Source organism: Rhamphochromis longiceps, linkage group LG15 (assembly GCF_057381845.1).
Source record: "Rhamphochromis longiceps isolate RC_006_pf linkage group LG15, R_longiceps_female_GT1.1, whole genome shotgun sequence".
NCBI classification, from domain to species: domain Eukaryota; kingdom Metazoa; phylum Chordata; class Actinopteri; order Cichliformes; family Cichlidae; genus Rhamphochromis; species Rhamphochromis longiceps.
This window is the reverse complement of record NC_140571.1, coordinates 14028644-14146544: the sequence shown is the minus strand read 5'-3', so window position 1 is coordinate 14146544 and position 117901 is coordinate 14028644. Positions and strand designations below refer to the sequence as shown.

The 117901-nt window shown below is 40.3% G+C and overlaps 7 protein-coding genes across 14 annotated transcripts; 2 read left to right on the top strand and 5 right to left on the bottom strand.

Annotated features, from left to right (window-relative positions):
• Window positions 1-6063: 6063 nt before the first annotated feature.
• hpcal1 (hippocalcin-like 1) lies at window positions 6064-17827 on the top strand. Its single transcript, XM_085381537.1, has 4 exons — window positions 6064-6400; window positions 11340-11807; window positions 12867-12972; window positions 17211-17827. Exons 2-4 carry the CDS (start codon window positions 11430-11432, stop codon window positions 17306-17308), a joined length of 582 nt encoding a protein of 193 aa, XP_085237663.1. The 5' UTR covers window positions 6064-6400; window positions 11340-11429; the 3' UTR covers window positions 17309-17827.
• A 57-nt stretch (window positions 17828-17884) lies between these two features.
• Window positions 17885-24511, bottom strand: pdia6 (protein disulfide isomerase family A, member 6). 2 transcript variants are annotated; one of them, XM_085381535.1, is made up of 13 exons: window positions 24369-24511; window positions 23878-24019; window positions 23256-23313; window positions 22569-22695; window positions 21840-21943; window positions 21578-21723; window positions 21153-21267; window positions 20619-20759; window positions 20122-20206; window positions 19749-19821; window positions 19197-19355; window positions 19019-19115; window positions 17885-18570 (listed from the first exon to the last, which is right to left on the bottom strand). In XM_085381535.1, exons 1-13 carry the CDS (start codon window positions 24385-24387, stop codon window positions 18505-18507), a joined length of 1332 nt encoding a protein of 443 aa, XP_085237661.1. In that variant the 5' UTR covers window positions 24388-24511; the 3' UTR covers window positions 17885-18504. The 2 variants fall into 2 exon arrangements, with proteins under 2 accessions (XP_085237661.1, XP_085237662.1); XM_085381536.1 differs by having other exon boundaries at window positions 21578-21720.
• A 3058-nt stretch (window positions 24512-27569) lies between these two features.
• LOC146652372 (voltage-gated potassium channel regulatory subunit KCNF1-like) lies at window positions 27570-30156 on the top strand. Its single transcript, XM_085382093.1, has one exon. It carries the CDS (start codon window positions 27769-27771, stop codon window positions 29263-29265), a length of 1497 nt encoding a protein of 498 aa, XP_085238219.1. The 5' UTR covers window positions 27570-27768; the 3' UTR covers window positions 29266-30156.
• Window positions 30157-43972: 13816 nt separating this feature from the next.
• LOC146652371 (uncharacterized) lies at window positions 43973-46560 on the bottom strand. The gene is made up of 2 exons (XM_085382316.1): window positions 46477-46560; window positions 43973-46401 (listed from the first exon to the last, which is right to left on the bottom strand). The coding sequence occupies exon 2, from the start codon at window positions 46382-46384 to the stop codon at window positions 45380-45382; it is 1005 nt and encodes a 334-aa protein (XP_085238442.1). The 5' UTR covers window positions 46385-46401; window positions 46477-46560; the 3' UTR covers window positions 43973-45379.
• A 656-nt stretch (window positions 46561-47216) lies between these two features.
• On the bottom strand, window positions 47217-48557 carry LOC146652370 (uncharacterized). Its single transcript, XM_085382514.1, has 2 exons — window positions 48464-48557; window positions 47217-48314 (listed from the first exon to the last, which is right to left on the bottom strand). The coding sequence occupies exons 1-2, from the start codon at window positions 48540-48542 to the stop codon at window positions 47314-47316; spliced, it is 1080 nt and encodes a 359-aa protein (XP_085238640.1). The 5' UTR covers window positions 48543-48557; the 3' UTR covers window positions 47217-47313.
• Window positions 48558-50816: 2259 nt separating this feature from the next.
• LOC146652369 (rho-associated protein kinase 2-like) lies at window positions 50817-91922 on the bottom strand. Of its 6 annotated transcripts, XM_085383393.1 has the most exons (34): window positions 91451-91922; window positions 86266-86347; window positions 85660-85760; window positions 84860-84997; window positions 82942-83202; window positions 82168-82312; window positions 81772-81910; window positions 79767-79858; window positions 77602-77761; window positions 74619-74715; window positions 74446-74525; window positions 73938-73986; window positions 73707-73842; window positions 72688-72779; window positions 72225-72471; window positions 71224-71330; window positions 70955-71114; window positions 70369-70529; window positions 68841-69025; window positions 68312-68381; window positions 68037-68140; window positions 67330-67516; window positions 66816-66909; window positions 66482-66567; window positions 66044-66232; window positions 64772-64937; window positions 63716-63783; window positions 63537-63625; window positions 60962-61040; window positions 60575-60839; window positions 59747-60017; window positions 55231-55306; window positions 54831-55092; window positions 50817-52550 (listed from the first exon to the last, which is right to left on the bottom strand). In XM_085383393.1, the coding sequence occupies exons 1-34, from the start codon at window positions 91544-91546 to the stop codon at window positions 52537-52539; spliced, it is 4548 nt and encodes a 1515-aa protein (XP_085239519.1). In that variant the 5' UTR covers window positions 91547-91922; the 3' UTR covers window positions 50817-52536. The 6 variants fall into 6 exon arrangements, 5 of the variants coding, with proteins under 5 accessions (XP_085239519.1, XP_085239518.1, XP_085239520.1 ...); XM_085383392.1 differs by lacking the exon at window positions 50817-52550 and having other exon boundaries at window positions 54675-55092; XR_014907739.1 differs by lacking the exons at window positions 50817-52550; window positions 54831-55092; window positions 55231-55306 and adding exons at window positions 57230-57423; window positions 58893-58984.
• Window positions 91923-92855: 933 nt separating this feature from the next.
• Window positions 92856-105717, bottom strand: LOC146652368 (sine oculis-binding protein homolog). 2 transcript variants are annotated; one of them, XM_085381936.1, is made up of 7 exons: window positions 105387-105717; window positions 102578-102707; window positions 102107-102301; window positions 100940-101091; window positions 99592-99687; window positions 97478-99403; window positions 92856-95269 (listed from the first exon to the last, which is right to left on the bottom strand). In XM_085381936.1, exons 1-6 carry the CDS (start codon window positions 105477-105479, stop codon window positions 97487-97489), a joined length of 2583 nt encoding a protein of 860 aa, XP_085238062.1. In that variant the 5' UTR covers window positions 105480-105717; the 3' UTR covers window positions 92856-95269; window positions 97478-97486. The 2 variants fall into 2 exon arrangements, with proteins under 2 accessions (XP_085238062.1, XP_085238061.1); XM_085381935.1 differs by having other exon boundaries at window positions 97478-99424; window positions 105387-105716.
• Window positions 105718-117901: the final 12184 nt, after the last annotated feature.

Below are 117901 nucleotides of genomic sequence, written 5' to 3'. Positions count from 1 at the left end.
CGTCAGCTTTGTCAGTAGCAGATAGCAGTTTAGATCAACCTAACCCCACTGATAGAACCATTCCAGTAGGACAAAATGTATCACATATACAAAAAGATAAAAGATATAAAAGATTCCCATGTGCAAGAATTTTTGCATTATTTGCATGAAGACCAAAATTTTCATTTATCAACTATTATAAATACCAACACCGATACATGAGCAAATAAACAAACACTGGCTAAATAAATATCGTCCAGTTTTGGCCCTAGTGATATATTTGCTCCGCTCTATGTTACATTGTTCAGTTGCACCATGAAGCTTTTTGACTGTCTGAGTTATGTTTATAAAAATTATGTTATTTAACTAGCATATAAATGGTTGATATTTAACAGTATTACTGAAGAGAGTTGATACCAGTTGCTGTCAGGTTAATGCTGTTTCTGACAGAACAGTTTATAGCTGCAAGTATAACCTTACTACTAGCTTTTCATTTTGGCCCCTTTCAAAGGAGCAAACACAAACCATAGATTATTCTATTGGTATATCAGTGTCATAGGTGTGAATTAAAGTACAGGTAATGCACAATGCTTTGTATAGGAGTTTTCTGAAGAAAGATTATGTATAGGATATCTTGATGCATGCTCAATCATGTTGACATAGCGTTTTGTCACTCATCTAAGTGACTTCTTCAGTCTCAGCTGACTGCAGGTTTTCCCAAACTTAGAAACAGTACCTTTCAGCACCACTGAAAGAGTAGCCACTGGCCTGTAGGTGTAAATAGACTTCATAGTCCTGGCCTGAAGAGTTGGCTCTTCTGTGTTGTGGCATTCGCTTAGCCAGAGGTTGTTTGGTTTCACCGATGTATAAATCATGGCAATCCTCCTGGCACTTAACAGCATAACCGATCCTTGGGAGTCGACCAATTTTTGCCACAGCATGTTTTAGAGTTTGAAAGCCATGGCTGTGTTTAGAGAAAATGTGTCTTAGCTGTTCCGATACTCATCTAGCACTTTATTCAGCATTGCACCTTGAGCATAGATTTGCATATGAAAAACGTTTGCACAGAAGAGTTTAATTATTTACTGAATATTTATTGTGTTTTTAAAAATCTGTAGGTAGCCTTTAGGTTTCAGGTCCTTCACAGCTGCTCCTCATTAAGAAGGGTGGTGGTTGTCTGTGAAGAGGAAAGGTTGTTACTGAGAGCAAATAAGGTTAACTATTGAGGAGAGCTGGGGCAAATGTGTGTGAAAAAAATCTAGAAATAAAGGTGGTGCAAAGAAGTGGCTTTTCTTTGCCCTTCTTTCCTTTATCCTCTCCAGGGTGTTTGGGCAAATGTTCCCCTTTTTGGGATTTACTTACTTGAATGATTGAGCATGCATCAAGACTTCTTGATACGATGCTCTTCTGCTTCCACGGCAGCTGTGTCTGTGGGGATGTACACTACAATATTAAAATGTGAACTAGTGGAACTGCAGAATGTTGTACAATTGTAGAAGTTTCTGTAAAAAAAAACCTTTACTGTAGAGATGAATAGCTGTGATATTTTCAACAGCAAAGGTAACAATGTTTCATAACCAGTCTGAAACTGGGGCAACAATGGGGCACAAGAACCAGCACAAAAGGTAATGCATTTTAAGTTTTTGGATTTGCCACTGAGAAATCATTAATGCGTTGTTTATATTGAATCTTTAAAAAAGAAAGAAAAAAAAAAAAATCTGTCAGGAAATCTCACGATCTCCCGTGTGTTCTTTTCTACAAATGTCATGTACTTCTCTTCTGAAAGTGGTTTGCTTGTTTGAGTTCAATTGCAAAATCTGTAATATTACATATTCAAGTTAAAAACACATTTAACACTGCATTAACGGGGTATTTTAGTCAGCTCGCACACATTTATTGCACCCAGACATTTCTAGAAAGGCCTACTCAGCACTGCCATTATCAGTACAAATGAAAGTGAGGTAGTGCAAAGAACACAAGCAGCTTATCAGTGTATCACGTACTTTGTGCAGAATCGTTTTTCCACTTGCAAAATGTCCAATAAGCCTGCATATGTTTCTCTTTTTTTTTTTTCAATCAAATCAGTATCTTTTAAAATGTTTTAAATGTCATTACTAAAAACATTTTCTGCATTTCATCCACATACTCTGAGACTTGCCATAAAAAGGGAAAATGGCACAGGTTCTCCACAAAAAGGGAATAATACAATCAAACTCAAAAGATGAAAAGCAGAACTTTATTTGCTGTATTTTCCTGCAAACCAAGGTGATGATATGCAATAATTAAAATGCTCAAAGTATAAACAGAATTTATGTCAGATTTTGGCTTCAGCTAAAAATAAAAGCATGTGATCACACCCATTAATTGAAGAGCTGCAGTTCCAAATGCATTTTACTGGTTGAACAACAATACTCGACCCAAAAAATTTAACCATGTCAAACTGTAAAAAAACAAAACAGACAAATATTTTTTTTTTAAGCAGTCAGGTGAGTTCTGGAAGTGCCTAAGAAAACTATTGATACAGCAAATTACCAAACATAAGGCAGTGGTGCCCTAAAGCATAGCCTTATCATCTATTTTTATCTAAATGGGATCATATTTTGCAAAACAACCAGCAACTTGCGTTGATTATAAATGATTTAACCCTTAAATTCCTTAATATCATGTTTACCGTGTCTTCTTTACAAACTGACTTGTGGCAAACAAAGGTGCACCCTCCTGGGCATTAGCTAGAATTCTGGTTCAAGGAGCTTCAACACTGGCTTCACTTTTGAGAGCCTTGAGGAGCTCCCTCCATGTTTTATGATAAGACCAGGTCTCCAAACTCCTAGATACCAATCTGATCAAGTGCCAGAATAAACCAGTTCCATGTATCCAACCTTTAAAAGTGTCTACACCCTGATGTTAAGAGTTGTCTTGTGGAATGAGCGAGTGTGTGTGTGTGTGTGTTTAAGAACCATTTCTTTAGTAAAAGTTGCAATAAAACACTTTAAAAACAGCTCCTAGTCTGAGGCTCGTAGTTTCTTTAAAAATTCCAGATATGACAGAGTTGTTTGTAAAAAAAAATAAATAAAAATAAAATAAAATAAAATCAGCTGATTCTGCGAGGGGACCCCTCACTGGTTTTTCATGGAATAACCCCATATTATAAACCTTGATATCAGTGGCTCGTGTTCCTTAAATATTGACAGAGGTCTATAGAGTGGAGCAATGTCCCTCACTCTAGTTAATGTAAGGACAGACAGATCGATATTTTAGCAGTGGGCTGACGCTTGTGACAATTCATCCAGAACGTAAAATTTCCAGAGAAAGAGGAAGAACAGAGGGTCAAAAGATTCATGAAGCAATGTGTTCATTTTGGGAACAAGTGAGGACTTGAACTTCAAATAACCCAAAACTTTCATAATAGCATGAAACTCTGATGGTTCACTCACAGATTAATGATGACCCAGTAAGATGAAGTAATAGTAGTATATTTCATTTCTATTGCTCTGTCTCTATTTTGTGTTTTTGCATATAAACCTGCTAATCACTCTGGAGACTAAGGCAACCTGGATAGCCTCTGAAAGATGAGCTAATATTTGCATTAGTGAAGAAACCAAACATTCCTCTGAGATTTTCGTCTATATTAACATAATACCATCACAGAGTTGCTGCACAACCATGATGCAAATCACCTTTTCCACCACATCTCAAAGTTGCCCTAATAGAAGCTCATTAGACCAGTTTTGGTGAACCCAAGTGCAAATTATCTCCTCACTTTCCTGTTCTTAGTAGACAGGAGAGACGCCTTGTGTTGGCCTCTACTGCTGTAACCAATCTGCTTCAAGATTCAGTGTGTTGTGCATTCATAGATGCTCTTCTGCATACCTTGGATGTGACGAGCAGTTGTTTGAGTCACAGTTGCCTTCCTGTCAACTTGAAGCAGTCTGGCCATTCTCCTCCCATCTCTGACATCAATAAGAAATTTTCATCAAGAGAACTGTTGATCACTGGATATTTTTCTCTTTTGGACCATTCTCTGTAAATCCTAGAGATGGTTGTGTGGAAAAATCCCAGTAGATCAACAGTTTCTGAAATAGTCATCCATCAGGCACCAGAAACCATCCAACATTCAGAGTCACTTAAATCAATTTCTTCCTATTCTGAAGCTCAGTTTGGACTTTAGCAGATCGTCTTCACCATGTCTGCATGGCTAAATTCATTAGGTTACAGCCATATGATTGTTTGATTTAACATTTGTGTTGACAAGTAATTAAAGGTGTAGCTAAAAACAGATGAAAGCAATCAGCTATAGGTAAACCTAATGAGGCATTAGTGAAGCAATGCAGACAAACACAAAGGAAATAAGACAGCTGAAGCAATGCATGAACAAGACAAATGAAACAAACAAACAAACAAACAAACAAACAATAATAATAAATAAATAAACAGCAAAGAGGACTGTGCATAGAAACACTCCTACAGCAAATAAACAGCCCGGTCTCCTCCTTTAAAAGATGCCCATCAGCCTAATTTCAGCTTCAAGGCAGGAATACTTACCCAAGCTGGAGTAGCGGCAGATTCCAAAACTGTTGGTGACCTCTAGTGGATCATTACATTTCTGCAGAAAAGGAGAACGCTTCCCTCTCTGCATGACTACACCCAGCTCTTCTGTAGTCACCTTAAAAAAATATGTACTATATTTAAAACTGACAGCAAAATGCACACAACTCTGTGTCTTATCTGACACACACAGCTTATGCTATTTCCTCATCTATCTATTTGAACTGTCATTACTGAAAATATTCAGTTTTAAAACCTTGTTACACCAAGAATAAATCCCAGTGAAAAAGGTTATTCGATTATGAGACTATCAGGGTCCACTTGTTTGTTTTAACCAGACACTTGTATGCTTTCTTCTTCCTACTACTTCCTACTACACATTACTTGAGGTCTATATTTATGTAATAGTCAGGTAATATAAGCATGGTCACCCCGTAATTAAATAAAAATTATGTTTTACTTCTGAAATTGTTTGACCTGCAGAAGCCTGAAGTAATATGGTATGTTATTTAAAGAATACTGTTTTCCTTTCCATCCGCACAGTCCACCATCCACAGCTTTGTTTCAGTATTGAGTTGCACATTGGCAGCAGCAACAAAAGCAACCTCAGACTGCTATATCACTGCCTCCAATCCCCCCTCCTGTATTGTACCCACTCTAAGGTCAAGATAAACACTCCATGTGCTTATAGAAACAGGTGTCAGGCTTCAGGAAGACACACACACAGAGGCAAACGCACTCAGTTAATTATTTATCTTCTCACTGAATTGCTGACATATACACCATCCCGCCTTCAGTGTCACTTTAACCAGGGCAAGAGAAGTTACTGCTATTGATGCCGATGGACCAGTGTGCATCTGTGCCGAGGCTGAAAGAGAAGACTTATACGGGAAAGCATTGAAAGGAGCTTATGTCTACGTCATTAATACTTAATTCTACAAAGCAATTTGTACAGCAATATTACAGGGACTTGTATATATATACACTTGATATAATGATGCTGTTTCAATTACAAGGAATAACATGTTGTATACTGTTGTATAATGTAACTTAAAATACATTGCCCACAGTATTTACAAGTAAGCCTGGAAAACTGTCGCCTACAGGATGCCCTAGCCTATTCCAGAATAACTTTTAAATCACGTTTGTTATCGTAGAAGTGTTTATTTAGTCTATTTCTGTCCAAGTCTCCACATTTTCCCCCAGATGTGAAGCGTTTATTTTAGATATTGAGCTAATAATAGTCTCCGTTGATAATTTTCCACTGAACTCTGCTGCGACAGTTCCTTACAGTGAAGCTGCGAGTGTGGAGGGATCCATTCAGTGTATCGGGGGGAGGGATTTAAAGTATTACTTAAACACTACAAAACAGGAAATGCCATTAAAATGTTTTTTAAAATACATGTCACGGTCATTCTGGCTTTTACTCAGTGTCCCCTCGATTAAACTGCTATTGTTAGTAATTCTTCAATTGATGGAGAAGGTTCAATCCCTCTCCCGGACGAAGGAACCCCCCCCAAGGAGCAATATGGAACATTCGGATAAAAACCAAGCTGGGTGCCACATCTTCCACTAAATGATAAAGCCGCTACACCGGGAGCTGGAAGCAGGACATACTGAATAGAAATAATAATAATGATAAAACTATCTTGGAAGAATAATTACACGCTTTTTCATATCTTTTCTTTTGTCTGAAAAGTGTTTGGGTGACTCGAATATTTTCTCTCGCGTTGGAGTCGGTGGGAGGAGGTGTGAAGTTAAACTACTGCAAGTTAACGGTTAAGTTCGGCTGCTGGTGACGCCTTACAGTGGGAAACGTGGGCTTCAAACATTTACTCTTTCAGCCGGAGGACCCATAGATACCTTCAGGAAAAAGGTAAGTTTATATTAATTTTTTAGAAACATTTCTCGTTACTGTGAAGTCCACTGTGCTTCAGTGGCTACTCTACCCTGGACTGCTGTGGCAATTTCCCCAAGACAGGACTACACCCAGTTAAAACACATCTCATCTGCCCTGGAAAGTATTCCAGTAGTAAAAATATTATCAAAAATGCAGCTTAGTGGCTCACAAGTCTTAATGCAGACTACATGCTGCAAAACAAAACCTGATCAAATGTAATGCACTGTTTTATTTAATTTATTAGTCCTTTATTTATCCAGGTGAAAAATATCATTGAGATTAAAAATCTAATTTCCAAGAGAGACCTGGAATCATGGCAGCAAAAGTCAAAAACACATGCACCACATAACTACATTACAAAAACATATACAATACAAACATGTAAAAAATATACAGTAACAGATCATTAAAGTGATCGACTATATGCATCTAGCTAAAGAAAAATAGCCTTAGACAAGGCACATTGAGTAATATTGACGCACATGTATTAAATGTATGCGAAAGCACATAAACTAAATCAAACCTAGCAGACAATGTTTTGTGCTTCATAAAAAGATGTGCTTGTCCAAAAAATATTTGTGATTAGGATCAGCAGATATTATAACTAAAGAGTGTGGCTGAATGTGTGGGAGGGGATTTAATTCATCTTGGTTTGATCTTTTTTTTTAAGGTTTCATGTATAAGTGACATGAACTAAGTATCAAATCAAGTTTTTAAATCACAGCTTGCCTAAAAATGCTACAGAAACTGGTAAAATGTTAATATTATAAGTTCAAATACTCACTGTGTGACATCTTAGAAAAAAATAAAGATCTGCCAGCTCCTTTTCTTGCTATGGGATTGCCATCTAAAACACTGTCTTGCTAAATATTAAAAGCCTACTCCTTTCATCTACTATTTCACACTATTGTTGCTGTTTTTCTAGTTAATTTCACACTTTTTTTTTTTCAGATAAAAAGACCATAGCTATCACGTGAAGAGTACGCATCCAAAATTAAATACACCCACTCACCAAGTGTTAAAGTAATAAAAATACACATAATAATTTTGCTGTTGTAAGCTTGAGCGTGCAGAATATCTAGATTAGGTCCAGTGCATGGTAATGTCAAGTGATGAATATGATACTAATGTTTCAGATTTAAAGTAAGGAAATATTAAATGCGCGCACACACACACACACACACACACACACACACACACACACACACACACACACACACACACACACACACACACACACACACACACACACACACACACTCGAGTCTCAATATATCTTCTGCCCTGCGTGTGCCCCAGATTGACTGTTACACTGCCTTTCCCTCATAAGCTGTAGCACTACTATACTGTTGCCTTGACTACTGGTGTGTCAGGGGACCTCATCCTGATCCACTGCAATGATTTTCTCTGACATGAGTTCAGAGAGACTGCCACGAAGCACCGCTGAATGCGAGAATAATGGGAGAGCTCATTTTCTCCTTAGCTTATAAATACCTCACACCAACTCCTCAACCACCTGATGGAGTCCCAGTTACCAGTGGTTCGCGTACTCGAGGCTACAGCGCTGCTCTGCTCATCCACTGCAGAGCAGGCTAAAACGGGCACGCTTTCTCTCTGTGCACTGAGCCATATCAGGTTGTTTGGATTACATTCCCTTTAAAAGAGGCACGATGCAGAGAGCATTAAAAACATTCTGTCAGTCGTGTTTATCAAGAGTTAATGAAGGGAAAAGGTTCAGTGTGAGCCCGCTTGCAATATAAAAACAGGAGGAGTGGGGATGTCTGTTGTATTTGTACTAATTGACAAATGGAAAACCTAACAATATCCACTAAGAATACTAGTGGATGTTCACAGTTTAGAGGCTTTGTCTGAAAATAAATTAAAACAAATACTCGATTGTATCCTTTTTAAGAAAAAGTAATTACTTATGTACATTTAGATATGACTTTAAGCAGAAGTTGTCTTTTGATTCCCACGCTCACTAACAACTGGTGGAAACATAAGCATGAACTATTTTCTCTGTAAACACCTAAGGACAGATATATTTAAACATATGCATGCTGCATCTCTGTATCTGACTGTCATTGTAGTTTCCTTCCTGTTCTTCGTGAAATAATGAGCATGTTGGAAAGAATGTTTTTTTTTCTTTGTTGTGACATAGCCCTACTCAGGAAATAAAGTGGGTCTAAGAATGGCAAACAGCAGTGAAACGGGTTTACAGGAACCCCCGCTGTAGCCTTGGGGAGGGGGGATGCATGCTGCACTGGAGCTTGTGTGAAACAGTCTCATTAGGCGGAGAACCCACTGGAAAAAAGTGGACCATACGGAACAAGGAAGGCTATGGGGGTTGGGGACAGGGACAGGATCTGTTGCTGTGTAATCTAAGGGAACCGCAAACACTGAATGTGAACTGGCAATCTCGAGGGGCTGTAGTGTATCAAGCAACGGTCACAAGACTGTGTTCAGCTCACCAGCTCTGCAACCCCACCAGTCAAGGCAGAGAGGACTTTATTTTCCCTGAACCACATCATTTCCTGAGTAATTCTATGTCACAACAAAGAAAAAAACTTTATTAAAACAGCCTTTGAAATCCCAGACCAAAGCTTGCATGCATAAGTAGGAATGTTTTAAATGTTATAAGCAGTACTGCAAATCTATTTAATCACTTTATTAAAGGAAATTACCAGAACTTGCAGCAGGTAAAAAAAAAAGAAGCTTTTTGCAGGAATACTTTTAATTCAGTTAACAGTTTTAATGAAAAGAAAAATATGTTATCTGATAAAGAATGTTTTAAAAATGCCTAATTACAGTGGAAAGGGTTTGTTTAGGTTTTTAATGAACATATTTCAGAGGTCACTGCACTCTGTAAGACTGTTTTGCAACCCGCAGCCTTATGTAAGTATGTTGCTATTACTTACTAAAATAACTAGGCTAGAGCACATGCTGTTGCATATTATGAGTATTTTCTCTTAGCCTCAGAGGATCTTGAAGCATGAGGGTAGCACTTTTTCCATCTGACAAGCTGTTGTGTTTCATGTGGCTTTGTGTTTGTTTGAGGGAATAAATAGCAACGCCCATATTTATGTCTACTCGGGCTCAGCCTGCGCACTGAACTGTCCTGGAAAAGTCCATGTGACACAGATCTGAGGAGGTGCATCCTGTTGTATGTTAAAACGGAAGGACTATAGTCAGGCCTGTAGGGCAGTGTGTGATTCATGCTGTGGTCCAGTTAAAACAGAGGCAGCAGACATGATAATATATTCTCAAAATAATAATCACCTTTTCTCTAGTTGCTCAGTGCTGCTGTGAAATGTTGAAGTGTCTGAGACACCACAAAATGCTACTTTGTGGTCATGTGTTAGTATTTTTCTTTGCAACAGGACGTAGAAGCCTTTCACTCTCTTTAATCCGTATAAGCAATAATAACACCTTGGCTTTCAGGACAGTTAGTCGATCAGCCTGGTCACTGATGGATGGATGTGTTTCCATTCAATTTTTTATCGACATCCTTCACAAAGGATGAATCTTTGTGACTTTAACGATTGCCTGATTCAGGCCGACACTGCGGCAGGGTGGTTAGCACCGTTGCCTCACAGAGAGAAGGTCCACCAGCCAGCCGGGGACTTTCTGTGTGGGATTTGCACTTTCTACCTGTGGCTGAGTGGGTTCTCACCAGATACTCTGGCTTTTGCCAAAGACAAGTTTGCAGTTCTAAATTAACTGTAGCAGTAGCAGTAGTATCCTTCAGTCAACAGATATGCACTCGTGAACTCACCGTTAGACAATTCAAAGTTTTCCAAATTCCTAATTTTGGAATGCAGTTTGCATGAGAAAAGAAAGCTGGATTGAGAAATTAAATGTATTATTGTGTTGTACTTTGATTTATTTTTATCTGTCCAGAAACCTGAGTGACATAGTTCCTTGTTTGACTTACAGACCTCTGTGTCATTCTGTGACTTTGATTCATAAACCTACAGGAAATTACACCTGTCTGGCAATTATAACAAATATGGCGTCTGTTTCAAAAGGATCTCATCCAAATTCAAGCCGCTCTCATTTGTTCTTCGCCAGATGGATCGTTCTGTTGCCAGAAAGACAGGAGCGCTGGGGTCCCAGTAATTGAAAGAGGACATTAAATACAGGACATTAAAATAAAATCACTGCAAGAACATAGACAACAGTTAAGAACAGCAAAGTCAAGAAAAGACAAAGAGAAAAGTTTAACTTTAAAGTTTTTTTACCTTAACACTGGATGATTAATGTCTTGAAACAGGGTGTGTCTTAATGTGGTTTCAATGATCGCTCGTTCTGCAGTGGCATCTTTGCTGTTGTAGTTTAAAACCAGTGGACTTGTCTATGGACTGACTTGGATGCTCATTTACTTGCTCTCTGAATTTGCTCTTTAATCATTGTGTCAATTCCACCTTCTTAAAATCAGTTAGGAGATTAATTTTCCCATGAAGGTGAGGATTATTGTCAAAATGAATGTTTGGCCTTCTCAGTGACAACAGTCAGTATCAGCCTGACCTTTTAGAAAGTGGCTTTATTGAGAATTACAATGCCCCAGGACACTTGTCCCTCTACCATGCAGTGAAAGGTCGATAAATTATCACCATGCCTGACAATTAATACTGTATCCACGGAGACCAGACCACCCCCTTGCTCCATACACATGTGTGCACACACATAGTGTTTTGTTAACATCTGCGTTGTAATCTTATCTCTTTTTTTTCTTGTGTATGGACCCTGTTTGAATTATCCAGACTTTTTCCCCCTCAGCTTGTTTGCCTGAAAAACATCCTCAGAACATGTTTTCTGATGAAACGCTGCTGCAAACTGAGTGGAATTATTGACCCCATGAATCATTTATGATATTCACACAGGGATATTAATGAGGGTTATTGGTCCCCTGTAGGAGCAGAGGAAGCTGGAAAGTAAAAGCACAGGGAGTGGAGGATAGGAAACACCAGCCCTGCTATCGCCCTGCCTGCAAAGGTGCTTTGTCATGGGGAAACAGAACAGCAAGCTGCGGCCTGAGGTCCTGAACGACCTGAGAGAAAACACAGAATTCACCGACCATGAGCTGCAGGAGTGGTATCGCGGCTTCCTGAAGGACTGTCCCACCGGCCACCTGACTGTGGACGAGTTCAAGAAGATCTACGCCAACTTCTTTCCCTACGGAGACGCCTCAAAGTTTGCCGAGCACGTCTTCCGCACTTTTGACACCAACGGCGATGCCACAATCGACTTCAGGGAGTTCATCATAGCACTGAGTGTGACGTCTCGTGGCGGGCTGGAGCAGAAGCTACGCTGGGCCTTTAGCATGTATGACCTGGATGGGAATGGCTATATCAGCCGGGCAGAGATGCTGGAGATAGTTCAGGTGAGGACATACTATGTGCTGTGTGATTGATACTACAGAGCAGAGGTTTTATATGTGTGTGTGTGTGTGTGAGCTTATCACATTTTAATAAACAAAATCTAGACAAATAACAACGAGAATTGGAAAATAAGTCAAGAGAGTAAATTAGTTTACAATAAACGATCACTTTTTACATTTTTAACACTTTTACTGTATATAAGACAATGAAACGATATCATTTCCTTCTGTCAAACAATTTAAAAAAAGATATAAAATACATTGTATAAGCCAAATAAAAGCATCTGGAACATGCTGTTTTTTCTTATATCAGTAATAACTAAAAATATTTATATTATTCAATCATTCTTTTTATGACTGTTAATAAATAAGTTTAGCTCTAATTTTTGCTGTTATATGCACTTTAGCCTCCTGGTAATGGCTGTTTTTAGGTTCAACAGTCATCTGCAGGCTGCCCTTTCTGTTTTCCTTATCACTGTGGTTATATTTACTCTTCCAATAAGGTGGGCTGAGCAGTCTGGATATTGGCTTAGTCCTTCGTGCTTGTGGAAACAAATAAATGTGAAAAAAATAAATAAAATAGAGACCATGCACTGGGTACTAATGAGCGCTAGGACCACACCCATTAAAATAATTATTTAAATTTAAGAAATACTGTTTGTACACTAAATAAAGGTATCGCATACAGGGAGTAATAAATACAAATGAAAAAAGAATGATGTGGAAAAATAACAGAAGCCATGCTGTTGCAGCTGGCAGAAAGCATTCTGTTTTCCAGAATGACATATTTCTCTCCTTTACTTAATCAAATTTTAATATTATACAAGCAGATAAGTGAGTTCAGAAAGACCTACTGCGGGTGAAACGGCAGGATCTTTTGTTGTCAGACCAACATCATTATCTGCTAGCTAACAGAAAACAGGTCAGAGCTTTCAGACAATATAAGCAAAATGATGTCAGTGGCAACGGTTATTTTTCATCAGTGCGCCCTAAAAGCTTCACGCACGTAGCCAGCAAAATCAATACACACATCACAGGAGTCATTATTGTCTTTTTTTATAGGCAATTTACAAGATGGTGTCATCAGTGATGAAGATGCCCGAGGATGAATCAACACCAGAGAAAAGGACAGATAAGATCTTTCGACAGATGGATATTGACAATGATGGTAAGGCTGGTGTCTTATTTCCATGTGCTGCATACATCATTGTGAACCAAATTGTTCTTTTCACAGTAAATAAATAAATCGACTTTTTATTAATGCTTAATCAGTATGCTAGTCATGCATCTGGTCCAACTAAAACTGGTCCTGTTATAGATGGACAGTTTGACATTGGGAAGAATAAAGTCAACACTTTAAATTGCTTGTTAGTAAAATTCACAGCCACTGAGTTTGGCCCGCTTTTGCTTTCAGAGCTACCCCTAATTCTTTGTTGTGCAGATTCAACAAGGTGCCGAAACATTCCTCAGAGAGGAATATTGCTCCATATCGACGTGACAGCATCACACAGATGCTGCAGATGTATTGGCTGCACATTGATCCGAGTCCATGATCCGAGTCTCCTGTTCCACCGCATCTCTGGAGGCTATTTGAGTACAGTGAACTCATTGTCATGCTCATGAAACCAGTTTAAGATGATTTGAGCTTTGAGGAATGGTGCACACTGTGCTCATTAAGGGACAGACATAGTCAGCAATAATACTCTGGTAGGCTGTGGCATTTAAATGTTGGTATTACGAGACCCAAAAGGAAATAATCCCCACACCATTACACCACCAGCAGCCTGAACTGTTGATACAAGGCAGGATGGATCAATGCTTCAATGTTGTGCATGCCAAATGCTGACGGTAAAAACCTGAATTTCGAAATCAAAATCAACTAATCAGACCAGGCAACATTTTTCTTTAGTCTAATATTGATGAGGCTGTGTGCAAATTGAAGCCTCGCTTTGCTGTTTTTAGCTGACAGCAGCGATCCTCTGCTGCTCTAGTGCATCTGCATCTAATTCGACATGTTGTGCATTCAGATACTCTTCTGCATACCTGGATTTATTATAACTATTATTATAAACCAAGTTACTGTTGCCTTCATATCAGTGTAAAGCACTCTGGCCAGTCTCCTCTGAACTCTAAAATCAACAAGGCATTTTGGCCCAGAGAACTGCCGCTCACTGGATATTTTCTCTTTTTTGGACCATTCTCTGCAAACCCTAGAGATGGTTCTGTGGGAAAATCCCAGTAGATCAGCAGTTTCTGAAATACTCAGACCAGCCTGTCTGGCACCAACATGCCATGCCACATTCAAAGTCAGTTAAATCACCTTTCTTTCCCCTTCTGATTCTCATCTTCTACTTCAGCAGATCATCTTGAATTGCTGCCATGTGACTCGCTGATTAGATATTTGCATTAACAAGCAGCTGAAGAGTTGTAGCTAACAAAGTGGCCAGTGATTGTATATTTGGTGCGTAAACCACCTGATAAATACTGTTTGGATAGTTATTGTAAAGTTGTGACAAGTGTTGTTGAAACTTTATTAATGGCGAAGAGATGCTGTGAAGAGTATCGATAAACATTACACTGATAGCTACTATAAAACTAAATCTGATGTTTATATTAACTTTTCAAGAGTGCATGCGGAAGCAGGTTAGGTGGCTTTAGTGAAACCACGATTGTGGACTTCTGGTTTTAGTTTTAGTCATTAGTTCTGTTTTAACTCGTGCTTTACTTTTGTTTTCACTATCGGCTTGGTTGGATATGGCCACAAAGAAAAAGAAAAACATATAGTACTGTGCAAAAGTCTTGAGCCACCCCTCATTTCTTTATGTTTTGTCTCCAAGGAGTCAGACTTTTTGTTTTGTAATTATTAGTAGTCTTAAGCACTTTAAAGTTTTCTAGACTTTTTATTTGGACAGTAACTGCTTTTTCACTCGTTTTCAGTCCTGTCCTTGAACCCGACACCTTTTCGGGGGTTTTGTTATCTTGTTAAGCCACTAAGCACTGACATATGAATCAAGTATTAAAAAGGGCACCCACCTAAGACGATGGACTAGTCTTGTGTTTACACATAAAATACAACTTAGCCAAGGGTCTATTTTGAACTGGATTTTTAGGCACTTAACAGCCTGGTGCAAAAACATACAATATCATTTGATTTCTTAGAATCCAGTTAAAATGACAAACATAACAAAGTTTGACAGGCATGCAGTAGTATTTTTGAACAAATAACATTTACTCCTAAAGAGCTCCTAAAGAGAAATCCAGGCATATCTCTACATGGTGTGCAGTGTGTACTTAAAAAAATGTGAGGAAATAGGACAAATCATCTAAGCCAGCATGCGTATTCATTACATTGAAAGTAGCGTAGTATTGGCCTCCTCTCTTCTTTTGTCTTTGGCCAACAGTAACATAGTTTCCACCGTCACCCTTTTGGCTAACAGCATCTGTAGTAGTTAACCTGAGCACCAACCAATCTGATATGAAAATCTCATTCTTGATGAGAATGAGATTTCCATACAATATGTCAATTTTTCGATATTTCCACAAGCATGTTTGATTTGAAAAACTTTACACCTCCCCATCCTAACACAACCCTCCCCCATTTATCTGGGCTTGGGACCGGCATTCCCCAGACCTCAACATTATTGAAGCAGTATCGGATTATCTTGATAGAAAATGGAACAAAATGGAGTGAGCATCCAAAGAAGAGTTTTGAATGACCTTTTGGAGGATGCAGAACTTTTCCTGAAGTCTACTTAAAGAAATGAAAAGAAAGCTTCCCTAGGAGAGTTCAAAGAGTGTTGAAGCACAAAGGCGACCATACCAAATATGTTTCAATAAATCCCTGTACCATTTTCCTATTTTAGGAATAAATAAAAAGAAATGTGGTTTGAATAGAGTTCAGTGTGGGTGGTCAAACCAAATACTGACTTTCTGACTCTTCAAACTTTTTTTAGGGTATAATATAAAGGGTTTTTGCTCTTTATATTGATATTAATATTTATATATATTGCACGCACCATATGTATATATTTACCTTTATGTTTGCATGCTTCAGTATTAGTGTAGTATTTTCCTAGCAAAATATAAAGAAATTAGGCCGCATGTGACGCAAGACTTCTGTACAGTTGTCTGTTGTGAAAGATTACTTATGTAACAGCTGTTTACATGAAAACCATGACTTGCAGAACACTTTTGGCACTTTGATTCATGTCATATCACACGAAGTAGCTATGATTGGCTCCCAGCCTGGTGATCCACAGGCTTACCATAAATGGATTGACACTTAGAGTGACTTGAATGATACATCAAAAAATGCACTTTCCTTACTGAATCTGACACGTCACAGCTCAAGATATCTGGAGCTATGGTGCTGGGCAGGAGTGTTTTGTTTTGACATTGTGAAGGTCAAGCTGTGTCTCAGACAGACGTTTTAAGACATCATGTGATGCCATATGCCACGCCTGAAACCACAGCTGCAGAGGAGGGTAGAGGGTAAATTGTAGGCTGCATCCGCAATGCTCAAGGATGTTTTTTCCACATACCCATGAAAGCTGGAAACTGTATTGAACTACTTTACTCAGTTTTCCAAGGACCAAAACAACGTAATAAAATTCTGCTGAAAGCATAACACATCTGGAGCTCTAAAAAGAACGGATGTTCCCGGCATCACACAATCTCTCAAACACAGGCCACTTGTAAAGTCCAAATTTTACATTTTTTTTGGGTGGTGTCAGTGCCACCTGAAGGTAACCTAACACATTTAAAATGAATCTTTAAGCCCTATTAAGCTAACCGGCTAATCAGAAATCAAGACCACTAAGGAGCTTGGGGAAACCTTACCTGATCTTTGCTTAGGTTGGGGCACCCACTGCCTTCCTGTTAGTCAGAATACTGGCAGTAGTAGCACTGGTGTGATTGGTCAAACCAGACCCAGTAAGTTACAGAGCGAGTGAACCTCTTATCTAATGCTATTATGTAAGAAAAAGTAGGTGTTAGACTCAAAAAAGTGTAATTTTCTGCTGTTTCATCTTAGAATAATAAAAAATCTTTTAAACAAAATTAAAGTACACCTGATATGTTTTTACCTAATTTCTGTCATATGTATACTATGAGAGTGATGAATGTTCGGGTAAAACATGGTTAAGGTTTCACATCTCTCATGCAGAACTGCACTCGCATAGAGTTATATACATACAGCAGCGTCACCTGCTGGACAAGAAACATGACGGCTATGAATACCATGATTCTGGCTCAGGTCCTTTAGGTTATTTTAAACTACTTAATGCAGTGTTATTTGTCACCATCTCAAAAGAAACATCAGTAGCTGATTTTTGTGGGTAGTTGCTGCATGTAAAACATTTTCATGTTTTACTGCTCATAACTGACATTTTCTTTTCCCCCCCACAGGCAGATTGTCTTTGGAGGAGTTCATTAAAGGTGCCAAGAGCGACCCGTCCATTGTCAGACTGCTGCAGTCGGATCAGGGAGCCTCTCGTCAGTTCTGAGGACACAGTGAAAGTGATCACACCCTGCAGCTCATGCACACCTACATCCCTCCAGCTTTGTGCCGCTTGTTCTGACAGAGGATCAATCTTCATCACAGCCCCTCCTCCTTTCAATTTAACACTCCATGTCTTAATGTTTACATTAATGTACACTTCTCTGGTCAATGTGGCTTTTTTCCCTCTGTGGACAATGAAGTGGATTTTCAGTCAGGGCATTTTTTTTCGTGCATTTCAAAACGTCTCGTTTTGAATACCCGTTTGCTGTAAGTGCCATATCTTTTATTTATGCTTACAGGATTATATGCTTTCAAGTATTATGACTTTCATGTTATACTCTCATGTTATACTAAGAGGAAACTAATTAAATCACTTAATTCTATTCAATTTAATTGTTAAAATGTGGCTTATTGTTGTTCTTTATTAATTTCCTTTGGGATTAATAAAGTATTCTGATTCAAGATAACAGTAGCTTGAACTGGCACAAGCTGCTGTATTTAACAAGCTCTCTCTATGCCTTTGGTATTGCATGTGCTCAGTGAAATGAGTTTACAGTTCATGTTAATAATGAGGCAGTGATTATTTTTAATTTCTTTTTATTTTTGTAACAAAAATGTCCTTTTGTTTTCACACAATTGAAATAAAGTTGTGTAAGAAAAATCTACACAAGAAGTCCCCCCTTGGTATCCCCATTTGTCCTGGACACACATGATGCAAACTCACCAACATCCTCAGTCACTGGTTTAAAAAGAGACAAATTTAGTCACATCAGGTGGGACGTTTAAGTGTTAATTTGACAAGTCCACATCTCAAAGTAGGTGCTTGACGAGGGCAGGAAAGGCAATGTTTTAAAAAGTGAAACAATGACAAAAATGTGACATTCGGAAGCTCCACCCTCCTCTCCTCAGTGGGCGGCAGCTGTTTTAAATATGCGGCATCTAGCGTTCAGCAGGTATGTGAGAAAGAGTTCACTCAGAGGACACGACACACTCTCCCCTCCTTCCTGTCCTCCTTGTGACTAACAAGATGATGTGAGAAACCGCAGGTGTCTCTCATGTGTCTTTTCAGGAGTATTTCAGTAACTGGGCGACCGGGCCTCCCATTCGTCCACAGGAGAGGGGAGGTGGAGCGCACAGGACCAGACCAGACCAGACCAGACCAAACGCAGATAGTCTGGATCAGTCCTGCCCCATTTGGACTCATAACTCGTCCTTGAAGTCATCGAGTTCTACATCACTGAGGTCGTAGTCCTCCTCCACGGGAAGCTTGAGGATGACAGAGCGTAAAATAAAGACGAGCTGTCAGCAAAGACTGAGATGGACTGAACCTCTTCAAAGATTATTTAAAGAGACAAGAAGGTTATCTGGATTTAAGAGCACTGCAATATTGCATAATAATGCAGATGGAGTACAAAGTTTCAGTGCAGAGGCGGTACAAAGCTGGTAGGCATTTATTCTGTTACACTAAGCAGACGTACAGATTCAGTTTAACTACAAATTGCTTGCCCTGGACTAATAGTTTGTCCCACTGGGACAGCCCATAAACCTTGGGTTCAGGGGATAATCCAATCCTGTCATTCTGGCCCTTGTCTGTGTTCAGCTTCAGTACCCGTTTTCTGATTCACCTACCAGTTAAGGTTGTTTGACTACCCTACGCTAGTCTACATGCAGTGCTACACATTCCAACCATTATGTCAATGTGATTCCCACTCACCTGTCCATCTTTGCCGTCCCATGGTTCAACAGTGTGAAGCTTGGGCATGACGCCACCTCCCAATGTGGCAGTTGAGCCACGGCCCACAGAAAGCTCCCTGAAAAGATCAGCACATGTGAGTGACGCTGCTCAGCCTACTCCAAGTTGTGTAATGTATTTGTTAATTACACCTCCTTACCTGAGGAACTCATGAATACCAGTCTCACTGAAGGAACCCCTGAGCAGAGCAAATTTCATCTTGCGTGTGTTGATGGCAGCCATGGCAGGGTAGCCGAAACCACCAATACCAAGAGAGGATTCCAGCTCCATCTGAGCCCCTGCCTCGGTCCACAGCCAGCTGAGAAGAAAGAGTCGGCCGTTAATCACCGTCATCATTTCCCTTACTATATCGGTGATTGTAGCGTATGTACCTAATCTCCTCTTTCTTTAAAGGGTGTGGCAATCTGAACAAAACTTTGCATGAACATCGTCACACATATTGCAATTATTAACTTCTATATGTTTTTAAAGAAAGAGTCATTATACATCCCAATTCTTATGATTTGTATATTCATCATCCCACTGCGAACTCGATGTTACGCTCTTCCTTACATAACCCGTACGAAACTCAATGTTCACCAGAATTTGTCCTTTTGTTCAAGTCACCACTAAACAAGGAATGAATATGAAACTCTTCCTACTCGAATTTAGTGATTTGTACACTACTGTATGTCTGGCCTTGGGTGCTTACCCCCACATCTTCTTCTTGTACTTCTCAGCCATTTTCATCATCACATCCAGGTAGCTGTTCCTACCTGCCGCGCCTGTTAAGACATAATGACCAGTGATGATCAGCTATTCAGGAATGAACTGTTACTGCTTCTGGTAACTCTCCTGCAACCTGTTGTGAGGTATAGCCTTACAGCTCAAGGCGGAACCTTTTTTCATGCATTAAAAATATGTTTTTAATAAATATTGGGAGCCCACTAAAGCCATGCTCGAGTCATGATTATTGACATAAAATAAGTAGATAAAAGTTAAAATGATTTATTTTCATTAAGGGCAAAAATGTCAAAGAATCTAAGAAGAGAAAGACAGATCTGAGTTCATGTGTGTGATCCCACCTGTGTCTAGGATGTGCGGCAGGACAGCAATTATACACAGCTGACTGTCCTCACAGGTCTTCTTTAAGACGTCTTCACTGAGAATCTGAGAGACAAAGAATTTAAAGTAAACACAAATTTAATATTCTGACATGAATTTGCATTACTTTTTATTGCAAAGTGCTTTCATCACCATACCGTGTATACACCCTATATATCAGTAGTATTAGTAGTTTAATAAATAGTAATTTATATTTACTCTATAACAGGCTGAATGTTTGTTCTTCGCTTCTATGTGCCTACTCTTCAATTTTCGTATTTCATATGACAATAAAAGGTTTTTATTCTAACTTTCTAGTTAGAATTAATATATATTTTTTACAAACTATACATTAAAATACACATTAAATCAGGCAATTTTCTTGTAGACTATGACAACATTATCTTCAATTTGCATTTTAAACTGTAATTAAAAACAATTATATATGACTTTATCATACAAATATGAGAATACTGACCTCCAGCAGTTCTGGAGGAGGAGCATTGTCAGAAAACAGATCCAAAGCCTTCTCAATAATGTCACCGCGGGTGCGACCTCCTTGGTAGTCTTCTGGCTCCTCACCTTTGCGGAAAATCTTGATGGTGGGAAACCCACGGATCTACAGAGGAATGATTATCAAACAAGAAATCAAGGTCTGCAGTTTTGACTATGAAGCTGGGTTTTACTCAGGCAAAAACATTCTGATTTAATTAGTGTGACACGACTAAATCCACACTACAAATGCATTTTTAGAGCTTTGAAACTTAACATTCTGCTAAAAAGCAGCAGAGGCTATTATTCAGTATCAAACGCCAGTAAAAACATGTAAGTGTAACACAGACCATTACAAATGACTCGAGAGTAAGGAAGTATCCAAGGCAAAGTGGCCACTGGATTATTGTGCACAATAATCAAGTTGTGCATTTAAAATTAGCCAAGAAAACATGCAAATGTTTTTTTTCACATCTAAAGAGTGCACCTTTTCAAGACTTGAAAGTCAGCTGTTACTCACCCCATAGCGACTGGACACGCCCTGGTGTACAGTAGCATCAACAGCTCCGAGGCGAACTTTGCCCTTGGTCTGCTCCTTGACAGCTGTGGCTGCAGCTGCCCATTCAGGCTCCAGGCTGTTGACAAAGGAGGAGAGGTGCTTAGAAAAACTTTATCATTTAGCTTCTGAGATACTGACATTTAAATCAAGCAAGAAACTTTATTTTCTTCAGAAATATCAAATGGTATTAAAGGTATTGGAATAAAATCCCTAAGACCTCACTGAACAGTTTTGAGTGGGATTAAATTCTAGTGGAGGATTTTCAGTGAGACTTATCCAGGCCTACTGGGCTATTATTTCACTTTTTCAACTGCACTAGATTGTTACAGTGAGAGGATTTCAGTTTCCTACTGCTTGGAATTAACCGTTTCGAGTACCAAACTCACTTCTTGCAGTGTCCACACCAGGGGGCGAAAAACTCCACCAGCCACACATCATCACTGTCCAACACCAACTTGTCAAAGTTGTCATCAGTGAGCTCGACCACATCTTTCTTGTTCCCTCCACTGCTGCTGCCACCACCACCGCTCTGCTACAAGCCAGTTATCAGTTACATAAATCAGCTCATGTGTGTTTTCTTAAAGCTTTGTGATTTCATGCAAGTGCAAAAAAAAAAAAAAAAAAAAAAAAAAAAAAAAGGTTCATTACCTGTTTGTAGTCAGAGCCACCAGATCTGCCGCTCAGCCTCTCTTTCACCAGGTTACGAAGAGCGTTCATGGCTCCATCCACGATGGCCTGGCTGCTGCGTCCACCTGCGTGGTTGTCAGAAATGCAGATTTCAGTTAACGCAGCCTCAAACACAATCACAGGAAGAAAGGCCTTGAAAGCTATGAAAATAATACCTTATTAAATACAGTGTTTTGTACAGGTCTCTTATAAGCCCTGAAAGCAATAAAATACTCTGTGAAGTCACAACTATGCTTGATAAGACTCAAGATGACCCTGTTCACAGACGTAGCAAGGATCAGCAAACAAAGTCATAATGATATGATGGACTGAGCCTGCTGGAGAGATAAAACATTTCTGCCATAGACTTCGGGAAGGTGACCTTGTGTAGATATAAGTACACGTAGCAGGAAAGTGAAATTCAAATTGGATGCTATTACACAGGATGACTTTTCTTGCTATTGCTCATCTCTATTCTCATCTAATAGATGCTTCTGCTTAAATTGTTGGGGGGGGGGGGGGGTCGCCTGAACTTTCTTTATCAAGATAAGATGTTAGATTATTAAGAAACAAACCAGCATCCCCTTTTCTATTAATTATTATGTTCAGCTTATCAGTTTACTCAACTTATTCAGTAGGACTTGGAAGATTTTACTATGAAAAATACTTTCAATTTACACATAGGAAAGTTGTAGCAGCAGAGTTCTGTACCTTGGTACTCCTCTGGTTTGTTCTTATTAGCGCCAAAGATCTTGATGGTGGGGAACCCTCTGACACCATACTGGCCACCCAGTGACTTGTGCTGGTCAGCATCCACAGCACCAACTTTGACAATACCCTGAGGAAAAGTCACAACACACAATTTGGATTATGCAGCTTCTGAGTTTATATTCAGGTCAACTTATTTTTATTTGGCTTAAAACAAAACTTTAGTTTGCATGCCAATGAGCAATTGCCGTTAAACTGGGATTTCATTACAGGAGTTGCCCATATCAACAATACTGTGTGGAAAAAGGAGAAGACATTTCACGAAATAAAACAAGTCATTTTTAATCTGGATCCTGTCATCCCAGGTTGGATAACGTCTCATTTCTTCCTAGTTTTCAACAACAGAAAAGTTAGGTAGATAGCACCTCTTTCTTACAGGAAAATATCCCTTATTAAGTAACCATTTTTTATTGTTAAATATCAAATAAAAGGCACACACACATAACCATCCACTGAATGCGCTGTCACTGAAATTACTGTGAAATTTAAAGTCAAAGCCCACCGCTGAATATTTCTCCACCACAGATGTAGGCGTTTTTAATGCAGAGGAGGCATTCAGCTGAGAAAACAGGCTGTCAATCAGAAAGTCTACAGGGCATCAGATAGATGATCACGGCAATTTGTATTTACCTTGAGGGCAGTAGCTGCCTTCTTCCAATCAGGAGCTAGATTTCGACAGTGGCCACACCTGGCAGAAAGCAACAGAGAAAGTGAAATCTAAATCCATGTTTTTATACACAAACTCATTTTAATGTTAAAAAAACAACATCATTTTGCCAGTGTGAGATTTATTCTACAGTCCTTCAGTAATGACCTGCTAAATACAACGCACAAACAGCTATGTGGCACCCTTATTAGTCACTGAACCAAATGCTCTGGTATTAATAGGGAGTGAATATTTAACACTTGATTTGCATAGATTTTGTGCAGTCACATCTCCGCCGACTGCCTCTTGTTGCAGAATTGAGTTTTGCTATACCAACCCTGTGTGCACGCAAGCATGTAGACTGTGTGCATCTACGCACTTTGTGTCTCTGTTGAGCACTTTTGCACGAGATGGTGCTCAACCTAAGGAGGAGCTACCAGCTTACCAGACAAGTCTATTCCTATCACAAGTACAGATGTAAAACAGATGACTGGATAATAAAATACAAAGATGAGAAACTGGTATTTAAACTAGTCACTGGCTGTTCTTAGAACACTTGTTACCACTACAAGACAAGAAGAGTCCATCACAGTTATACAAACTCACCAGGGAGCATAAAACTCGACCAGCCACAGACTGTCACTCTGGATCACCTCTCTGTTAAAGTTGGATTGGGTGAGCTCGATCACATCATCACTAGCCGAGTACAAAGCTTGGACAGCCAGAACCAGAGAGCAGCCCAGTACTCCTGAAACAAAACATGAGGACAAGAGGAAAAGGATGACGCCTAGCAATGCATGCTCATTCACCGAAACAGCCACTTGGTTTAAGAAAACAGCGAAAAAATGTTTTACATCTACTTGTGTGCAGTTTATAATCTACATTTATTTAACAAATAAAGGAAATGACTTTGATTATTTAATTCAGTAGACGATAACGAAGGCCTGGCTCTGTTCTCTGAATCTTAACTTAGCTATTTAAGCTAACAAGACGAGCAAAAAAAAAAAACTAAAACGCCGCCAAATTCACATTTAGTTAACAAACCCACAAACCTTAATTTTAGTATAAGCAGAAAAGCTTCTACTGTTGTCACTCACCGAGTAAAAGTGGCTTCATGATTTCAGCCTCTCTATGCTCGTCTCCTCACTTAGAACAACACAGTCCGCTGCCGCTGCGTCGCTCACAAAAGTACACAGAAAAATCTCACCGTGGCCCACCCTGATTGGTCCGCTGATGCCGACGCTTGAGCTCAGCCAATCAGCGCGCGCCGTGTAGTTTTAATGGAACCGGTACACTGAAGACGGGAGAGAGCGGCCGGAGGAGAAAGGAAGCAACACATGTAACAGCAGCAAGAGGATGTGATCCGTGAGAAGGCTGACTCATTACAAACAGATGGAATGCGACTGTACATATTAAACACAGTATCGTACAGATTTTGCTTATGCAAAGGCATGCAAAGATAAGCCAAACTTAAAAGCTAAGTAATGCTTTTCAGTGTAAATAATACATAAACTTTACTTCTCAATAAGTTTTAGACAGTTACACAGATAAAATAATACTAAAATAAAAATAAATGGTATCTATTTGTTACTATATTACTATCATTGTTTATTGAATTGTAATTATTATGCTTTGCATTAATGTGAAACGCCAACAATCTAAACTACATTTTTTTGTAACTTTTCCTCATCATAAAGTGTAAAGAGACATAAAACGGATCCATACACTCCCTGACAACTTCATTAAGTACACCTCGTTCAATTACATGATAACAACTCAATGAATTTAGGCATGTACATGAGATAACCTTCAAACTGAGCATCAGAAATTGTAAGAAAGGTGATTTAAATAACTTTGAATGTGGCATGATTGTTGGTACCAGACAGGCTGGTCTGAGTATTTCAATATTGCTGGTCTATTGGCATTTTCCTGCTCAATCATCTCTAGGATGAAAAAAAGTACCTTTGGCTGCTCCCTTACTTCCTAAGAGGTTCCCACATGGAATGAATTCACGTGCTTTCATTTGGCATGGATTTTACACCAAATGCACTTCCTAATGCAATCCTCCCATTTTTAGAATTGATCAAAAAGGAGAAAATATCCACTGAACAGCAGTACTCTAGGCCAAAATGCCTTGTTAAGGTCAGATGAGAATGACCAGACTACTTTGAGTTGAAAGGAAGGCAACTGTAACTCAAACAACCACTCTGTAAACTCACACTAAACCATTAAGCAGATGTATTATAGCAGCAGAAGGCTACACTAGGTGCCATTCTTGCCAGCTAAGAACAGGAAACTGAGCCTATGGTTTGCACAGGCTCACCAGAATTGGACAACAGAAGATTAGAAAAATGAGCCTGATGAGCTTCGATTTCTGCTGCAACATTCAGATGGCAGAGTCAGAATTTGGCATAAATAACATGAGAGCATGGATCCATCCTGCTTTGTGTCAATGGTTCAGGCTGTAGGTGGAGTGCATACTTTTTACAGTTTGACCCCCTTACTACTAAGTGAGCCTCTTACACATCACATCATACCTCAGTATTGTTGTTAACCCTGTCCAGTCCATTAAAACTACTATGTATTCATCTTCTGATCAGCAGGATAACACACCATGTCACAAAACTCAGATAATCTAAAACTGGTTTCTTGAACAGGACAATGAGTTCACTGCACTCACATGGCCTCCACAGTCACCAGATCTCAATTTAAAAGAGCGCGTTTGGGATGTGGTGGAATTGGATATCCAATGGAAACTCGGCTGATAAAACTAGAGCAGCTGTGCGATGCTATCATATCAATATGGTCCAACATCTCAGAGGAATATTTGCAGCACCTTGTTGAATCCATGCCATGAAGAATAAAAGGAGTCCAACCTGGCACTTGCAAGATGCACCTAATGAAGTGGCTGGTCTGTGTTTGAGACCTATTAATCAGCCTTAAAGACTGAGTTTTAACTCCTATGTGAAGATTTTTAATTTCTACATTTCATATCACAATAAATTTCCATGAGTTAAAAAATGAAGTAATGACTGCACGTAAATGACATTTACATCCTAACTATAGCAGTCAAAATTTAAATGCAATATATTTTGTCATCTTTTCTTTTTTCTTTCTTTCTTTGATTTTTTTTTTTTTTTTTTTTTAGAATTTAGAGGAAATGTGGTCAAAATTGAGTTCTCCTCGTTCCTATGTGGCTTTTCTTCCTCCCACAGTCCACAAATTACGCATGGTCATTCTAGATTGACCATAGGTGTGAATGACTGATAAGTGCAAACATGGGAAGTGTTTCGAAGATAGCTTAAGATGCAGTCGTTCAAAGATATTGTCTGTAGGTGGAGACAAAGAACAAGACATGCAGAATGGCTGCTGAAAGCCATTCAAGCTGTTACTTCAGTGAGCTGGAGGTCTGATCAGGTGAACTCGGTGTTCAACTTATAAAAAGACAAGAAATACATAAAATAAACACACAGAAAATAAATATTCTGGAAAATATATTAAAAATGTGTATAGGCCAAAAGTGTAAGAAAAACGCATTACAGTAAAGCTGCCACTGATTGTAATTTCCAGCCAGTTATAGGAGCCAGTTACGTTTTTTTCAGTTGCTTTTCCTTAAAAAGCCTCGATTACTCCTCATATTAAGTACTTGATAATTAGCTGTTTGCTGAGCTGTTGCGCTGCGTGATAATGAATTCAAAATGGATGATGGGTTAAGATTTCATCCGCTGTTGATGGAAAAATGGATGATTTGATTAACTGCCACTTTAACCAGTTGTTGTTCTCCTCCAACCCAACCCAGGGGTACGACTATGACCCTACCGTTTCACAAATCATCACATGCCTTGGAGATTTATGATCTGCGCCTGGCTGCACTGCGCGAGCGGAAGACATCCAGCGAACTTTAAAAAATAAAAGCATAACATGCCAAGATAATAGGTCGGGTGGGGCTATAGCAAGCTGAGTGAATATTAGAACAAACCATAACTTTTAGTATAATGCGCTAATTTATTATTGAACAAATTATACATTGAATTTTGCATGTGCTACTATTGGCATCCCATAATGAACATAACTTGGCGTACAATTTTGGGAACAAAGAGTGTGTCTTTAAATTATACATTAAATAAACAGCCTGCTCCACTTTTACCTGTCTCATACTGCTATACGTGTTTTATTGTGAAATTTAAGCCTGGAAATCTCGGTTTGCTTTGGTTATGGCACGCTTGATAGTAGGCGCACTTCAATGCCAACTTTCTCAGAGCGCACAGGCGCAATGATCACTGCCAAACACAGCTGAGTGGAAGTGAGGAGACTTCACGCTGCATTCAGTGTCTGAGCATACACTTTTTTCTAACCTAAAAGAACAGAAATTAGAAGGTTTGTCGGTTGTTACGCACAGCGCCAGAGCTTCTAGTGACTTGCGTTAACTTTGTCAGAAAACGGATTCAGTTATAATCTCAAAGAGTTTGGCTGTTTTCTGGCGGACTTGTCAGAATAATGTGGGGCTTCCAGAGGACGCGGTATGCAGACTGCAACGGTTCTGAGGCCAGTGAAGAGACTGAGATTGTGGTGAATATCGGCGGAGTGAAACAGGTGTTGTATGGAGACGTGTTGACTCGCTTCCCGGAGACTCGACTGGCAGAGCTGGTGGACAGTTCACTCAAATCTTCTGAAGAAATCTCATTAATATGTGACGATTACGACCCGGTCACGGGAGAATTTTACTTTGACAGAGACCCCGAAGCTTTTAAGTGCATAATTGAGTTGTATTATTATGGGGAGATACACATGAAACGAGGCATATGTCCAATTTGCTTCATGAAGGAGATGGAGTTCTGGAAAATTGACTCGGATTTTCTGGATGAATGTTGCAAAAGCCACCTGAAAGAGGTAGAGGATGAACTTGCAGAGATAGCCGAGAAAGTGAGAACTATCCTTGTCGACAGAGAAGGCGATCCGTCTGCAGGGGGCTGGCAGCGCTTCCAGATATGCCTCTGGCGGTTGATGGAAAAGCCAGAATCGTCCCTGCCTGCCCACATAATCGCTATAGTTTCTTTCATCTTCATCCTCATCTCCTCCGTGGTGATGTGCGTCGGCACCATCCCCGACCTGCAGGTGGAGGACTCGGAGGGTAAACTCACGGAGCATCCGGTCCTGGAGGTCATCGAGACCGTGTGCATTGGCTGGTTTACTATTGAATACCTCCTGCGTCTGATCTCTTCCCCAAATAAAATAAAATTCGTACTGTCCTTCATGAATATAATCGACTTCATGGCGATCATGCCCTTTTATGTGGTGCTGATTCTGACCTCCTTCGGCGCGGGAGTGATGGAGCTGGCTAATGTGCAGCAAGCAGTGCAGGCTTTACGCATAATGCGCATTGCGCGCATTTTCAAGCTGGCTCGCCATTCCTCGGGACTCCAGACTCTGACATCTGCCCTAAAGAGCAGCCTGAAGGAGCTCGGACTGCTCCTCATGTACATGGGCGTGGGGGTATTCCTTTTCTCGGCTTTGGGCTACACTATGGAGCAGAATCACCCGGACACCTTGTTCACCAGCATCCCACAGTCTTTTTGGTGGGCTGTGATCACCATGACCACAGTGGGGTATGGAGATGTCTACCCTAAGACCACTTTAGGTCGGTGTAACGCGGCTATCAGCTTTCTCTGTGGGGTCATCGCCATAGCCCTGCCTATACATCCCATCATCAACAATTTTGTCTTGTTCTACAACAAGCAACAGGTGCTGGAGACTGCGGCCAAACATGAGATTGAACTGATGGCACTGCGCACCGGCGGCGAGCTCAAGGCTGCATCTGGCTCCCATAAACATATTTGCGGTGCAGGGGCCTGGGACAACGACATGCGTTCCGGTCACAGCGATACGTTCATTCCCTTACTGAAGGATCCCAGGGGAGGGGCGGGCATCCAGACCCCTAGCATGGACACAAGCTTTGAAAGCACAGCCGAGGCCACTGAACATTTTATCTCATGAAAGGGAAACCCCCCTTACATTAAAAAGTCAGCAAAAGAAGAAACATCATGAAATTAATTATTCAGTTTTGAATTATTCAAACGTAACTTGACAAATTTGGTTTAATGACACCGCCGTGACTGCAGAATGTAAATAGTCTCGTGGACAGAAGAAGGCTTTAATGCTTTCCAGGGACCTTTAAATGCATTGAGGATTTGCGCCTGTTAAACAGACATATGTGTGAGATATTGAATTGATGAGCTGTGCCTTTGCGCAGTGACTCGCTGTAGGCTGAGGGGTTCTGTTCAAACAGCCAATACACCGATTCCCCCATGTAGACATCTTATGTAACACGCCCATAGTCCTCACACTTATACTGTAGACCGCATTGTAGCGTAGTCCTCTGTACAGAAATATATACATCACAGTAAATGCTTTTAGTAACGCAGACAAGCAGCTTTAGTCAAGAGCACAGATAAATGTAATGACCCCAGGATTGATTTGTGAGAGTGTATAGACATCAAAACAGAGCTGAAGAAAAGCTGAAGGTGTTTGGATACAGACCACATGCCATACATTCAAATGAGGTAGGTGACTGTATCACTGCAACGTGTTGCAACCAAAGGTGTATGATGGGGACACAAAGCAACATAAGGCTGGGGGTGGGTTTATTTTTGCTGCTGCCTGTAATCGTCATGGCATCATTGTAATTTTTTTTGTAACTGACACTATATGATTGTGAGGTAATGCATCAAACATAAAGCCCGTCTACTGTGCAGGAATTTTTAATGCAGCGTCTGTGTCATTGGACTGAATTTCTCGTTAAGCTCGTGTTGCCGACATCGGAACTTCAGAGGCTTCCTTGCCTGCAAGACATGTTCCTGTAAATGGGTTTAAATTTTTACAGCAGTCGTCACCATCTCTGCAGAGGTTCCGAGGAATAAACTTGACCAGCGAGTTGTAGATGAGGGAAAGAAGCAACAGGCAAAACAAAAACGCTCGTGTATAACTCTATACATTCGTTTTTCAGCGTTCGGGGAAATACAATGAAGAAAAATACATAAAAAGAATAAATAAATAAATAAATAAATAATAGAACTGTCTGGAAAGCAGGTAATGGATTTTTAAAGAAACTTGAAACCACCGTGTATTTTCGCACTGCCTCATATGTTCCAGAGTGAACTCTTAAATTGCCCTAATGGGGGCTATTTTTAAAGGTTACATTTTCACGGTTTGAAAGGTGTCAGCTCCTACGCCATTAGTCTGAGTGACATGAAATTTGCTGCACAAATAAACCAGTCCTTAGAAAAATTAGGCGGCACAGTAGGGGAGCTATAATTAAAATCTGGCACGTTTCATTCAGATGTCATGTCTAATGTGGCTTTTAAACTTTTAAGTCATTGCTCTCAGTTGAAAGCCCCTAAAGTTCTATAAGGTAACTTTTTTTTATTGCAATTTTCTTGTGAGGTGGGTTATTATCTGAATAATTTATGATACATTTTGTCTTGATATTTGATTATATCTGTCCTGAACAACTTTAGATACATAGAGTAACCCCTGATTGCAGAGAACTCAGCTGGTTATGTGTTAGTGTCTCTCTGGATTGTCATAACACAAAATTTGTGCTGCTTTTACAGACAGCAATCATTAATCCATACTAAAAGACTGTATGAAGGACTAAAGCTCATAGTCTGCATAGTGGATGTGAAAGATAATCCCATGTCTATGGGTAAGAGCAAGAATGTCAGTCTATGACCTTCCAAGGTAACTAAACTAAAATTCACAGCAGAATCCTTTTCAATATATAGCAGCTGTTTGCACCTGATAGGGATTTATAGTAAATCATACGGCAGGAAAAATAAAACTTGAACAGCTTAGTTTTAGGCATTATAAGGTGACTGTGTGCATCTTCAGTAATTAATGAATCATGCCTATTTATACATTAACAACATAATTAATTGTGCCTACAGTTTTAGGAGCTACTGTAGGAGCACCCCTAATTAGGAATCACTGGATAGTTCCTGTAGCCTTAACTTAACTTTTCAGCCTCAAAAAATGTATTATGGTAAATGGTCTGTATTTGTATAGCGCTTTACTAGTCCCAAAGGACCCCAAAGCGCTTTACACATCCAGTCATCCACCCATTCACACACTGGTGATGGCAAACTACATTGTAGCCACAGCCACCCTGGGGCGCACTGACAGAGGCGAGGCTGCCGGACACTGGCGCCACCGGGCCCTCTGACCACCACCAGTAGGCAACGGGTGAAGTGTCTTGCCCAAGGATACAACGACCGAGACTGTCCAAGCCGGGGCTCAAACCGGCAACCTTCCGATTACAAGGCGAACTCCCAACTCTTGAGCCACGGTCAGCGACTTAAAAGGTTAAAATATTAAGTACAAATAAGTCACATAATGTAGTTATTATAAAAGAATCCCAGTTTTCACATTCATCTCCAATGTAGAATTTCTCTTGGTTTAAGTTAAAAGTTGGGAAGCTAAAAGTAAAGAGCAACATGTTAATCTCAAGCGCTGTGATTGCTGCATTACTAAATCACCTGATACATCTTACAAAATGTCAGTTTGAAGAGTAAGGGGGCACTCCTTCTGCATGGCTACATCTTCACTAGTGTTTTCCACTTAGCTCGAGTCAACCTGAAAGGAAGCCCGTGGAGAAGGTCAGGAAGGACTCTCCAGGCTGTCCTCCCACACACATCCTACACAGGGCCGCTATCTCTCCCGTCCAGCAGCAGACTCACGCATGTCAAAGCCTGCGAGAAAGGCCTTTGTTCATGCTGACAGGTGGGACTGGAATGTCAAAGGCATGCATTGTGTAATGGAACAATGTTATTACGGCACACACGCAAACACACACGCACGCTCATGTTCAAATTTAGATGTATAAGCACAGACTTTGGCATATATAAACACTCCCCCCCACCCCCCCCCCCCACCCCCACCCCTCTCTATAACGCCTACCCGTTCTACAAGTGCTCACACATAATTGCCCTCACACATGAACATAGTTGTTCACCCGTATGCCCACAGTCATGTGTGATCTACTCTGCAGTGGCTTGCTGTGATCTGATTGCCAGTTGCCAATTGTTACACCCACACGGTGGTCATCCACTACATTCAGTGGGTTTTAAAGATAAACATTTGCACAACATTGTACTCATTATCCCATTGTCCAACATAGTACCAATTATAATCCAGCCAGATAATGCTTGTTACTATTGAATCAATATATATTTATATCCTTTAAACTTGTGAGACATGATAGTATGACGGAAAACCAATTTTGTTTAAAAAACTTTCAACATTTGGTGGAAAATGGTCAACCAGTTTATCTACATACTTAAAAAAGACTTGAAAGGATCATCTATGGCAGCACACAGTGAGGCTATGCAGCACGCTATGTTTGTTTGATATCATACAATATTTATATCACCGACTATTTTATTATATCTAGTATCACATGTTGCTTGTTATAAATAAACATCTAGCAAATTAACAAATTAACTGCTTGACTGCCACCTGCCATATCTGCATGTGTTTCAGGAAATCAAAGCGCTTCTTAAAACTCATGCATCCCCTCCAGCTGACTCCCGATTGTTAACTTGTGGCATACCGGCACGCTAGTACTGGGTTACACCAAAAAATTTTGATGACAGCATGGACACACTGATGCCTCTCCCATTTCTCCCCTCCTTTGACCTTTAGAACAAGGATCATGCACACGTTCCCCATCTAAAAATAGGGAAGTCTCTGTAGGTATCCTGTATACAAATGGTGCAGACAAATAAAACACAAACTAAAGCAAATTATGTTTTACATGTCCCAAAGCAGCTGTTTGCTCTGCTGTTGTTGTAAAATGTGATTTTAATATGAAAAGCTTTTATTCACCGTCTGGGTATCCTGTGTAGATTTCCACAAGGTAAAATAAAACAGAAAACAAGGCAGCACTGTCCAAAAAACAACAGAAAATTAAGGTGAAGTTAAAATTACTAGAAAAAATGCAAACACAAAATGTAAATAAAACGAATAAACATGACTAAAAATGAATGGTGGCAACAAAAAATGACATTTTAAAGACAGTGTAGCTATAAGAGAAAGTTTTTTTTAATGAATTCACTGAGTCTCCGTCTCCAGGCGGGTTAATCCGAAGCCGAAGCTGTGGAACTCTGATGCTAAAGCACCCACTGCAGAGATAAACCTCATGTTTGGAAAAGCCAGGAGGGTCAGGGTCATATAGTACTGTGCAAAAGTCTGTTTTTCAGGTTTCTTAAAGGACATTCAAAGCTCTTCTTTGGATGTTGGCTGCCGTTGTGCTGGTGTTGGGGTGGAGCCATTTACTTAAATCATCAAATGTACGCTTCAGAGGACAAGCTAACGTCACTCCTGGAGTGTGTCTGAAAATAAGAGAAAAGAAAAATAGACGAAGATAAACAAAACAAATGCCATTTAAACTTTCAGACATATTGCTGATGCAATAGTACCCAAGATCACACTAAAAGCAGATAATGTCGGCCCTGAAACCGTACAAATGAGATACATTTGAATAGATTCATATCCTGCAGAAGATGGTCAAATGCCTTCATTTGAATAAGAATGGGAGTGCTAAGGCTTAACAGCCCACCCCTGCGAGCACTATCGCTGCTTGAAAGATATTTTCAGCTGCAGGAAAGGGAAAAGGTAATCTCCCTGATGTTAGATTGAGAAAAAGAGGGAAAAACATATTTCACAAGATTGTGTGCCCTTTTCATCTTTTTTCAGCAGGAATGTTTAAAACACTGCGTAGGCGTACCCTGGAGCACTTCAATTCAGGCAGAGCTGCATAAAATTGCATGACAATAATTACATAGATTAAATCCGACCTTCAACAAAATAGCAGAATGGGATGATGCACTGATCCCACTCAACCTGTGTGCTAAAATTATTTTCATAGCTTTTTTTTCCTTCCCTCTTGTGCACCTTTATCACTTTTTTCCACTTTTATTTTTGCAAAATGTTCTTTTGCAAAACATCTGTTCCTGTGGGTTTATAAGAACAACGCTAAGAAATGTACAGTATTCTGAATAACAGACCTTCGTTTGGAATGCCAAATAACCCGTGCACAGTCACTGCATCATTTAAAATGTAGCCTCACAGCTGAATATGCCAAAACCTTTCAAAGTGCAAAGTGGTAAACAGTGAAAACAATTCCGCTCTTTGCTGGTGGTATATTACAGAGAACTACAAAAAAAAAAAAGAAAAAGCATTATGAGAAAAATGACTCACCTGTAGACTAGTTCTCATTGATGTTTTTTTACTTTTTGTCTTAGGGACTAAGAGACATGCTGTCTGATGCAAAGCTCCTGCAAAGATATGAATGAGGGTTTTTGCAAATGCTATGAATCTGTTTGAAGACACCTGCAAGAGAATACTGAGTGATAACTATGGGTGCACTAATACATAGGGCATGTAAATACCTTCATTTAAAAGAAATTAGCAATAACTATCCCCATAGATTGCAGTGATACCTGATTACCATTTTATCTTTTCTTTCGGTGAAAGTGAAGATTCATGCTCAGAGAGTGGAAAGATAAACTATGATACATGTTCCCACACATGTCTGTCTACCAATCTTCACACAACCATTCAGCTGGGAAGAGCTGCTGGGAAAAAAGAACACATGTCAAGAGTTTAACTTAGTTTCAGTGTAAGCTCAGTATCTTGAGATCGGGTGAGCAAGTTATGACCTGCTTTTTTTCAGGGTTGTTAACTGAGGGTGTTTTGGAGTGCCCGTTAATGTGAAATATAGAGTGGGTGGTTCCAGGCTATCACAGTGTAATACACTGAATTTCCAGGAGGCAATTTGCTGTGACCTTAACTCACTGAAAACATCTATGGTGGTCCCTGCTGCTTCAAAATGTAGGCTCAGGAAAGTTGCATCAGTTTCTTTTCAGGAAAACATCTTATTTGATTCATTCAGTGGCAAGAGCTGATTGCAAATTAGCTGTTTACATTGAGGTTTGGATATGAGAGTGTTACTAATTCTCTCTGCTAGCCCTGTTATGGACTTGCCTGTTGCCCAGCGTGTACCCTGCCTTTCACCATGCAACAGCTGGGATCAGCCCTCTGTGATCCCATTGGATAAGCATCTACATAAAACTGGGTGAATGGATTTATATAGCGTATGTTCAACCAAAGGGTACAACAAAATATTTATGAAACCAATATATCAGCTTAATAGTCTCTCATTGGTTTTTTTAGCTATTGTGTTGGAATACTAATATTCAAGAATGGCTTTATGATAAACCTGTGCACAGAGCCTTAATCTAAAAATCAATTGCGATGCTCACTTTGTCTCGCTGATGAATATGTTTACTCTGTGCTGTTAATTGCTCCATTTAGTTTCCTGTGTTACTGTTTCAGAAAACTTAAATGCAATTAAACGGATTTAATGTTTTGATATTAAAGTAAAGATGAGTTTGGTCTTGGTGCAGGATGCAATCTCAAAGCTTAGTTATACATATATATATACATACATACATATATACACACATATATATACATATACACACATATATATACATATACACACATATACAGTGTGGCAAAAAAGTATTTAGTCAGCCACCGATTGTGCAAGTTCCCCCACTTAAAATGATGACAGAGGTCAGTAATTTGCACCAGAGGTACACTTCAACTGTGAGAGACAGAATGTGAAAAAAAATCCATGAATCCACATGGTAGGATTTGTAAAGAATTTATTCGTAAATTAGGGTGGAAAATAAGTATTTGGTCACCTCAAACAAGGAAAATCTCTGGCTCCCACAGACCTGTAACGTCTTCTGTAAGAAGCTTTTCTGTCCCCCACTCGTTACCTGTATGAATGGCACCTGTTTGAACTCATCATCTGTATAAAAGACACCTGTCCACAGCCTCAAACAGTCAGACTCCAAACTCCGCCATGGCCAAGACCAAAGAGCTTTCGAAGGACACCAGGAAAAGTATTGTAGACCTGCACCAGACTGGGAAGAGTGAATCTACAATAGGCAAGCAGCTTGGTGTGAAAAAATCAACTGTGGGAGCAATCATCAGAAAATGGAAGACGTACAAGACCACTGATAATCTCCCTCGATCTGGGGCTCCACGCAAGATCTCATCCCGTGGGGTCAAAATGATCATGAGAACGGTGAGCAAAGATCCCAGAACCACACGGGGGGACCTGGTGAATGACCTGCAGAGAGCTGGGACCAAAGTAACAAAGGTCACCATCAGTAACACACTACAACGGCAGGGAATCAAATCCCGCAGTGCCAGACGTGTTCCGCTGCTGAAGCCAGTGCATGTCCAGGCCCGTCTGAAGTTTGCCAGAGAGCACATGGATGATACAGCAGAGGATTGGGAGAATGTCATGTGGTCAGATGAAACCAAAGTAGAACTTTTTGGTATAAACTCAACTCGTCGTGTTTGGAGGACGAAGAATACTGAGTTGCATCCCAAGAACACCATACCTACTGTGAAGCATGGGGGTGGAAACATCATGCTATGGAGCTGTTTTTCTGCCAAGGGGACAGGACGACTGATCCGTGTTAAGGACAGAATGAATGGGGCCATGTATCGTGAGATTTTGAGCCAAAACCTCCTTCCATCAGTGAGAACTTTGAAGATGAAACGAGGCTGGGTCTTCCAACATGACAATGATCCAAAACACACCGCCCGGGCAACAAAGGAGTGGCTCCGTAAGAAGCATTTGAAAGTCCTGGAGTGGCCTAGCCAGTCTCCAGACCTCAACCCCATAGAAAATCTGTGGCGGGAGTTGAAAGTCCGTGTTGCTCGGCGACAGCCCTAAAACATCACTGCTCTCGAGAAGATCTGCATGGAGGAATGGGCCAAGATACCAGCTACTGTGTGTGCAAACCTGGTAAAGACCTATAGTAAACGTTTGACCTCTGTTATTGCCAACAAAGGTTATGTTACAAAGTATTGAGTTGTATTTTTGTTATTGACCAAATACTTATTTTCCACCCTGATTTACCAATAAATTCTTTACAAATCCTACCATGTGGATTCATGGATTTTTTTTTCACATTCTGTCTCTCACAGTTGAAGTGTACCTCTGGTGCAAATTACTGACCTCTGTCATCATTTTAAGTGGGGGAACTTGCACAATTGGTGGCTGACTAAATACTTTTTTGCCCCACTGTATATATATGAAAGGCAAATATATATATATGAAAAGACAAAAGGTTCTTTGCTTTGCTGTTCCTAGGACTGCTGATCAGTAAAAAATGATCCCATTATATTAAATTTGATTATAACACAATAATATAAACAGTAAACCAAACATTTGTGGTCAAACAGGAATCTAGTTGCCTTTTCAATTTGAAACTCCAAGTGTATAGTGCCAATAAACAGACTATGCTATGGCCCCTAAATGAGACTAGCGTACTAGAAAAACTACTTTCTTCTTTTAGCCCCAAATAAACTCAGATCTTTCATCATCAATAAAAGGGTAAAAACGAAAACTTGTAGTAGTAAACTTTAGTAAACTTTTGAGAACATGGTGGGATTAGTACTCACAGAGCGGGTTGCCAAACAGGACTGCGGCATTTATCGACATGACTTCATATAAGGTCATCAGTTTAAAACATTTACTTAACCAGCTTAATAAGTGTGACCAGTGAAAAGCCAGTTACCCCCCTCGTTTTAGCCTTTATACTAAACTAGGCTAATTGCCTCCTTGCTTGAGAACAGTGTTTAATATTCAGTAAAGACCTCTGAGTTGCCTTTTTGCTTATCTTAACTCCTAGAAAACCTTTGAGCCATTTCTTTGAAAATTTAATACAGAACATCAATACAAACAATGCATACATTCAGCCACTGAAGGCTTTGTTTAAACCAGCCTCAGTGAGGGCAGGAAAATAATCTCCTCTTTATATTCCACTGTTTTCATGCTGACACTGCTGTGTCCCCCAGAGTAAAATGAACATTCATTCAGCAAATATGAATATGTAAATTAAAGTCAGAATCATGGTGTATTTATTCTTGTTGTTACCGACTTGTTATGCATTGTGTCACAGTCTTTGAATTGTCATTTTGTGGCTGTGCACTGTGTTCTGTGTCACAGCTTTACACTTTACTTTTGTGCTGAGTGCTTTGATCAGGGCCTCGGACAGCTTCAAAATACTTTTTCAAAGCCGAAGCTCGTAAAGCTGCCCCCGTTTGTTTAAAAATCAACCCATCCACTGCTTGATTTTTTTTTAAAAGCAAATTAATTCAATTAAAACGTTATAAAAAGCAGCAGATAAAAGAAAAAAAAAGGCTCCCTTTTGTACCACAGTCAGTATAACAAAGAGGTATGACTGTCTGCTTCCTTCTGGCACATGTTGTTCTTTCTTTGCTCACCTAGTCAATTCACTGATGCCCTTCACTGATGGTTCTCGCTTCAAAAATGGATTACAAAGGGCATCTTGTAGCGGTCCTGTGTCACCTCTACTGATAAATGTATGGACATCCCATTAAGGAAACTGCCCTCAAGAGACCAGCGCTGTAGTGATAGATCTGAGCTGCCCACTGACACAATTGCAGGTGCTGATTATCTTATCCAGAGACAATGAAGCTTTATGGAGTGGAACATCCTTGTCCTGTAGTGGGTTCCAACAATAATTACAATCAATTTAGGGTGGCAGGTCATAAAAACAATATTTAGTGGGGGCATTATCAGATGTATACCTCCTCTGGGTTGTGAAATTTGTCTCTGTCATAAAAGATTTCAGTCATGCAGTTTCCATTTCTCAGTGTGACAGCTTTGCAGTATTGTAATATCTAGCCTGGGCTTTCTATCCCTGGAGGCTAACAAGAGGAAATTAGCTAAAGTTTTATACAAATACAATACTTTGCAAAAGTGTTGAGTTGTGCTTAATTTCTTTACTTATATTTCTTAGATTTTGCTTCTGTGGATTCAGACTTTTATGTAATTTTTTCAAAGCGGTCTTGAGCAACAGTTCTCCAGGGTCTCTGGAGGTTGTTAAAAGTTTTTCTTTGGCTGTTTTTTCACTCATCACTTATAATTTCTTCCAATTTCTTTCGTTGAATCTATGAAAAATGTCAAAAATAACAAAACTTGACAGGCATAGAATATTTTTGCTCCAAGAGAGATGAGCTCTTAGCTGAAAACTTGGCATATCTCAGCGTGGTGTATAGTGTGTACTTAAAACTTTTTTAAAGAAACTTTTTTAAGAAGCAAGTAGAGGACAAAATAAGAAGTGGCGGGACTAAAAAGACTTTCTGCAGGAGATGATGATCAGTGTCTAAAGTTATATGTCCTTAAGAAACAGGAACCTGAGAGATACATCTGGTCACTCAGCCGATTAAATCTACTGTTCAGTGAAGCATCATCAGAAATGGTCTCAGTGGAAGGGTTGCTGTCAAGAATACATTTTTTAAGAAAGGGGAACAGGGAGAAAAACCTGAGAAACAGGGGCAGCAGATCTTATGTAGGGATCAGTCCAAATGGTAAATATTTGATTCAAATCATTGCCAGCATTTGGTAGGTCAGGAGAGAGGTACAACAGTGAGTGTCTACAGCCATCTGTAAAGGCTCTTTGAGGCTCTGTCATGGTTTGCATTGCATTTCAGCCAGTGGTGTTGGAGAGCTTTACAAAATTGACTGAATTATAAACACAGAGCAGTATGGTCAGATTTTGATCCAGGATGCAATACCATCTGGAAGGCATCTGATTGGCATCAGGTTGATTTTTCAGCATGCCAATGCAGTAAAAGCATACCTGGATAGAAATACACACAATGGATTGGCCTCCTTAGAGCCCAGGCTTCAACATTATCGAAGCAGTGTTGGATCATCTTGATGGAGAAAAAAAAGGCAGCCAGCATCCAAAGAAGAGCTTTCAATGTCCTTCAAGAAACCTGGAGATCTTTTCCTGAAGACTACTTAAAGAAATGACAAGAAAGCTTCCCTAGGAGAGTTCAAAGAGTGTTGAAGCACAAAGGCGACCATAGCAAATATGTTTCAATAAATCCCTGTACCATTTTCCTATTTTAGAAAATAAAAAGAAATGTGGTTTGAATAAAGAACATTCACAGCATTGGAGGCAAAATCCATTTTATGAAAAATTTTATTATTCCTACATAAAAATCGTCCATGACAAACCCAAAGTTTTATAGATTAGAACATTGAGCCCATCTTACTTTAAATATAGATAAACTGTAAACTGCACAGGAACACATAAGCCTCCATAAAACGTCAAATCCCTGTTTTTAAACTTTGGCTGTCTGATTTAGTCAGTTTTTGTGGGGGAGTGGGATCTTCTCATCTACATTAACTTTGAGAAAAACTAAGGAGCACATTTCCCAAAAGTTGAAGATTTATGTGTTGAGCCAGGAGAAAGCGAGCCTTAATAGAGCGATTTCAGCTCCTGGCTAATACTCCGCAATCATGCACAGTCAGTTTCCTTAAAGAAAAAAAGATTAAAAAACAGAGATCTATTCAGAAGCTCTCTTATATGTGACAAATGATCTCTTTCCTTATTAGTTTTATTTTTTAAACTTAGAAACAGTTGACTTAAGCTAATCTCAGAGCCTGTCAATGACACATGATTCCTCAGTGGTCTTAACCTCGTTTCTAACTGCTCTGAACAAGTTTCAGTGGCTGCTGGCAGCTCTGTGTGACTCCACTGCAAGCGCCCCAACAACAGGTGAAAGGTCTGTTATAAGCACTGCATAAAGCCCCCCAGGACAGATGGTGCCAGATGATAATCCATGTGAGCTCAGTGAAAGAACATCAGCGAGCAGACATGAAAACTTATGGCAGAGGATGCGAGGGGTCCTCAAGGAGATTTAGATGTCAGACCGTGATGAAATGCCGAGTCCTTGGCTTTGCGCTCGGAGGTAATTAAACTCTGAGGACTCTCTGTTTGTCCTCTGCATGTGTCACGGTGGGTGATTACACATGAACTGTAATCAAGAAATCAATTTGGAAAGACAAAAAAATTATAGAACGAGACATGGCAGGAGTAGCTGTGACAAGATATTGAGATGAAAGATGTTAAATCAGCTTCTGATCCTGCAGTTTGTACAGCCTGAAGGGAAAGGAGGAATTAATCTGTCTGTTTTAATGGTGTGAATGAGCTTGTCAAGGAAAGATTACACACTTTTTTTTTTTTTGGCACGGTAGCTTTGGAATAACATAAACCTGACTTCCTCTTCCCCAAGTTAAATTGACAAGTATAAAGCATACCAAATCTTTACCCACAGATGTTTTAATGGCCTTACTTGGCCATATCTAGATACTAAAAGGATGTCTTCCCTCTTAAACAGCCATCATGAGTGCAGCTTTATGTTCTTCATCGATTGTGGTGAAATTCTCTTCATATTTTGGTGCCACAATCACAGATTTCCTCCACCTATGTCTGCATTTTTACTGAGATTTTGATGGATGCTGTTTTTCGTTGTTTTCCTATGTCTGGGGATATTGAGGTAACCTCACACAATCTTTGTTCCTGCAGTAAAACAGCGGTGATTTGTGGCACAGTGTTAAACGTGGCATCCATCTAGGCAGAGCCTCTTAACAGCGAAATTCCCCAGAGAGCATGGGAGGCCATTTACAACAACCAATCATACAGTAGGCGAAGCAACCTCAGTTCTCTTTGCCAATAATGGGATAATGCACAAATACTACATCACATTTCTTTCGCCATGTTTATGTTGTCAAGTAGTGAGGTGATATATGAGCAGGAAAATAACAAGAATAAAATCCACATATTTGATTATGATAAACAAAGCATTTTTAATTATTTTCCCCCAAATCCATCACCTTTAACTGCTTCTGGGATTATTGATCAAATGTGCTGAAGGAATACATGCTGATCCTAAACATGCATGGGTTTGACGGATAAACAAAAGTGCCCTCAATCACTGGCAAAAACGTGGGAAGGTTGATAAAGGGTTTAGTGGGAGTGTGTTACTTTTGTTAAGTGCTTGCACGGTAATGGCCTCGAGCTCCTGAAGGCAGCCACAGCGTGACTTCTCTCATCCACCTTGAGGAAAGCTAACAACCTTTTCTCTTATTACAGCCCGAGCTCAAACGCACTCGGCATAAAAAGGTGAGTAAGACCTACGAAATATCAAAGCCGAGGAATAAAGGTGAACAACATCAGTACAGGTAAAAAACAAAAACAACCCCAGAGCCAGAGGCAGGAGGAGTAGCAGCGAGCTCCAAGCACAGCGAAGATCAGGCGATAAGAACAAACACTGATCAAGTCGGACAGATCAGAGAAGGTGGGTTGCAAAGTGGATTGGTGGTCTAAATGTAGGCAGGCCAAAGCTGCCTGAATTGTAGTCATAAACTGAGATTGTCCAATAGGATGCATAAAAGGGTTTCAGTTAGGTCATTAGCTGATGTGGCCTGAGATGATCTGCTGGGATTGTGGTTGAGCTTAAGTTTGTGCCCTGCATAAAATAATGGTACGCTTGATTATACCTCAATGTTTTGAGCAGCAGTTACTAAAAAAAGAAAAAGCGTGAGACTAAGGGAGAACTTTTTTTCTGTTGTGAACGAGGATCAGAATCAAGAACTGGTTCAAAGCTTACCAACCCATCTGAATCACACTCGTACAAACATATCAGTTCATTTTATCAGTGCTGGCATGTTTTACTGACAGTTGCAAAACAATGACGTCAAAGTCATGGCAGTGCAGCTTTGGCACATCTGAGTCACATGCAAGCCTTTTTCTAATCTGTTTCGACACTTTTCAAACTCAGAGATCATAAAACTCTTTCTCTGATGCTGAAAACCTCCCCAATCTGACTCACATGCAGAACTAATAATGACTTTGGTTTCTCTAAAGTCTGAAGAATATCCATCCATCACTAGAACAGTAGAATATGCTAACTCACTGCAGACTATTAACCTTCTGTTTTACTTCGGCTCAAATTTTGAAGCGTCACTCGGCTCATTGTCGTGGTTTTCCAGTCGAAGATTCAATATCAGTCCAACAGCATTGTCTCCCTTTTGAGAAAAGGCTCTGAAAACCAATTATTCATTTCCTGCTCATGACCAAAGAGCAGACAGTAGAAGATACTGAGTAGGCTGAATGGTGGGGATCAAAACCACAGCAAAAAGAGTTTACATTTGCATTAAAAACACATTTCTAAATGAATGACTGCTGCATGTGTGATGTAACCTTTTTGGTTAACATGCCAGAAATACATCAACATATCATTTACAAGTCAAATTTGCTTAGTAGTAATACAACTTTGTACACTTAAATCTTTTTAGTGTACTTTTATCAGCAAAATGTACTTTGACAGCATTTGTATCTATATATCAGCGTACAATATTATGGCATTTTTACTGGATATGTATTACAGAGGTAGAGCTGAAGCCATTTAATATAAATGATGGGGTTTCTCAGAGTGCTCTGAATCCCATCCACAGTCCTAACACATGCATGTTAGGCTACTTAACTAATCATAGGTGGGTTTCCTCGAGTCCTTGTAGAGGGACAAAAAGTAAGAAAATGGAAATGAGGACAAAAGATCAGCAGATTATTCTGTCAATTTAATGCGAAAAATCAGTTGTACATAGTCAAAAAACAACTTCCTTTGAAAATCAAGGTATTTCTTCTTTGCTCAATTCAGAATAAAATGTGAGTCTCAACAAGCTGTTCTAGTTCATTGATACATCCTGAAGAAAAGAAATCAAGACTATTGTTGCCGATTAAAAAAAAAAACACACACTGAAATGACCGCAACTCTAATATAGTGAAAAATAAAAAAATATGTTATTTTAAATTTGGCACATTTCATCCCAAGTAATGTGTTCTAACATGTGCTAATTAGCAGCAATCAAAGAAAATCACATCTCCATTATTGCAGAACAAAGTCAGAAAGGCTACAGTAATTTTCTTGTCTCCAAGCCTCACATATGATCTATTAGACTTTAGTGTTCTTCATTAGCAGACAGTTAGACAGACTCCATTCCTCTGTGCTCATCAGCACTTAGAAAAGTTTCATCCTCATTTTTCCTTGCAAAGTAATGCCCACCACTACCACACACTTCCAAACCTCAGAGCCTGTGGGTTGTAGAAGCACAAGCAGATTAAAGACAAACAGAAAGGGACGTTGTTAAGGTCGAGTTGAATGCATCTGCTCACAACCTGAGAGAATTTTCATTAGAGGGAATTAGGATTTGAACCACTGAGCCCACTTCCTCAACCTTTAACCTTCAGGGTACAATTCAAAGAGGTGGAATGGAAGACATACATGAATCCATTTGAGTTCTTCTTCAACTCTCTGGGGAACTTTTATGAACAAGGTTTAATTTTCATAAGTAACAGCCTCAAGAGGCTCCAATGTTTTATATGCTATAAAAGTAATAAATTATAGTCCAGTGCACTCACTGTGATCAAGGCGTGAGTATGGGGGTGTGTGGGCATGCAGAAGATATATACCCATACACAATATGAAAGAAAGAGAGAGAAAAAAGAAACCTAAAGAAAGAAAAAGGGAGATATTTAAACACATCCAGAAGAGGTCAGCTGCAAGACTGAGCCATTGCACTGCCCACTCACTCCCACATGCTCAACATCATTAAACACAAAAGGGCACAACTGAAACAATGCTGCAATCTGCAACACAACAAACAAGCGAGACAGAGCTGTTGGTGCAAGCGTGCACCATGAGAATCTCACAAGAGCTCTTCTCTTCTACCAAGGACGTCCATTTCTGGTCCTAATCTCTGGACTATAAATTGATTATTCATGAAAATATGTTTGATCCCTTATGGAAGTGAGAGCATTTTTAAACCTGGGTTACTTAATCTCAATCTGCGATTATAAATCTTACAGAAAACAAGCCTGAAAGAAAATCAATTCAGTGAGAATGTATTAGTGAATGCATTTGGTTTAACATGTTTTTGGCTGGGATATACTGAGTAAATGAGCCATACTGCCTATTCAGCCCTCTGGGCTGAAAATTTATTGAGTATCTTACGCCACCCGGTGGGCTGGACAATATCTAAACAAAGGGGGAATAAATGACAGCTCACAAGAAACAGGCTGGTTATATGTGCAGTAATAATGCAAAACATCTGTTTCACAGTCACATCATTAATTGTGAGTCTCTGTCATTTAGGATCAAGCTGACTGTCAGTTAAAGAAACAACTTGTTTATGTTTCAGAGCTTCAGGGCCGTCACAGACCACCTCATCTAGAAAGAAGACATTTTGAGGATGGTTAGTGAGCCACTTCCACAGATACTCCAGGTTGGCATCACACTGCCAGGGGTTCCCTGTTACGGTCATCTGAAAAGAGGATTTTCTGTCATCCAGCAGACCTGAGGGGAGATACCGTAGCCGATTCTGATTAAGCAGCAGAAGTTCAAGGTGTTGCAGACCCTGGAGGAGCGTCACTGGCAGCTCTCGGAGCTGATTCTCCTGCAGAAACAGCTGTGAGAGTTTCACGTTGTGACTAAACGTTGAAGGCTTCAGGGAAATTAATTTGTTCCCAGCGAGGTTTAGTGTCTCGAGGTGATGTAGGTTTGCTAGTGTGTCGGGCTGTAGCTCTTGCAGATGGTTATGACTTAGGTCGAGATTTTCCAGATGAGGCAGCTTCTGAAGCAGAGCAGCTGTAATGCTTGTTAAACGGTTCCCAGACAAATCCAGCCAGGTGAGACTGCTGTTGTCGGAAAACCACTCTCCATGAGCTTTTTCAATTAAATTATTCTTCAGCACCAGACTACGGAGCAAGGAATGGACGAAGACTTTGGGGGGCAGATGAATCAGCTGATTACCTGTGAGATCCAACGTACTCAGGTGAGGAATGGCACCCAGTAGGTCTGAAGGAAGGCTTGAAAGATTAGTGTGATACAGCTGGAGGTGGTTTAAAAGAGGCACAAAACTCAGATGTCTGGCTGTAATGAAGCTGAGGTTTCTGGACTGGATGGACAATCGTGTGATGTTGGGATATAAACCATCTGCAGGAAAATATGTGAGGGAGCTTTGGCGGCACACCACCTCTGCACTCGAAGGTAGAAAGGAGCAAGTGCACAGATCTGGGCACGAGTGGGTGCCTCTCGTTTGGTAAGCATATTCAGCCAGAGCAGTGAGAGTAAGAAGCAGCCACAGGTTCATCTTTAAGAAAAAATACACTGAGAAGAAAACAATAGCGTAAAAGATCAACAGGTAATAAAACGGTGACAATGTGATTATAAATGTGTTGTTACCTGAAAAGCACAGCTGAAATTCCTTCAGGTTTTGATCGCTGACTTGATTTTACACAACTCTGAGGATATTTGATTCCAGCAATGAGTCAGGATAAAATGTTGCAATAGGCAAACAAAACCAAGCAAACAAAGTGAGTGGTTACTGTTTTCTGTACTTTCTAAAAGTAAGTTGATGTTACCACACATAAATCAATATTTTTTTTTTCAGTTTTTCAAGAACACAATGTGCAAGGGTACATGTGTGATACATTATTAATTAACTTGTGCAAAAAGAAAACAAATAACAAAAATAGGCATTAGGCTTAATTTTTATCCCTCAAGTTCACAACCATATGTTGGTGCTTGAGATTCAGAACTCAGCCTGTTAATGTTAGCAGTTTAATGAATAGAGGGATACTATTCCCGAGAATAGCAGGTTATAATACTATAGTTTAGCAGAAAGGTTGAAAACGGGTGAAATGGTTGGCCTGGTTTTGGCCAAAAAGCTGCCTACAAATGTCATTCATTGTTTGAATAAAAATAACAAACAAACAAACAAAACAGGAGGTTTTAGAGATCTCTAGATGTTCTGGTGGGTGGATTATTTTCCTTTGTGTGAAGCTAAGCGAAATGCCAACATAAAATCCATGATAATACTGCAGACTTTCTCATTTAAATCTAAACAAGAAAACAATGTAACATGAACACACTTAAATTTAATGAAATAAAAAACAAGACAATAGTCTTATTTATATCAGATTTATTTATAGTCACATAGTTATCATGTTTTAGTGATTCAAATCCGACAGGCCGAACTGGATTTCTTTTCATGTTAGATAAAGACCAGCAGGAGTAATATTAAGACTGAAGGTTTAGTTCATTTGCTGTTAGTGATATTATTGAACGACCTGCTAGAGGCTGAGGTCCAGCGCATGTGATGGAGTCTGGCAAGAAAGCCTTCTTCTTGTTCTCGTGAAGCCACCTCCATAGATACTCTGCCTTCCCATCACAGAGCCAAGGGTTGACTGTCAAGTCGAGGCCATCCTCTTCCAGCAAGTGAAGTTCATCCAGCAAACCTGGAGGAATATGGCTCAGCTGGTTTTCATCCAGACTCAGGTGTCTGAGCTGAGTGAGTCCCTGGAACAGGTTTTTGGGCAGCTTGTTGAGTTTATTCTGAGTGAGGAAGAGATGTGTGAGGCTATGCAGGCTCTGAAATGCAGATCCATTCAGCGTGTCGAGCTTGTTGTTCTGCAGGCTTAGCCTCTCAAGTTTGCTCAGTTGACTCAGAGAATTTGCTGGTATCTTATCCAGACGGTTGTTTGAGAAGTCAAGGTTCTCCAGGTGGGGCAGCTTCAGAAGCAGATTAGTTGGGATCTCTGTTAATTCATTTCCAGATAAATCCAACCAGGTCAGGCTACTGTTATAAGAAAGCCACTCTGCATCAGCTTTTCTAATAAGGTTATTCTTCAGCACCAAGCTCTGTAGTGGGGCGTGGCTGAAGACATCTGCAGGCAGATTGTTTAGCCTGTTTCCGGTGAGATCCAAAGTGTTGAGGTGAGGAACGCCCCTGAGGAGATGAGAGGGAAGGCTGTGAAGGTGATTGTTGTACAGATGGAGCCCTTGCAACTTGGGTATGGCATTTAGATGGGCCTCAGATATGGAGGTGATGTTTGTGAATTGGATAGTCAGCAAGGTGGTGTTCTCCGGGAGACCGTCAGAGGGGAACTCTGTCAGGGGAAGCTCATTACAGACCACCTCATTTCTTCTGGGATAACAGGTGCAGAGAGCTGGGCAGGAAAGAGCTCTGTGGCAGAAACATGACAACCACAGAAAAGCAAGAACATACCAGGACTTCATATCTAGAAAAGAAGACGAGTAGAAGTGAGAGTTAAATACAAGGAAATTATTACATCTGCATTTGCTACAAAACAATGCTACAAGTAACAAATCTTCAAATCAGTTTATGCACATGGCAATCAGACACAGTGAAAAAAACAACAAAAAATACCTGCTGCAATTGAATGTGTGTCCATCTGCAGACTGCTGCTTATATCAGATTTATCACTGCTCACTTCCAAATTACTCATTTGTGGAGACGAATCTCCCAACCTAATCATTACTTATTGTGTAAACACGGACCAGTCACTGCACAGTCATTTGTCAAGGACAGGCAGTTACAACAGAGTGAGCAGCTCATACCTCATGGGAAAGTACAAGAATAAAATACTATAGTTCTACTAAAAACTCCTGAAATAGATTGCTGAAGTCTATTAGTTAATGTCAGAAAATAAAAATACATTGTTGGCTAATTGGTTACTATTGGGTAAAAAATGAAACTACAAAAGATATTTGTACTTTAGATTTTCTTTTAAACAGTGGAAAGGGGATGGGGTAGGCAAGGAAGGAAGGAAAGAGGGAGCTTGTGAAAGGGTAAAAATAAGCATTCCCAAATTTGGTTGATTTATTTTTCTTGGAACAATATTTATCAGCAACACAGAATGTTTGATCAGCAGGAGGGAAAAAATATGTCATGCAAACAGTATAAAGTCAGCCGACTCAGGCCTAACAGTTCAAATAGTTTGTCCAGTTAAGGGGCACATCACACCTAACATTGAAATTAAATTATTTTGCATACGTCACTGTTTAAATTGCACAGCCTCTTTTCATTTAACAGCCTGCTATTAATTATTATGTTAAAACATGGAAACATACAGATGCCAGGAGCAACAGTGGAGCAATTAATGTTTTCCCAGAGGTGAGATCTAATGACCATTTCAGTATATTGAACTGTTCAACAGTGAGAGCTCATTAAAAGGAATTGAACATGATTAATTGATCAACAGAATTCAATTAAGCTATTTAGCGATTAGCTGAATAGAATGCCAGCTGTGATAGGACTGAGGGCAGGAACCCTCGAGACGCTGGTGGTGGAAATAAAGATGGAGGCTTGGATGGAGCTCGAGTAACATGGGAGAGGCGGACATTGGGAGGAGGTGGGTTGCAGAAGTGTATGCAGGGAGAACGACAAAGGAGCAGTGAGATATAAAGTATGCGAAGTTGAGGTTGACTGTCCTGAAGAAGGCAGGAAGAAAGATGATTGGACTAAACCAATGAGGTCGGCAATGAGTTTAATGGTGTTGGAAAGTAGAAGTGATATATTTCAATTAGTATGGAAAGTTAAGTTGTGGTTAAGTTGGTGGAAAACATTACTTTAACACTTACCTGATGTGTAACCTATTTAGTAGGAGAGACAACGTATACCCCAAGTTAATATTGCGATGACAGGATAGTCTTACGTCCATTTTCTCTTGATATTGCCAAAAGGCCAAAAGCCAAAAGAGTCCCCAGGCATCCCGAGTGCCTTTTTAATAATTCCCAGTGGCACCATGTGATATAAGAGGGTGTTGAATAGCCATATTAGTTAATTACGTATTGTAATTATATCTATAGTATTGGTTGGCATTAATAAGGTGTGAGAGGATTTTTATGAAATCAAGTATAATCAAGTGTGCCTTATAATCGAGTGTTCATATATTTTCACATAACCAAGTTTATTGTTAAAGAGAACATAATGCATTCCTTACTTTAGTGTCTGAGATGTTTGACAAGTATACAAGTATGTATTCTTTAACCCAGTGTGTGTGATGTCAGATAAGTGTGATATACTTCTATGTTTTTATTCTTAGTTTGTGTGCAGAGGTCAGATAAGCTTAGGTAATGTCTGGCCTTTTCCCTTTCGGTTAAAAGAGGAAGTACTATGTAACCCATTTTGCCTTATAAATAAAGCAACCAGCCTGCGCTGAGTGTGTGTGATTATGCTGAGAGGCACACACCCATGCGCATGTCTTAATACTCTCTGAGTCGGTCTGCAGTGTCTTATTTCTCTTACTTGTGAACAAATGTCTTAACCCCTGACATAAGGGTTATTCGATAAGATGTTTACTACGTAACACCAGATAATGGTATGGCTTGAGGGCCAATTAGCAGCAGTCTGTAAAGGTCTGTCAGTTACATCAGAGGCTGTTGCTGGCACCGTGTCTCACCACTGGGCTACATTGTTTTATGCCATGTTATGGTTTGGTATTTTAATGTTGGTGAATAAACCTGTAGTTGGTCTGCACCTCATCTCTGCCTCAAGTCTCCTATTTGAACCCAGCCGCTACATTCTAACAGCTCAGTTGGCGCTAAAGAAATATCCTCCACACCATTACACCGCCATCACCAGTCTGAAGTGTTGCTACAAAGCAGGATGAATCTATTCTTCCAAATTATGACCCTTCTGTCCAAATGTTAGAAAAGAAAGACTCATCAGACCAGGGAACATTTTTCCAACGTTTTGTTTAATTTGCAACCTCAGTTTTCTGTTTGTAGGTGTGGCGCCTGATGTTGGCTGCTGCTGTAGCCCACCTGCTTGTGCATTCACAGACGCTGTACTGCATAACTTGGTTGGAGTTTACCAGAGTTTGTAAGGTTGCCAAATTCGGAGTGTCACATTTTGAAATAATGTTGTTTTGTGTAAAAATCTATATAAATGCTAGAGTGTGAAAAACAGTCCACTTGACAATCCAGCCTCATAAAGCAGATATACAGGGAAGAGCAGAGGCAGTAAAAAGCAATGTCAGGTCAAAGCCAGGAATGCTTTGCTCCTGGCAGTTGATTGACTATTGCAAGCTTACTTGTGTTTTTTACACCCATAATTCAAAAACACACAAAAATCACAAAAGTAAATGAATAAATTAGAAAAACCCCTTAATTCATAAGGTAATTAGAGTCTCTAAAAAAGCTGTTAAAACATAAAAAATACAAAAAAGAAATTCTATCTCAAAAAGTGGAGGAGAAATGTGAAGTAGGATAAATAACTCAAGTACTTTACATAATGCTTTAGGCAAAAAGAATTCATTTTTCTTTTAAAAACTGGAAATAAAATTAAAAGACTAACTGCGCACTGACGAGAAAAAGAAGAAAAACACCAGGAGGAGGCTACATGTCACCTGAGACATCAGTGGCCTGTACAGCAGGGTTCATTCATTTGCAATTTAACCGGAACAGTCACACAGACAGAATGGATTAGACCTGCAAGTACGAAAAATTATTTTAGCATCTGGGCAACATGATGAACTATTACATTATGTATGATGAGTGCCAGTTGGCTTTAGGCTGTTCTAAAAGATTTATTCCAGTGGAGCCCACTCACTCCACATGCACTTGTGAGATAAAGACGGACCTATTCTGGTATAGTTCAAATGGTCTCTTAAAATACGCTGTAGTCAGATGTGATACTGCTGACGGAAAGATGGCTTCAGTGTAACTATAACAACTATTTTTTTAGTGCTGTTCGGCAGTTTAAGAAAAAAAAGTACTAATACTACCAAATACTAAACCTTATTGTTTTTAATCCTTTTTCTTTCAAATTGATTGATTTACTTTTAAAGACCTGGTCAAGATAGCATCTGTACATCACTACTGTTTCTGACGCACTTTCTATATCAAAGTAAGTCTGAATAGTTTTTAATGACGGACATCAATGAACAACATAAATCAACAGAGCTACTCATTGAAATGCTGTTAATGTATTATATTATTGTTATTAAAGGGTTTCTTTTAATGCATCACCTTGAGATTTTAAACATACTGTATATGGACAATCAATAATTATCACAAATGGGAATAAAACCATTGTTTCTGTATCGTTCAGATTATTCTGGCATGTGTTATAACAGTTGTAATTAAAGGCTCATGAAAACGTAAAGCCTTCCACTTAAAACTGTATTTATAAATCTACAGAACAACCATATATACTGGATGATGTGGTGCTGATTTATACAGCAATATACAGCAACACTTTGTGTGGTATGATACAAAGAGAGATCTTTTAATGTGTACACAAATGTTTACACACACGCCTATGACAATGATCAAGAAGCAAATTAGAATTAATCACGAAGGATACAGCATGCACTTTCCTCGAATGAAATCCCAGTTGTCATGACACCAGTTTCCTGTCCACATTAGTATTTGGATTTTGTCACTCGCAACAACACACGTAGACACTGCTTCCATTACTGCATGTGAATGGAAATATTATCCAGGGTTCACTGTGAAGAGAAAAACACAAGAAAGGAAATGAGAAATCCCAGGTTGCTTACACAAAATCCACACCTACATTTGCTAGCTAAATGTGTGAAGACCAATTCCTCAAAAGTTGGGATTCTGTATGATCTAAATAAAAACAGAATGGAAGGATTGGCAAATCTCATAAAGTCCTATTTTATTCCCAAAAGGACAGAGAAAAGATATCAAATGCTTAACATGAAAAAATATGAGGGTGGGAATGGATGTTTGTATATGTGTGTGCCTGTATGTCTGTGTCTATATGTCAGGTTGGGTGTCAGGCGCCACCTCTCTGGGGACATCTCAGCCCCTCCAAGGTTTGGAGGCCTATCTCCCCCTACCACCACTTCCCCTGCCAGTGGCGGACCCCCTCAGACATCGGTGCGTTGGTGGTTCTTTGTGTCCGGGGATGGGCGTCCAGGTACACACCGGCTCACTCCTTGGCGGCCGCTTATCGGGGCCTGGAGCCTGGGGCTCGCTCGGGCCACTTCGGAGGTGGGGTGCCCCCGGCCTCTCGGCCTGGGGCTCGGTCACTCAGGCGCAGCTGGCTGCCGGCGGAGCTCACGGGCGCGTCACTGCAACTCCCCCTGGCTTCTGCTCCGCGGCTGCTGAGTGAGCCCTCATCTGGGACTCTCCTCAGCTCTTTCCGGGACAGTGGCGCAGCTGCCCCTCTGTTGGTCTTCCTTGGTCTCTTGTGTTCTGGGGGCCTCTGGATGTCTGGAGTTTTGATCTCCTCCACACCTGCTTCACGCCCTGGAGGACGGGGCTGTGGCCCCCCCACACCCTCTAGCAGATTATTACATGAAGGAACCTTTTAAAAAAACAAAAAACAAGCGCGTCCATGCTCACAGGTGTACACACGGGTGATCACACCCACAAACTACACCCTTTTTGGCTCCTACCTCAAAGCACACTGTGTTCTGTTGATCTTATGTGCTGCACAATAATGTTTAATATTTAGTATTTACTGTCATATTCCCATATATCATTGTGATGTTGTTTATTCTATTACTCTTGTTCTCTTCTGCTTGCTTTCTTTTTTCTTTCTCAGCAGGTGATCCAGGTGATTGATATATGCATTTTTTTTCTCTGCCCGTTCTGTTGGTTTTTGTCTTTTGCCCTTCTCCCCCGTCCCTCTTCTCAGCTGTTTCTCTTTCCCTCTTTCTTTCTCCCCTTCTTTCCCCCAGTCAAGTCTGTCCCGTATTCAGTAAGTGAAAATAAAATAAACAATAAAAGGTGAATCAAATGGACCATTACGGCAAGGCTGGGATGGTCAGTTTGGTAAAGTAAATCCGTTGGGCATCTTTCTTTGCCTTTAGACAACAATTCTGATGGCAAAAGAGCCAAACGGGACAGGCCAAAAAAAAAAAAAAAAAAAAAAAAAAAAAAACCATGAAAAAATATTAGTTCACTTTGATGTAACATTGCAACAAAGGGCTGGAAAAGTAAAAGAAAGGAACATTTTACAACTAATTAGATTAGCTGGTAACAATTAACATAAAATGAGCACCTTAGACAGGCATTTCTCAGAAGTAAAAAATGGGCAGAGATGCAAAATAATCCACTCACAAAATATGGAATAATTTCAGGACAATGGCGTAAGACTTTGAATATGTCATCTTCTGTATTACATAATATTATCAAAGGATTCTGAAAATCCAGAGAAAAGTCTGTGTGCAAGGGACAAAGCTAAAAATCAATATTGTGCAGCCATGATCTCGAAAGGCATATATACCCATCCAGAAGGCGTCGTTTTCAGGATGCCTCACATATTTCAGCGAGACACTACAGTTCAAGCCAACAAATGGAAATTTGGCACATCATGAAACATAAAAAAAGAAGACATAGGACTTTTGAGCAGCTAGAATTTTAAATGAGACAAGAATGGGACAACATTCCTCTCCCAAAAGTCCAGCATCTCAGTTCCCACATTTATAGACTATTGTTAAAAGAAGAGATGGTACACAGTTGTAAAGATGTTCCAATCCAAAGATTTTTTTAGACCCATTTCTGCCATCAAATGAACTTAAAAAAAAAGTACATTCCTCATTTTAAACATCTGATATACTTTCTCTGTTATATTGTAAATAAAATATCGGCTCATGAGATTTGCAGATCATTGCATCCTGTCTTTATTGACATTTTACTCAGCATCCCAACTTTTTTGGAATTCAGGTTGTACATAAAAATCACTCAAAAACCCCAGAGGAATCTTTATTTGTTTAAGTTAAGCTCTCCCTGTAGTCCTGAGTGAGCACGCTGACCTTTGCAGGGTACAATAACGTTCTCTTTTTTATCCAGGTGGTCCTTGTGGAACTTGGTGCGGCAGCAGCGGCATTCGAGCGCTGGCGGAGGCTTAAATAAGTCCCACAAAGGCCGGCTGCAGACCTCACAGCTGGATGGAAAATGATAGAGTGCGAGGATAAACTCATGGCCCCTGTGGTTGATGTAGGAGCCGCGATCGCCATGCGGCACAGGTTCCAATGGAGTGTCCTGTTCACGCCTGATGTCGTCTTCACTGTTATACTGGATCAGGGGAGACAAGAAGGCAAATGCAACACTTACGATTTACTTGAAGCAGATGGGTAAACTGAAGATTGGATAGCTGATGAGTCTTGAAAGTCTATGACAGAAAGGAAAGCATTGATGGTCCCAACTCATTACCTTTATCTTTGGAATTTCTCTGGCATCTGCACGGTACACATCACTTTGACTTATAGATCTGACACGAACCAGCTTACTGAAACAGGGAGAGAGATGGAGAAGTTAAGTCTAGTGCTAGCCTAGCAAGATATTTACTTTAGGTATAGAATGATTTAAAAAATATTGTAAAGAAAATGCCATTAATTGGCAAATCAAGCCAGTTGAGATTATTTATTTCATTACCAACTGAATCATAAATTTTTTCAACATGATTAACTAAAACCAAAAATTTCCAAACAGTTCCTAGATGAGAGTAATCAGAAGTAAATGTTAGAGAAAGGTTAACATTTTGAATGAATTGAAGGACAAAACATTTTATATGGATGTAATTTTCCCAGATTCCTTTTACAACAAATATAAGAGCAACTTACATTCATGCGTTCATATCATATTTCTATTCAAGTAACTGTTGCGTAACTCTTGGGTTACAGGAGGAAAATGTGCATATACATAGACGGACACATCATATTCTATCCTGTGGGAAAGTGAAAAATTACTCATCTTCCAACGACTTTGTGCAGTTATAAGCAGTTTCATGGCCTTTATTGCAGCAGATTTTATCTACAGCCGTTTCTATTATATTCCACCAAAACCTGCACAGCTTTGACTTTGCTATAACTCTTCATGCTCCATACATAAGATGGAAAAGATGATGACAGGTTCACCTGCTTTGGTTGATAGAAGCGGACCCTTAAAAAAACAAAAAGGGTATTTCCTGCAATGCTGAGGTCTGAAAAGTAGAAACAATTAAAATTTGGGATAATGCTCTACATTTTAGACAAAGTTGCATTTGGTAAAACTGTACTGGATGGATTGTGAATGTTTTTGTGTAAAACCTATGGAAATTAAAACCCATTTGCAGATTCCAAAGCTTTTCCCGTTGAGCCTTGCTAATTTTCATTTGTTCAGTATTTTGCATCATGAGGTACACAAAGTACTTCTCATTTAGTCAACATTTTTGAACGTTGCTTTTAATGACTCACTCATTGTCCGGGGTCATGAAAAGGTTTGCTTTCTCTCGATCCAGCTCAGTGTTATAGAACAGGAGCTTTTTACTGCTCACCACCACATACTGTAGTGAGACACCTATACTGGTGTAATACAAATGGTCACTTTAAATACACTCATAGCTGTAGCATAACATAATTATTTGGTACTGTTTTGTTGTTTACCAATATGATACAGAATAAACTGCTTTTTCATTAATATTAACACTAACAACTCAAAAACAGTCACATGTTAGATATGGGTTGAGAGACCATGTACTAGCCCTTGTTTCCATGTTTTGTTTCATACACCACGTTAATTGATATAAATCATTTCCTTTTAGACCCGATCAGGCAGAGGCTGTATATCGCCAATGCTTTAGATGCACTCTCTACAAATTTCAAAAACGTAAATAATAGGCATGCACAACAAACAAATACGATCACCAGAGGCACTAATTGAAATGCTTAAGTCTTGATTTTTTACATTTTTTTTAATGTATCACCCCAAAAATTCTACACATGGGATTTTAAACATATATGAACAATCAGTAATTGTCATGAAGCGCAAGAAAAACAACAACATTGTTTCAGTTGAGTTCACATTGATCTCTCGCATGTTATAACAGATGTACTTATAAAGGCTCATTTTTAACTCAAAAAGAAGCCATAAAACCGTTTTAATACATTTACAGGACAACCATATATAGTGTGTGATGTGGTCATAGAAACAAAACAATCATATATACTATTAGCTTCACGTTATGTGCTACGATACACAGATATAGATATTTATCGTATATACAAATGTTCAAACACATGCGTAATCTTTTTACAAACGCAAAGAGAAAAAGAAAATAAAGTCTTGTCATAATTATGATTATTAAAAAGAAAAAAGGGCAGTTTAATCGTGAAGATTGTCGCATCTTTTCACTGGATGAGTCACTGTAATGGGAAGACTGTCCTGATTCTCCTTTTGTTAAAATGACCAAAAAAATAAATCCTTTTTCTCATGACGTCAGCCAGTTTTCTGTCTGTATTAGTGTTTTTTTAGGGCTTTTTGTGTTGTTTTTTTTTTTGACAGTCTTCTCTGAAAAACATAACACACGTAGGCACCGCTTCCAGACCACCATTACTCCACACGGATGAAAATATTAGCCAGGGTTAACTGTGAAGATAGAGGAAAATACAAAAAAGAAGATGAGAAAAACCTGGTATGCTACCAACAGTATGGCAGGACTTCAAAGGCACGCCCACACAAAATCCACACATAGACTAATAAACAAGGAAGCTACCCAGTAGCCACACAATGAAAGTGTAGATGAAGGGAAAAAAGCAGGCAGACACAGTTATATTTATTAGTGTGCATGTTTGCCCAAAGAAAAATAGAAGTAGAAGAAATGGTTTAATATTACAGGGAAGACGCCCATTCGTAGACATATAACAGCCGGAAAACACGTGTTGCTACTCACTTTACTTCTATTCTTTTTAAGCTAAAGAGCCTCAATTAGTGTGATTAGCAACAGTTGTGTTTACTTGCTATTTCATGTCAAAATGGCTGCTGTGAAAGGGGTTAGGCTAACTATAGCAATTAGTATAAAGGAAAGAAACAGGGACAAACAACTAGCACCCGTCTCACTTGAATATAACCTACTAATAAATATTGATCCCACAAATTATGAGAATTGCTGATTTGCACATTAACTGACATTCAAAAGAAATAATCTGAGGTTCATGTTAAGCAAAGCTAAGCTAACTAGCCACTTTTTGTCATCTTAAAAGCAAGACTTAAAAGAAAAACTTTATATTATTTCATGGATTTACTCCTTCCAAACATGTCGAACCAGAATTTTCCCTAATATTTCTGATTTTTTGGTGATATTAACTGAAGCATTTTGTAACTTCGGGATTAAACAGCGAGGTGAGTTGCATTTAGCTGTAAACTTGGAAAGCACACAAAAGCATGCCTCAATACGTTAAAGCCACACATCTCATGCAGAGGTCCAGTTACCCTCTGTCCCTCCTCTTTAACTTTCTTCAGAAGAACATATCATCATCATCATCATGATTATCGTCATCATCCAATGCCCAACTCCAGTCTTTGAGGTCAAACTCAAACAGTCTGAAACATCAAGTATGAGGGGTTCAAGGAGCCTTTAGTGGTCAAAGAGCCTTTAGTGATCTATGGAGTTTGGAAAGAAAAGTGTCCGGACTTCTTTAGTTTCTTGAAGACATTTCGCCTCTCATCCGAGAAGCTTCTTCAGTTTTAAGAGCAATTGGTGGTGAGGCCCAGATTTTTAAGCCCGATTGGAAGTGTCTATCAGGACCTTCCTTAGGGACACTCTCAAAAGGGAGAGTCCTATTGGGAGAGGCGAAACGCCTTCAAGAAACTTAAAGAAGTCCAAACGCTTTTCTTTCCAAGCTCCTTAGACTATGATGACCTAGATGGCTGTGTACCTTAACAGACAGCCTTTAGTGATGCGTTAATATGCTAGACAACACATGCCACTGTCAGAAGGGGGCACCAGTGGGATGGTTAGTGGTTCACCAGGTACTTTACGCTGCTTTCTATGAAGAGTGGGTTAATAGGCACGGCAGCGATGCAGGTGGAGAGGGTCACCAAGCTATGCTACTTACAGTCTCCCAGCATGAGAGACGTTAGAAATGGTGGGGTCAGAGGTGAAGAGATCGGGGGTCAGTGGAGGATGATACGGAGCATGGGGCCAGTGCTGAAGGACAAAAGCAAGTTAGGGTGTGGCTGAAAGTTGAAACTACTAACTGCATTAATGTTCTCATAAAACAAGACAGATACAGTTAATTAGTCCCACAAAAGGTTTGATGCCATTTTCTACTCAGTTAAGTCACTGCTGATGCTCGGTGAGGTGCTGTGTGCGAGCATTAATGCTGCATCATTAATGCAGATGGGAAGGTTCAGAAGTCAGTTTAAAGCAAAATATTGTACATCAGCCAGAGCTTTGGGTTTGTTTCAACTATGCAGAAGCTAGACAATGTAGTTAAGAAACAGCGTTTAAGACCTTTACCTGCATTTACCTGCATGAAAAAAATAAGGTATTTTTCATGCTAACAAAAGCTCAGAAAAGGTTCAGACAATTGAAAGTGAGAAGAGAATAAGGCCAAGAAAGCACAAATCAAAACACAAAAGATCTCCTGATGAGCACTAGATTAGTCAAGTAAAATAACAAGCAGCATCTGCTGCATATTTATTTCATTTAAATTACAAATGCTCATATTATTTTTATTGCATAAATATTTGAACAAATTGCATTTTTATACTTCTGTTGTTAGTTTCTTAAAACATCAATGTTGGTGAAGTTTCTTAAACATGCTCAGTTTTATTATTATAATAATAAAAACTGAAAACATTTTTCCTAGATGACTGTGAAGGGGATACCCCCATACAGTATGTAAAATTAAAGCTTATAGTTAAGAATAAAGTAACATTTCCAAACTTGTTTTTGTGGGTTTCTCACCTTGGCTTCCCCGATGACGGTTGCTGCCGGGTGGATTGGATCTTTACAGCGCCTCGATGGGACATGCGAGGAGAGGACTTGGGCGAAGGTCGTGGGGATACTTGTGGAGAGGAATGGGGTATTTTTTCAGGGGAATTGCGTGCCACAGGGGGAGGACTCAGTGTCGGGTGTTTCGGGATGCGCTTAAGGAGGTGACTGACCCAGTGCTTCTGCTCCGTCTGAGAGCTGGTCAGGAGGAGTAGTTCTTTGGCCGTGGAGATGTCATAATTCACTGTTAATAAGATTTAAAAAAAAAAGATTAAGAGAGAGATATTTCCTTTTTATGACCAAGATTAGATTTTGCAGCTTTTCATACATCCACTTTAGCTTTGATCTTTTTTAGACATGTAGACATGTGAGAATGAATATTGGATGCAGTAGATGGGACATTAAATGGGTTTAACCATTTAAGTTTTGTGTGATATCTGATTGCACTCTAGTGTCTTCTGCGTGTTGTGCACTCCACCCAGGCAGCCTGTGTGAGGTGGATTATATCCTGATGTGTGTGAGAACAAGAAAGAACAGCTTTGGACCCACCCACCTCCCCCACCCCAATATCAAGTCTATGATGTATACATAAATCTATTACATGATGGTGCCATTCTAATCTTGTGTTTTTGTGCGTTTTCTTTATTTTGAATCGTGACAGCAATTCATTTTAATATTTTGGGGCTGTTTGTTAACCAGGTGTTTGAACCCAGATGCATGTACTATGTACAGATTCTTGGGTAATTTTAGTGCAACCGTAAAAATCAAGTTTCCTGTTAAATCCTGAGTGAGCATGCTGACCTTTGCAGGGTATGATAACTTCTTTTTTATCCAGGTGGTCTTTATGGAACTTGGTGTGGCAGCGACGACACTCGAGCGCTGGTGGAGGCTTGAAGACGTTCCACAAAGGCCGGGTGCAGACCTCACAGTTGGATGGGAAATGGTAGAGGGTGACGATGAACTCGTGGCCCTTGTGGCTGATGTATGAGGCGCGATCACCAGAGTTTGTGGGTTCAGCTCCAGCATCCTGCTCACGCTTGCTCTCACCTTCATTGTCATATAGGATCTGGAGAGACAGAAGGCGGCAAATGCAGTTAAAACTTAAAGTTACAGAGGAAGTTTTGTCTTGAAGGTCCGTGAAAGCAAGAAAATAAAGAGAAGGAAACAGGGACGGTCTCAACTCATTACCTGGAAAATCCTTGGAATTTCTCTGACATCTGCACGGTACACATCAGTCTGAGTTACAGGCCGGACATGAAACAGCTTACTGAAAGAGTGAGAGAGATGCAGAAATTAAGTCTAATGCCCACCCAGTATGAGAAACCTACTTTATATAGAGTGATTCAAATTTATTAAAGAAAAGAAGACTTGAAATGCAACAACAGATCAGTTTTGGTTGTTTTTATTGTCTTGCATTATTATCAAATCCCATTGTTTACAACGGCTTTAGCTTATTCCCATGTTGCTGTTTGCCATTGCAAAGATTGATTATTCCCAGAGGATGAATCCAACACCCGGCAACATTCATCATTTTTAGTTTTACCTTAACTTCCAGACAAGGCATACAGTGGGGGAAAAAAGTATTTAGTCAGCCACCGATTGTGCAAGTTCCCCCACTTAAAATGATGACAGAGGTCAGTAATTTGCACCAGAGGTACACTTCAACTGTGAGAGACAGAATGTGAAAAAAAAAAATCCATGAATTCACATGGTAGGATTTGTAAAGAATTTATTTGTAAATTAGGGTGGAAAATAAGTATTTGGTCACCTCAAACAAGGAAAATCTGTGGCTCTCACAGACCTGTAACGTCTTCTGTAAGAAGCTTTTCTGTCCCCCACTCGTTACCTGTATGAATGGCACCTGTTTGAACTCATCATCTGTATAAAAGACACCTGTCCACAGCCTCAAACAGTCAGACTCCAAACTCCGCCATGGCCAAGACCAAAGAGCTTTCGAAGGACACCAGGAAAAGTATTGTAGACCTGCACCAGACTGGGAAGAGTGAATCTACAATAGGCAAGCAGCTTGGTGTGAAAAAATCAACTGTGGGAGCAATCATCAGAAAATGGAAGACATACAAGACCACTGATAATCTCCCTCGATCTGGGGCTCCACGCAAGATCTCATCCCGTGGGGTCAAAATGATCATGAGAACGGTGAGCAAAGATCCCAGAACCACACGGGGGGACCTGGTGAATGACCTGCAGAGAGCTGGGACCAAAGTAACAAAGGTCACCATCAGTAACACACTACAACGGCAGGGAATCAAATCCCGCAGTGCCAGACGTGTTCCGCTGCTGAAGCCAGTGCATGTCCAGGCCCGTCTGAAGTTTGCCAGAGAGCACATGGATGATACAGCAGAGGATTGGGAGAATGTCATGTGGTCAGATGAAACCAAAGTAGAACTTTTTGGTATAAACTCAACTCGTCGTGTTTGGAGGAAGAAGAATACTGAGTTGCATCCCAAGAACACCATACCTACTGTGAAGCATGGGGGTGGAAACATCATGCTATGGAGCTGTTTTTCTGCCAAGGGGACAGGACGACTGATCCGTGTTAAGGACAGAATGAATGGGGCCATGTATCGTGAGATTTTGAGCCAAAACCTCCTTCCATCAGTGAGAACTTTGAAGATGAAACGAGGCTGGGTCTTCCAACATGACAATGATCCAAAACACACCGCCCGGGCAACAAAGGAGTGGCTCCGTAAGAAGCATTTGAAAGTCCTGGAGTGGCCTAGCCAGTCTCCAGACCTCAACCCCATAGAAAATCTGTGGCGGGAGTTGAAAGTCCGTGTTGCTCGGCGACAGCCCCAAAACATCACTGCTCTCGAGAAGATCTGCATGGAGGAATGGGCCAAAATACCAGCTACTGTGTGTGCAAACCTGGTAAAGACCTATAGTAAATGTTTGACCTCTGTTATTGCCAACAAAGGTTATGTTGAGTTGTATTTTTGTTATTGACCAAATACTTATTTTCCACCCTGATTTACGAATAAATTCTTTACAAATCCTACCATGTGGATTCATGGATTTTTTTTTCACATTCTGTCTCTCACAGTTGAAGTGTACCTCTGGTGCAAATTACTGACCTCTGTCATCATTTTAGGTGGGGGAACTTGCACAATCGGTGGCTGACTAAATACTTTTTTGCCCCACTGTAAAGTAGGACAGTATTGAGAGATGTGTTGTAACTGTGGCATTTAACCCTCTGATAACTGAAACTCAAAGGTTTGTGCTGACTTCCACCTGCTCTGTGTAGTTTTGTGGTCTTTATTTGAGCTGATTTTTTCTATGGTCATTTCTATTATTTTCCACCAAAAATCTGCATAGCTTTGACTTTGCGGTGAGTCACCATGCTCTCTGTGGAGCATTTGATGGAAAAGATGGTGACTTAAAATGTAAAATGATTTTTTATTTTTTTAAATTTGGACAAACAAAAGAAAAAAAAACATGTTCTGAGTCAAATTCAGTGTTATATTTTAGATCTCAGTTATTTGGGATTCAGATATTTATTTTAGTATGATATTGCAAAGCACTATTGGCTAACAATGATTGGTGCTGCTCTCCCAAAGTGTGAGATTTGACAAAGGTTACAGTTATGATGATCTAGAACTCTAGACCTGGCTTGAAAAAGGTTTTACAGCCTTAAAACATCTATAATAATCGCGGGTTATTTTTAGAACGTTAATCCCGCGATAAACGAGGGACCACTGTATTTACTAATGTGTTCCATGTTTAAAAGGTGCTTTTAATGACTCACTCAAGGTCCAGGGTCATGAAAGGGTTAGCTTGCTCTCGATCCACCTCGCTGTTATAGAACAGGATCTTCTTACTGCTCACGACCACATACTGTAAAGGAAATGGAAAACAATAAACAATATATGGGGAAATTATTATTATTATTTTTTTAAATGCAAGAAATATTGGTGGATTCATTACTTTTTTGTCCCAACCAAATCGCTTGGTGTTCTTGGAAGGAAGTGAGATCCAGCCCTCCAGCCTGGAGTCTAATGAGTGGAGGAAAAACAGGAAGGTGTTAACATACAAAAACACAAAAACCTTTAATTGTGCGAGTCACTTAAAAGCAAATATTGACAGTCTCATGCTTTGGTGGCACTTTCTTTAAGAAGAAAGGAAATTCTTCCTCAGTAATACAAAAGGGCAAGGCACAGGATGTCCTATTCTCTGGTTTGAGACTATTACGTGAGAACTACAAGATTTCTAAGAAACTGCAATTCCAAAACATAACAAGTGCATAGTAGAGATATAAAAAGAACGAAAGTAACTTAATTATTAGTAGAAATCCACACACAACTTCACTCTCCAAATCTTTTGTAGTGGAATAAATTTCAGCAAAGCCGTGCTGCATCAAGCTGTGTGTGTTTGCACAGCTACACACAGGGATTAGCTACAGGTTCGCGGTGTCAGGCAAGGGTTTGGAGTTATTTTATTCCAAACTCACTCAAATTAGAGAAGAAAATGAACCCCCCATCCATAATTTTATGGATAAATATTGTAAAAAGCTCTTTCAAAAAAATTTGCTTTGCTTTAGTTTCAATCCACATCCTGGCTTTGAACTGCCATGCAGGGTCACCTCTAGGTTCAGGTTCGGTTTCAGGCTCAGAGGACGGTTCATAGGTAAGGGCCAGGGGAGTTTGGCCCCGCTCCTGACGCCCATCATGCTCTTCTTCGTCCTCAGAGTCAGAGCCAAAGAGAGCGTGAGCCGAGCGAAGGTTTGGCCGAGTGTCGATGCAGACGGATTTGTGTGTGCGCTGGTAGGTGAAGGACATTGATTCTGAGGTGTGAGAGTGAGTAATGCGCACTGCACCGGACCATGAAGAGAGAAGTTAAGGTGAAATAAAAGGGATGAAAAGGAAGAGGCATAATGAGGAAAAAGAAAGTACTGGAAGAAAGGTATAAAGAAGTGCTTTCGGGCCCTGAATATAAATGTTAAAGAAAATCTTTGCGATGATGACAGCAGGATGAAGGGTCTACCTGGGTATCCTTCTAAATCCAAGTCGTTGCCACTGCTGATGCTGGTGGAGTCCAGAGAGTGAATGCTGAGGGATGTGATCTGGGATCGCAGCTGCTCAATGTCGCTCTCTTTACTGTCCAGCGTCATCTGAAGATCTAGACGCATCTGGTTCTCGTCTGCCATCAGCTAAATAAACAAACAGCTTGTTAGCTGAACTCACTTTCTCACTTCTAATGCAGAATATTGGGGAAATAATTAGAAACACAGAAACGATGGATATTTTCTTCCAAGAATATAAAGTGCATATTTTTTCAGTTTGATCTACATGGAGAAATGTTTTCCCCTATACAATTTCATAGCATCTTAAATGAAGTTAAAAAAAAAACCCAAAACATATCAAGCTGCAATTCCTTGAATGGCCACCTGAAGCTGACTTGAAAAGAGCCCATCTGCAGAATGAAAGTGCCCAACTTTCCAGCAGAAATAAAGATGATTAGAGATTAGTAGTTAAACTTCCACAGTTTTAAAATAAATACACTAATGGACACCAGTGCTACTCCTCAGCCTCCTAGTGGATGCACTTAAGATATCAATTTGAAAGTCCTACATCACCTCGTTCTTGACTTACTGTATTCACAAAGTTGGGTGTCCATGCCGCCGCCGACAATACCCATCAACACTGATTGACAGTACTGCTCACAAAGTCGCTAAATGGAGCTCTTGTCTGTGTTTGGGGCTGTCGGTAGCCTTGGAAGCATTTTAAATGCAATTAATCAGCCAAATATTTTGGTCTCCGTGTGTGTGGTTAACTGAACAAAAAAACAAAAACAAAACTGTCCAAGAAGTCTGTGATCCACCGAGTATTATTTGGGAATTTACCACTATGAATTGGCCATCCCTACCAACCCTCAAACACTTTTCATTCAAATATGGCCATTTCTGGCTTCAAAAAACCAAGATGCTGAGGGAAATAATAGAAAAATTGAGGCTTTTAAACAAAAGTAAACAAACCAATAGATAGTAATAAAGCTTCATCCATCTTCTATGCACTCTCAGCTCAGGTCCTGTAGAAAGCACTCCAAATCTCTAGCTGACACTAAATATTGAGAAATTCTAGAAAATTCCAAGTCTTTTCCCCCCCAGTATCTCTGTCTGTCCGTCTCCTTCTCTACAGTAAGAATTTTAATTGGTAATCAACATTCAGCCTCTCTCAGTATCTCACTGATTCTTTCTGGCAAATGTATCTGCTTATACGCCGTGCATTTATTTTCTGGGAGTGTGGGCGTACTGACCGCCTCCATTTCAGCCAGCTGGTTCTGGTATTTTACGATGGCGGTGCTGAATTTCTCCTTCTCTGCTTTCAGCTCCAGCTGCAGTTTCCTGTTCTCCTTCTCCTTCTTGTGCACCTCGGTGTCAGTGCCTTGGTGGCCTCCCCGCACCTTCTCCCTCCTGTTCATCACCTCAGCCAGTTTGTTCACAGCCTGAGAGAAAAAAAAATAAATCATGTAATATATACTTTTACAGAGATCTATTTATGATAAATACAAGCCTGGTAAATTCAACAGGAAAGCCTGCAGCAATATGTTATATGTTTCAGTAACTTTTACCCAGAGTTCAACACAACCCTGTAGCAGAAAATTACTCTTAACAACTGATGTGACACAAGAGTAGCATGCAAAAAATAAAGTGTAGCAGACTTTCCAGACCTGTGCAGGCACCCAGACACACACCTGAATTTTTAGCGTTCTTTCGTTGCACAGCTGCTTATCAAAGGACTCTTTGAAATAGTTCTCTTCATCTTTTGCTTTCTGGAGTTCTATAAAAATAGCAAATCAAAACTCATACATGTTTCTTAACACAATGTTTCAGAAATTTGGTTAACAATTTACAGGACAAATACTCAGTTTTTCGATAAACACAACAGTGGCTACTTTTCTGACAATTTTACATCTTTATCTGCGTAAATAATGCCAACTTTTAACACACATTCTATAACTTGGAGGAAATGACTTCTTGATAGAAATTTGTTTTATCGGTTGCTCATTACAGAAGAGTGACGCTCACTTTGTTGCATTTCTTTCAGCTGGTTGTTGAGTTCTTCCTTCTCACTGGCCAGGTTGGCTACATCCACCGTCAGCGTACGATTGGACTCTTCCAGCTGTGAAGGTGGATAGAGCAGAGGTGAGGCGATGTTATCAGTGGATACTCTGCATAGCAGTCAGGTGACAAGAATACTTTAACTCATTTCAAAACAAAACGTACTTTGAGCTTTCCAGAATGAATAAAAGGGAACAAAGCCAAGCCAAACATTAGTGACTCTTATTGTTCTTAATAGTTTATGTGGTTGCAAAAATGATGGTCTTGAGGGTAAATTGCTACTGACATAACTAAATATTTCCCAGGGCATTAAAGATACCTTGCAGAGTTTCTAGCTACAACCAGTGGTATACAGAAGTGTCAAGATTTTCTGAGAAGGTGATAAGTTACAAAAAAATGTAGCAACAGCAGGCAGGGACTTCATCCAAACAGCTAACAAACATTTTTTGGCTCGAACAAACAAAACTTGAGCCGATCTTACCGAGCTGATGGTGGCCTCCTTATCGCTGAGCTCCTGCTGGTGCCTCATCATCATGTCGCTGATCTCTAGCTCCTTCATGATCTTTTCTTTCTCCAGATTGGAGAACTGGTCCTCAACGACAGAACGAGCCAACTTCTCAGCGTCTGCTTTGGTCAAGCTTTCTTCCAGCCGGGTTGTCAGTGACTTCCTGCAGAGGGAAAGAGAGCATGAATTACCATTATCTTATTAATTACCAGAGCTGTATAAATCCTAGAAAGACAGGAAGATCCCTGCTGTTATTACCTAAAAATCAACAGCCTGTAGTGCTACCATGCACTGATATTTCTGGGACTTTTTTGTCTCTGCTGAATTTGAAAGCATTATATGTCCACAATAATGTTTGGCTCGAGTGCATCTGGGACAGCTGCTAATCTGGTTCAGCTTCATTCAGTCTGTGAAAGGTCGTGTCCTTCTGTTTGGCTGAGATTAATTTGAACAAGGGAAATGACACTAATGTGAGAAGACTGCTATATTCTTCAAGTACAGATAAAATGAATTTTGTAGAGTTGAGATACACATATTTAACTGCCACTTTAAAAACTGCAAGTTTGAATGGTTCGTTTTTTGCTGCTTATGTCAATTTCCATACTAATCTGGTGATTAAGTGTTTACAGTGTTTTTATACTGAATGCAGAGTCGGCTTATCAAAGCACAACAGCCACAGTTACCTTTCTTCCTGGTATTCTGCCAGTTGCTGCTGCACCTCTTCGTACAGCTTATTCTTCTCATCACGCTCATCCGTCAGCTCACGGATCTGCGTCTTGTAAAGGGTCTTTGATAAAGAAATCATGTAGACCCAATCAGTTTTTAGATTACACTTACAGAGTAAACGTGTGAGGAGCTAGGGAAAGCCAATTCACTTAAATGTACAACTGAAGTGATTTGGCTGTCACTGCTGTTTGCAGATAGCATGCACAAAAAGGAAAAGAAAAGAAAGAGTTACTGTGAAACAGTGCTGTGCCTCCAGTTGGTCCTTCAGTTCCTTCAGCTGGCCATCAGCCTCCTGCTTTTCCCTGAAACAGGACCAGAAATCTGTCAGTCATTGCTGCAGGCCAACTGAACACCAGAGCCAAAGCAATGCCTTTAAATCAGAGGAAATGAATGAGACTTGCCAACAACATTAAAAAGTCACTAATACTCTTGCTATATTTGTATATGCATATTATGCTCATTAGATATCATGGGTGCAGTCCAATACTCATACTACCTACTTAGTTAGCCAGAAAAAGATTTAGTATGTTCGAGTACACTGTATTTTAAAAGTACCAAGTTGTGCAATTGCATGTGGTTGCATTCTGCATAAAGCGAGCCATCATGCTTTTCAGGGCATTTTGATGCACAATCCTCTGCAATGTAGACGTGTCAAAAGTAGTATGAAGACTGTATGTGCTATTAAATACTTCCTAAGGGCAGCTGCAGTATATACTGAAATTAAAATGAACAAGTATGCAGGATATGGACATGTGTCTGACCTCCGTAGTTCCTGGTTCTGTTTCTCCAGCATCTGCTTCATGTCTAACAGTTGGTTGAGTTCCTGTTTGAGCTGTTTCTCAGAAGACTGGAGCACAGACACCTGCTGGTTTTGCATCTTCAGTTCACTCTGGCTCATACTCCGCTTGTGCATCTCCTCCTCCAGACGTGAGGTCAGGTGCAACACCTGTAAAGACACAAGCAGGGATGCAAAGCAGTGGTTAATCCTACTAGTAGCTGGTTAGACACAGAGGGTATAGCTTCAGAACAAGTGAGCACCACTTTGTACAAAATGCTTGAAAATAAAATCAAATGCTCATTACAAGAGGCCGTTGGTCACCCACCTAGCTTTCCTCATTCATCACCACAGAATGTAGATATTAAGTCTGTGATAATGTTTTTTTTGTTCAGTCAAAGCCATGACCAGGTGCAGAATATGATTTTACCCCCAAATGAATTTTTCTTCAGTGAGTAAAATCACAATGTGAAATTTCAACAGTCTAGAAAGTTTACGTCAAGCAGTGTGATGATTATTATATACATAGTACACATACTGTAACGATGATAATACCAACTGAATGCATTGCAAGGCACGATTTCTTTCCATGGCACACCTTCCTTGTTGTAGTCATGATCACTGCACACAATGGAACCAGATTTTCTCCTTCATTTGCTACTTTGTTGACTTTTATCTATTCTGTTCAGGTTTGCTTTGTTTTTCCACAGCAATGGATTAGTTTACCTAATCCATTGCTGAGTGGATTAGGTAAACACCCTAATTTACTTTAATTTTAACAAGTGTGCGAAAAAGTACTGTTGGATTTATGAAAAGTGGGAAAGAAAACTTCAGGTTTAGTAAAAGGTTTTGAGATGCTCGCTGTGACACAAGTTAGAAAAAAATGTTTAAATCCTGAAATATTAAATGATAATGATAATAATAATAAGAAATAAATAAATAGCATCTGGGTTAGTGCCAGGAAATGACAGTGTAAGTGATGATATCCAGAAATGATGGAAGTCGTTTCCATTTAGTATTTTATTTTATTTTTTGAGGATTTTATGGCTTATGGACTTGGAAAACTGTAAATAATGACCCAAAAGTGGTGTGGTAGTAATAGAAACCAAACAATAATATTATTAATAACAATAAGGGTTACAATGATAAGTAGTAGTAGTAGCAGCAGTATTCATTTTAAAGACTTATGATTAAAACTCCTAGAACAACCAGGCCATTTGTTTGTATGCATGATCAGAAATACATGTAAATTTGTTCATGCTACAAAAAAACCAAAAAAAACCTTCAGATCTAAAAATATTAAAACTGATTTGTGTATGAAAGATTTGTGAGCTCGATTCATGAACAGATTTGTGCGTACACGCCGTTAGTAAATGAGAGCTGTTGTGAGGTTGTTGTTTTAGAGATTGCTAAAATGGGTAACATTGAAACTCTTAATATTTGATGTAGGATCATTTCTTCAAAACAATGTCTAAAGTTACTACTTTGTCGTTCATGTTTCATTTGGGACAAACCTCTTCAGAAAGTTTCTCCTTCTGTGCCTGAAATTCATCCAGCTTGTTCTCCGCCTGCTTGTAATCACAGTCCAGCATGGAGTAGTCCTTTTTTAGCTGCAGCAGCTTTCCCTCCACCTGCACCTTCAAGCTGCGCTCCTCCTGCAGGGTGCACTCCATCTCTGAACCGAAGGAAATCGCAAGGAAAGACATCAGCAGGACAATCTACACTGCACTCGACACTGGAGTATTGCCAGATCATTGCTGTCTTTCAGTAAACTTGCTTGTGGCATGAATTAAATGGACTAGCATGAGAGGGACAATCAGCAACAAATCTAAACATCAGTCTGTTCCGAGTTTTCTGTCAACCTGCTGGGAATGAACTAGAATTATTTGTCAGTAATGTTTAACATCAATCGACCCTTCATTTGTTTCTTCAACAGCTTTTAAAAGCAGCAGAAGTCACCTTTTCCCTTTCATGACTGGCTTTTGCTTAAGGCAATCCCTTACTTTGGTTAGGTGAGTTAAATACGGTGTAAACCATCACTTTTACATTTGAGAGTACTCTCCAATCAACATTCCCTCTTCCTCCCTCCCACTTCCTCACCTTTTAAGGCCTCGGACTTTGCCTCCTCTATGGATTGGTCGGTCTTCTTTTTATCAGCAAGCTTGGCTTTGGTGGCCTTGTGCTCTACCTCCTCCTGCTCCAGACTCTGCTGCAGGGACTTCAGCTTGAACGTAAGGTCGATCTCTTGGTTGCTCTTTTTCTAAAGGGTCAAAAATGGATATTGGAGTCGTAGTGTCTTATTTAATGAACAAAAGGAGGAATACTTCTCCCTTCAATTTGGAAATTTGTAATGAGTAATCAAAAACAACCTTCTCAAGCTCACTGAGCTTCTCCTGTAGCTCCTTTTTTTCAGTCTGGACCTTGGAAAGAGATGACTTCACTTCTTTCACCTCTTCTTCCAGCCCTGAGATGCATCCTGTAATGGAGCAATGGGAATTGTTTAAAAGAATGAATAACATTTATTACATGTATTCTTTTTATTTGTCAAGATGCTACCATAATGAGGCTCTATACGATGTGACAGTGTTGAGCCAAACGTGTCGTAAATTAAAAACTGTGCCTGAACTGTTCAGCTTCAGACATTACATAATATCCCAGCCCACATACATCTTTAAATATGCAGAAAACATTGCACTCAGTGTTTCTTTTCCCTGACTCCACCCACACAGAGATTCTGACATGGGGTGGGGGGGGATCATCAGGCATCACAACAAACAGGTAACACTGTGGTCTACGTACATCCCCTCTGACCTCAGCCAGTGGCCTCTCTGCCAGGAGTGAGCATGCTTAAGTTTCCACAAAAGGTTCTGGCTTGGGTTTTCCTTTGGCTTTTACGGCCACTTGCTTCACTCTCAGGCTTTTGAGCAGATGTTTCCACCTATGATCAGACATTTCCCAGTGCCCGATCCAGAAAAGTGATTCACATCTAATGTTGAGCCTTCAACTCCAACTTGCATAACATCTTTTTTTCCTGCTGTTTACTGCAGCCACTTTTAGGGAGTATAAAGATCACATTGATTACCTGTGGTTAGGGTGAGTAAATCAGTATTTCACTGCAGAGGTATTCATTCGATGACCTTTAACTATCTGACAAAACAAATCAAAGCTTGATGATGAGGTAACTGCTGAAAAAAAGATTAACTATAGCTTAACATAATTTTACTTCTGAACATTGCTAATGAAGGCTGTAGTTTACCTACAACTGGCTACCAACAAGAGAGTCCAAACAGAACTCACATAACCTTTAAATCTGTTTACGACTATGTTAATACCTCTTGCTGTCAGAGTGTAATAGAGAGCCACGTCTCACCCTGTAGGTCATTAATAGTTTCTGTCCCCATGTTGCGGCCTCTCCTCTCCTCCTCCAGTTCGGCCTGCAGCCCCCTCAGCTGCTTCTCCAGCTCCATCTTGCTGTTTTCAAGCTGGCTGCACTTTTCCTGCATCTCCCCGAGGCTAACCTCCAGGCTCTGGGCTTGTTTCTGCACCTCCGCCTGACTCTTCTTTAACCGCGCTACAGCCTCTTGCTCAGCCTGAAGCACAGCATTGACGTCCTCAAGCTACGGATATTAAGGGAAGGAAAATAAATAACGAGAAGATGAAATTGTTTTTATGCTGAAGGCATTCAGAATTAGGGATTACCAATTTGGTATGTTTTTATTAACATGAATAAAAACACATATTAAACACGGAAAAAAAAAAGTGCAGTGATACGGAAAATTGAAAATAAGAGAAAGACAACACCATGTTAGGTGACTTTAAAAAGCTTCCCTCACTTGTTTTTGCAGCTGGATCTTCTTCTCATTTGAGATGTGTGAATTCTGGTTCTTCTTCCTCAGATCCTCTAGCTGGTCCCTCAGGTTGTTCACTGATGAGTAAAAACAAAGTCATTTTTAGTTAGTGTAGTATAAAAAATTTCATCCATCCATACGATATTATAATACTGTCAATCCACAACTATGAATATTTCTGAGCCTGACATATAAATACACAATTTGACTTGCCTGAGTCGAATATAAAATCAAATGACAACCAAAATTATGGAAAGATATTTCACAAGTTATACATCTGATGTTTAGATTTGGTGCTGTGCAATAATCTTGAGCAACTCCTTAGATTTTAGTAGGAAAATGGGTGCAACATGTACAGTTTGTACACTTCTAACAAGCTTGAAAGTCAGTGCTCGGCGTGACGACTTTTATTCTTCAAAGCAGCCTGAACTCCCTTAGACAAACTTTCTTATAGTTTAAGTAGTCTTCAGGAATATTTCTCAAGACTTATGAAGGATGTTAGAAATTCTTCTGTGGATGTTGGCTGCCTTTCGTTGCTGTGATGCATCACGTTTTTGGTTAAAAGCTCTTTGCTTTGCACTTTGTTTGTGCAGAAATATTATTTTATTCATTTTATATTTGGAATTTTTCATAGATTTAACTAAAGAAACGAAAAACATATGCGTTTTGGATTTTGTGGCTGCTCGTAACAAAGTGGCAACTTAAGATTGTGAATCATCAGGCTTAAAGAACCAGTGTTACGTAGCTTAAACGAAAAAACAAAGCAAAATGAACAAATGGTCGGGTACAAGGACTGGACTGAAGACGAGCAAAAAAAAAGAACAAAAAAAAGAAGAAGAAACGACAAAAAAAAACAAACTTCAAAACTTCTGTAGTACTGCTCAAAATCACTTTAAATAAAATAAGAAGTCCTCCTTTGAAGCTCCTTTTAAGCAAAATGTAAAGAAATGAAGGACAGCTGAAGACTTTTGCACAGCACTCTACATTTGTTCATAGGTGCTCACACTCGTTCTCCAGGCTGCGTTTCCTGTCAGTTTCGATCTCCACCTTGCGCAGATTCTCAGCACTCTGGTGCTGCAGCAGAGCTCTCTCTCTCTCCAGCTGCCTCAGTGAGGCCTCGACTTTCTGCCTGCTGTTCATCTGATGAGAGAGGAATTCGCACACAGTACGAGTGGAAACAAACTCTGACCTTCTTTATCCCATCAGGTACATGGTTGAAATGCACCCGCTCTTACCTCCTTGTCTAATTCTTTGGCGAGTTTGTCTAAACGGTTGGTAGCATTTCTGGGTGGTGGAAAAAAAGATTAAAATTTTTCACAATTAGTTAAAAATTGTCTTTTCAAAAATGTATTTATACATTGAAATTCTTCTTGCTTTTTTTTTTTTTTCTCTGCCGCTTTTGGATTTCCTTTAACGTCTCCTAATATTGGGATTTCTAAAAGCAGCTTTGAGGATGGGATGTCACTTCCTGTTTTACAAAACACTTATATATATCTGGAAGGAAGTGACACACCATATAAAAAAACTCTTCAGGGAAACCAGTTATCCTTTGGTGATGTCTAATTTAAAAACCTTTTAACCAAGACATTTAATAAGCTGACTGAACGCTGATTAACATATAGCTAATTTTTGCTATATAACTTTGCACTGTCCACTTTTTGCTGTAACAAAACAAATTGCCAACGTGTGGGACTAATAAAGGTTATCTTATCTTATCAAACAGGATCATATGTTTTATCTTACCTGCACTTTTGCTCCAGCTCATCTTTGGCCTGCATCTCATTGTCGAGCTTCTCTTCCAGTTGGGAAACCTTTTTCTGCAGCTGCTCAAATTGACAGATGAGTAAATACAAAAATAGCATTATTTGATTTTCATTTTCACCTCTCCCCCCCAAACAAACAAAACAGAAAACTACCTCTTTCTTATTGTCTGAACAATTCTCCTTGTCCTCTGAGATTTCCTCACAGTCCTCTGAATCTTTTGCAGAACTGCTTTTACTTCCCTTTAGCAGCCTGAGAACGAGAGATGGACGGTCAATAACCATGAATGCTTGTAACTGAGTCAACGTCAGGTGGATTTCCAACTCTGACAGCATCACACACCATCATCAGGTCCACATTTCTACAAGCACGAGATACATTTTGTCCCAACCAGATCCATTAAAAGACATTTTTTGTCCAGTGTTACGTGACATTAGAGAGCTTAGAAAGCACTTACAGTGATACCTATAAGCCTAATCCTGAAACCATACACAGTGGAAAAAGCAATAAAGTGTTGAGATCTTTTTGGTGTCTTGGCAGAAATCTTCCAACCCACGCACTTTTTGCCAACTGTTAACCATCTCGGTGGGCTTGTAGTGGTGGGAATTATTGAGTGACTCGGCCACAGGGGCTGAATAACAACTTAACTATGTAAAGCCTTTTTATGACACCAGTTTTTGCAGAGTGAATTTTTAAAATAAAAATACCTGTGCTTAACAACACAGACAAATTAAGGGTGATTTTAGAAAAGGTACACACTAATACGCAATTAGACTGAAGGTACGAGTACGCACTCACAACGCATTCACCTTTTACATGAGAAAAAAAAAAATCAAGATCGGAAGGAGACACATGCTAGAGTACTCTTAGTGTCGGCCGTGAGGTTGGATAACTGGTTTTGTCAGAAAGGGCATCCAGCATAAAATCTTTGCTAAATTAAACAAGCAGATTCATCCGCTGTTGTAACCTTTCTGGAAATATGTAAGAATTATAATTAGCCTGATCATTTTATACTGCTTACAAATAGCTTTCAATTAAGTCTACAGCATTACTGCTCAAACCTTTTCAGCTCCCCTCGGTTAAATGTAACCAGAGATGGGCAGTAATGTGCTATCCAATTCCTTTTTTCAAGTAAAGATTAAAGTAAGGGATTGTTATTGCAAAAAAGTAATTCGATTACTGCTACTTTCCCGTAAGCACGCTGCGTTACTGCGTTACTAAACCGTGATTTTGTTTGTGAGAGTGTCTCATGACGTATGAACGTGCGACGTCTGTGGCAGCAACAGACGTGTGTAGATAAACAATGGATAATATGGAGTGCGGGAGAGAGTACGAAAGCTTGGAAGTACTGACATTACTTTGAGTTTTAATCTGTACAAAGTGACAAAAACATTAGAGTACGCTGTACACTCTGCGTGGGAAGAAAACTTTTTTCCACAGAGAAAAATTAAACTTTAAATCTGAGCAGGCACCTAGCAAGCCGCCACGGGAATGTGAAATTCACAGGGAAACCCCCGGATCCCCCCACTGACATGACCGCTGCGACACCGGACAAACCTCCACCGGCCCCACTCCTGCTAAACAGGTGACAATAGATTAAATCTTTGACTTTATTTGTCTTTTGCCGTGTTTTACTATTTGAAAGAGCGAGTGTGAACACATATGCAGGAATATGTAGAAAATAGGTTTAAATGTTCAACAAATTTCTTCAGATTTAATTTTTTCTTGATGCAATGTGCATAAAGTTAAAAGATTTAAACTAATAAAACAATTTTTAATAAGGGACTTTTTCATTTGATTCAATTTATATGATGGATTATGCAGAAAAAATAAAATTGGGCTGAAAGGTCTGCTTTATAATGTTTTCAGGTTGTGTATCATGCTAAGTAATAAAGTAACTAATTACTTTTAAAAACACGTAATCAGTAAAGTAATAGGATTACTTTCTTGGAAAAGTAATCAGTAATTAATAACTACTATTTTCAAGTAACTTGACCAACACTGATTGTAACACATGAGCCATTTAATTGAGCTGTTTTACTGCAGAAGCAGCTCCTGTGGTATTTGGGAATAGCTGCACTGTTGTGTAGCCAGATGGAAGCGACGTTGGTCAAGAAAATGACTGGTGATAAGGGGCACCGGCTGGTTAACCACAGAACAAATTTCAAGGCTCAGTCTCCCACGCACATGACTGGCTCAGCTGTTGTTAACGCTACGAAAAATGATCACTAATGATGTTGCAAAGAGAGAGAATGATATCTTATTCTGGTGGAGAACGCGTTCAGCATACCTGCTGTCTGGGTTTATTTTGAAAATGTGCATGTGAGCATAGATGACTCATGTACAGAAGACCAAATGTACCTACGGGTACAGAAAAGGTAACCTGAAGCTCATCTAACTGACTAGGTCCAGAAGCGTGGATGAGCAGCTGTGATAAAGACAGGTTTGTTTCTTTATCTTTTGAAGTTGAGTTATTTTGTGAAGTTTCTATTTTGTTTTTGATTCTTTGCTTATTGAGACTTGACTTTGTGTGATTATGGCAGATCTTTAAAGGGTATAAATTAATCTATTGAAACGGATTGTGAGCACAGCGTTTCATGTATGACGATTAGAAAACTGTGGGCGTTTTTGATCTTCACAACCAACTTGCCTTAGCCATTTATAAAGTGAATTTTATCCAGATAATATGTCTTGAACAATAAACGCTTCCATTTTTAACACAATAGCTTTGTTTGGGTGATTGCTGCCTTAACGGCGGTTGAACCTGCAAGTGTTGTTTCATTCTATTTTTTGCTGAACAAAAACAGGGTTTACAAAGCAGGATTCATCACAGGCGACAAGGGCAGTTAAAGAGGCTGTCAGAACAAGGCAGCAGTGTGGAGTTTTAACAGGCCTGCAGTGTCTGACTGGTGAGGCATGGGCGTGAAGCTGTCTTTTTCTCTCATATTTTAAGCACAGTGTTGTTCTAAAAGCCCGTTGCAAAATATCTACACACGTTGAGCTTTGTAGCACAAAAATCTCAATTTATAAAAAAGAAAAGAAAGGAAAACTAAAAGGAACGCAAACATGAACATATCAAATACTTAAGAACAAAAGCAGAGTTAAAGTAAAATAAAAATATGAGATTCAAACACTTACTGATCCTCCTTGAAGTAGGTGAAACCAATAAATGGTAGCTGGTTGCCAACAAAGGCTTTGGGTGGAGGAAAGGTCTCAACATCTCCTTTCTCAACCTCTATGTCATCGAAGTTACTGGTGTCTATGTCACCTTTCAGCTCTGGCACAACTGGGGCCACAGCTGGAAGACAGGAAGAGAGGGAAAGAGTCATGAAGCGAAAAAGGGGAACGAAGGAGGTGCAAACCAGGAGGGTTAAAGCAAAGAGAAAACTGCTGTTTTACATAAAATCAGACTGAAAACAATCCTGTGCTTGGGGATTTAAAATTAAAATACATCAAAGACATTTGAGTACAATTTTTTTTTTCAGCAATTTGAATAAATGCATGTCCATTTTGGCTTTGGTTACTTTAGGAGTCTGCAGGTTGGCGTGAGCCTGACACCACTCCTTTTCCCGTACAGTGCTTGCTTTGTGCCCCATACACAGCACCTTTCACAAGCCATGCCAAGAGAGAAGGTTCCTTTTGCGCTCTCTTTTCACAAGACTGACTCTAAAAGTCTGCAGACAAAAATGTGTTACAGGGCCAATCAGATAAAACTAAGCAAGCCCTCGAGCCTAAAAATAGATCCTAATTAGAAAAAAAAAAAAAAGCAGCGATTTTGGATGAAGTTCTTCAGACCAGCGCAGTTCTGGCTCTGAGTAAAGAGCTTATTACTGCGGGTCAAGACAGCCCCCAGTGTGACAAATGTGACTCAAAGATGGTGCAGAAAACACAGAGAGAAATCAAGCGCAGGGATGAAACAAATGAGGGGGAAATAAAAAGAAGAGATAGAAAAAAAAAAAGCCAAAATGTGGTGAGACAGAAAGAGACTCAGGGCGCTCAATGGAGGCCCTTGTGGCATAACTTCCCAGAATGCTCTCTGATAGCGGGTGACTAATGACAGGCAGCCACGGCCACAGAGAGAGTGAGAGAGCGGGAGCAACCCTCCAAACTGGGACGCCCCTCTCATTAGACCGGTCCACACAGGCCGCACAGCCTGCCCCACCCGCCGCTAAGGGGGGTGCTGCCTCCAGTCGCATCCATCCATCCATTCATTCATTCATCCTGCCAAGCATCCATCCAACGACCCGTGGTGCTGGTTTCGTTGCCTTCAACCCTGTGCTTAATAAACATGAAGACAACTCAAATGATAAAGCGCCGAAATCAGGGCCCAGACGCTGCGGGAAGTAATATCACCCTTAGACACAAAGGGCCGAGAGGGATGTGCAGCTCAGCGGGACTTCACAATGGAAGCAAGGTCGTGTTTGGAGTGGTTGCATGAGCGTGCACATGCAAACATGAAGAGAGGCGAGCAGCAGAGCAATGGTTTCGTGTTCCAGATTGCCAGGCTGTGATCAGAAGTTCTGCCTTAATCGGAGCCAGGTGAGGCTGAGACAGGGCGAGGCAACGAAAAAGAGTCTGAATGTACTTACGTACAGACACAGAGGTCCAGCTCATACTTCTAATATATCCCTTTCTTATTTTTTTCTCCTTCTTGTTTCTTTTGTCCTTCCTGATACAAACAGTCTAAACCTAAATTTAAAAAAAGAAAAGAAAAAATATACTAAAGTACAAACATTGGTACTGATTTAACAATTATAGTATTAAATAGCTAAGATTTTTTCTCTTTATTCTTTTCCTAATACACCTGTGAGTAAATAATTCTGTTATATTATCTATCTATCTATCTATCTATCTATCTATCACCTTAAGCTACAACATAGTGTTCCTTTTATCCAGTCACATGTGGTGCAGGACTTCAATATGTTCAGTACACTCACCAATTTATGATTTTAGACTGGTACCCATACGTAGCTGATTATTCTGCATAATTTTCTCTCCTGCTCTGCAAAGCACCCTGTCATATACTGTCAGATATGAATGGCGAGCATATGGAGAGCATGTGTACCATACAAGTAGGCTTAATGACTCAGGAGCTGGAAATAAAATTCGAACTCAGACTGAAGCAAAACAGAACTGCAGAGGAATGGGCTGGAGATGATAAGAGAAGCAAAACAATGGGAACGGCAACAAACCGTGAAAAAGAAAAACATTTGCACATTACCAGAAATGGAAATGTATGATGCTCCTGCATTGTGGCATAATATAGAGAGAAGTTTTAAAGACAAGTATATGGATACACTTACTGTCACGGATGTTGTCAAAGGTCCACTGGTTGTTCTTAAAGAAGGGGTGACATTTTATCTCGTCCACTCCGGTGCGGCCCAGACGAACCTTCCTGCACACAGCGACAGGAACAAGCAGTCAGACGGTGAGCAGGTTTGCCTAAGTGTGACACAGTGCAACGCAGTACAGCACACCCCTTTCCTCCTCTCCACCCACCATCACAAACATGTCATCCCAAACACATGGAACTTAGCGGCGTGACCACTCTGCACTGACCACACTGACCAGCATGGAGAGCCACCAGACCGCTGTTGGACAATGGATACGCCTGAAAACCTCTTCAGTCCAAGTTCCAAGCAGTAAAGACAGGACGACTGGATACCAGGCAGGAACATCAACAATTCTGACTCAAGAACTCCTAGATCTTCCCTCCTTCTCTTCTCTCTCTCTCACTGAATCTATACACACACTCATTTTCCCTCTTGCCTCATCCCCTCGCCTCCCTCCTCCACCTCTGGGTACAGGGTTGGAGGGGTGGGGCAGTTTGGGCTTGCCACGTGTGGGACATTCCAGATCCAGCCAAGGGGAAGAGAGGGCAGAGGTGGGGAGGAAAAAAAAAAAAAGAAAAAAAAAAAAAAGGAGCGACTTTAAAACCTCTGCATGAAAAAGTGACATGCAGCCAAATCAGGGTTACAAGCCATGTCTCGATGCCCAGAAAACTGCAAAGGAGAAAGTTACAGACGAAAAGGGAGAACCAAGAAATGGAAAGTGGGACAGAGAAAAGGTGGAGGAAGACATTTACGAATGAAGCGATGAAAAACACATGGTGAGAAAAGAGAGATGAAAAATTCCAAAACGAGCAGGGTGGTTGTGCTTACTCATGTGATTCAGCATAATGAGGAGACAGTGATGGAGCATGTAGGTTAAGTGGTGAATGCAGTCAGTAGTCAGTGTTCAAGATGTGTGTGTGTCAGTCGTACACACATGCGAGATTCTGTCTGTGGTGAGAGAGCAGTGAGTGAGAAGGTAAATAAACTGAGTGAGGAAAAATGAAAGGCTGCTCTGTACTGAAGCAGAAAGGGCCTGTGTTCGAGCCCTGTCGTGGGCAGAGTTACTAATGTAAACAGGAAGTGGTTTCTTCAAGGGGAGGGGACACTATTCGGAAACATGACCCATATGCCCATTCATCCAACTTTTACCTTTACAACTAATTTGTAAGGTATCTTAATCAGTCTTCAAGCAACTTAAAGAAGTCCAGACGCTTTTCTTTCCAAGCTCCTTAGACATGCCTCTCAGTTACTTTGTGAGTCATGGGCAGACATCCCTGTGGTTAACAATATATGTCCGGCAGGAAATCTAAAGTGCAGGATCAATCCAAGGAAACAAAGAACAATACCACGATGATGTGTATTTGCAGGCAAATATACGTCTATGTTTTTTATCACTTAGTGCTTTCCTTTGTCTTCCGCTCACCCCACAGGCAGCCACGGCAAACAGCTGCTTCTCCCTGAACTTGGTTCTGTGAGGATTCTTTCTGACAAATTGTGTTCTTCCTTCCTACTGTCGTCGAGTGCTTCCTCATAGGGGATTGCCCGATTGTTGGGGTTATTTCTCTAAACACTGTGTGCTAATCAGACTTCTTGGTGGTCGTTGCATTACATTCAGAATCGCCTGTGCTTTTGCTAGTGTTGCTGACATATGGTTCACCTCATTGCTTAAAGGCTTTTTATTACAGTGTTGTATTTATCTCTAATGTAAATTCATAAACCTTGTTAACAAGGTTATATGTACTATGCACTATTTGATCAGTTCTATGCTTTACTAACATTTCAGCCTGCTAATTAATGACAGGATTTATTTTTTTTAAAGGACAGATATCCAAAAAAGCCCCAAATTATCGAGTATTATTTGTATATAAAAGCTTGAAATAGTCCTTAATATAGTATTTTCCCTTTTTACTAACAAATTCTTGTTACATTACAAAAACAAGGGCTTACAGTATAATCTATGGTTTCATATACAAACCTGTCAGTAAGGAAGGCACAGATGAGATCTTTGGCATTTTGAGACATCTCTACATCATCTGGGAATACGAGCGAGTTCTGGTGGTTCATAATCTTTCCGTACGTTCCGATAAGGGACTCGGCATAGAAAGGAGTTTCACCTAGAAGAAGAATGAGAGGTCAAATTCTCAAAACACAGATCCGAGAGCTTGAGCAAAAACTTACATTTTTATAATTACTAACATAAAGGAAGTTACATAATATCCAAACAGCAAGAAAACATAACGTAATGTTGAGTTGACCTCTCATTATCTGGTAACAGTCAGAACAGCCTGGGCTGAATTATACATGTAATGGGAATTAAATCATGTTTGCTTTCTTAATAAAAGCTTAACTGAATGAACAGTACATAACTTACCAACTAGCAATTCAAAGAGAAATACTCCTACAGACCACCAGTCACACTCCCGGCCATAGTAGTCATCACCCCCCTGAGACTGGAGAACCTCGGGGGAGATGTAGTCTGGTGTGCCTACAGCTGTGTCACATTTCACCATACCTGTCTGCAGAAAGATGAATTTACAACATAACACACAGGAAAGCAATAATAAAAGATTGGAAAGGACTTTGGACAGAAAGCAGAAAAAAAGTTAAAAAAAAAAAAAAGCAAAAGCAAAATCATAGTGTGGATCAATGAGCTTGTGAAACTAGCTTAAAATTGTTTTACTATATTTTCTTTCAAAATCTTTAGATGTTGGGACAACAACTATGCAAAAAATTCTTTAAAAAATCTTTACCATGTGGACCACAAACGAAATGTGTTTTAAGACCATTTCAAGTTTCTTTACCAGACTGAGACTAGGGAAGGAATTGCATGACATGCTCTGTCTACTGGCAGATATTCAGAGAGCTCAAATGAGTGAAATGAGCTATTTTGAAATTGCTGTGGTGAAAACAAAAGGATGAAAAACACTTCCTGTCCCACAGCAGCAGAGGCGGGACTGCCGCCTCACTCGAGACTAGTTGTTTAGCACATAACTTCTGTGGCCTTTCAAAACAACATGATGTAAGAGCTTCACTTCACCATCTGAACACCTGGTGGTGCACTGAAGCTCTGAATAATCAAAATGTCATTTTCCTCTTCTTTCAACTAACTCAGAAGGTTTGTGACACAACTAGAAACTCGACATACCGAGTCCATCTTCATGCATGTGCCAAAATCAGCCAGTTTGAGGTGTCCGTGTTGGTCCAGCAGCATGTTGTCAGGCTTAATGTCGCGGTGGATGAAGCCCATCGAGTGGATGGCGTCTAGCCCCAGCACTACTTCTGCCGTGTAGAAGCGAGCCCATTTCTCAGGGATGTCGTAGTTCATGGTGAGTGTGACCAGGTCTCCTCCGGGCATGAATTCCATCACCATATAAAGGTGCCGATCATCTTGGAAAGCACAGCATAGCTACAAAACAGTAACGAGTAATTGCAATATCATTGATTACTTTTTTATCTCAAACTTAATGCTGATATGGTGCCAGGTTATTACTGAGGTGTATAAACAGAAGGTACTGCTTTGCGATGTAAACATAAATATCATCTGTGCTGTCTTAATATATTATTTGATTACTCATGATGAATGTTTTATCTCCGGGTCTTTAAGGCAGCATTAAATTGGATCTCATTTAACAAGCACGCTGTCTGCTTTTACCTCATCCGATATAACAAGACTCTTACTATATATTGGTTCTATTGGTCTATTCCACAAATCATTCGTTTCATTTTCTTATCATAAAAATATTCTTGCATCCCTACCCAACTGTTTTACTGTTCATTTATTTTAATATAATCTCCATATGCCATCTCTAAACACTCGGACCATCTGATTACACCGCTTGTTTTGACAAAGTGCTTGCCATCTGTACCTACTATCAGTACCTAGTGCATGCAATAACAATAATTCCAAATAAATTATTAAATGTTTTAGAGCTTGGTGGTGCGCGAATGTAATTATTTGATTACCATCTACAGAAACAACCAGTAACAACCTAGTTTATATTTGACACACACAAAAAAATATATCAATATCAACCTATAACAATGTTCTACAGAAAGTTTCAGCATTATGATTCTATGATACCAGTTTTAAAATGCATAAATATAGCACGCTGTAAATGTGTGAACTTCCTTTATTGCAGCATCACTAAGTAGAGACACAAAACAGTATGACCGGTTTTCCCACATGCTGCGTAGGGGTGTTACCAGTCAGCGCTGTATTGACTACGTCACACGGAGGAGCTCATTATCCTGACATCAAGCCAGGGATCGGTTGAGAATAAGCCAAAAACGGGCTATGGGCCTGTAACGGACCATTTTAAATGGCTTTATGTTTATTATTGTAGTGTATTTACCATACAGAATGCTTCAATAAATGCCGGTTAAAGCTAGAGCTTTAACCGGCATTTATGAATGGCACAGTGACCTGTGTTCACAGTCAGTGATTTCTGAAGGTGTTCCTGCGTCCATGTACTTATTTCCATGACCGAATGAGGCCAGTTTTTAATGCAATGTAGTCCGAAGGCCTGAAGATCACGGCCATCAATTACAGGTCTGCAGCTTTCTCTCTCGTGCACAGAGATTTCTCCAGATACGCTATAAATATAAATCCTGATAACATATTTAAAGTATTCACAATTTTTTCATTGAGAAACGTTATCCTAAAATTGTTGCACAGTTGGTAGATGCAGTATGTTTTTGTAGATTGGTGAACTTTTGTCCATCTTTCAGAGAAACTCGGTTCTTTTTATCATGTTATTGAGCCGTTGTTAATTAAACTAATTAGCTGCACACTGTTTCTTTTCAGCATCACTTAATTTCCCAGCCTTTTGCTGCCCTCTCACAACTTTTTTTGAGATGTGTTACTGCCATTCAAAATGGGCTACTGTTTTTCATGAAACGCTAAAACTTTTCAGTTTAAACATTTGGTGTGTTTTCTGTCTTCTACTGTGAACAAAATATATCTATGAAAACCTCTGTGGCTGAAAGGAGTTAAAACTTCTGTTCTATATGTTCTCCAGTGCTACATCTTATGAATATTTGTAGAAAAAAAACAAAAAACACACCTGGACGACCCAGGGGCTGTTGGAGAAGGCCATGATGTGTCTCTCCTCCCAGAAGAAGGCCGAATCTGACCTTTTGATCATCTCAAACTTGCTGAGCTGCTTCATGGCATAAACCTTCTTAGAGGCCTTGTGACGGACCTGCAGGGGAGGACGTGACAAAAAAGGAGAGATGTGAGAATGTAAATAGTGATATGTCAACAAGGACAATATGGACAAGATGGTAAGAAGGTCACAGTGACTAAGATAACGCAGGAGATGAAGAGAAACAGACACAGAGATAGGAAGCCATAATTGTAGGACACACCCATAGAAAGACATGTTTACACAAGATTTCAAACACAAACATACCATGTCCCCCATCCACACCCCCACACCAGACATCTCTCACACACTGAGCCTGTCCAGGCTTGTTTCCACCCAAGAGACTCAGCAGATACCAGATTCTACCAGCATAAGATGCAGATATATGGGAAACTGAAAGTTAGGGAGAGTAAGAAATGTACTGATTGGCTTAAACTTGGAGTCAGGCACGTTGGCAATTTAAAATAAAATAAAAAACAAAAAATCAAGTTATATATAAAAAAAAAAAAAAAAAAAAAAAAAAAAAAAATCACACATTTGGTATTTTTAAAGACTGTTGCTCCCTCTAGTGGTTCAAATATTTCTGGTAGCTGCTGGATTTAGGAACAACTGGAGAAATTCTACCTTTATATCACACTGCTTTGCTCTTCCACAGAACGCAGTTTAAAATTAAATAGCGCAAGTCAACAGACAACCTCTTATTGATCCCTTGAACTCACCAGCTGCACTTGTCCATAAGCTCCTTTTCCGATCAGCTTGACTTTCTCAAAGTCATCAAGCTTCATCTGAAGTTCTCGCAGCTCACTCACTAAGTCTTTATCTGCAGATGAGACACATACACGAGATTAGACAAAGATAAAGCTGATTTTATCTAACACTTTCCCAGTCTAATGAAATCTACTGCAGTAGTTTTGGAGAAAACATGTTATACATGTTGAACAAATTAACATAAAAGTAGATTTTTAAGAAATGAAATGTCACATTTAGCTATAGTCACTACATTCTGCCAGGTTTTCTAGGTTGAATGTGACTGCACCACCTTAAATAAAAAAATTATTGGGGGGGGACAAGGCTATGCAACAAGACCACATATCAATTACTAAGGTTTTGGCAGGAAAAATCTGTTAATCTCCCCAAAAATGTTAATTTGAATAGCAACACCAGGGAAATCTTTCATATACCTCTCTTTTTACCTTCTTAAAGAAACAGTGCACATGTTATATCGCAAATCTGATGCTGGACAACAGGGGAAGTCTTGCACAATCTAAAAAGTCATGGTTTTCATCACTAAGACACACAAATGCAAAACGCACACGAGAACTTACATCTGTTCAGAAAGGACTCTATGTTTTTGTTTTTCCGTAAGGGGGGGTAATTCAAGTCATTGACCAGTGCATTCATGGAATCCTGAAGGACAAGAAAGAGAAGAAGTTTTTATTAGAAATGAAAATTAACATTTAGAAATAGTGGTTAATTAACAACAACCAAAAAAAAAAAAATCTATGTCAGTGTACAGTGGAAACACCAGTATCATTCAAAAATGGGAATATTCCTTAAGTTGAGCTGAATATTCACAGAAAATTAATGAAATTTAAATAATTTCTTTATCATTATATTGTCAAGACAATTCATGAAAGTCGGGAAGCTCCGACATTGTGCTGGCTAATAAAAGCAAACATCTTTAATGAAGTAAAGATGGCGGTAAGAACACTCCAAAATGTAAACAAGTGGGGAAACAAAATCAGACCGCTAAACCAAAACAAACACAAAAGAACAATGGAGGCTGGACAAGGAGACAAAACATGTCGTGCAACACCAAATAAAATTAGACGCGTGTTCATGTTTCGGTCGCTTCCATAAACACACAGACCCGCCATCAGGCCCACCGACACCAGCTCCAGTAAAGCTGTGGCACTGTCAGAGTTAAAGCTGGAGCCTCAGCAGTGTCATCAGTGCTTAAATCGGGGGTGTTGTGTTTCAAGTTGAACCAAAATGTGCCTGTGATCCACATGCATCAGGATGGCAGGGCAGAGCTGGGTGGGGGTAGGGTGTGGGTGTGTGCGTGGGGCGGTGAGGCGGGGTAGGTCAGAGTGTGCTATGATCTCTGTTCCCTAATAAAACAGGGGTCGTGTTGAGTCATCCAGCATGTCAGCGAGTGTAGGGGCTGTATCTGGTTGTCTGTTTGTTCTAGGACATATGAGTGAGTGGAAAGGGGCATGTGGAACAATTCTGCACCTTTAAATAGCAGCGGTGAGGAGCGATCTCCCCCACCACACATGGGTGGAAATAGACCTAAAGGCTCAGAAGCTATTGTGGGACGAACAGCTTATGGACCTGGATTCAGGCTGAGAGCTCGAGGATAGGTGATCATTTTACAAAAGATCAACTGGTGTAATGGTCGTCGTTATCGCAGCACTATGGGAACTTTGTTTTAAAGAGTTTCAGTGATGGTAATATGCAAATACAGTCTAATGTTAGCAGTTTCAAACAGGGTGCGCCTGTAGTTTGTTGCAATGTGTGACTAAAATCATGAAGGACTTGTTCAGGTTTTTGCAGCTTGGTATCCGAGTCCTGTTTTCTAAAATAAATTTAAAGTGAATTCCTGCATCTTTTGCCACTGCTTTTGTTTCTGATACAAAAGGCATACAATAAAAAGATTCACGAAGGGATTTATATAGCTGTGATCAGGGTATACAAGTTAAAACAAGATTAAAGTGGGAACCAAGGTCCATCACAACTTGATGCATTAAGCATACAGCTTCAGGTTAAAAATAAATAAATAAATAAATAAATCCCGATTACATATCAATACGTTCATACGGAAACATGAAAATGGAAACATGAAAACATGCTGGTTGCATTCCATTTAAGGAGAACTGTAATTGTGCAAGGCAGTGGATCCCCAAGCTAAAGCAGCTAAGCATAACAACATATTTTAACATCTTATTTTCAACTGGGTTTTTCCTAAAGAAAACAATGGACGCCAAAGACTGGTGTAACCCATTTAGGTATCAGACCAAATTCGTTTGGATATAAAAAGCCATCACGTCATTGTGTTATCCTGTTAGACATCAATTTAGATAACATCAAATTAGACATTTGATCACTGAGTGTTTTTGTTATCAGACGCTGTTTAATTCTAGAAAATCACTCTGTGTGATGTAAAGTGACGTAAAGGGGTTAAGATTTAAATGCTTCCCCTCTTATTTTAGTCTCAGATCAGTGAAAGGCGAAAATGATTAGACCCAGCATGTTTGTCTTTCACTGGAATCTCGACAACTCTGAACATGATTCTCTAGTTTAGTCTTCATGGCTTGTTCTCGCCTCCTGAGAGAGCACCTTCCACCCACTTCAGTGTGAGCTGATACTGTCAACATAGTCAAGCGTCAACAATGGCTTAATCAAGTTGCTCAGGATGCATCAAAATGTACTCGGCCCATCCAGATCCAGCCTCCACCAGACACAAAACAGACATGCCTTCAACTGTTCTACTGATCCCAGATTTAAGGGTTTTTTGTTCTTATATACGGGGTGTCTGATCCATACACGTTTTTAAATCTTTACTAGGGAGCTGTCACATAGATCTGATTCCATCACTACAAACACTATCAGTCATTTCATGGTTAAGAGAGTAAACAAAAAAAGCACATTTACTGGAATATTCAGTGAATATGTTATAAAAATAAGTATGTGATATGTAAATATGCCGATGAGAAACTAAAAATTGTGTTTATGGCTTCCACAATTGTGCCATAAATGGACCAATGATGCATTATATGGGCAAAAGTGTAGGGCCACGCCTCTTCACATTTGAATTCAGGTGTTTCCGTCCCATTACCACAGGTGTATAAAATCGAGCACCTAGCCATGCAGGCTACCTTTACAAACATTTGTGAAAGAATGGATCGTTCTAAACAGCCCAGTGAATTTGAGCATGGTACTGTAATGGGATGCCATTGTCCTACTAGATCTGTTTGTGTTTAGCTGTAAGTGGTATTATCGCAAAGCGGAAGTATGGTATCGAGGACCACAGAAACTCGGCGAGGAAGTAAACAGAGTTGAACAGGGCGGTCGAGCGCATACAGCAAAACTACATAAAGGTCAATAACTGCAGGGTTCAGAAACTCCTCTGGTTTGAACATCAGCACAAAAACAGTCTGGCAGGAACTTTGTGGCATTCGTTTCAATAGACGTTTCCAAAACATACAAGACAATCCTGTTTATGCTTTGTATATTTAGTAGCTGATTTGCAATTATTATTTTTTGCAGTCCCCGATGGGCTCTTTAAAGGGGACCAAACTTTTAGCTTTGAACAGCACTACAATTCACTCTGCATGATTCATGGTTAAAAATAACCCTTATTCACTCTATACTGAACCTTGTTATAGCCCATCAGTTCATCCTGTCTAAATCGACCTGTTTAGCTCCTTTTCCTTCGAGATGACTTTTTTCTGATTGGCTGCAGCCTCACAAACAGAAGGCTTTAGCAGCACATGGGAAGGGTTCATGCACTACCAGCCAGAGGGAGCATAATGTATCTGAGATGACCATACTAGGGATATCAGCCCTCTCTGACAGGAACCAATAGATCTAATAAATGGAAATAAACAGTCTAGAACGGTGTGTAGAGCAGTCTGAAACATTGCTTATATTTAATATGACCATCCACTATTGATATATTGACAGAAAAAAACAAAAACAGTAACGAGTTTTAAGTTTTATTGTTTGTGATACTTCTGTGATAAATATGGTGCCCAGGTGTAGCTGACTGGACTAATTATACATGATTTATTTATCCATTTATACTCGTTTGTCAAAAATATATTCTCATGTCTTAAATCCTTATCCTTGCACAATTAATTGCTCAGTTAAAATTGACACAGAATGCCATGACACTGCGCAACAGCTAACATTAATTTACCGACTGAAGTGCATCGTTCTCGATTATAATGATCTGCGACTCAACCACATTATTTTGTTCAGTTACTGTGAACTCATTAGGATTTCAAAGCATTCCATAGACCTCAAACATTCAAACCTTTTCTCTGGGGTTTAGTTTTTCCTTTACTGGCCATCAATAACCCAGCAAAAGCATTAACACAAAAATAAAAGACAACAGGTTATTCTATTAGAAGTCTAAATTTGTATTGTACTAAAGAAAAGAAAAAACAACAACAACGTATATATACGAAAAATAACAGTGGACAAACAGGAAATGGTGACATGAGGGCACAGCAGGTTAATTCCAGGAAGTGACTTCAGCTTCCTGTGGTAGCTCCCTGCATTTTAAGCAGCATGATGGCCATGGAGCACAGTGATAAAAATCAAACATGACTACTAGTGAACTTTGGAGTGATGACTGACACGGGCTAAAATTAATTCTCATCATTTTTTTGGCCTGATTATGTCACAGAATGATGTAACCTGGGTCTGTTGTTGTACATCTGAGGGAGATTGTACTTTTGGATCATGATTCAGCACTGGGAATAGACATGGACCAAAGGGCTGCTTTGTTTAGGCAGCAGGTGCATACGGCATGAAATCTGGTAAACTGTCACATTTGTTTGGACAGATTTAAAAAAAATATATATAAATCCCTCAGCATGATTTATATGTTTTAATGCTCCAAATGTCACTAAAAGACTATGAATATAAGCCGTGGATTATGGTGTTCTGTCAATATCAAATGTGTGTGAAGCAAATGAATAACTTAAACAGTAAACAGACTCTACTGGCTTTTTGCTGAGTCAAAGTGTTACTGCAAACAGCTTACAAAAGTTGATCCAGGCTAGACATGTTCTCAAAGCTAACTCTGGGTTGTCAAGATGAAAATATTAAGCCTATTTTAAATCTGCAGATCAGCACTACATAGAAATGGAAAACTACAGACAGCCTGCTGTGAGATCCTGAATTTATTCTCAAAGATTGAGGCTTGAGGAGTGTGAGCAGCTGAGCTGAATATGTTCTCAGTGCAGGCCACCACACCAGACCCCTGAACAGGTAATCCCAGACAGGCATTGACTGAGTGAGGGAAAGGGAGGAGTGAATGTAGTTCATAGCTGATCAGATTGTAAGTTTCATTGGAACTTCCTTCACTCATTTGAATGACTTCCAGCTTCAGTGAGTTGGAAAACTATCACATCTAATTATTACTATGCAGCATTTTCCATTGAATAATTCTGTTTAGGGAGGAGTGTATGGCATTCCATACAGGAAAGGTGGGGCTTCCCTCTGCTACAAAGGCCAAAGGAGTATGATTAGCTTAACCTTAGTTCTTATCATTTTCTGCGTGATTAAGGCTACAGGTCAACAATTTCACTTTTTCAGCTTTCGGTTGTGTTTTTTTTTTTTTTTTTTTTAAATTGTTTTTACTGTAAGACCTTCCTCTAAAAACTTTTTTCTCAGATGACTGACAGACTAATTACTCACAAATATGTGTCTAACTCACTCCCTATCTCTCAGTCTGAAGACCATACTTGTATTAGAGCTTCAGGGTGAATGTAAACTCACCAGCAGGGTTGCCAAGTTTAGTGCCGACTGTGGATTCCTTATCAGGGACTCCAGCTTCTTCAGCCGGCTTTCCAATCTGCTCTCCGCTCCCAGCATTATTACAATGAAGTGTATCCAGTTCAAATGGCATTAAAAATATAAAGAAAAATTTAAAACAAACAAAAACACCTGCGAGCCTGTTTTTTTCGCTCAGGTAACAGGCTGGCGATAGAGGCGCACTTCGCTCTTGCTTTGCGTCAACTCCTCATGTCAGCTCTTGAAACTGCGGCTTGAGTTGTCTGGTCAATTATTTATCCAAGGCCCAAACAAACCGTCTCGCCCAGTTTTCATTAGTGGTCACACACACACACACGCAAGTGAAAACCAAGCGGGTGTGTCGAGGTAAACTTCACTTTCAGATAAGTGTCGTCTTGCTATCAGGCAGGCAGGTAAAACTAAATCAGTCGACCCAACATGCTCAACCTATAACAAAGATTAGTCAAGCAAGGAGAACACAAGTTTGACTTCCGGTTGCAACTATCAACATAAAAGTCGTGAGAAACTGCGTAAATCTTAAGGCGAAGACTTAAATAAGACTAAATAAATTATAAAAATCTGGGAAGATATCAATCATTATGAAATTGTCTTTTTCCAAACCTTGCAAATCTTTTTTGTCCATACATATGGACAGTAAAACAAGTGAATGATAAATCATCTTTCATAAATAACCTAAATAACCTCTCAAGGTCATTTAGAAACGTTTCTATAACATTTCTATTAATATCATTTTAACTTGATTGAATAAAGTTAATACTACTACTACTAATATCACTAATAATAATAATAAAAATAATGATGATGGTGATAATGATGATCATTATTATTTTATAGCGGGGTTTTTTCGGTTGTTTAATGCCTTTATTTTATAGGATAGTTTTTACATCCGGTTTGTGCTGCCTAATTGTGGGTGACTTCCTGCAAGCAAGTCCCGCACATATCCCCTGCCCTGTTATTATTGTGGAAAACTTCCGTCCTGCAGTTTCAACCCCTAACTTGAAAACCTGGAAGTTAACACCCCCCCCCCCCCCAACGCTGCCCTCCCAGAATCGTCCAGTCACGGATCCCAGTAGGTCCACACAAAGCCGGAATTCCTGCTCTCTTATCTCATTCATCTGATTTACCGTCACTGCAAAGATGGTCGACTTCCACTATTTCTGGAATGTTGATGCGTTGCCTTTCAGAAAGGCTTCCACTAAAAATAGGCATTTACTGACCAGAACCTGTTAGCACACGGTTTATAAAGCTGTATGACGAGTTTAATAATTACAAAACCAACATGCCTCACAAAAAAGAAGAACCCCCCCCCCCCCCCCCAACATTTTTTAAAATAAAAACTTAAATAAATTAAAAAAACAAACAGCAGAAGTTTCTTTGATCTTAGAATAACTTTTATTTATTTCACTTTACAAAGAGGTCTTCACCAATGCTCTTATTTAATCTTTATTTGAATACAAACATTTTGTCAGATAGTGACTTTGACAGGGAAGGTCAGAAAGTACCTCTGGGTGAAGCAAGAAGCAACCAAACTTCTGGTAAAACGGGTTTTCTGTCAAAACTCTGAGGTGACACAGATACTGGGTGAGGTGAGGAAAGGCATTGATTAAACATGGTGAAACTAATGATGGCAGTTTGAATTGTTTACTTTTTGGCCTCTGCCGTCAGAGTCGGAGATCTCCTGTTGACACTGCAGCTATTTGTATGAAGTGATGTCATCACTGCGCCATACAAGCGAGAAAGTCCCCTTTACCAGCCAAGAATGACACTGACTTAAAGGCATGATCTGTGGTGGGGGAAGTGGGCTGGAATGAGTGAGGAGACGGTGAAATGTGTTGCCACATATCCGTGCATGCACACACGCATGCCCACAAACGGATAGGTAAGTGATTTTGGAATGATGGCTGGGGTGGGCCACATCTGGCGGTATTCTAGCATCAAGCAGGTCAAAGGGACTGCTTAGTTTAACTCAGGGGAGTGCTGAGCTGTTCACTAAAAGGCGTTGAAATGCAGCTGACTGCACCCTTGGTTTGACACTGCTGTGAGTGTGGCAAATGGCAATATTTGAATTTAAAGATAAAATAATGGCGAGATGTAAAGGAAAAGCCGTCTGCTTGGCTTATCAGTCACATCAGTCTGATGGCACTGAGTGATTTGCGGAGATTGCATTGGGTTTCAGCAGACTGTCTTATGGCCTCCTGGTTCTTTCTGCTCAGGTGCAAAGTTACAAAGGCAAACAATGCCCTCTAGTGGGGCTACAGCATATTAACATATGGACAAGAGGCGTTTGAGAGTTCAGGCACTCATAAAATGAAAATCATCAAAGAAAAAGAACAAAACAAACAAACAAAAAAAGAAGAAATAAAGCATTTTTGTGAAAATCTACAGATGCTTCATCCATAAGTTAATATAACATCAAATAGTATCTGTGTCGACTACAAAACTGAAATCTTGCAAAGGAACAAGTGTTGACAAGCTGCTAAGTGATCTAGCTGGATCAAATCTCAATAGGTATCCCTGATAGCGGGAACTGTAATACTGATCGCTGCATACTACAGCATTTGATGCCTTTGGGTATAATACCACATTTGGTAATATTACAAGGTTGCTTTCCTTTTCAGAAACGGCTGATCAAAACCAGCATCATCCACAAGAAAATCAGAATTAGGATCATTCATTCATGAATGGCAGGGACGAAACATGCATGGCATTCGGTGCTGAAAGTGATTCAAACTCTGATTTGCTATGAGAGACTTGGTAGATTAGGTGAATATTGAATGAGGATCTGTACGTTACACATTCATGTACCAGCGTCATCAAGACGTCTAAAGTGTTCACAGACCATCTCAGCTACTATGTATCAGTAGGTGTACCCTCATATATTCAGTTTAAGTTTACATTGTTTAAGAGGAGGGGGAGGAGACTCTCCCCTGGGTTGTTAGGCTGCTCCATCATCTGTCTCAACAGCCCGGCCGGACTCTCGTCAGTGAGTAAACTGGATGAAGTCTTAATGTCAGCAGACTGTCTTTCTTCCCTTGGAGGAAGTGAGCTGAGTAGGGAATCACAGGCAATCACTTGTGAGGGATAAAACCTCAGAACTGGTGCGTACCGTATTTAGATTGGGCGGAAAGGTGGAGGAGAGAAGGGTATACTATATTCCTGGCTGTCGGTCAAAAAAATAAAAAAACTGATGAAGTCTGAGCCCCCGTCGGCCAGGTAACCCAAAACCTGGAGTGGGGAGTCAGCGTGGGATATGGGGAGAGGAACAATGCAGCTCTTTGTGCAAGCCGGGCAGAGAAAACAAACCGTTTCCCCTGGAAAGAGATCATGTTCAGGCTCCATCTGAGAAGACCACACAAGGCTGATCGGAGCCCTGTCTGCTGTGCGGAGCAGGGAGGGGAGGAGGAGGAGGAGGAGCAGCTCATCTGGGCTGCCACACTGACTCATGCGCGCATACACACTTTAGGGCAATGTCAGACAGGAAGAAGATCTGAGATGCTCCTTTTAAAGCGCTTGCTGAACACAATGTAACACACACGAGCCAGCGACAGCCTTTTGGTCCAAGACAAAATGTGTGACTGTGTTGTGTTCTTCCCCCATGTTGGCTTGTGATGACTTGGCCATCTGGACTTCTTCCTGGGTTGGCACCCTGCTGGTCTGCAGGCAGAGCAACACTCTGGTGGGCCAACAGGCTGAGGGACAGGCTAGAGGGTGTTAGCACTGGTGTTGTCCACAAGAGGGCATGGCACTGAATCTAGCACTGCCGTACAGTGCTAAACAGGGAGTCTGTTTATTAGATAGACAGGGTAGGAGTACAAAAAAACAAGAAACAGAAAGAAGGAAAGGGAGAAAGAGAGACAAAGTAAGTTGTGAGATATCATCTATTTTATTCTGTGCAATTTCCATTTACACCATATGTTATATCAACCTCTGCAACCCTGGACACTCATTCCTTAATCTGCCCTTTCTATATAAACACTGAGAATGAACCTTTTAGTCATGTCAACACTCAGATAACTGTTGCACGGGGCACAATCAAACTAAGAACATCTGGCCTTTTTTTCCTCTCTTACACACACTTACACAGGCTTTCATTCAAACACACACATTAAACACAAACAGACACACACACACATGCACACGCACACACATAAGGGCCAAACCAGGGTTCTGTACTCCCTCTGTCCCATTGCGTTTTAGTTTCAAACGCTCAGCGAATACCCATGTGGTGGGATCGGATTACACGGGCTATAAAATATCCCAAATAAAGGCAAGGAAAACTGAGACAAAAAAACTGGCTGTTTCCTGAGGTGAAATCCTCCAGTTGGCTCCTGACTCTGTCAGTGTGGGAGACTTTTCTTCTTTTTTTAAAAGACTTTTAGCAGTTCAGACAATAGAACAGGACAGCAATGTTTAGGTCAGAGCACAGAGGTGGCGAGCTAAAGTCACTCACATACGACAGCCAGCTCCCATTACACACAACACAAGGCCATAAATCCTTCTGCACAGCACAAGCGGCACACTGTGATTTCATATGTATTGGTTACTAAGGCAATGCATGGAGCCACAACAAATGACACAGAGTAAAGTGGGAACTCATTTAGTGAAAGGAAATCTTGTTGTGCTTCAACACAAAACATCTGGGAGTATGAGATAAAGGTTTATGTCGTGCATCCGCGACCAACAGCTATCCGTTTTTAACATAATTACGAAGGTGACCCCTGACCTTTTGAGGCTTGGAGTGCAATATGGAGAGAAAAGCAGGCCAGGTGAAATTTAAACCACCTCTGTAATATCAGCGGATTAATCTCGGGACATACAGTAAAATGGTAACATGATCTTGTTATGATGAGATACCAGCTGGTGAGGATGACGGCTGGTGTTACAGCCCTTTGGACTAGTGACAAGTGAAATCAAGAGGGCCTTTGATTGGTCCAAAGTAAGGAGGCTTTCCTGCTGCATTCGAACAACAACATCTGGTTGGCAGAGGATAGCAGTGCTAAGTGAAGAAAAGGAAAATGACTGAAAAGGGATGGGGGGGGGGACTCGAAACTTCTACATATGAGAGGTACGAGCCAAAGCCAGAACAGGGTGTCATTATGACATGTGTAAACGGATCGCTCTGGTTCTGCCCCTGTGTTTTCCTAATGAAGCCCCAGAGCTCTATCACAGCTGAGGGTTCACTCTCAAATTGCCGCGCCTTGTAGTCTGCCTGACAATCACCTCTGTCTCTACAGCACCCCAGAAAGATGTCTGCACTGCCTTGTAGTTACGGCCGCAAGGAGCAACAGTTTGACTTTATGGTCACACGGAGAATTGACCTATCTCTCTGTGTGAATGTCATTCTGGACAAGCTAACTCATAACCTCAAGGTCACATATTTGATTCAGCAGCAGCCATTTATCTTTGTCCAATACAATGAACCTTCTACTTTCTCCCACAGTCATTTTCTCCATCCATCTGAGAACAGACGTATACTCACATAACTTGGCAAATGGGAGCCTAAAGAAGAGGCTGCGATGCAAACAAAGAATTGTGACTGTCAGTCAGACTGTGGTGAAGTGATCGCCTTTCAAAGTGACTCTCACTGCCTGTGCCCTCCACCTCCTTCCCTGGTGTAACCTTAGAGCACTGGGGAGTGCCAGGTTACTGGGATTCTCTCTCTTTGGCGCCATGCTGTTTAGTGACCATGCGCATGCTGTTAGACCTGTGATTAAGCTTGCCCTCTGTATGTGCGAATGTGTGTGTCCACACATTTTCCAGTCCCTGGTTAAATGGTGTTTAAAAATAATTGCTGGTTTTTATTTAAACCAATGTGGAATACCACAGAGCGTTTAATGCAAAAAAAGTTGGTGTCAACTTGGTTTACTGTGACATTTATCTTGCCGATGTATCAGTAAGTCTGACTTCTGGTCTTTACAAGATATAAATTAAAAAAGCCATTAAAAACTGTGCTATCTGAATTTTGCCTCACTTTACATCAGAATCTCTTACCTCCATCCTCTACTTATTCTGATCTCTGATTCTTAGGCATCTCCTCTTCAGAGCTGGCTCCATGTCTATTGCACTGGGCACATTGGCAGGGCTCCGCAGACTACCCTTGTCCCTGAGTTTGGGCAAGAGCAATGGGCCAGTGGTCCCACCTATCTTTGGCGCTGTGGTCAGAGCGTAGGCATGGTCCTCATCAGGAACATGAGAGTCCTCTCCTATGTCCCGGACTACTGTTAAGGGCTCTTCTGACAGATTAACTTGCCCCTCAACCCGCACTGGGCTAACAACAGAACACTTGTTCTCTTTGATAGCCTCCAGCTCACTAAGTGACGGGTCAGGGGGCGGTGCTGGTAATCTCTGGGGTCGGGAGTCCGGAGTGGCAGTTGTTGGTGAAGAAGACATCCCATTTTGACCATGGTCCTGAGATTTTTGGGCAGAGGATGTGGCACCATGTGGATGGTTGAACTCCTTGGGGCTGGCTGGGGTGCAAGAAGGTGGAGTATGGGAGTCCTGGTGCTGGAAGACAGTGTCGTGTGAAAGTGATGGTGACAGAGGAGGTGTGGGTCTGATGATATTGTGAACCCCTGACCTGTTAACCTGCCCAGCTCCCAACTCGCCCAGCCCTGATAGGTCCACCACTCCATTGGTGCTGGGCTCTAACTTCACTTGAGTCCTTTGCAGAACCCTTTGGATGACTTGTCGCTCTGTCTGCTGATGCTTATATTCATTTATCCCGTCCGACCCCGGGGCTGAGCAGGGGGATTCGTTGCACTGGGCTCTGGGGGAGGATGCTCCACTTTGGGGTGTGGATGCTGGGGACAGAAATGGCCTCTCTGATTTAACCCAATCTGTGTCCCTTGTGTTCAGGTCACTTGGTGAGGATAGCCCTTGAGGCAAAGTTCCACCCATTTTGCTGACTACCAGTCTGCTGTCTGCCTCAGAAGTCTCTGGAGAAGATTGCCTGGTAGACCTGGATTGAGCCCTGTCCAGCAAATCTGGCACAGGCTGAATAACTCCGCTGTGACTTGGAGTTTCTAGGGATGTTTTAGGGGGGACTGGAATAGGGATAGGAATGGGTATCGGGACAGGTAGGGGTACAATGATGGGATAAGGCACCAGGACAGTGGGCTGGGGCAGAAGAGGGCTAAAAGAAGGAATACCAAAGTTCATCATGGGAGGCATTGGGACAGGACCTCTTGGCATCATATTCAGCGGAGGGGAGTGTAAGCCAGGAAAGTAGGCTCCTGGGAAGGGGTGTATCAGTCCAGGGGGATTCATGGATAAAGAAGTAGGGGGCTGAAGGTGAGGAGAGTGCGGAGCTCTGTGGATAGGGCTGGAAGGAGGGCCTGGATGTCTGGGAGGAGTGGCAAGGGGGCTTTTTAAGCCCTGAGCATGAAGGGGAGGCCTTATAAAGGGCATGGGGATTTGAGGTACTGGCTTTTGCTCCAGAGGGGGGCGAGGAAGAGGTGGAGGAGGAAGGGAAGCAGGATGGGGTGACACATCCACAGTTGAAGGAGGTGGGGGAGGCTGGATGGATCTCTCTAGGGTCCTTAGACCAGAGACAGGGACTTTTGAAGTAGAAGAGGATGCTTCTGAGGGAGACATGGAGGATTCTCCTAATCCACGGATTAGTGCAGGCCCTTTAGGGGAGAGGTTTCTATTACGGGCTTCCCCAGTACTGTTGTTGTTGTTCCAAGATTCTGGAGTGAGTAGCTTTTGCCCAGCTACAATGCTGTCTATCCTCCCCTCCTGATTGGTTCTGTTTGGGCTGGAACTGGTGCTGGTGAGAGCTGCGCGGGCTTCCCGGTAGAAAACATCCATCTTGTACTGGTTCAGACACTTGGTGCTGCAGAACTGGAGTCGCTCCTCACCAGATCCAAAGTCCAGGTACTCTTTAGTGTGACGAACATGCTTGCACCAATCGCATACCTGTGGCACAGGGGAGAGAGACTGTGGGGGGTCACTGGAGTGAAAGATTGTATGTGAAAACAGATCTTTGTGTAGAAACAGAAGATTTCCCCACTATTCCTGCTTGTTAAACCTTGTCATTTTCATCGCATATTTATATTAATATCTCACAGTGGAAAACAAAAGATGCATTGATAGTGTCCTCTTACTCTGACATTGGTGTTTATCTTCAGCACCAGTCTGGGCGAGTCCTCTGTATGGGGGTGCTGAGGGGATCTCTCACTATGGAGATCTTCATCTCTGGCCTGACAGGGGAAAACCACAGTGTGACAAACATCACATGAACTACCGTCAGTCAGGTTTCAGACAACAGTTCATCTACAAATACTACACTGGAATCACTCTGCGGTGTCTGGTCTCCAAATGTGAGCTTCTTACGTAACAAGTACAAAATATAGTTTTAAATAAATCGCCTTGTCATGAAGCATAGCATTAGTCTGAGCTTCATGCAACAACCAAGCCCTAAAGGTCAGTGCAACAAAAGAAAAGCTGTGTTGCGAAACTGATACAATTCTACAGCCAAGTGGGGAAATAATGCAGGTGATGTATTGTCGTATTATTAATGGTTCTGCCAGTATTAATATAGGAAATTCTTCTTGATTCATGTAAGCTGATCTCATGTGGATCTGAGTGCTCCCCCATCTCTGTGACCCATTGAGTCGTGTTGAGTTACGAAATATGAGGCAGCTGAAGGTAAGGTATGCACTGAAAGTGGACACCTCGCCCCAGGCCTCCTGGCCTTCCTCTCAGACAAGCAGCAACAAGCCAACAGAAATGCTTTCCTCCCTGCCTCCGAAAAACTAGAGGGCTTGTTGCGCGCAGTCTGTTCAGCCCCCCCGCCCTTGTGTCTCCGTTGTTGTGTGAATTCACCCACCACGCTCTAAACAACACTGAGGGTGAAAGCTGATATAGCTACTTGTCACCCTGTACCTCTACAGAAGGTATATCCATGTCGCAATGGAGGCTGAAAAATCACAGCAAGCGCATCAGAGCGTTTCTCTGTCGTTGCAGCACTCCTGTCCTCCAGACCAAAGCCACTTAATGGCTGGTCCCTTCTCCATTAACGCGAAACTGATACTAAGTGTCCCACACAAACTTTGACCTCCCTCCCACCATTCCTAAACTGGATCGACCATACGCACTAGGAATTGTGTTCTTAGAGATCCACCCTTTTTAAATTTCTGTAAACGAATCCATCAGTAATGACCTCACGAGATCAGGAGTATCTGTTTCTGCTAGTTTGTATACCTGCCAGAAACCACTTGATGCCCATTTCCCTTTGTGTGATGGGATGTGCCAGGGCTGAGGCAAACTGGATATAGAGTACCTGTGTTTGCTTAAATGTATATGGTTGTGTCAGACTGACTACTGAATTTACAGATTACTCATTATCATACAGATACCAGGATTTACAACACCTCACCAAGAAGAGGCCAACATGAATTGTTTTTGACCCTCAAATGTAATGATAATGTGCAGTACATTATATATACTAACCTTATTGCGTTTGAAGTAGGCCCGTCTGCAGGCAGCAAAACACTTCTCACTGCAGAAGCTCTTGAGCTCTGATCCCATACACAGAGAGTAGCGTTTTACACCTTCCTTCTGGCACCACACACATACTATCTGCACATTTTGTACATCTTCCACTGCAGGAGGGAAATCAGAAGAAAAGCTATGTTAGATAATCTTAAAAGCACAAGAATAGTGTGAAACATCTACAACTGGGTGCTTTTTAGTCTCACAAAGGAGAGCGCACTAAACAGCGCGCATCCAGCTGTGATCTAAACTTCCTGTATGGATGTACCTCACACTGAATAAATCTCAGATTAATATTCTTCCAGGGAACACAGAGATCTTGCTGCATCCCTCTTATAACCTTCACTATGACAGCGCTGTTATTTATTTATCCATCTGTAACGGGTGAACCCATTTTATGCTTATATTCCTGTACATTTTAATCGTACAGCAGAATACCGACAGACTTACAATTCAAGCATTGTTAATCAGGGATGCCAAAAACCTTCAAACTAAAAGCAAAAGCCGCAATTTATTACCATATGTAGTGTTTGTTTTTCAAAAAAACAAAGTCCAAACAACAGAAGAATTACACAGTCTACACAGTATAAAAAGGTGCAGCAGCATTAGTTCTTCTGTTTAACTTACTTTACTCTTAATAGGCTACAAATGCTTACTGCATTGCACCATAATTGCATGCTGAGTTATCTCAGACTGTTATTACACAGTTATTACCTTTGTGGCAAACGTGGCTTATATCACGGGACACTTTACAGGTTATCTCTCTTTTTCAGAGCTTGTAGCACACAGAATTTCTCTTTATTTTGTAAAAGAATCTAATTTTTAATATACATAATTATTATATATTTACCTATAATAATTTTATATATAATATAATTACCGAAAGAGGCACCAAAGCAAGCTCAAACTACTGCACCTAGCAGGGATGTCTCTTTATCATTGCTCAGGAGTCTAGTAGGTAAAAACTGAACCTGCACCGTCTTCTGGAGCTTGACACTACACTCTGACGTGCTAGCACATGAATATCAAACTAATCATCAGGGTAGTAATACTAAAAGCATATGTATAAGGAACGCACAACAATCAACATTTAATCTCCTCATGTTTGCCCCTACAGCCTGCTACCTGCTGATGGCTTTATAAGGGGGACGATGACAGGGGCACTCTTGTGCTCCTTTGGGGTCGTCAAGGATGAGCTTGTTGAGGAAGAGGAGGGTGACGAAGACGGGATGCCAGAGCACTCTCTCTCTCCGCTCTTGTTCGGCAGGACCAAGTGGCTGACTTTGGTGTCCAGGCTTTTGGGTTTTGGCAAAGAGTTTTCTGCAAGACACAAACAGATTCCAGTGTTAACTTGAATTCGTCGAGTAACGTTACACCGTGCAGCAAATCTGCAATACGGCCTACATGATACTATAATAACTTTTTCACAAACAACAGATGTATCTGAATGAATGAAACTGGAGAAGTTCTGACTACAGGAAGTTATGTTTAGCAAATTTGTGCAGTGACTCAATGTCTGCATTACAACCTGCAGAACCTGTTAGCGTAAATTTAAGAACACTGCACCAATAGTGAACCCTCGACGGCCGCCCTCACCTTTCAGCACAGACACATGCTGACGCCGTTCTCTGTAGTTTCTGATCTCGTTGGCCTCTGAATCTCTGAGATCTACCTTGTCGTAACCGTACCATCCAAGGAGTTCATTCATGGTGCTTTCTGCAAAAGTCTGCATGAGAAAAGAAATCAGTGATTAGTGATAATCTACGCATATGGATAACTGAGCTATGCCTGCCTACAAATAGGAAATTGTCAGCATGCATCTACGGGTTATTAATGGACATTTTTATCCTATGTTAAACATAATCAGACCTTCCTTCTCTGAATCAATGTGAGCGATTCTTTCTCAGCCACAGCCTGGTTGGAGAAATGAATAGGGGCACACAGGAGTACAGTATGACACTTTTTCCATGATGTATTCAAGTTGTTTACTCTTGCTAAATCTGAGACGGAAAGGTTTAAAACCTAACACCAGTGTGAAATCTATGAATCATCCTTTGTTTATCTCTTTTAATTGGAAAAAAGAGGGAGAAAGAAAACTTTTCTCCACAGATGGGATGTGTGGTCTCAGTTTTTTTTTTTTATTACGACCAGATGAAAAAAAAATACAAAGGTCTCTCTCTTTATCCACCCACCTCTCTCTGTGGCTTTGGAAGAACTGGATTGGAGGAGAAACCTGATCCAGAATGGGCAGAAATCAGAGCGGGACACCCTACACCACAGCCAGGTCCCACGGTTCTCGGAAATGCCCCACTCTGCTCTCTTCTTCTCTTTCCAATGTCCACCACTCTCTCCCTCTCTCTTTCTCCAGCTTTCCCTGTCCCTCCCTTTGCCTCTTTTTCTGCCCCCCCCCCCCCCCCCGCCACCTTCCATCTTCACCATCCTCCCCTCCATCCCAGCACCTTCCAGCCCTGACACCCGACACAGCACGGCCTCTCAGGTTTCACCCTTTTCCAGCACAGTCAGTCTGCTGTGGTGGTGGTGTTGTAGTGCTGTAGTACTGACTGCACATTCTTTCCCCTGCTTTCCTCACTCCGACCTCTGTTCTGCACTAGGGCCTCAAAGAAATGGATCTCTCCCTCGCTTGCTCACTTTCTGCTGTGTGTGTGTCTGGGAGAGTGTGTGGGTGAGTGCAAGCAGAGGTATCATATCCAGCTAAATATGCCTAACGATGATTAAAGTCAAGTATCGGGTGTCTGGTGCCGTGCTCGGGGTCTGACGTGGAGGGAGTAGGTCCGAATGTGGTGTTGAAACAGATGTATTACAGAGACAACACTGGGACGGACCTCAGCTGAGCTAGAACTCAGCTTGCCAGCCTTCCTGCCTGTATTTCCTCCACAGTCCCCCCCCCCCCCCTCCCCCCTGCTTTTTCATCATTTGACCAGTTTTTAAGTTGCACATCTTATGGGATTTTACCCGATAATTTGAATCTTATATGCTTCCCATCATGCCTAATTTTGATATCTTGATGTTCTCCAGAAGTTCGACACTGATGGCAACTCTCCTACCGTATCTACACAAACAACCCAGTGCCACTTCTTTCTTTTTTTTTTCTTCTTGTGAACGAAAAGACGGGCAATATTTTTTCTTCACCCACCCCTCCACTTCCCACAATGTTGTTTTTGTTTCTTTTTGGCAGTTTAGACAAACATCTGCTTTGCGAGAGTGACAAGCCATATCCCAAACCACAAAGAGAGTTGCAGCCAAAGGCAACAAACTGGGGCCGACCCTGAGATTCAGCCCAGGCAGGCTTACATCAAGCGGGGATAGCGTTTCACATGTTTTGATTAAAATTAGTTAAGATGTAACTCTACACCTCCCCTGGATATCAAACGCTACAATCCAAACCACTTACACAAAAAGAGCACATTTCCTCTCTCACGAAGGCCAGAATACGAACCCCCCCCCCCTAAGAAAATGACTTTTTCAAATTTTATTTCTCAGCTTCAGCTTGAAGAAGCCTCGAGTATTCCTTACCCCACCACAGTCAACAGTCTCAAATATCCAGTGTCCAAACCCAAACAAAGCAGACAACCCATGGATTAGTTTCCATGCAGTAACAGGCTCATAATAGTGGGAGGGAATCGTGCCTGTTACTGTGATTTAACTTATTACTGCCTATGCAGTGGCTCTCCTTCTACTCAAAGAACAGTGGGGAGATTCTTAAATGACATGTCATCAGTGAGCACTTCAAGCGGGAGCTTTCGTTTAATGTGATGTTTGCATTCTTTAACAGTCTGTGACAGTGATTTTAGAGCTTTCCCAAGGAGCGGGGCTATTTAAAGAATATAGATGCCCTGTCTCTTTTTCATGGGGGCAAGCCTCTGTGGTACAGCAAGTGAGCGCACCGCAGGAGCGGGGAAGAATTGACGCACATCTGGATCTCCGCTGGACAAGACTGCGCGTCCGGCCACAGCTGGCCTGACATGGCGTCACAAGAAGGCAGAGGTCAGACTACTCTTCAGCACTAACATTTATATAATCAGAAAATCCCGTGTCTGTCTTTGCGTCTGTTTCAACTTGTATTTATAAACACGTTTATTGATATTTTCCAGTTGTCTTCCTAAAGATGAAAACTTTCGAGGTTTTTCTTATTTTGCAATACAGCTTCACGCAGTAGGATATAATTGCTTACATAAAAGACAGAAAGCGAGCATTCATTAAAAGCATATATATTTTTTGATAGTATTCCCCGCACTGATTTGTGCGTAGCTGACTCACTCGCTGCTGTGTGCTGGAAGACGTGTGCGCAAAGAAGTTATCGCCCCGTCTCATCTGATTACAATAATAACAATAATAATAATAATAATAATAATAATTTTTCAGTGGCACACAAACCCACTCTCACCTTCATCTCCTGGTTGATTTCCCTCTTTACGGGGTGCGCGGGTTTCCTGCTGCGTTTATTTTCCGGTGGTCTCCCTTTCTCCATCTCTGGCATAGTCCCGGTCTGGCTGGATCCGTTGCGGATCAGTGTTGAGTGTCGGCTGGAGTAGTTTCAGTGGAGTATCTCAGAATGAAAGCTGTCACTCCTGGTGACAGCGGCTGTCATTCCCGGACGTCCGAGTCCCTCATTTGAGGCTTCACACCACTGAAGTCCACTGAACATGCGTGCACTGTGCGCTGGAGTGTCCGCCGCTGAACAATCTCAACTCCCTCTTTCCCACTTCTGTCAAGTTTCTACGGAAAACCAACATAGGTCTTCCGCTTTGGATTTTCAAAATATGACAACTGTCAACTGTTTCTTGAAAGCATATTAGAAACGAATCCGCAATTAAAAACAAAAACACAATTACGCCAATGATTTGCGTCCCCGCGAAAAATTTGGTTTCCAAATTTTAAACACTCTTGCGAGAAGTATTTTAACTTGACTGAAACATGAACCAGCAAAAAGTTTCTCATCAATTTAATTGCATTTGGTGGTTTTTGCAATATTTGAATGTTGCAGTGTTGGTATAATATAAAAAACTAATTACATCATAGCACGGTGCTCTCTCAAAGCTCATTAACTCTGTTCAAAACCTACTAAGGTTTATTATGTCATTTGTTTTGTAAAGATTAATTGGCCAAAATTATATGTTATCAGTTACTTAATGTTTCCCCTTCAGCTTTTATTATGAAAGGTGCATCGCCTGGTTACCGGTCTCATTCGTGCGCTCTCTGTGAGGGGAGGGCTTTGATTTGATGTAACCCAACACCTGGCACCCACCCCTCCCAAATCTCAACAGATACATTTCATAAGGAATGCAAAGACTGTGTTTTATCTGAGGGGGCACAGAACAAACACTGTCTCTAGACTCTTGTCTTAAAATAAAGAGATGAAAAGAGCGCTGCGAGTTAAAAAAGATACCAGAATGTTTGGAGCTTTCTCAAATGGCATCCGTCTGATCCGCGCCAGTCTGTGTACGAGCGTGTGCGCGCAACACCTAAAACGTCCACATTTGGCCTCTGAGCAATCTGGGCTTGAGGAAAAGTGCCAAATGCCCGAGGACAGGATTTGCACAAAAAAAGAGTCGTTTGTTCGTGTATGTCTGCGCACAGATGAATGTAAACATTTCCCACATGTTTATCGCTAATGCGAAGGCCAAAGAACTTATTTCCGTATCAAGTTTCTCTGCTGGTAATGAAAGCATTGAGGTTATCTGATCGCATTACGCACATAAACAAATTCAATTCGTTAGCTGTAACAACTTTTATTTTATAACTTTACTACAATTTTCCTCATTTTGTCCATTAACACGTTAACAGTGCAGTATGGCCTACATTAGGACAGTTGGTTTCCATTGCTCTTCTGCATCATTGAAAGCCTCTGTCTCGCAGACCTCACAGTGTCGCCGAGCTCTGTGCAGAGAGACAGACAGGTACAGACACAGCCGTGACAAGAGGGATAATTCAGAATTTTTTCCCCCCTCCTTGTCTCGAGTTTACCTCTGGTCTGCTCTGGTTTGAGGAATCCAGGGACCACGCTCGTGTAAACAGAAATCCGACCCACTGCGCAGGGTTTGGGTTTCGCCCCCGATGATGATACTCGATCCGTCCCGGCTTTGGGAACAGGGCTTATCTGATGCCTCACCCCCCTCCTTGCTCCCCATAACAGCGCACATCTGGTGCCTCTGCAGGGAGCGTTGTCCCTTTAGGTTCCTCTGGTGGGGGTGAAAGCTGGAATAAGAGCGCCTCACTATTCCCTCAAGAATCCACTTGCACAAATGACAGAGGACTAGAGAAAGTCTTTAGGTCTAAAGTTACAATCCTCAACATCTGGAGCGAATCATAAAAAGTTGTCCACTTTGTGTACCGTTACTTGCATTACCGTACACGGTCACATGATTAAAGCGAACGTATACCCTGCAATTTAGAAAACGACAATTTTGGTGTCTGTGTTCAGCGTTAATGGAGGGACATAAAAGTTTGATCCCCCTTGTGGTTTAGTGGTGTGTCCTCGCCGACAGAGGGCGACGTCTACCCATTAGTCTTGAATAATTGTGCAAGTGAATATAGCCCGGTGTTTTCCCTGCATCAAATTACATGCAAATATAGTCATCATGATAGGGGCATCTGTGTTACAAGCCTGGCTAAATACACCGACGTGTACCATGGAAAATGACTTAATTTGTCATTATATTCACATTTGCCTAAGCAGTTAGGGTAATTATATAGATATTCCAGCATTACTTTTACTCTGCATGGAGAAGCAAAACAACAGCCATAACAACAAAAACTGACTATATATATATATATATATATATATATATATATATAGATAGATAGATAGATAGATAGATAGATAGATAGATAGATAGATAGATAGATAGATAGATATACTGTGAAGCAACAGGAGGATAGGTCTGGGTTAAGGATTTGATTTTATAGTCTATAACTTAATACAAAATGAATACAAAAATGCAATAAATAGATAGATGATTTTTTTTATCTATTAGAACAAAATTTCGAGAAGTCCAGATATTTAATAGTTTTTCTGAAAGCTTTGACACGGCCTCTATGAGGGAAAGCTTTTACCCTGAACACTAGGCGTCGCTGTTGCCACAATTATTTTATCAAACGTGCAGCGACTGCTCAACAGGTTGGACACTATTCATTTATCAGTTTGAATTTTTTTCGCTTTTTTCTCCGGGAACAGTAAAATTCTGAACAAAGCACCACATTCTTCAGCTCACAACAGACATCTCAATAATCAAAAATCAGGGAAAGCCCAAATCAGCAGCCCGACCCCATCAGCAGCCCGTCACCATGGCAACATGCAGGAAAAGTGTGGAGGTTTATTCAAGTGTTCAGAGAGTTTGTTCCCTGCGGTGGTAAAAGCGAAGTATGTTCAACAAGCCGCTGAGCAAGGTTTTTACACAGGCACACAAAGTAGGCAAACTCGGGATCGGGACGGAGCATGCGCGCCAATCCCACCTCTCCGAAAAATACTGTATTTATAATAAGCTTAAAACGAGCCATTATTGCGTTATTCTGGCCAAATTACCTTAGGTTATTATATTAAATTTTAAAACACTATCCCTAGCGTTGTCCCTAGCACACCGCTAGGGACCTTAACGTCACAGACCTGCAGCTGGTATAAAAAGCTCTGTCTGATCCAGCCTCCACATTAGAGAGAAGCAGCGTCTGAGAGCATCGTAAACCATCTGGCCAGGTTACAAAGAAAAAACAAATGTGCAAAATGACGAATGTTCAGCTAGGAGTGGTTTTGCTCGCCATATGTTTATCAACACAGGTAAAATGATCTTTATGTTACATTTAAACAGCATTTTAGCTGTGGGATTGATTTTAGTCAGCAGGGAGTAGTGGGAGTGTGTTTTTTAAGGGCTTGGGGGATTGTGTTTTTATTCATTGATGGGGGTGAAAAATAGTTGTGTAGTTTGTTTAACTTTAGTCGTGTTTTAAGACATTATATAAAGCGGCTGATAGTCTGGATTACAGCCGGCTAGACATGGAGATCTCTTGGGAAATTAACATGAGTCAGTCATCTTCCAAATTTGTGGCGTATCTTTGGCTCATTAAACTATTGTCCTTTTTTATTTGTATGTTTTCCCCTTTTTCACTTTTTACTTCTTAATGAGCGTGTGCTTGGGTGGATTAATGATTCAGGTGCTGCTTGCTGTCTACATTATGCAAAGGTGGAGGAAGAATCTAAAGTTTCTTTTAGATGCAGTCTGCCATAGGGAACATGACACTCAAGCACAGAACCTTGGTCTCTCTTTTCTTCTTGGTCACTAACCAATCCTGCTATGTTGTAAAGAAGAGTAAAGTGTTGCAAAAGAAAACTTTTTGTAAACACAGACTTACATTTTAATGAATTGATTTTGCCATAAAGTTTTTTTTCCTTTTGAATCTAACTTCCTTATTTCAATGTTCGTCAAAAAGCCTGAGGGAAGTTTACATTTGTTGGAAAAATAAATTTCTCACTCTGCATCCTCTTTTTTTCTATTTCTCCTTCCTCCAACAGATGGTCTCCTGGACTGCAATGGCAGCCAGCAACAACAGCACAGCTATGACAGCAGGGGGGAACTCCACCTACAACGCTACCACTACTACGGCCACAGACACCTTTGGCGGTCCAACCAACTCCACCTCCACTACTGGAGCGGGCGTCTCACTGCACACATGCACCTTCACTTTCTTGATCCCCTTCATCATGGCAGCCTTTCTCCTCCAAAGCTACTGTTGAAGCCCGGAGCCCACAGCCCCCATCTTCTCTGCCTCAACACTCCTCCTCACCTCCCACCCCATTATCCCATGCAGTCCAGCCTCTCTCAGAGACCACAAGACTAACATGGATGGGCTCTGCAACCTTTCTACGTCCTCCTTAAGTAATGCTAAAAAGTATGTAAGTCAAGACATTTCTTTTAACAAAAGGGGGGTTTAGCCTATAGCAGGAGATCATCACCAATCCAACTTCCTTCAGGATTCAAAAGGAACAGTGGTGCATCCAGCTTCCCTTTTTGGCTTGCATTTCCTTAGTCATGCCATCACATTTTGGAGATGCTCAGGGCTGCGGGTTTTCATGTCACGTGTCTCGATTGAAATGCGGACCACTTGAGTGTACAGAGGTTCTTTTTGTGGCTTCTAATCGACCTGGCAATCAATATCACAATGTGTTTTGTTTGTTAAAGTTTGGCAGTAGGAGGTTTGAGAAAAAAGTATGAGCCAGATGACCTCTTTAGTTGGTTTTACAAACAAAACAAAACAAAACAAAAAAAAAATGGCTCTTCAGTCTTTTTATTAGAAATGTCATTGAGATGTATGTAGCAAAAAAGTTGCCACACGATGTGTCAGTTTTGCCTTGTGATTTTTAAAGAGCTGTGGTCTTTTACAATGAGGGTTTGATTGACACCTTTGCTCCCTTCATCCAACGGTTAGGTGCAGGAAATGAGTGTATGTGAAACCATATGGGAAGGGTTGATGTTACAATTCCCCCTTATAGTTTATATTTTGTATAAATGGAAATGTTGTACTGTTTATTAGTTTGCGTAAAGATCAATGAAGAAACAAAAATGTACAATAAATTATGAAAAACTACAACTGTAATCGCTTCTTTGATTCTCATTTTGTTGTAACATGGCTAACTTTCCTGAGGAAACATTTAACCAACTCTATCTAATCCTTTGGTTTTCCCGCCTCCAAACGTGCAGGCCATTTATCATCCTTGTGCAGTGTATAGAATTAAAGGGTGTGGTGCTATTTTATTCATCATTACTAAGCTGCCAGGCAGTCGAGACAGGCAGTTGCTGAGCTGCAGGCCAGAGAGATGGACTCAGCACTCCCTTGTGCCCCTAAAGATCTACTCTGGATTTGTGCCAGAGCAGTACTTACCTACTGGATACAAAACAATATCAGCCCCTATGGTGCTCTAGTGACGAACAACATTTAGACAGATGGATGATGAGTCTTCAATTTTGAGTTTATAAGAGGGAGGGAGGCCATGCAACAGCTGATAACATGCACAAATGGGTTATTTCAGTCTGAAGTTTGAATACCATTATTTTTATCCGTCAATATCTGAAAGAAAAAAGATGATGTCAAAGACCTCTCCAGGGAACACAATGTCAAATTTGATTATGTACATAAACAGGTTTGGCCTTTGGCTGTTACTTAACACTGTCTAGTCTTGTCTGTGGCTTAATTCACCAACAGCTGCAGAGTATAGAATAATAACTGTGGAGGCACAATATCAATTGAAGTTCATATGATTCTAACTGAAATATTTTCTGAATATTTAATGTTTTCAATACAAGAAATGTTTCTTTTCTAAATATGCTCTCTTGGGGAATACATGAACAACAGATTTAATTCAACTTAATTAAACCTAAAGTCAGCTCTTCTATTATCCCATTTGAAATTGTGCGTTTAGGGGCGTCATTATTTGTACACGAAGCTTCAGATTTATACCTTATTATTCCATTTATCCATTTCCTTTTTGAGGTTTTTGTAGCTTTCTGTTATTCACTGCTAGTCTGGCAAACAAAAAAAAAGCTACCAACAAAGGCAAAAAAATCAACACATCACATACGAGCGTGCCCCTACGATGACAGAGAGTAGCGTGTGGCTCGGAAATGCCTCAGCACCAGTAAAGCCAGCCGCATGACTCATTAGCCCAGTCTATTGTTTCTCAATCCTCTCTGCACTGTTAACCTCTCCTCACGCTTGGTCTCGCCTCTCTTTTAACATCCCTGTTCCGGATCTATCTGTTTAATATCCCCCAACAGACTAGTCTGCAAATGCAAGTTCTCAAAAACGAATGAGGCTTTTTCTTCCCATAATGCAGCTGAAGTCATGATTTTACAGTGACGCTAAGACTTTCAATGATACATTTCCAACAGTTATACTTTTTTCGCACCTTCAGTACTTGAAAACGTTTTGCAGACTGCTGACTTCATATATAGTACTGTCCAAAACTCAGCCACATTTCTTTATATTTTGCCAGGAAGAGGGGGATTTAGTGCAGTAATTTATTGAAAAATGTGCAAACATACATGAAAATATAGCACATGGTGCAAAAATAAAGTCTGTAGGATTCTAATGAGCTTGAAAATCAGTATTTTGGACCACCTGGGATCTTTAACAATGTGTTTGGGATCAATGTCATGATACTTTTCAGGTGGTATTGCATGGTGGATCATAATCTGATGGTACTTTTCTGCATTTGTAATTCTATCAATTTTAACAAGATCTCAAAAACCACTTGCTAAAATGCAAACCACAAACCATGACAGTGCCTTATTTTACATGTTTTATAGATGACTGAGTCATTCCAGTGTGAATAGATTGGCTGAGTCATTACAGCCTCATATATATTTGTATGCATATTTGCCTCAGGGAATTAACCAATTCCCTAAGCTAAAAACCAAACATCTAGAAAAAGATATGCCAGCCTTATCCCACAAAAGGCTTTTTATTGTTTTTTCATTTTCAACCTATCAGCGGTGACTAAGCCACTCATATAAAGCCCTTCCCATTGGTGAAAAAGCAAATTTGTTTTGCTTTATTGTTTTTAGTCCTTTGATGTTATTCGAAAAGACTCTTTAGACGCAAGGTATTACCAACATCATGTAAGCTTTTACCATAAAAATACAATTAAATTTTGTCTACACAGCAGTGATTAGTAAAATAAAAAGTTGAGAAATGGAGCAAATCTTCAAAACAAACAAGGCACAGGGAAAGACTATTATGGATCAGACCAGATGCTTCAGTAGCATCCATTCCCTCCCAGCTTTACTCCGTATTTTCTAAGTGTTTGACTCACTGTTTATTCCTTTAGCATACAGTCACCTGTGTCATAGTGTAAGGCGTAACACCCAGCAGACATTTAATCATTGATTAGGGTGATGAATTATTCAGACATTCACCATTGTTGCAGGGACAATGTCCCACACTCTGCCCCACTCCTTACCCACACACATGCTCTTCTCTTTCATGTGTTTCTTTGTTGTGTAAAAGCAACTGTTGATATCACATGGAACATTTTTCACTATGCACTATGCTGCCACACCGGATCCAAGAGTTTATGAATGAATAGTCACGACTGCTTCTGAACACAGATAAAGGTGTGCATTTTTGTGTTTTCACGAGGTAATGACTGATATTAGGTCCCCTTTCTTTTATTATGGTCTCAGCCTGGCTGCCTTGTGTCAGGTTTCAAACAGATCTCGTAACAAAGGGAGCAAAAGAGCATCTTTTCAGAGGTTCAGTATTTATGTCAGATAAAACTTCAGTTATTAAACATTCATATGACTTTAGTATTTTTTTCTAAGTGAAAATTTTGGCTCTGCTCTTATCAGAAAATGGTTTTGAACCCCTGATGTTGTTAATCTGAGACTAACATGTAGATAGGTGTTACACCTAACACCTGGTTGGCTAACTGGCCTTTAGTTGGCTTAACCATGAAGAAGAAAACCATCAGGTAGCAGATTCAGTAAGCTTCAAAACAAGCTTTTGGGCATGATAAAAAGTGAGAACAGTGTTGAAGTGAAAGCCTGGTTTGTCCTGTACCTGTAGCACTGGTACAGGATGTAGGCAACACACATAAAGAAACTGCATAATAGTACATTATGGTATATAAATGAAACAGTTAATAAACACTTACCAGTGTATTAGCCATTTAATTTTGACCTTCCAGGTTAAAAATACTATTAGCAGTTTTTTTGTTTTTTTTGTTTTTTTTTTTTTGGGGGGGGGGGGGGGGGGATAATAATGTTAATAATATATTATAGATAAAAATATGATAAATAAAACACTTTCACTATAGTTTCATACACTTTCATACTCCCAATAATACATGTTGATATACACAGTACTAACACTTTTTTATGCATATAATGTACCTGACACTCAGTTCCACTCTCTGGAGCGGATAAATCACTGGTGAATGATTTACCACTGAAAAGTCATTTAATTATTTAACCATTATTTAACCAATTACAGCATATGACACTATTACAAAATAGGTATACATGTAAATGTGCGAAAAACCTGTATATTACACAAATGTTCTTTGGCAGTGTGTATGTATTTCTTGTTTTGTTTTGTTTTTAATTCAGCTAATATGTTTATCACAGTTTCATTGAGATAAAACTTATTGCCTTTGTGCACTTGTGTGTTTGTCTTTGTCTGTCTCTCTTAATTAGGACATTCTTTCCCACAAGGCATCTTACAGCATGATTTCCAAATCTCATTGAAATTAAAACCTGGTTGAAAATGAAGCAATAATAATAATAATATAGTAATAATGCTAGTCTTATTTCATGTGTGTAGATGGTTTAGGAATGTCAAATAACTTAAATCTGTTGAAGAATGGTTCCATCTTAAATCCTACACCCAGTACAAAGAAATAAAAGATGTGGAAGACACTCCACATCCCACACCCACTTATACAAATCAGATTAAATCCCAAAGCCAGAGAACCAAATTTATCAAGAACAAAGAGTCCAACCAAACACACAACAAGCACCTCTGAGGTTTCAGATGCTTATTTCTGGGAAAAGACGATTTACACAAATTTACATTTTTTGCAAATGTAAATTTCTGATTTGTAAATTTTCCATTTCTTAAGCTATGAAGTCAAGGTCTGTTATCATTGTTAATATTACCTCTCATTCTCACTCTCACATTAACAGTGTATTTAAAATAGGATGATTATGAGTGCTAGTGATATCAGTGATGATGAATGAAAGCAAAGCTTGTGTATTTTAGGAAAACTTATATTTGCTGGGCATATTAGAAATAACTTCACACCCACCTGTTACATCTTATTTCAATGCTTGTAATCCAAATAGTTTCTGGATTTTATGGCTGTAACAGTAATATGTTATGCAGTGATTATTTTATTGTTTACATCATTTTCATCCTTTCTCAATTGTACGCTGCTTATGCAAATCACCTGTTCCTGTCAGCATTTGATGGTCATGAATGTCGATGCTTTGATTTTTCCCCCCAACCATTGTATTGTAGTTTTAACCCTGTGGTTTGGATCATTATCCTCTTGCATGGTTCAATTTGGGCTAAACTTTTTCTGTTGGACAGATGACCTGACATTTGACTTTAGAATACTTTGGTATCCTGAGGAGTTCATGGTCAGCTGAGTGACTGCAAGGCTGTATGTAGCCTTGGCTGTGGCTCCATAACACTCACCATATGATGCATTTTGTTTTTGCCAAATGTGGCGATATGCATTTTGGACAAACATCTCCACTTCGTCTCACTTGTCCAGAGGACTTTTTCCAGAAGTTTTTGGTTTGTTCAGGTGTAATCTTACAAACCTCAGCTGTGCTGCCATTTTCTTTTTTTAGAGAAAAGAGGCTTTCTCCATAACTGTTGTAAACAAGTCATGCTTGTTTAGTCTTTTTCTAATTTTACTGTCCTGAACATTTAATATGCTAACTGAGGCCCGTAGACTCTGCAATGTAGTTCTTGGGTGCTTTACAGTTTCTATTAGCATTAAACAATCTGGTTAATTTGCTCTTAAATGTTTTCCACCAGTGAATATTTTTACTCAATACAGAATGATGGACTTCATATTCTGAGGAAATAACCTCATAACCACACCTATTTATACAAATCAGATTAAATCCCAATGCCAGAGAACCAAATTTTACATGAACAAAGAGTCCAATCAATTAATCACACAACAAGGACCTCTGAGGTTTTGTGTGCTTAGTACTGGGACAAGATGATTTACACAAATTTACATTTTTGCAAACCTACTCTTTCTGATTTGTATATTTTCCATTTCTTACCTATTTGCAATGAACTTTGAGGTCAAGGTCTGTTATCACTGTGTCACAGTTTGCACTGGCAGACCGTGTGGAGGGAGGAAGAGGACCCAAACACAGACACTTAGAACAAAATTATAATTTAACAAAAGGTGAGACGTTTATTTCTGGCTGGGAAAAAGGTACAAGACACAAGGCACATGCACACTGAGGCAAAACTAACTAGAACTAAACTGGGAAAAAATAAATGAAACAAATCCTTTAACATGGAAAAACCTTGAAACACGGAGGCATGATGATCAGGGGGAAGTGGAAACACATGGGAAAACAGCTGATTAGAATGAACACAGTGATGCCACAGGGGAAGTGAAACTAAATCGCGACACGTTAATTTTACATGTCATTCTTACTCTCAGATTAACAGTATTTAAAATAGGATGATTATCAGTGCTAGTGATATCAGTGGTAATGGAAGTAAAACAACACACTGATATGTGCATTTAAAAAAAACTTATATTTGCTAGATATACAACTTCACACCCATCTGTTACATTAAAGTTAAATGCTTGCAATCTAAATGCTCTCTGGATTTTATATTATGCAGTGATCAGATTATTTTCATCCTTTCTCATTTGTACCCTGTTTATGCAAATTTATCTGTTCCTGTCACAATTTGACATTCATGACCAGAACAAGCTGTTGTCATTCTTGTCTCTGGGTACATCTCTCTTGTGTGACTAGACCAACAAACACTATTTACACTCATGATACCACAGACATTTATACACCCTAATTTCCTGTCCTTGACAATTAAAGAAAACGAGAAAAACTGCTTTCTAATTTTTCCTGGTTATCATTTGTCAATTGAATCAATCATATTCATATCATTAGACTGGGCTACAAACGGCTATTAATTTGACGAAACGTACCCTGTGACATTTTCTTGCTGCACTGTGATCTATTTGTTTGAGCATTCAAATGTATTCCAATTTCAAGTAAGACTAAGAATACAATGACAGATACAGTCAGGGCCAAAAGAAAGTACACCCTCAGTCAGTTATAAGGTTTTGCATTTCAGGATGTACCAAAAAAAATATCTAGTTCTTACCAGGTCTAAAAATGTGGTAAAGAGCAACAATACTATGCAAAACGTGCACATGTTTTCATTACTTGTCCAAACATACACCTCTTTCTTTTCTCCAAATGTGGTAATGTGGATTATGGCCAAACATCTCCACAAACTCCAGAGGTTTTGTGGTCTTGGGTGCTTTACAGTTTCTATGAGCAGTATACAAACTGACTTTGGGGTAAATTTGCTCTTGAATGTTTTCCACTTATGAATAATTTTACTCACTACTTCAAATTTGGTGGAAATAATCTTATAACCCATCTCAGATTGACTGCATCTCTCAGATCAGTGCTGACATCTTTCCTGCTTGGCATTGAGCTAACATGCAGCTGAACGCTCCAGACAAGCAAACTGCCAAAACGTCTACTTTTACAGAGGAGCTCACACTTGCTGATGATCAGTTAATCAAATGCATTTGATTAGCAGCACCTGGCTGCTACTTGGAAGCAGCAAGGATTTACTACGTTTTTTAGACACTGCTTCTGTGTGTTGGCATAAGTGTGTATGCACTTATGCATCTATGGTGGATCTTGGATAGTCTCATGTTTTTCCTAGTAGGGAGAGCACAAATATCATTTTCTTTATTCAGCACCTCAATTAAAAATAGCATCTAAAATGTACAAAACATTGTTGATCTATCTAAATATAATCAATTGTAAACTAATTTCAAAGAGCCACATGAACAATTTAGTAACATTATGCCCCTATTAGGTTAAAATAGAGGAAGGTAAAAGGAAAAAGCAGACAAAAAGCTGTGCATCAGCTGAAAGGTCCTTCCTGCCAGATGGTCAGCTGTACTCGTTTTTCTTTTACAAGGAAGCTTTTTCTTCTTAGACACAATGAAGCGTTGCCTTGCTGTGAAACACAGCAGAAGTGAATCAGTTAGCATAGATGGGAGTCAGATCTTTTCAAGCTGCTTGGTTTCTCTTATTTTCAGTAATCACATGTAGCTCATCAATTAGGTAGATAAAGTGATCCCCTGTTCCTGTCTCCAGTTTCAGTGAT

Coding starts and splice junctions, on each gene's coding strand:
- hpcal1 (XM_085381537.1), top strand. CDS start 11,430: ATGGGGAAACAGAACAGCAAGCTGCGGCCTGAGGTCCTGAACGACCTG. Junction 11,808..12,866: donor AGATGCTGGAGATAGTTCAG/GTGAGGACATAC, acceptor CTTTTTTTATAG/GCAATTTACAAGATGGTGTC. Junction 12,973..17,210: donor GATGGATATTGACAATGATG/GTAAGGCTGGTG, acceptor TCCCCCCCACAG/GCAGATTGTCTTTGGAGGAG.
- pdia6 (XM_085381535.1), bottom strand. Junction 19,116..19,196: donor GGTATTCATGAGTTCCTCAG/GTAAGGAGGTGT, acceptor TGATCTTTTCAG/GGAGCTTTCTGTGGGCCGTG. Junction 18,571..19,018: donor GGGACGGCAAAGATGGACAG/GTGAGTGGGAAT, acceptor GTCATCCTCAAG/CTTCCCGTGGAGGAGGACTA.
- LOC146652372 (XM_085382093.1), top strand. CDS start 27,769: ATGTGGGGCTTCCAGAGGACGCGGTATGCAGACTGCAACGGTTCTGAG.
- LOC146652371 (XM_085382316.1), bottom strand. CDS start 46,384: ATGAACCTGTGGCTGCTTCTTACTCTCACTGCTCTGGCTGAATATGCT.
- LOC146652370 (XM_085382514.1), bottom strand. CDS start 48,542: ATGAGTAATTTGGAAGTGAGCAGTGATAAATCTGATATAAGCAGCAGT. Junction 48,315..48,463: donor CACACATTCAATTGCAGCAG/GTATTTTTTGTT, acceptor CTTCTTTTCTAG/ATATGAAGTCCTGGTATGTT.
- LOC146652369 (XM_085383392.1), bottom strand. CDS start 91,546: ATGCTGGGAGCGGAGAGCAGATTGGAAAGCCGGCTGAAGAAGCTGGAG. Junction 77,762..79,766: donor CTTTGACAACATCCGTGACA/GTAAGTGTATCC, acceptor CCTGTCTTCCAG/CTGTGGCCCCAGTTGTGCCA. Junction 63,626..63,715: donor GATTTGGTTGGGACAAAAAA/GTAATGAATCCA, acceptor TTTCCTTTACAG/TATGTGGTCGTGAGCAGTAA.
- LOC146652368 (XM_085381935.1), bottom strand. CDS start 105,479: ATGCCAGAGATGGAGAAAGGGAGACCACCGGAAAATAAACGCAGCAGG. Junction 102,708..105,386: donor AAATCAACCAGGAGATGAAG/GTGAGAGTGGGT, acceptor TTTCTCATGCAG/ACTTTTGCAGAAAGCACCAT. Junction 102,302..102,577: donor GCATGTGTCTGTGCTGAAAG/GTGAGGGCGGCC, acceptor TGTGTCTTGCAG/AAAACTCTTTGCCAAAACCC.